The 126,131-nt window shown below is 43.3% G+C and overlaps 1 protein-coding gene, 3 non-coding genes and 1 pseudogene across 4 annotated transcripts; 2 read left to right on the top strand and 3 right to left on the bottom strand.

The window, feature by feature from the left end:
• Nucleotides 1–7,465: 7,465 nt before the first annotated feature.
• On the bottom strand, nt 7,466–7,580 carry LOC139166071 (U5 spliceosomal RNA). The gene has a single exon (XR_011558879.1). It is a non-coding gene; the product is annotated as a U5 spliceosomal RNA (small nuclear RNA).
• A 10,223-nt stretch (nt 7,581–17,803) lies between these two features.
• On the top strand, nt 17,804–17,918 carry LOC139166069 (U5 spliceosomal RNA). Its single transcript, XR_011558877.1, has one exon. It is a non-coding gene; the product is annotated as a U5 spliceosomal RNA (small nuclear RNA).
• A 7,357-nt stretch (nt 17,919–25,275) lies between these two features.
• Nucleotides 25,276–25,390, bottom strand: LOC139166068 (U5 spliceosomal RNA). Its single transcript, XR_011558876.1, has one exon. It is a non-coding gene; the product is annotated as a U5 spliceosomal RNA (small nuclear RNA).
• A 7,844-nt stretch (nt 25,391–33,234) lies between these two features.
• SRMS (src-related kinase lacking C-terminal regulatory tyrosine and N-terminal myristylation sites) lies at nt 33,235–101,885 on the bottom strand. The gene is made up of 8 exons (XM_070748776.1): nt 101,453–101,885; nt 60,710–60,831; nt 50,536–50,702; nt 48,421–48,562; nt 43,591–43,746; nt 38,329–38,510; nt 35,827–35,983; nt 33,235–34,800 (listed from the first exon to the last, which is right to left on the bottom strand). Exons 1-8 carry the CDS (start codon nt 101,806–101,808, stop codon nt 34,607–34,609), a joined length of 1,476 nt encoding a protein of 491 aa, XP_070604877.1. The 5' UTR covers nt 101,809–101,885; the 3' UTR covers nt 33,235–34,606.
• A 16,028-nt stretch (nt 101,886–117,913) lies between these two features.
• The window catches only part of LOC139163485 (zinc finger protein 850-like), a 36,343-nt pseudogene continuing 28,125 nt past the window's right edge, over nt 117,914–126,131 (top strand).

The raw sequence follows: 126,131 nt of genomic DNA, 5'->3' as shown, positions 1-126,131 counted from the left end.
CTCAGAGCGGCTTACAACATGTTAGCAATAGCACTTTTTAAAAGAGCCAGCCTATTGACCCCATAATCCGGGTCCTTATTTTACCCACCCCATCTGTATCATCCTTGGATTCTGAACAAGAATTAATGACATATCCACGCATGCGTAGAGTGTTGCATAGGAGACAACAACTGAAGGATTATTACAAGAGAAAATGAGGCCACCTGTGGTTGGGTGGGGCTGCTGTAATTAGTGCTACAAATAAAAAGAACAGCGTGCTGGTTTAGCCTTGTGGCAGTTTATCTGATTCATTGTTTCGTCAAGATCATGGTTTTTGTGCCGTTCAAGATTGTGTGTGGACTCTCTGGAATTTAGAATTGGACTCAATTTTCCCAGTTATTGGGTGAGCAATTGGATCTATATACCACCCCTCTACGAGCATTTAGGGTGGATTACAATATATAAAGGAACAATATACTGTAGCATCCTAAATCCAATTAGTTTAAATTAATTTTTTATTATTATAATTATTAATAATAATTTTAAAAAATCTAAAACCCTAAGATCATTTAAAAAACCCTCTCATACCCATTCAATCAACTAACTTACTATACATTATTTTTTAATTTTTTTAAATTAGAAATAAATTTTATTTAAATACATATATACAGTAGGACCTCTACTTAAGAACAGCTCTACTTCAGAACTTTTCTAGATAAGAGATGGGTGTTTAAGATTTTTTTGCCTCTTCCTAAGAACCATTATCTACTTAAGAACCCGAGCCTGGAAAAAATTCCCAGGAACTTTGAAGGCAGCACAAAGGCCCGGCTAGTTTTCTGCCATTCCTCCTCTAATCTCGGCCATGTTGGGCTTTTCTGGGCTGCCAGAAGAGCCATTTGGTGGTGCTTAAGGAGGCTTTGGCAGTCCAGAGCGAACAAAGCCTTTTGTTGCCTCCCAGAGTGTCTGGGCGTGGAAAGGCAAAAGGGGGTGTTTCGCCCCTGCTGAATCAACTTGGCTTCAGCCAAACTGAGGAGTCACCACAGTGAAGGAAAGGTGCCGGCTACAAAGCGAGTGAGCGAGAGAAGAGGGGAGCCCTTCATCATGGGAAGGAAGAGGAAGCAGGTAGCAGCAGCAGCAGCCACTGCTTTTCGGTCAAAGGAGCAGGAGGTTCCCTCCTCTCGCCCGGCTGGGTTTCTCTCTCTGGTGCAGTGTATGGGAGGCAGCCTCACGCCGGGTGTATGGGAGGCGCATGCTCTTCCTCGCCACTTCAGAGTCCCTCTTTTTTTTTAAGCCTTAAAGTTTTGGATTTTTTTTTATTCCCCTCTCCTCACCTTTATTTTATTTTATTTTATTTTATTTTATTTTATTTTATTTTATTTTATTTTATTTTATTTTATTTTATTTTATTTTATTTTATTTTATTTTATTTTATTTTATTTTATTTTATTTTATTTTATTTTATTTTATTTTATTTTATTTTATTTTATTTTATTTTATTTTATTTTATTTTATTTTATTTTATTTTATTTTATTTTATTTTATTTTATTTTATTTTATTTTATTTTATTTTATTTTATTTTATTTGTATGCCGCCCCTCTCCGTAGACTCGGGGCAGCTTACAACAATAACAAGAGCAATGTAACCACAAATCTAATAATTTTTTTTTAAAAAAAACTAAAAACCCCATTATTAAAAGCAAACACACATACAAACATTCCATGTATAAACTTTATAGGCCCAGGGGAAATGTGTCAGTTCCCCCATGCCTGACGGCAGAGATGGGTCTTAAGAACTTTACGAAAGGCAAGGAGGGTGGGGGCAGTCCTGATTTCCAGGGGGAGCTGGTTCCAGAGGGTCGGGGCCACCACAGAGAAGGCTTCTTCTTCTTCTTCCTTCAGCAGTGACTGTCCTCCTTCTCTTCTTCCTCCTCCTCTTCCCACCCAAAATTCAGAACTTTTATTTCTTTCCTAATGGGTTTGCACGCAATATTTGCTTTTAAATTGATCCCCCTGAGAAAAAAAGACCATTGGAAATATGTTTTTTCCGATGGTCTTAGGCAACTCCTGTGAAAGCGTTGTTTGACTCTCAAAGGGATCGTGACCCACAGGTTGAAAATTGCTGCTCTATATAATTTCAGATAAATGCTTGTGCAAAACTTTTTCTGTTATTGGAGCACCCGCCACAACTTCTGCAGGGAAACCCCTTCCCCTGATTAATTGTTCTGTCAGGAAATGTCTCCTTAATTATAAAATAATATAATTATAATTATATTTTTAGGGAAATTGTTTGACCTCTTCCATAAATCATGTCACGATTTTATCGTTGGTTAATGCTTTGGGTTGCTGTATTTATTTTTCAGATAACTTGTTATGCAGTTCTTTTAAAACTTAGTTTGTCACCCAGAATCACGCACTGTATATGAGATGGACAGCTATATAAATTGATAAATAATTAAATTAGTACTGTAATTACTAATAAATCAGTACTTTGTCAATACTAAAGAAAACAATAACTTCCAAAACTAAAGGCCATCAAATCCAAATAATAATAATAATAATTTTTTTTTAAATTAAAAATCCAAAATTGATATTTTGCGTATTAGAAATTAAAACGGAGAAATTTTAAAATATGCATTTGATTTTGCAGATGCCTACAGAGTCCAGATTACCCTTGGAAAAGCACTGGTCTAGATGATGTTTATTACATTTATATATTTATACTTACCGTATATTTATATATTTATTTGCCCAAGATCCTCTTTCTCCTTCCAGAGAGACTGAAGAAATAAAACAGTTTCCAATTTGCTTCAGTGGAATTTGCAAATAAGATCATTAAACCCTGGAGAGCTCCTCCTCATTGGCTCTCGTGAAAAAGATCCAACTAAGCGAAGGTTCAGTCTGGAATTAACCCCTCCCATCCGAGAAAGTGATCTCATTCTCCCCAGCCACTCCCTAATGAAAAGAACACCTGTAGGTCCCCGGTGAGAGGTGGCAGAAGCAAAGGTGGATTCCAACCCGTTCGGACTGGTTATCACAGAACTGGTAGCAATCTGCTGGTGACATCACAATGATGTCATGAAGCCCGATTGGTCGGTGCTGGTCTATGGAGACTGCCACCTTTTTTTAAAAAAAATTTTTTTAAAAAAAATTGATTTTTTGTTTTAATTTGGGGGAATTTTTTTGTTTTTTGTTTTCTCCTGCACTGCCATCTTGTTTTGGGCTTTTGTGGGGCGCCTTTCCCCCCTGATGTTTTGCTACTGCACATGCTTGTGGGTACAGCGCACACATGCCCATGAGGTGCGCCCACGCAGTGCAGGGGGAAGCGAACCGGCTGCGAGGTAAGTTACAACTTCTTAAAACCCACCTCTGCCATCATCACCTCGAGGTTCGACTACTGTAACGCTCTCTACATGGGGCTACCTTTGAAAAGTGTTCGGAAACTCCAGATCGTGCAGAATGCAGCTGCGAGAGCAGTCATGGGCTTCCCTAGGTATGCCCATGTTTCACCAACACTCCGCAGTCTGCATTGGCTGCCGATCAATTTCCGGTCACAATTCAAAGTGTTGGTTATGACCTTTAAAGCCCTTCATGGCACTGGACCAGAATATCTCCGGGACTGCCTCCTGCCGCAAGAATCCCAGCAACCGATTAGGTCCCACAGAGTGGGCCTTCTCTGGGTCCCGTCAACTAAACAATGTCGGTTGGCGGGCCCCAGGGGAAGAGCCTTCTCTGTGGCGGCACCGGCCCTCTGGAACCAACTCCCCCCAGAGATTAGAACTGCCCCTACTCTTCCTGCCTTCCGTAAACTCCTTAAAACCCACCTTTGCCGTCAGGCATGGGGGAATTGAAACACCTCCCCCAGGCTTGTTCAGTTTTATACATGGTATGCTTGTGTGTGTGTCTGTTTGTATATGGGGTTCTTTTAAATCTTTAAATATTTTAAAGCTATCTGAATTATTTATGATTTGTCATATCTTGTTGTGAGCCGCCCCGAGTCTTCGGAGAGGGGTGGCATACAAATCTAAATAATAAATAAATAATAAATAATAATGGGGGAACTGTTTGCGTGTATGTTTTTATATAAGGGGTTTCTTAGGTTTTTAATGTAAAATTGTTATTTTAGACTTAATATTAGATTTGTCATTGTATACTGTTTTATCACTGCTGTGAGTTGCCCCGAGTCTGCTGAGAGGGGCGGCATACAAATCTAATAAATAATAATAATAATTAATAATTAATAATAATAATAATAATAATAATAATAATAATAATAATAATAATAATAATAAGGCAGCTAAGTTAAACCCTGACCTTGGGAGCAGTTAGTGTGATTTCTTTTAGGAAAACTTTCTGGCATTCATATACTGCCATAATGTACATTTCTCCAATTCTTTGCTATCTCTATGGGTCAGGCACACATGCACAGAAATACACAGCAAACAGGGCTATATCATCATTGCTGTTTGCTGGGAGGCAAATTGCTGGGAGGCAAAGGCAGATTTTTTTTCTTTGTTTCTTCCCCTAAAACTAAGGTGCGTCTTATGTCCCCCAAAAATAGGGTAGTTCTGTTCCTCTTTCAATTAAGCTTTTAAGTGCTGGAATCTGCTGTGGGCTATTAAAGAATGACAGGGCTTCTCCTTTAGGGAAATATAATATTCTGCCTTTTTAATATTTAATTCTAACAGAATAGAATAGAATAAATAGAATAGAATAGAATAGAATAGAATACAGAATAGAATATAACAGAACAGAACAGGAGAATAGAATAAAATAGAATAGAATAATAGAATAGAACAGAACAGAGAATAGAATAGAGAATAGAACAGAATAGAACAGAATAGAACGAAATAAAATAGAATTCTTCTTATTGGCCAAGTGTAGTTGGACACACACAAGCCACTCTGAATCCACTTTGGAATGAGCGGCATATAAATACAAGAAATAAATAAATTTGTCTTGGTGTATAAGTTCTTGGTGAACATAAAAAACATACATTCAATTTCATATATAAAATATATAATATTTATATAAGTGCAGTATACACACAAACACACACAGTGCTCAAAAAAAATAAAGGAAACACTCAAAGTTCTTAAGCAGAGATACCACTGTATATTATAAAACATACATTTAATATTTAATTCTTCTAGAGGTAAGGACTTTCCATTTTCACAATTAGCATACAAAAGGCCTGAGGAACACAGGCCACAGGATACAATTACAGTACTACAGTACTAACTATACCGCCCCCCAAAACAAATCCAATAAACAAATAATTTCGAAAAGCTATGACAATAGCTCGCCTATAGGAGGAGGCAACCGCAACATTATAATGCCCTTTGATCGCGGATTAATAACCCGAGAAAATGGGACTTATTTCCAACATCTTAATCTATTTTCAGAACCATGTAAAGTAGCCCCACCAATTGGGGGGGGCCTCCAAAAATTGATCGAAACGAACTAAGGGTCCTCAGGATGGAAGGCTTGAGTCAAAAAACTAAGGATTTGTAGGTTTCGAAAAAAAATGGATACCAGTTTGCGCTTTGCGAGATCGATCCCTGCAACGATGCCTACCTATCATAATAGGGTGACCCCACTATCTTTAGACAAATACGTTACGTTGTATGTGTATTGTTAAGTATAGGAACAAACTGAACCCAGAACGGAAAAGATAATTTTCTGAACTGCAGTAACGACGGTGAAATTGCGGTCTTCTCGCCACGCAATGCATCATGGGTGCAGCCGAAGGGAAATTAGGCTTCTCGGGTCCATTGGAGGCTCCGCTCCGACTGCAGACCGTCGCTCGTGAGCCTGAGCACGACTGACGGCGGCGGGGGGGGGGGGGTCTGTTTTGCTCACGCTTTTACGCCGGAAACATTTGGAGAATTTCAACCCCATCCGGAGAATATAATTAAGTGCGGCAACAAAGGATCTTTCGTGGTCATTGTATTTATTTATTTTTAAGATTCAGGCACTCTGATAATGAATCATTTCATATCTCCCCCCCAAAAAACTTTTCGCCCTTGGTATCTTCCACATGTACCGGAACTGCATCTCCCAGGAATCCGAACAGTTTCCTTTTGGGTAAAGGAATTTTGGGAAATGTAGTCCAGATACATTTGCAAAGCGCTGGGTTTGGAAAGTTGGCTTGAGGAAGATGTGATCGCATATGCACCTTATTGCTTATTTGACCCCTATGACAATCCTTAAGTGCTGTACCTCATGATTCATGTATCTTTTTCTTTTATGGACACCGAGAGCATGTGCACCAAAGACAAATTCCTTGTGTGTCCAATCACATTTGGCCAATAAAGAATTCAATACATTTTTTCGGATTGATAGTCTGTTCTTCTTTCAATAAGCTCTTAGTAAGTGGTTCCCAATCTGGGGGTCGGGAGTCAGGACCCCTTTGGGGGGTCAAGCGACCATTTCACAGTGGTCGCCTAAGATCATGGGAAAGGGCAAATTTCCCCGGTGTTAGGATCTAAAGCAGAGGTCCCCAAACATGGCAACTTTAAGACTTGTGGACTTCAACTCCCAGAATTCTCCAGCCTGCATAGTTGGCTGGAGAATTCTGGGAGTTGAAGTCCACAAGTCGTAAAGTTGCCAAGCTTGGAGACCTCTGATCTAAAGCTTCTATTCTGGCGCCTTGGAACCCCTTTTTACAATCTGACCAATCAGGCATTTACAGTGGGAGCGTCCCTCTGACCTTCCTGCCAATCAGCTTAAAGCTCTATTGGGAGAATTGGGGCTAGACTTATGGTTGGGAGTCACCAAAACATGAGGAACTGTACTAAGGGGTCGCGGCATAAGAAAGGTTGAGAACCACGGTTTAAGCGATGGCATCAGGTGTGGGCTATTAAAGGACTTGGGGCTTTTCCTTTAGGGGAAATATAGTATTCTGCCTTTTTAATATTTCCCACAATTAGAAAGCAAAACATCACACCAACCCAGAGGAAGGCAAAGTTGACTTTTGTATAACACCATTTTCCACTTACAAAGCCGAGCCTCCAAAACTGTAACCGGAAAAGGCAGGGAGAAGCCTCTGTGAGGCCTCTCTAGGAATCTTTAGGTAGAGTGCTGTGCTGCAGACAACTGAAGCTGACTGTAGATCTGTAGGTCAGCGGTTCAAATCTCATCACAGGCTCAAGGTTGACTCAGCCTTCCAATCTTCCGAGGTGGGTAAAATGAGGACTTGGATTGTGGGGGCAAGAGGCTGGCTCTATTAAAAAAGTGCTATTGCTAACATGTTGTAAGCCGCCCTGAGTCTAAGGAGAAGGGCGGCATAAAAATCGAATAAATAAATAAATCATGGAAATCAAGGAGGGATTGGCCACGTGCCATTTAAGAAATGTATGACAATAGCTGTCCTAAAGAGGGCGATAGTTCTGTCTCTATACATGACGTAATAAAACCCTCCTGTCATGCACTTATAACACACCAAATAAACCAACACCAAAATCTATTTTTAGAACCAAGTAAGGGTAGCCCCACCGAAGCGAGGCCTCAAAAAATTAATCGTAACTCATAAATGTTCCTCTCCACGGAAATCTTTAGTAAAAGGCGAAAGATTTATACGATCTGAAGAGAAACCAGAGTATGCTTTACTTCCCTTCAAGAGACCCATCCCTGCAGCGATGCCTATCTAGTATAATAGGGCGAGCCTCCCGGTAGACAAAGACGTTACGTTGGAGAGTATGTCTGTTTTTAATGAAATGAACCAGGTGAAGCCTTGAATGGGAAAGATACTTTTACAAATCGCAGAAGCGGCGGCGAAATTGCGTCTTCTTGCTGCGCAATGCATCATGGGCGCAGCCGAAGGGAAATTAGGCTTCTCGGGTTCCGCCCCGACTGCAGGCGGTCGCTCGTAACCTTAGCACCACTGGGGGCGGCGGGGGAGGGTCAGTTTTGCTCACGCTTTTACGCCGGGAACATCTGGCAAATTTCAATCAATCCGGAGAATAGGACTCAGTGCGGAAAGAAAGGATTATTTGTGGTCGTCCTATTTATTTATTTTAAAGATTCAGGCAATCTCTGATAATGTATAATTTGATATCTCCCCCCCCCAACTTTTCGCCCTTGGTATCTTCCAGATGTCCCGAAAGATACTGCAATTCCCAGGAATCCGAGCAGTTTACTGTACTTTTGCCTAAGGGAATTGTGGGAAATACAGTCCCGATGCATTTGCAAAGGGCTGGATTTGGAAAGTTGTTTGGAGAAACGTGGAAGAGGAAACATTATCGATTGTTCTTTTTCCTCCAGACAGAGCAAAAGCTTTATGGAAGAAAGCTTTATGAACGCAAATTCAGGACAGGTTAATATTCTATGGGAGAAGATTAGCTTGAATTTCCTTCTCTGGGTTGTTTGGGCTAATGATCTGAAGCTGGTCATTTATGACTTATGTTCTGCAGAAGGCGGTCCTGCAGGTAATCTGGTCCGAAGCCACGAAGGGCTTTGCAGGTCATAACCAACACTTTGAATTGTGTCCGGAAACCAATTGGCAGCCAATTGGTTATTTATTTATTATATTTGTATGCCGCCCACTGCAATAGGACTCAGGACGGCTAACAATAATCGCAAGTACTAAAACAATAAAAATATAACAGTACTAAAACAGCAATGATATAAAAGACATAAAACCTAAAAAGCACTTATACACACAATCATTTCTAATTCCAGGCCTGCTGAAAAAAACAGGTCTTGACGGCTTTCTGGAAGAACGGTAGGATGGAGATAGCGCGGATCTCCGGTGGCAGTTGATTCCAAAGGGTCGGAGCCACTGCAAAGAAGGCCCTTCCCTGCCGCCCCACCAGCTGGCATTATTTGGCAGACAGGACCCGGAGAAGGCTGACGCTGTCGGCCCTTACTGGTTGCAGCGAGGTATGAGGCAGGAGGCGGTCTCATAAGTAGTCTGGCCCAGAGCCATTTAGGGCTTTAAAGGTGATAACCAACACCTTGAATTGTGCCTGGAGACTGACCGGTCACCAATGCAGCTTGCGTAGAGTTGGAGTGATACCGGCATATCTTGGTACACCCGTAATTGCACAAGCCCCTGCATTTTGCACCAGTTGAAGTCTCCGAACGCTCTTCAAGGGTGGCCCTATGTAGAGCACATTGCAATAGTCAAGACGAGAGGTGATGAGGGCATGGATGACTGTGTGTAGCGCCTCCTGGTCTAACAGGGCCGCAACTGGTAGACAAACAGACTTGCGCAAAAGCCACCCTAGCCCCTGCTGAGAGATGTTGCTCTAATCTTAGCTGTGGATCTAGGACAGTGATGGCGAACCTTTTTTCCCTCGGGTGCCGAAAGATAGTGCACACGCACTATTGCGCGTGCGTGCGTGAGTGCCCACACCCATAATTCAATGCTTGGGGAAGGCAAAAACAGCTTCCCCTGTCCTCTGGAGGCCCTCTGGAGGCCGAAAATGGCCTGTTTCCCAACTTCTGGTGGGCCCAATAGGTTCGTGTTTTGCCCTCCCCAGGCTCCAAAGACTACCCTGGAGTTGAGGGATGGTAAAAACGCCCTCCCTCATCCACCCGGAGGCTCTCTGGAAGCCAAAAACGCCCACCCAGAGCCTCTGTATGAGCCAAAAATCAATTGGTTGGCATACACATGCACACTGGAACGGAGCTAGGGCAACGGCTCATGTGCCAGCAGATATGGCTACGCGTGCCACCTGTGGCACCCGTGCCATAGGTTCACCATCACTGATCTAGGAGGACACTCAAGTTGTGAACGCTGTCTGAGGGGGAAATCTCTCCCCCCCCCCCCCCAGTATCAAAGACGGACAGAAGGAATAGTCGTTAGGAGGAAGGACCAACAGCCACTCAGTCTTGTCGGGGTTGGGCTTCAGCCTGTTGACTCCCATCCAGACCCTCATGGCAGATCACAGAAACTGAACGGACATGGGGTGAAAATTTACAGCTGTGTCATCAGTGTACTGTTGGTAACTCACCCCATGTTGTCAGATGATCTTACCCAGCGGTTTTAGGTAGATATTGAATAGGAGAGGAGAGAGGACCGACCCCTGAGGCACCCCACAAAGGAAGGGTCTAGGGGTTGACCTCTGTCTTCCCACTAATACCGACTGCGAGCGGCCAGAAAGGTAGGAGGAGAACCACCGTAAAACGGTGCCTCCCACTCTCAGCCCCTCGAGCTGTCGCAGAAGGTTATCACGGTCAATGGAAAAACCTTTTGTATTTAAAAAATACAAAAGATTTTCCAGTATGTGGGGTAAAGATAAGTAACTTTAAGCATACAAATCCAATAAATAAATAAATAATTTTTTCTTCTCTTTTATGTACATTGAGAGCATATGCACCAAAGACAAATTCCCTGTGTGAATCACACTTGGCCAATAAAGTATTCTATGCTATTCCACTCCATTCCATTCTATTAGAATATCCATTACTAACCCGACCCCCAGGGTGAGAACCACTTACTAAGAGCTTATTGAAAGAAGAACAGAACTATCAATCCGAAAAAAATGTATAGAATTCTTTATTGGCCAAATGTGATTGGCACACAAGGAATTTGTCTTTGGTGCACATGCTCTCGGTGTCCATAAAAGAAAAATATACATTTGTCAATAATCATTATTATTATTTATTAGATTTGTATGCCGCCCCTCTCCGTAAACTCGGGGCTGCTCACAGCAATAATAAAAACAATGTACAACAAATCTAATATACACACAAACATACCATGCATAAACTATACAGGCCTGGGGGAGATGTCTCAATTCCCCCATGCCTGACGGCAGAGGTGGGTTTTAAGGAGTTTATGAAAGGCAAGGAGGGTGGGGACAATCCTAGTCTCTGGGGGGAGCTGGTTCCAGAGGGACGGGGTATCATGAGGTACAACACTTAATGATTGTCATAGTGGTCAAATAAGCAATAAGGTGAATATGCGACCACATCTTCCTCAAGCCAACTTTCCAAACCCAGAGCTTTGCAAATGTACCGGGACTACATTTCCCAGAATTCCTTTAGCCAAAAGGAAACTGCTCGTATTCCTGAGAGATGCAGTTCCTGTATGTCTGGATGATACCAAGGGCGAAAAGATGGGGGAGCAGATATCAAATGATACATTATCAGAGTACCTGAATCTTAAAAACAAATAAATACGATCGCCACAAAAGATCCTTTGTTGCCGCACTGAATTATATTCTCCCTCTTGGTTAAAATTCTCCAAATGTTACTGGCGTAAATACGTGAGCAAATCTGACGCGTCCCCCGCCTGCTTCCATCAGTCGTGCTCAGAATTACGAGCGACCGCCTGCAGTCGAGGCCGAGCCTCCAACGGTTCCCATACCCTAATTTCCCTGCACCCATAATGCATTGCGTGGCGAGACGAACGAAATTTCACCGCCGTTTCTGCAGTTCGTAAAATAATATTTTCCATTCTGGATTCAACGTGTTCATTTTCTTTAAAAGGCCCATACAATGTAACCTATTTGTCTAACGGGGAGTGGTCACCCTATCATGATAGGTAGGCATCGTTGCAGGGATCCATCTCACAAAGCACGATCTCCTATCTTCGAAACCAACAATTCGCCTCAAGAGAAGTCTACCATTTCTAGCATTTTTTGGAGGCCCCCCCGATTAGGTTGGGGGGCTACTTTATATGGTTTCAAAGTTAGATTGTTATGTTGTGAGTAAGTTTCATTTTTCCGTTGTTATTAATCAGTGATCAAAAGTCATTACAATGTTCTATGTAGACAAAGCGAGCGCCCTCTTTAGGCTTGGATTGGTAAAGCTCTCTCCGAGTTAGTACTGTAATTACTGATAAATCATGTGGCTTGTGTTAACTCAGATCTTTGGTTTGTTAATTGTGAAAATGGGAAGGCCCCACCTCTAGAAGAATTAAATATTAAATGTATATTTTATATTAAACATGATATACAGTGGTGCCTCTACTTAAGAATTTAATCCATTCTTAAATAGAAAAGAATTGTAAGTAGAAGCATTTTTTCCCATAGGAATCAATGTAAAAACAAATAATGCATGTAAACCCATTAGGAAGGAAATAAAAGCTCGGAATTTGGGTAGGAGGAGGAGGAGGAAGAAGAGGAGGAGGACAGTCGCTGCCGAAGGTGAGGTGAGAGGAATCAAAAAAATCCAAAACTTTAAGGCAGGGGTCCCCAAACGTTTTACACAGGGGGCCAGTTCACTGTCCCTCGGACTGTTGGAGGGTGGGACTATTAAAAAAAACCATATGAACAAATCCCTATGCACAAGGCACATTAAAATAAAGTAGTATGTGCCTTGTGCATAGGGACTTGTTCATGTTTTTTTTTATAGTCCGGCCCTCCAACAGTCCGAGGGACAGTGAACTGGCCCCCTGTGTAAAAAGTAATAAAGTAATAAACAAAATGGGAACGTACTATTTAGAGGGGGGAAGAAGTCTGAAATTCATATATGTTTATGTTTTGTTTTTAATTTTCTTTTGTTAAGATCTGATTGGCTACACAAGGTTTTCTTGGTTTATAGAAAAATGTATAAAGAAAGAAGGAAGCACTTTGGCATAATGGTTAATAAGTTAGAAATATAACTGATGTGCTTTTTGAAGGAACATCAAGGAGGGAATTTAATTAAAAGAAGAGTATGTACCTGGATGACAAAATTAGGGGGGGGAAATTTGCAACTTTTTTAATGAGTGATATTACTTACTTAAAAAATACTGCAATTTATTCATGTAAAATTAGATGGTACACTGTATTTTTTTAATGTATGTTGAGAGAAAAATTTAAAATAATTTAAACAACCCCCCCAAAAAAGTCCTTCCTTCCTCCGTCCCTCCATTCATTTCATTCATTTTTCCTTCCTTCCTTGTTACCTTCATTTCTTCTTCCTTTTTTTCTTCCTTTTTTCCTTTTCCCTCCATTTCTCCCTCTTCCTTCCTTTCCTCCATCCTTCCTTCCTCTCCACTTCTCTTTCCCTCCCTCTTTTTCCCTTCTCTTTCCCTTCTCTTTCTTTCTCTCCACTTCTCTCTCTCTCTTTTCCCTCTTTCACCCTCCCTTTTCTCTCCCCATGGAGTACTTGCCCAACAAGCTTCCACCCTCTGACCCCGGACTCCCATTCAATCCCCATTCAGAAAACAGGAGCCGGCAACTCAGAGGAGGAGGAGGCAGGGGTGTGCGTGTATGTGTGTGTGTGTGTGTTGTGCTTGGCAGGCCTTCCTTTACCTCAGGTGAGATGATATCGAGGAGGACGTTCTCGTCGCTATCCCTCCGGGTTCAGATGCAGATGTGCCTCAGCGAGCGGGCACAGAGACGCACTGCCTCCTCCGGGCACAATCCCCGCCTTGGTGGGAGGCGCCAGCGATAGACACAGGCAGTGGGGAAGGAGAGGGAGCTGCTGCTGCCCCCGGCACCGCCCGCCGTGGATGGGCCAATGCTGAGCTTCTTTGAAATTCACAGCAGAGTGCTCAGCCTCCCCACCCCCACAGGCGCATGGCGGGCTGGCAGTGGAATGGGGAGCTTGTGCACGCAGGCGCGCACGAACCTTTGCTTTTGCAATACTTCCCCGCACTTTCCTTGCCGCTCCCCGCTGTGTATTTTTGTTCATGACCCATAGAGATAGCAAAGAATTGGAGAAATGTACATTATGGCAGTATATTAATGCCAGAAAGTTTTCCTAAATGAAATCACACTAAATCACACTAACTGCTCCCAAGGTCAGGGTTTAACTCAGCTGCCTTATCTTATACTAATATTTAATACTAATACTTCATACTAAAACAGGACGTTTCAGATTACAGTGGTACCTCTACCTAATAACGCCTCTACTAACGAACTTGTCTAGATAAGAACCGGGTGTTCAAGATTTTTTTTAACCTCTTCTCAAGAATCATTTTCTACTTAAAAACCTGAGCCTCCAAAACTGTAACCGGAAAAGACGGGGAGAAGCCTCCATGGGGCCTCTCTAGCAATCTCCTGGGAGGAAACAGGGCCTCCACCCTCCCTGTGGTTTCCCCAATCACACGGATTATTGTCTTTTACATTGATTCCTTTGGGAAAAATTGCTTCAAAGTCACAGAAACCTATAAAGATTCATCCGCTCATTCAACCATTTCTTTAGCTGACCCAGAACTGTCTCTTCAATAAACCATGGTTCCAATCAGCCTCTTATGTTACTTCCAGCATTTTTCTCCCAGCTTGGAATTGAACCAGATGGATTTTCCTTCTAACGTGTAGGAATGTAGTAAGAACAGTATAGGTAGCATCGTCTGCTGGTGAACAAGGGGTTGAACTAGAAGGTCTAAATACAGCAACACAAAGCATCAAACAATAAAATTGTGACATGAATTATGGAAGAGCTCAAACAATTTCCCCAAAAATATAATTATAATTATATTATTTTATAATTAAGGAGACATTTCCTGACAGAACAATTAATCAGGGGAAGGGGTTTCCCTTCAGAAGCTGTGGGTGCTCCAATAGCAGAAAAAGTTTTGCACAAGCATTTATCTGAAATTATATAGAGCAGCAATTTTCAACCTGTGGGTCACGATCCCTTTGGGAGTCAAACAACCCTTTCACAAGGGTCACCTAAGACCATCGGAAAACACATCTTTCCGATGGTCTTAGGAATTGAGGCATTGCTACTCTATCTGTCTCCAGGTGGATCCACCCCTATGCAAATAGACTACAGTGATCCCTCGATTTGCGCGTTCTCGATTAGCGCGAAACGCTGCAACGCGGTTTTTCAAAAAATATTAATTAAAAAATAAGTCCGCGTTTTTTTTCCTACACCACAGTTTTTCCCGCCCGATGACGTCATACTGAGGGAGAGAAGGGAAGGAGGGAAGGAAGGAGGGAGGGAGAGAAGGGAAGGAGAGAGGGTTGCCATTGCCATTGCCGCCAGCGCTGCCCCAAGAAAGCCGGTGAGAGGAAGGAAGGAGGGAAGGAGGGAGGGAGAGAGGGGAAGGAGGGAAGGAGGGAGGGTTGCCATTGCCATTGCCGCCAGCGCTGCCCTGTGGGTAGCGGCGAGGAGCCCGGAAAAATCACCATTGCATTGCCAGCCTCCGAACTTGCGTCGCTCCACCTTCTGCGCATGTGCGGCCATGGAACAAAGGGCGCGCATGCGCAGATGGTGTTTTTACTTCCGCATCCAGTATAACGCGGAAATCGGTTAGCGCGGGAGGTCTTGGAACGTAACCCCCGTGCTAACCGAGGGATCACTGTATTGCAAAATAAAAAATAAAAAATCTGCGCCATGAGCACTTCTGAGCATGCGAAGAAGCCCGAATTTCCAGCAGTGGGCATGCATTGCCATCTTGTTGTCAGGTCTTTTTTAAAATATTTTTTTGAAAATTGTCACTGCACATGCATGCGTAGTGCAGGAGGAAGCGAACCGGCAGTGAGGTAACTTAGAACCCACCCCTGAGTTTCCTAATAATTTTATTATTTTATGGTTGGGGGTCACCACAACTTGAGGAACTGTATTAAAGGGTTGCAGCATTATGACGATTGGGATGAATGAATGAATGAATAAATAAACAAACAAACTTATATATATTGAGTCCACGGAGAGGGGCAGCATACAAATATAATAAATAATAATAATAATAATTGAGAGCATATGCACCAAAGACAAATTCCCTGTGTGTCCAATCACACTTGACCAATAAAGAATTCAATTCCATTCCATTCTATTAGAACATCATCTATTCTATTCTATTCTATTCTATTCTACTGAAGATGGGCTGCTACTGAAATGGTCAGGTGCTATGCTCCAGTTGCGATTTTCGGGATGGGCACAGACCTGTGTGCACATCCCGAAAATCTGTTTTACTACTGTTATATTTTTATTGTTTTACTACTTGCGATTATTGTTAGCCGTCCTATTGCAGTGGGCGGCATATAAATATAATAAATAAATAACCAATTGGCTGCCAATTGGTTTCAGGACACAATTCAAAGTGTTGGTTATGACCTACAAAGCCCTTCATGGCATCGGACCAGATTACCTGCGGGACCCCCTTCTGCCTCATGAGTCCCAGTGACTGCTTAGGTCTCACAGAGTCGGCCTTCTCCAGGTTCCGTCAATGAGACAATGTCGCTTGGCGGGACCTAGGGGAAGAGCCTTCTCTGTGGGGGCCTCGGCCCTCTGGAATCAGCTCCCTCAGAGATTCGCACTGCCCCCACCCGCCTCGCCTTCTGCAAGAGTTTGAAGACCCATCTATGCCACCAGGCTTGGGGCCATCAGACTAATTGAGACGGGGTGGCAAAGCAGGTAGAGTGCTGTACTGCAGGCCTCTGAAGCCGACTGTAGATCTGTAGGTCAGCGGTTCAAATCTTATGACTGGCTCAAGGTAGACTCAGCCTTCCATCTTTCCAAGGTGGGTAAAATGAGGACCCGGAGTGTGGGGGCAATAGGCTGGCTCTGTTAAAAAGTGCTATTGCTAACATGTTGTAAGCCGCTCTGAGTCTAAGGAGAAGGGCGGCATAAAAATTGAATAAATGAATCAATGAATGAATCAATCAATCAATTCCCCTGGCCGATGAATGTATTGTAAGTTAGTTGTTTTCTTTTATATGCTGTTTTGTTTTATTTGTTGTGTGTTTATATGTATTTAAATAAAATTTATTTTTAATAAAATAAAATATATATATATTGTAAGTTAGTTGATTGGGAATGAGAGGGTTTTTTTAAATGATCTTAAGTTTTTAGATTAATTAATTTAAACTAATTGGATTTTGGATGCTATATTGTTCCTTGACATGTTGTAAGCCGCTCGGAGTGCTCGGAGAGGGGCGGCATATAAATCCAATTAATAATAATAAACAAAACAAAAACAAAAAACAAACAACTTTAAAGCCCATTGTACAAATGGCTGGGCTGACATGCATCATGAAAGTTCATTTAGGAGGCAGAAAGGGACTTCTTACCATTCCTCCCTCCCTGCTATTCCAGTGTGTACACCTTGTGCCGGTAGCCGCCCTGAGTCTTCGGAGAGGGGCGGCATACAAATCTAAATAATAATAATAATAATAACAACAACAGCAACAATAACCTCTTGGACTAAAGCAGAACATAAATAATAAATGACCAGCTTCAGATCATTAGCCGAGAGAAGGAAATTCAAGCTAATCTTCTCCCATAGAATATTAACCTGTCCTGAATTTGCGTTCATAAAGCTTTCTACCATAAAGCTTTTGCTCTTTCTGGAGGAAAAAGAACAATCGATAATGTTTCCTCTTCCATCACATCCTTCTCCAACCAGCTTTCCAAACCCATGCATCGGGACTGCACTTCCCACAACTCCGTTAGCCAAAAGTAAACTGCTCGGATTCCTGGGAGTTGCAGTATCTTCCGGTACATCTGGAAGATACCAAGGGCGAAATGTTGGGGGGGGGGGTGAGATATCAAATCATACATTAGCAGAGGGTGCCTGAACCTTTAAAATAAGTAAATACGACGACCAAAAAAGATACTTTATTTCTACACTAAATCCTATTCTCCGGATTGGTTGAAAGTTGCCAAATATTTCCGGCGTAAAAGAGTGAGCAAAACAGACCCTCCCCTGCCGCCCTCAATGGTGCTAAGGTTACGAGCGACCGCCTGCAGTCGGGGCGGAACCCGAGAAGCCTAATTTCCCTTCGGCTGCGCCCATGATGCATTGCGCAGCAAGAAGACGCAATTTCGCCGCCGCTTCTGCGATTTGTAAAAGTATCTTTCTCATTCAAGGCTTCACCTGGTTTATTTCGTTAAAAACACACATACTCCTCAACGTAACGTCTTTGTCTACCTGGAGGCTCGCCCTATTATACTAGATGGGCATCGTTGCAGGGATGGGTCTCTTGAAAGACAGTAGAGCATACTCTGGTTTCTCTTCAGATCGTATAAATCTTTCGCCTTTTACTAAAGATTTCCGTGGAGAGGAACATTTATGAGTTACGATTAATTTTTTGAGGCCTCGCTTCGGTGGGGCTACCCTTACCTGGTTCTAAAATTAGATTTTGGTGTTTTTTTGTTGTAGTGTGTTACAAGTGCATAACAGCCGAGGTTTGTATTACGTCATATACAGACGGAACAGGCGCCCCCTGTAGGAGAGCTACTGTCATACCTTTCTTAAATGGCACGTGGCCCTCCTTCCCTGATTTATGGGGATGGGCAAAGTTGGCTCTTCTTTGACATGTGCAGTTCAACTCCCAGAATTCCTGGGCCAATGATGCTAGCTGGGGAATTCTGGGAGTTGAAGTCCACATGTCATAGAATAGCCAACTTTGTTATTCAGGCAGAATAATAAAGGAGAAGCCCCAAGCCCTCCTCTAATGGCCCACAGCAGATGCTAACATTTAAACAGTGGTTCTCAACCTTTCTAACGCCGCGATCCCTTAGTACAGTTCCTTATGTTGTGGTGACACCCAACCATAAGTCTAGCAACAATTCTCCCAACAGAGCTTTAAGCTGATTGGCAGGAAGGTCAGAGAGACACCCCCCCACTATAAACTCCTGATTGGTCGGATTGTAAAAATATGTTCCAAAGCGCCAGAATAGAAGCTTTAGTTCCCAACACCATGGGGAATATATATTTTCCTATGGTCTTAGGCCACCCCTGTGTGGAATGGTCGTTTGATCCCCAAAGGGGTCCCGACCCCCAGGTTGAGAACCACTTACTAAGAGCTTATTGAAAAAAGAACAGAACTATCAATCAGAAAAATATGTATAAATTCTTTATTGGCCAAGTGTGATTGGACACACAAGGAATTTGTCTTTGGTGCACATGCACATGTAAAGATCTGGAGACTCTCTGGATTTGCATGCAAAATAAAGACGGTTCTGTCATTAGAATTGGGGTGATCTATAGGCCTCCAGGGCAATCTGAGGAACATGACAACATGATGGTGGATGAAATTACCCAAATGGCAGTAAAGGGAGATGTTGTGGTTATGGGTGATTTCAACATGCCTGATGTTGACTGGAATATCCCCAGTGCCCTTACATGCAAAAGTAAGAATATAGTAGAGGCCATTACAGGAGCAGCTCTGGCACAGCTAGTTAAGACACCAACTAGAGGGGAGAATATTCTAGATTTAGTTTTTACAAATGGGAATTGGGTTTCAGAGGTCAAGGTGGAAGAAAATTTAGGTTGCAGTGACTATCTATGTTTGTGGTTTGATGTAAAAACTGATTGTGAGCAATCCTACACTGCAACCAAAGTATTAGATTTCAGAAAAACAAATTTTAATGCAATGGGGGAATATTTAAATAATGAATTAAAGGGGAGGGATAAAATGGCAGGAGCGAGCACCCAGTGGACTGTATTAAAAAAGGCCATCTTAAAAGCCACAAGACTTTATGTAAAGCAAATAACTAAAGGTAAAAGGAAGAAGAAACCGCTATGGTTTAGCAATGATGTAAGGGCTATAGTCAATGAAAAAAAGGCTGCCTATAGGAGGTATAAAGAGTCTGGAAGTATAGCTGAAAGAGAGGTGTATAAAATGAGACAGAAGGAGGCGAAACAGATAATATATGCTGCTAAAGCCTCAAAAGAGGAAGAAATTGCAAAATCTGTAAAGAAGGGGGATAAAACCTTCTTCAGATATATTAGTGATAGGAAGAAGAAAAACTGCAGCATCACGAAGCTTAGTACCGGGAATAATACATGCATTGATGGGAATAAGGAGATCGCTGACCATTTCAATAGCTACTTCTGTTCAGTTTTCTCAAAAGACACCTTACAAAATAATACTATAGGGGGATATAGCATTGCTTCCAGCTGTACTGATTCAGCTCCAGTGATCTTAGAAGCCGATGTCTTAGAAGAACTTGAACGATTAAAGATAAATAAGGCAATGGGTCCAGATGGCATCCACCCCAGAGTTCTTAAAGAACTCAGATCTGTCATTGCTACCCCCCTGACTGATTTGTTTAACCAATCCCTGTTAACAGGAGATGTTCCTGAGGATTGGAGAATGGCCAGTGTTGTGCCTATCCACAAGAAGGGCAGTAGAGAAGAAGCTGGTAACTACAGGCCAGTTAGCTTGACATCAGTTGTAGTTAAAATGATGGAGACTCTACTCAAAAAGAGGATAAATCAGCACCTAAAAAACAATAACTTATTGGACCCAAATCAGCATGGCTTTACTGAAGGCAAATCATGTCAGACTAATCTCATTGATTTCTTTGACTATGTCACAAAGGTGTTGGATCAAGGTGGTGCCGTGGATATTGCCTATCTGGACTTCAGCAAAGCCTTTGATACAGTTCCACATAAAGAGCTGATGGATAAATTAGTGAAGATTGGACTTAATCCCTGGATAGTTCAGTGGAAATCAAGCTGGCTGAAGCATAGACATCAGAGAGTTATTGTTAATGGCGAGTATTCTGAGCAGAGACAGGTTACAAGCGGTGTGCCACAAGGGTCTGTTCTGGGTCCTATTCTTTTTAATATGTTTGTGAGTGACATAGGGGAAGGTTTGGTAGGGAAGGTTTGCCTATTTGCCAATGACTCTAAAGTGTGCAATAGGGTTGATATTCCTGGAGGGGTCTGTAATATGGTAAATGATTTAGCTTTACTAGATAAATGGTCAAAGCAATGGAAACTGCAGTTTAATGTTTCCAAATGTAAAATAATGCACTTGGGGAAAAGGAATCCTCAATCTGAGTATTGCATTGGCAATTCTGTGTTAGCAAAAACTTCAGAAGAGAAGGATTTAGGGGTAGTGATTTCTGACAATCTCAAAATGGGTGAGCAGTGTGGTCGGGCAGTAGGAAAAGCAAGTAGGATGCTTTGCTGCATAGCTAGAGGTATAACAAGTAGGAAGAGGGAGATTATGATCCCGCTATATAGAGTGCTGGTGAGACCACATTTGGAGTACTGTGTTCAGTTCTGGAGACCTCACCTACAAAAAGATATTGACAAAATTGAACGGGTCCAAAGACGGGCTACAAGAATGGTGGAAGGTCTTAAGTATAAAACGTATCAGGCAAGACTAAATGAACTCAATCTGTATAGTCTGGAAGACAGAAGGAAAAGGGGGGACATGATCGAAACATTTAAATATGTCAAAGGGTTAAATAGGGTTCAGGAGGGAAGTGTTTTTAATAGGAAAGTGAACACAAGAACAAGGGGACACAATCTGAGGTTAGTTGGGGGAAAGATCAAGGGCAACATGAGAAAATATTATTTTACTGAAAGAGTAGTAGATCCTTGGAACAAACTTCCAGCAGACGTGGTCGGTAAATCCACAGTAACCGAATTTAAACATGCCTGGGATAAACATATATCCATTGTAAGATAAAATACAGGAAATAGTATAAGGGCAGACTAGATGGACCATGAGGTCTTTTTCTGCCGTCAGTCTTCTATGTTTCTATGTTTCTATGCTCTCGGTGTTCATAAAAGAAAAAGATACATTTGTCAAGAATCATGAGGTACAACACTTAAGGATTGTCACTGGGGTCAAATAAGCAATAAGGTGCATTTGCGACCACATCGTCCTCAAGCCAAGTTGCCAAACCCAGCGCTTTGCAAATGTATCGGGACTACATTTCCCAGGATGCCTTTAGCCAAAAGGAAACTGCTCGTATTCCTGAGAGATGCAGTTCCGGTACATCTGGAAGATACCAAGAGCGAAAAGTTGGGGGGACGACACATCAAATGATACATTATCAGAGTACCTGAATCTTAAAAACAAATAAATACGATGACCCCAAAAGATCCTTTGTTGCTGCACTGAATTATATTCTCCGGATTGGTTGAAATTCTCCAAATGTTACTGGCGTAAAAGCGTGAGCAAAACTGAGCCCCTCCCGCCGCCGTCAGTTGTGCTCAAGCTTACGAGCGACCGCCTGAAGTCGAGGCGGAGCCTCCAACGGATCCGAGAAGCCTAATTTCCCTTCGGTTGCACCCATGATGCATTGTGAGGCGAGATGCCGCTATTTCACCGTCTGTTCTGCAGTTCATAAAATTATTTTTTCCATTCTAGATGCACCGTGTTCATTTTCTTTAAAATGCACATACATCATAACCTATTTATCTAACAGGGAGGGGTCACCCTATTATAATAAGAAGGCATCATTGCAGGTATCGATCTCGCAAAGCATAGGCTGGTAGTTTTCCTTCGAACCCAACAATTTTTTTGCAGGCCCTCCCGATTAGGTGGTGGGCTGCTTTGTGTAGTTCCAAAATTAGATTGTAATGTGAGCAAGTCCCATTTTGTCGTTGTATTATTAATCAACGATCAAAGAGCTTTATAATGTATGTAGGCAAAGCGGGCTCCCCCTGTAGGCGACCTATTGTTAAAGCTATCTTAAATTATTTGTTTCTTTATTAGACTTGTACCCCCCCTCGAGTTAGTACTGTAATTACTGATAAATCTTGTGGCCTGTGTTGCTGTTTGCTAATTGTGAAAAGACCCCACCTCTAGAACAATTAAATATTAAATGTATATTTTATATTAAACCTAATATGCAGTGGTAACTCTACTTAAGAACTTAATTCGTTCGGTGACCAGGTTCTTAAGTAGAAGCAATCTTAAGTAGAAAAGTTCTTAAGTGGAAGCAATTTTTCCCATAGGAATCAATGTAAAAGAAATAATGCATTCAAACCCATTAGGAAACAAATAAAAGCTTGGAATTTGGGTGGGAGGAGGAGGAGGAGGAAGACGAAGAGGACAGTCGCTGACAAAGGAAGAAGGTGAGGTGAGGGGAATTTAAAAAAATCCAAAACTTGAAGGCTTAAAAGAAAAAAAAAGAGGGACTTGGAGGCAGTGAGTAGGAGCATGCAACTCCCTCCATTGGCTCTGGGCTGCCAAAGCCTCCTCAAGCGCCACCAAAAGGCTCCTCTGGCAGCCCAGAAAAGCCCGAGATGGCTGGGATTAAAGGGGGAATGGCAGGAAACTGGCCGGGCCTTCCTGCCACTCTCAAATTTCCTGGGAAATTTTTCCGGGCTCGGGTTCTTAAGTAGAAAATGATTCTTAAGTAGAGGCAAAAAAAAAATCTTGAACATCCGGTTCTTATCTAGAAAATTTTTTAAGTAGAGGTACCACTGTATAGGTGTACACTACTCAAAACATTATATATATATGTACACTGCTCAAGAAAATAAAGGTAGCACTTAAACAACACAATATAACTCCAAGTCAATCAAACTTCTGTGAAATCAAACCGTCCACTTAGGAAGCAACACTGATTGACAATTTCACATGCCGTTGTGCACATTCCACTTTGTACAGAACAAAGTATTTGATTTATTTATTTATTTATAGAATGGAATGGAGTAGAGAATAGAATAGAATTCTTGGGAATTTCCCCTAGATTCGCACATACCACTTTGGAAAAAGCGGCATATAAATAAATAAATTTGTTTTGGTGAATAAGCTCTCGGTGTGCATAAAAGAAAACATATATTCAATTTAATATATAAAATATATATTTAATATTTATATAATTATACACACATGTATAGTGCTCAAAAATATAAAGGGAACACTCAAGTAACACATCCAAGATCTGAATGAAAAATCCTCCTTGAATTCTTTGTTCTGTATAAAGTTGAACGTGCCTACAGGGGGCGCCCGTTTGGTGTACATACAACATTATAATACCCCTTGATCATTGATTAATAACAAAACGGCAAAATGAGGCTTACAACATCCCAATGTAACTTTGGAATCACGTAAAGTAGCCCCCAACCTAATCGGGAGGGCCTCCAAATTTTTTTAGAAATGGTAGACTTCGCTTGAGGCAAATTGTTGGTTTCGAAGAAAAAGGTTACCAGCCTGCCCTTTGCAAGATGCATTCCTGCAACGATGCCTACCTATTATAGTAGAGTGACCCCTCCCCGTTAGACAAATAGGTTACGTTGTGTTGTGGTTGGCTCTGGCCCAGCTCCTGCCCCAGGGAATGGGGAGGTGGATGCAGGGGAAAATTCAACATGTCACAGGCCGGTGTTATTGCTGACAGAGTCAGTTCAGAGTTTAGTTTCCTCGGACAAAGAAGAAGGTGGGAGTGACTCAGCAGAGGAGGGCTTGGCACACAGCCCAGGCAGTCAATCTCCCTTATCTTCTATTGCTTCAGATGATGACATTTTAGACCCACACAAGCGCAGAATTATGCATAGAAGAGACCAAGTAAGAACATATTACAGGAGATAAGGGAGGCCACCTGTGTTTGTGTGGGGCTCCAGTAATTAGGGCTGCTGCTATAAATAGCAGCATGTGACTTTGGCCGTTGTGGAAGAGTATCTGATCGCAGTTCTTCAGGAATCTTGTGTGCTGGACTTTGTTGCTTTTTCACGCCCTGGAAAACAAAACGGAGCAACGTTTGTGTGTGTCTCACTTCATTGGAAGAAGGGGTGTGAAGTTTCTTCCCAGCTGCTAGCTAAGTACTTAATGACTGCTTAAGGGTACAGACTACCCGGTTGTTTTGGGAAGAGTGCTCTTTGCAATACAAAGAGTGCTTTGTTTATTTTGAATTTTGTGATAAAGAACACTGTTTTGAATTTTCAAACGTGTGTGTGTCTGAAATTTGTATCGTTGAATTTTCGGGAGGCTCCTACCAGAGAGCCTGGCAGAACACGTTGTGTGTGTATTTTTAAGAAAATGAACAGGGTGAATTCAGAATGGAAAAGATAATTTTATGAACTGCAGAAACATCATTGAAATTACGGTCTCCTCGCCACGCAATGCATTATGGGTGCAGCCGAAGGGAAATTTATTTATTTATTCAATTTTTATGCCGCCCTTCTCCTTAGACTCAGGGCGGCTTACAACATGCTAGCAACATGTTTTTAATAGAGCCAGCATATTGCCCCCACCATTCGGGTCCTCATTTTACCCACCTCGGAAGGATGGAAGGCTGAGTCAACCTTGAGCTGGTGATGAGATTTGAACCGCTGACCTACAGATCTACAGTCAGCTTCAGTGGCCTGCAGTACAGCACTCTACCTGCTGCACCACCCTGGCTTCTCGGATCCATTGGAGGGTCCGCCTCGACTGCAGGCAGTCGCTCATAAGACTGAGCACGACTAACGGCAGCGGGGGGGGGGGGGGGCAGGTTTTTTTTACGCTTTTAGGCCAGTAACAATGATGCTAGCTCAGGAATTCTGGGAGTTGAAGTCCACAAGTCATAGAAGAGCCAACTTTGCCTATCCCTGCACCAACCTATTAATCAAGTAAGGATGGCCACGTGCCAGTTAAAAAAGGTATGACAATTGCTCTCCACAGGGGGCGCCCAGTCTATATACAGTACATGATATAATACAAGCCCTCCTGTCACGCACCTATAACACACACAATAACAAAGGAATTTCACAATCTATTTTTTAAACCAGGTAAGGGTAGCCCCACCGAAGCGAGGCCTCAAAAAATTAATCGTAACTCATAAATGTTCCTCTCCACGGAAATCTTTAGTAAAAGGCGAAAGATTTATACGATCTGAAGAGAAACCAGAGTATGCTTTATTGTCTTTCAAGAGACCCATCCCTGCAACGATGCCCATCTAGTATAATAGGGCGAGCCACCCGGTAGACAAAGACGTTACGTTAGGGAGTATGTGTATTTTTAACGAAATGAACCAGGTGAAGCCTTAAATGAGAAAGATAATTGCATCAGAACCAAAACCTACAACCCTCCCTTCATCGTCAATCCCGCTACCCCTCCACAACTTTCCAACACTTCTCCACCCACCATCCCACATCAACAATCGGACCTCCCCAGCACCTCCAGCAATGAATAGGAAAATGCGCCCCTTACTACCTTGCCTCAATCCTGCCACAACTCAACGCAATCCAATCCCCTTCCTGAACTCAAACACAACCTCAAATGCAAACTAATCAATGCAAGAAGTTTAATCAACAAGTTATCAGAATTCCTCCTTCTGCTCAACACCAACTTATTTGACATAATCTTTGTTTGCGAAACATGGCTCAACTGCTCCTTTCCTGACTCCATCATTACACAAAATAACTACCTGGTTTTCCGGTCCGACCGCGAATCCCGCAGAGGAGGTGGTGTAGCCATATTCTACAAAAGCTCACTCAATCTAAAAAACATTCAAGTCGCACAAGATTTATTCCTTCCTGAAACCCTAATCTGCGATCTTTCCCTTAACACCACTCTCCGCTTTTTACTGTGCTACAGAGCTCCAAACTATGACACTTCCCACGCATCAAAATTAACTTCCCTACTAACATGGGCATCCTCCTGCCCCTACCCCATCATCTTCCTAGGTGACCTCAACCTACCACACATCAACTGGACACTAAACGAATGCTCTACCGAACCTATACATACCGCCATCTACAACACCGTCACCAGCCTGGGACTGGAACAATTAGTATTAAACAACACCAGACTCAACAGCTGCCTCGACCTCATCTTCTGCAATAGTAAAAGTGCTATTTATGGACTGCATATCATAGAACCCTTCTCCAACAGCGACCATAGTATGATCAACTTCAACCTCAACCTACGCCATCATAACATTCAACAGAACAACGTGTCACCTAAGTACAATTTCAGGAAAGCTAACTACGAACTCATAGACGTCAGTCTCTCATTTATTAATTGGCAATCCCTCTTCTCCAACTGCATCTCCATCGATGACCTCTACAACACGTTCTTACTCCAAATCAATAGACTTATAGATCTGTATGTTCCAATTACTCCTCCTAGAAGAAAACAGAAAAACAACATTCCCATCTCATTAAAGAAACTACAAACCAAAAAAAGATCCCTCTGGCGTAGAAACAAAAAAGGTCCTGTAAACAACTTTAAAAACCGCTACAGAAGAATATGCCAACAAATAAAAGCAGAATGTCTGAACTACCGCAGTAAACAAGAGGAAAACCTCCTACGCTCCAAATCTAACCGTGCCTTCTACAACTTCGTCAACAACAAACTTAACGACTCCAGACCTATTCCACCTCTCATTGGACCACACAACAAAGAGTACCACGACGACCCATCCAAAGCAAATCTTTTCAACTCCTTCTTTGGCTCCGTTTTTGTTAACAGTAATAACTCATCCCCCCTCTTCGCAAATCGCACTCCTAACTCATTAAATCACCTAAGCCAAATCATCTTCACCACAGACTACGTTGGAAAAGCAATCCGTGATCTCAAACCTTCCCTATCTGTCGGTCCAGATGGTCTTTGTGCATACTTCCTAAGAAAACTCTCATCTGCCATAGCTGAACCTCTAAGCATCATCTTCCAAAATTCCTTCATGACCAGCACTCTCCCCAAACTGTGGTCAAAAGCAGTAGTCATCCCCATCTTCAAAAAAGGAGACCCATCACTAGTTGACAACTACAGACCCATATCACTATGCTGTGTACCTTGTAAAATCATGGAATCAATTATAAATCGTTCAATCACTCTCTACTTAGAATCTAACAACCTACTATCAAAAAAACAATTTGGATTCCGTAAGAAACTATCCTGCAACCTACAACTACTCCACTGCAAAAACATCTGGACTACCCACCTTGATCAAGGAAAATTCATCGATGCAATTTATATCGACTTCTGCAAAGCCTTTGACTCAGTGGTTCACGACAAACTTCTCCTAAAACTCAAATCCTATGGCATCTCAGGACTCCTCCACAACTGGATTACCGCATTCTTGTCAAACAGACAACAAGTTGTCAAAATCGGAAGCGCCATTTCCTCCCCTGTCCCTGTCAAAAGCGGCGTTCCCCAAGGCAGCGTACTAGGTCCTACTCTTTTCATCCTATACATCAACGACCTCTGCGATAATATCGTAAGCAACTGTGTACTTTTTGCCGACGATGTGAAACTCTTCAACACCACCGACAACACACTCACTCTTCAAAAAGACCTTGACTTCATTTCAGATTGGTCCAACACCTGGCAACTTCAAATATCAACCAACAAATGCTCTACCCTCCACATCGGCAAAAAGAATCCAAACCACATATATGAACTGAATAAACAAATCCTCACTACCAACCAACACTCAGTAAAAGACCTCGGAATACTCATTTCAAATGACCTAAGTGCTAAAGCCCACTGCAACAATATCGCCAAAAAAGCCTCCAGAGTTGTTAACCTGATCCTACGCAGCTTTTGCTCCGGCAATCTCACACTACTCACAAGAGCCTACAAAACCTATGCCAGACCCATTCTCGAATACAGCTCATCTGCCTGGAACCCACACCGCATCTCAGACATCAACACTCTCGAAAACGTCCAAAGATACTTCACCAGAAGAGCCCTCCACTCCTCCACTCGAAACAGAATACCCTACGAAAATAGACTAACCATCCTGGGCCTTGAAAGCCTAGAACTAAGGCGTCTAAAACACGATCTGAGTATTGCCCACAAGATCATACGCTGCAACGTCCTTCCGGCCAACGACTACTTCAGCTTCAACAGCAACAACACAAGAGCACACAATAGATTCAAACTTAATATCAATCGCTCCAAACTTGACTGCAAAAAATACGACTTTAACAATCGAGTTGTCGAAGCGTGGAACTCATTACCGGACTCAATAGTGTCAACCCCCAATCCCCTACACTTCTCCATTAAACTCTCCACGATTGACCTCTCCCGATTCCTCAGAGGCCAGTAAGGGGCGTATATAAGTGCACTGTTGTGCCTATCGTCCCCTGTCCAATTCTCTTTTCTTACCTCTTTTATCTTATATATTCTCTCCTCTATATATATTCTCTTCCTATCCACTTCCCTTCTTTTTACTTCCTATCTTTATATATATATTCCTAATGTATATTCTCTCTCATATGTATTGTATATTGGACAAAGAATAAATAAAAAAAAAAAAAAAAAAAAAAAATAAATCGTAGATGCGGCGGCGAAATTGCGTCTTCTTGCTGCGCAATGCATCATGGGCGCAGCCGAAGGGAAATTAGGCTTCTAATTAGGCTCCGCCCCGACTGCAGGCGGTCGCTCGTAACCTTAGCACCACTGGGGGCGGCGGCTGTGTGTGTCAGTTTTGCTTACGTTTTTATGCTGGCAACATTTGGCGAATTTCAACCAATCCGTAGAATATAATTCAGTGCGGCAACAAAGGATCTTTTATGATCATCGTATTTATTTGTTTTTAAGATTCACGTACTGTGATAATGTATCATTTGATATCTGCTCCCCCAACTTTTCGCCCTTGGTATCTTCCAGATATACCGGAACTGCATCTCCAGGAATACGAGCTGTTTACTTTTGGCTAAGGGAGTTGTGGGAAATGTAGTCCCGATACGTTTGCAAAACACTGGGTTTGGAAAATTGGCTTGAGAAAGATGCGATCGAAGAGGGACCATTTTATATTGTTTTTTTTCCTCCAGGAAGAGGAAAAGCTTTATGGTAGAAAGCTTTATGGATGCAAATTCAGCACAGGTTGATATTGCAATGCCCGGCCTGTCAAAGACTACTTCAGCTTCAACCACAACAACACAAGAGCACACAACAGATTCAAGCTTAATATTAACCGCTACAAACTTGACTGTAAAAAATATGACTATAGTAATCGGGTTGTTGAAGCGTGGAACTCATTACCGGACTCTGTAGTATCATCCCCTAACCCCCAACAATTTACCCTTAGACTGTCCACGGTTGACCTCTCCAGATTCCTAAGAGGTCAGTAAGGGGCGTCCATAAGCGCACTATAATGCCTTCTGTCCCCTGTCCTATAGTCTCTCCTATATCTCGTATTTCTTCTCTACTATATCCTCTATAACCTTCATTGTGTATTACAGTATTGTGTACTGGACAAAATAAATAAAGAAAAAAAATAAATTTTATGGAGGGATAACCTTGAATTTCCTTCACTCGGTTGTTCGGGCTAATGATATGAAGCTTGTCATTTAAGATCTATGTTCTACTTTAGTCCAAGATATTATATGTGCAGATGTTTGGGTGGCTCAGGGTGGGGAATTTGTGGTGGGAAGGGCATTTTATTTTATTTCTAATTGTTATGTGTGGTGAGACTGGTCTCTGAGTGTCACCTGACTTTCATTGTCATTGACAATCCGTTGTATTGACAATGACAATAATGTATTTATATTTATATAATAGCAAAAAAAATTATCTTGATCTCCCTGTCGTTATCCCATTCAATATTATCAATATTGACAATATTTCCGATAAATTTGAAGCAAGATAAGAGCTGTTAAGCATGGAATGATCTTGAGCAAGTATCATTAGGAGGTTATTAACATTTGAAAAAATTTGGCTGAATATTTCTTGGATGAAAAACCACTTCAAAGCTCCAGATCTGTAGGCTCTGAAGGAAAGAAAAGTGCAGTGAGAAATCCCTTCCCTCCTATTACAAAAAGGGGGTGTAGAGACATGTCTGGGAAGTTTAGAGAAACAGTGTTTGACTCCACTGAGACTTGAGTGAGGAAAGTAATGGGTAAGGCAAGTTGCTTTGCTTCCTGAGCTACTGGAGTCTACTTTGTAGGTAGCATACAAATTCGGGAATGATGGAGGGAGACAGGCAGGCAGGCAGGCAGACAGGAAGGAAGGAAGGAAGGAAGGAAGGAGGAAGGGAGGGAATGGAGGGAGAAGAAGGAAGGGAGGGAAGGAAGGAAGGAGAAAGTTGGAAGGGAGGGAAAGGAGGGAGAAGGAAGAAAGGGAGGGAAGGAAGGAAGGAAGGAAGGAGAAAGTTGGAAGGGAGGGAAAGGAGGGAGAAGGAAGGAGGGAAGGAAGAAAGGAGGAAGGGATGGAGGGAGAGGGAGAAGGAAGGGAGGGAAGGAAGGAAGGAAGGGAAAGGTGGAGGGAGGGAGGGAAGAGAAGGAGAGGGGAAGAAATTATAAAGGGAGAAGGAAAGGAGGATGTGAGAGGAGAGAGGGGAAGGAAGGGAGGGAGAAGGAATGGAAATGTGGAGGGAGGGAGGGAAGAAAAGGAGAGTGGGAAGGAATGTAAATGGAAAATGAGAGGAGGAGGTGAGAGGAGAGGGGGAGGAAGGAAGAAAGGGAGGAAGGAAGGAAGGAAGGAGAAAGTTGGAAGGGAGGGAAAGGAGGGAGAAGGAAGGAGGGAAGGAAGAAAGGAGGAAGGGATGGAGGGAGAGGGAGAAGGAAGGGAGGGAAGGAAGGAAGGAAGGGAAAGGTGGAGGGAGGGAGGGAAGAGAAGGAGAGGGGAAGAAATTATAAAGGGAGAAGGAAAGGAGGATGTGAGAGGAGAGAGGGGAAGGAAGGGAGGGAGAAGGAATGGAAATGTGGAGGGAGGGAGGGAAGAAAAGGAGAGTGGGAAGGAATGTAAATGGAAAATGAGAGGAGGAGGTGAGAGGAGAGGGGGAGGAAGGAAGAAAGGGAGGAAGGAAGGAAGGAAGGAGAAAGGAGGAAGGGAGGGAAAGGAGGGAGAAGGAAGGAAGAAAGGGAGGAAGAAAGGGAGGAAGAAAGGGAGGAAGGAAGGAAGGTAGAAGGAAGGAAGGAGAAAGGAGGGAGGGAAAGGAGGGAGAAGGAAGGAAGAAAGGGAGGGAAGGAAGGAAGGAAGGGAAAGGTGGAGGGAGGGAGAGAGGGAAGAGAAGGAGAGGGGGAAGGAATGTAAATGGAAAAGGAGAGGAGGAGGTGAGAGGAGAGGGGGAGGAAGGAAGAAAGGGAGGAAGGAAGGAAGGAAGGAGAAAGGAGGAAGGGAGGGAAAGGAGGGAGAAGGAAGGAAGAAAGGGAGGAAGAAAGGGAGGAAGAAAGGGAGGGAGGAAGGAAGGTAGAAGGAAGGAAGGAGAAAGGAGGAAGGGAGGGAAAGGAGGGAGAAGGAAGGAAGAAAGGGAGGGAAGGAAGGAAGGGAAAGGTGGAGGGAGGGAGAGAGGGAAGAGAAGGAGAGGGGGAAGGAATGTAAATGGAAAAGGAGAGGAGGAGGTGAGAGGAGAGGGGGGAGGAAGGAACGAAGAAAATGGAGGAAAGGAGGGAGGCAGGGAAGAGAAGAGAAGGGGAAGGAATGTAAAGGGAGAAGGAGAGAAGGAGGAGAGAGGGGAAGAAAGGGAAGGGAGGGAGAACACAACAAACTCTTTCCAGAAGATTCAAGGTCATCCTTTTTTCAGCACCAGCCAGAAGTACATGGGAGGGTCGTGGACGTTGAGGGAACCAGAGTGGTCCACATGATGAACTTGTGGGGTGTGAGGATGAGGGATGAATCTTAACCTAGGTGGAGAACTATAGGGCAAGTTAGTACCGGGATGACAACAGTTCGTAACCAACATGGCTGTTAATAAATTGGAACTTGGGTTAAGGCCAAAGTTTGGACTTATTTCTCGGGTGTTATTTGGAATGCTGACACAACCCATTTTTGACAGGACAAATTGCCCCCCATCGATGCACCAGGAACGCCCAGAATGTAAGAAATCAGATCGCTACATTTGTACACGTTTATTGACTAAAGGAAGCCATCGGGTTGCCTACAGCAGTGTTTCCCAACCTTGGCAACTTGAAGATATTTGGACTTCAACTCCCAGAATTCCCCAGCCAGCGGATGCTAGCTGGGGAATTCTGGGAGTTGAAGTCCAGATATCTTCAAGTTGCCAAGGTTGGGAAACACTGGCCTACAGCAAAAAGTGTCCGTAACTTTTACAGGAAAGGAAATACTGCATTTCTGTTCGTCTCCATGGGGAACTCTTGGCTGTACGGTATCTCTTCTCGTGAGCTATTTGTGGGTGTTGTGATTCCGTCTGAGGCTCCTCAGGGAACGGCTGAACCTCTGCCGGCTCCATGCTCAGAGGGGGAGGAGGAGGAACAGGAGGAGGAGGAGGAGGCCCAGGCAGACGGGGAGGAGGAATATCAGGCCAAGGGAGAGGGAGAACAGCCGGAGTCCCCCGGGGTGAAGCTCTCCCCAGCAAGCAGCCTGGAGTCCTTAGATGAAAATGCACAAGCCATCATCGATCTCAGGCAGAGAAGAGCAACACAACAAAGGGGACAATTAGCCAAGTATTTCCAGCCCTAAATAGGCAACAGCTGGGTTTGGGTGTGATTCTCCCCAGAAAGGCTGAAAAGGCAGACCCACCCTTCCTGTATTGTGGAGTATTATCTTTGGGAGTCCTGGGACCTGGATGTGATCTTTGGCGTCTCTGATTCTGGCTTGTGGCCTTGAAGGCTGAAACCTTGGGGGGAAAGGCGTGGGTCTTATTCTCTACAGTGGTGTGTGTGCCAGAAAGAAGTCTGCTGTATTGTCTGGCCGTCATGACTCTGCTGTGAAGCCTCATAGCCTGCCTGTTGGGAAGAACAGGTTTTCCTCTGTGTTTATTTTTCAAACTATAAAGTGCTTTTGCTTTTACCAGCGTGTCTGGCTGCTTTTTCCAGTTGGTGTTGAAGTCTGGGGGCACCCAGACAGAACAGTGGGCAGGTAGCGCCAGGGGTGAAATGCTACCGGTTCGAGTGTACTGGTAGCGGTGGTCGAAGGTAGTTTGGAGGACTGGTAGCGGTGGCAGTGCGAGGCTCCACCCACCCGCCTGGAAGAAGCGCGCGCTTCTCAACCAGTACGGAAGGGAAGTAGATTTCACCGCTGGGTAGAACCGAGAGGTGGGTTCCTACCAATGCAGTCCAGTGTGCGTGATCCGGTATTGGCACGCCCATGACACAATTTTGGCGCGACGGCCCCAGCGCTGCCTTATTTATTTGTTTACTTGACTTCTATGCCACCCAATCCCGAAGGACTCCTTTGCTGGTCCATACCATCTTTTTTGGGTAATTTTTTTGCCATTTTTAGGCTCTCTGTGTCCGGAAGTAAAATCATCCCTCTGAGTATGCGGGGAAGTAAAACCGTCCAATGTTGTGATTCAGCCTAAGGCTGCTCAGGGACCAGCTGTGTCTCTGCTGGCTCCATGCCCGGAGGAGGATGACAGCGCAGAGGAGGGGGCTGAACAGTCGGACGGGGGAGAGGAAAATCAGGAATGGGATGAAGGAGAACAGCATGAGAGCCCCAGGGGGGGGGCTCTCCCCAGCCAGTAGCTTGGAGTCATTAGGTGATGACGCACAAGCCGTCACTGACATGCGACAGAGACGGTCAGATCAAAGAAAGGAGCAATTAAAGAAGTATTATCAGCACTGAATTAGGAGCATCTGGGTTTGGGTGTGGTCCTCCTTAGTAGGGTTTAAAAGGCAGGCAAGCCCTTGAAGCCATGTGGAGTGTTATCAGTTTGGAGTTGCGTTATCCTGTCTTGTTTCTCGGCGTCTCTGTTCCTGGCTTGTGGCCCAGCAGCTTTGGAAGACCCGTGGGAGGTGTAGGTCTGCTATCTACAGCCTCGGCTTGGCAGCAAGAATTCTGTATTGCTGCATGGACTTTTGCCTTCGTGGATATATCTGAAGATACAGCATTTTCCTGTTTGTAAGGACATTTTCTGTTACCTGTGTTTTTCTTGAATTTTATAAAACTGTCTTTGCCTTTTACCAGTGTGTCTGGCTTCTCTTTTTGGGTTGGTATTGGCTTCTGGAGTGACCCAGACAGAACACCCAAGGGGATGCGAAACGTCGCGATGCACACCGGTAGGAAAGGAAAGAGGACCCCACCCTTGGTACTAGAGCCCTCTGCTCCAGCTGCTGAGGTTGAAGAGCTCAGGTAGCCCACCTTCCAAGGCACAAAATGTTCCTGCAGAACTCAAGAGAATCGGAGTTGGAAGGTCTGTGGAACATTTACTAGCCCGTTGAGCATGAAGGGCCAATGGTCATTGCAGAAGGCATGGGAAGTGCAGCCCCCCCTCTCCTTCAGGAGAAGGGGTGACGCGCCCATTTGTAAATCGAAAAGAGTGCGTCCCTCAGGTTGAGAAAAGTTGGCCGATCTTCGGGATGGGTCTTCCAGCATTCCAGCATGATGCTATAAATCTCTGGGGAGCAACTGTTGGGGCGAGGGAGACGGTAGCCCCGAGTAACCTGCTGGATGGTATCCTGGTTGGACAGCCCTAGGAGAAGACAGATGAGAGAAACGGTCAGCTTCACCAGGTACAGTGGCACCTCTACTTAAGAACTTAATTCGTTCCGTGACCAGATTCTTAAGTAGAAAAGTTTGTAAGTAGAGGCAATTTTTCCCATAGGAATCCATGTAAAAGCAAATAATGCGTGCAAACCAATTTGGAAAGAAATAAAAGCTCGGAATTTGGGTGGGAGGAGGAGGAGGAAGAAGAGGAGGAGGACAGTCACTGCCGAAGGAAGAAGGTGAGGGGAGAGAAACAAAAAATATCCAAAACTTTAAGGCTTAAAAAAGAGACGGCGAGGAGAAGCATGCGCCTCCCATATCTCCGGGACCGCCTTCTGCCACACGAATCCCAGTGACCAGTTAGGTCCCACAGAGTTGGCCTTCTCTGGGTTCCGTCGACTAAACAATGTCGTCTGGCGGGACCCAGGGGAAGAGCCTTCTCTGTGGCGGCCCCGACTCTCTGGAACCAACTCCCCCCAGATATCAGAGTTGCCCCCACCCTCCTTGCCTTTCGCAAGCTCCTTAAAACCCACCTCTGTCATCAGGCATGGGGGAATTAAACCCCCAATAATAACCGTTCAATTGCTGGGGAACATTAATAAATTCTCCAAACCACACTTTTCTGTGTGTGTTTGTGAGTGAGTGGAGCAGCACTCTGTGTTTGTGTGAGAGAGAGGATGTGTGTGAAAGTGAGCGGTGTGTGTGTGTGTGTGAGAGAGGGGGGATTGTGTATGTGTCTGTGAGAGAAAGAAGTTGTGTCTGAGAGGGAGACAAACAAACAGACACACACAACCGGGTTTTTTTAAATATCTGAAATTATATTTGGATTTGTTATAAATTGTTTTATTCTGTTGTGAGCCGCCCCGAGTCTGCGGAGAGGGGCGGCATACAAATCTAAATAATAATAATAATAATAATAATAATAATAATAATAATAATAATAATAATAAACCCCCAAGAGCTTTTCGTCGTCATGATCCTCTGCCCAGCATCCACTGAAATGAAATCGTACCATCGTAGGGGCATTGTCCGTAGCTAAAAACCTCGTACAGCAGGATCCCGTAGGACCAAACATCCGATTTGGGGGAGTACGTCTGGTAGACGGCAGCTTCCGGGGCCGTCCACTTCACCGGGATCATGGCATTACCGGTGGTGGAGTAGATGTCATCCTAAAGGAAAGCCAAGAAGAGGAACTTGGTCAAAGGTTAAAGGAGAAGCTTTCACCTGGAGACTCAAGGAAGATATGCTAAAAGTGGCTTGTTCAGACTGGAACGCAGAATAATAAAGGGACCTTGGAGATCTTCTAGTCCAGTGGTTCTCAACCTGGGGTTCAGGACCCCTTTGGGGAGTCGAACAACCATTTCACAGGGGTCGCCTAAGATCAGGGAAAAAGACAAATTTCTCATGGTGTTAGGAACTAAAGCTTCTATTCTGGCACCTTGGAACACAGTTTTACAATCCGACCAATCAGGCGTTTACAGTGGGGGTGTCCCTCTGACCTTCCTGCCAATCAGCTTCAAGCTCTGTTGGGAAAATTGGCACTAGACTTCTGACTGGGGGGTCATCCCAACTTGAGGAACTGTATTAAGGGGTCGCGGCATTAGAAAGGTTGAGAAACACTGCTCTAGTCCAACCCCTTGCTCAAGCAGAAAAGCCTATATCAGTGATGGTAAACCTATGGCACGGGTGCCACAGGTGGTACGCAGAACCATATCTGCTGGCACACGAGCTGTTGCCCTAGCTCAGCTCCAACGGGCATGTGTATGCTGGCCAGCTGATTTTTGGCTCGCATGGAGGCTCTGGGAGGGCGTTTTTGGCTTCCAGAGAACCTCCAGTGGGATGGGGAGGGCATTTTTACCCTCCCCCGGCTCCAGGGAAGCCTTTGGACCTGGGGAGGGCAAAACACAAGCCTACTGGACCCACCAGAAGTTGGGAAATAGGCCATTTCCAACCTCCAGAGGGCCTCCAAGGGACCTTCGGAAGGCAAGCTGTTTTCACCCTCCCCAGGCATTGAATTATGGGTGTGGGCACTCTCACATGTGCAATAGCACACGCCCACGCTCTTTCGGCACCTGAGGGAAATAAGGTTTGCCATCACTGCCTTGTATCATTCTGGATACATGGCTGTCATCTCTTCTTCAAAACATTGCAATGTGCTTTACGCGGGGCTACCCTTGAAATAATAATAATAATAATAATAATAATAATAATAATAATAATAATAAGTATTATTATTATTATTATTATTATTATTATTATTATTATTATTATTATTTAGATTTGTATGCCGCCCCTCTCTGCAGACTTGGAGACTACAGTTGAAAAGCGTTCAGAGACTACAGTTCAGTTCAATTCAATTTATTAGATTTGTATGCCGCCCCTCTCTGAAGACTCGGGGCGGCTCACTACAGTAATAAAAAACAGTTGATTCAGAACGCAGCCCCGCGAGCTGTCATAGGTGTGCCTAGCTACGCCCACATCACACCAACACTCAGCGAACTGCACTGGCTCCCAATCGGTCTATGGACGCAATTCAAGGTGTTGGCTAACATGCGTCCATGTGCCCACACCCCTTCCCTCCCCCTCACACAATGCCCCCCCCCCCCGGCACATGCCCATAGGTCTTTCTGAAGCCCCGGAGGCAGTGGTGGATTTCTACCAGTGTGGTCCAGAGAGTCGGAGTGGTAGGAGCCCATGGATGATGTAATTTTTGGCAATTTTTCCCTCCCAGCATTTCCTGAGGAAGGAGCTTCTCAGCTGTGGTTCAGATGAAGATTAAAGTCAGCATTACGACGGGGCAGGCGGGAGGGATTCTTCCGACACGGAGATGCTGGGAAAAAATTGCAGAAAATTGCATCATCAGTGGGGTCCCACCAGTGAGGCACTTTGGACCGCATCGGTAGCAACCCACCACTGCCTGAAGGTAGAAAAAAAATCACTCAAGGAACAAACCGGAAATGTGTTTTTCTGAACTTCCTGTTTGTCCCTTGGGTGATTTTTTTTATTTTTTTGCCTCTGGGGCTTTAGGGAAGCTTCCACGAAGTCTCCGGAGGGCGAAACGGCATTCCCAAGGCCAAAAATTAGCTGGCCAGAGTGCGCATGCGCGCTGCAGCTTACACCTTGCGTGCCCTCCGATATGGCTCCACATGCCAAAGATTAGAAGTAGTGTGAGAAAATATGATTTGACTGAAAGTGTAGTAGATGCTTGGAACAAACTTCCAGAAGACGTGGTCGGTAAATCCACAGTCACTGAATTTAAACATGCCTGGGATAAACATAGATCCACCCTAAGATAAAATATAAGAAATAATATAAGGGCAGACTAGATGGACCGTGAGGTCTTTTTCTGCCATCAGTCTTCTATGTTTCTATGTTTCTATGCCACCACGGGTATAGGGTCTCCTGCTTGAACAGGGGGTTGGACTAGAAGACCTCCAGAGTCCCTTCCAGCTCTGGTGTGATTGGGAGCAGAGAAATGAGGTCAAGGGGTGGGGTCAAAACTCCCTGGTTGCACCTTGAGGAGCCTGGCAAGGCCGAAGTCAGCGATTTTGCAAGCAAGGTCATCTCCCACCAGGATGTTCCTCGCTGCGAGGTCCCGATGGATGATATGTTGTTCCTCCAGGTAGGTCATCCCGTCAGCCACCTGGCAAGAGATGCTGAGCAGGTGGTGGGTGGTCAATTCCTTTCCAGCGGCACCTGAAAAATCAATAAGGCGCCGCAGTTAGAATGCTAACGTTTACTGCTCCAGACCGGGAGTTTGATCGTGATGGGCTCAAGGTTCACTCAGCCTTCCATCCTTCTGAGGTCAGTAAAATGAGGACCAAGATTGTTTGGGCAATAGGCTGATTTTGTAAACTGCTTAGAAAGGGCTGTAAAATCACTGTGAAGCAGAGCAGAGCAGAATAGCATAGAATAGAAAATATGGAATAGAACAGAATAGAAAATATGGAATAGAATAGAAATAGAATTCTTTATTGGCCAAGTGTGATGGGACACACAAGGAATTTGTCTTTGGTGCATTTGCTCTCAGTGTACATAAAAAGAAAATATATGTTTGTCAAGAATCATAAGGTACAACACAACAATATTAATAGGATACACATAAACAATCCAAGTGCTTATCCTACCCTATCCTACGCTACCCTATCCTGCCGCACGAATCCCAGCGACCAGTTAGGTCCCACAGAGTTGGCCTTCTCCGGGTCCCGTCGACTAAAAAATGTCATTTGGCAGGACCCAGGAGAAGAGCCTTCTCTGTGGCGGCCCCGACCCTCTGGATCCAGCTCCCCCCAGATATCAGAGTTGCCCCCACCCTCCTTGCCTTTCGCAAGCTCCTTAAAACCCACCTCTGTCGTCAGGCATGGGGGAATTGAAATATTTTCCCTTCCCCCTAGGCTTATAGAATTTATACATGGTATGCTTGTTTGTATGATTCGTCTCTTAAATTGGGGTTTTTTTAGATTACTTTTTAATATTACATTTGTTACATTGTTTTCTTTATTGTTGTTAGCCGCCCCGAGTCTTCGGAGAGGGGCGGCATACAAATCAATCAATCAATCAATCAATCAATCAATCAATCAATCAATCAATCAATCAATCAATCAATCAAATAAATAAACAAACAAACAAACAAACAAACAAACAAACAAATATATCCTATCCTATCCTATCCTATCCTATCCTATTGAAATTTTCAGCTCAATTGCAGTCATAAGTCAATAACTATACTTCTTTGGCAAGAGAGGGCAGTGTTGTATCAGAAATTGTTAGACGAAGGACATAAAAAATAAGAGCATTTCCTGACCCGCTCGGGTGCCAAAAGATTGTTTGTGTGTGCATGTGTGCCCACATCCATAATGCAATGCCCTCCTCCCTGACATGCGCACAACACCCCCTGTATTGCCCCCCCCATGTTATACAGTAGTAGGTTGCACCCGGTACAAATTGGATCAGCAGTCCATTAGCAGAAATGGAGATGCGCTTGCATCTCCGTGCTCTCAATGCGTGCACTCGTGCAAGATTTGGCTTCTGTGCATGCGCCAGAAGCAAAATCTTGCACAAGGAGGCTCTTGCGCATGGTATTTCACCCATTTTCGGCTGCTTTTTGCTTTCATGAATGTGCAGAAGCAAAAATATAAGCAAACTTTTTAAAAATCTCACTCTATCGCGCATCCTCATGCGAGATTTGCCTTGTGGCACATGCACAGAAGCCGAATCTTGCACGAAGACATGCACATCCATCCACCAGATGTGCCCATGCCAGTCTCAGGAGTGTTCTGGTAGCGGCAACAGGTAGGAACCCCCACCTGATGTCATCCCCTCTGGTGTGCATGTGCACAGGCCTCTGATAGGCCTGTTGGGTTGTTTTTCGCCGCTGCCAGGCTTCTGGAGGCTTCCCTAAACCCTGGGAGAGTGAAAATGGCTGAAAAAAAGCCCCAAAATCAGATGTCCAGCATGGAGCTGACATAGGGCAACGCCTAGCGCGCCCTCAGATATGGCTCCATGTGCCACCTGTGGCACGCGTGCCATAGGTTTGCCATCACTGCCCTAGGACTTTGTCTGAGCTAATCTTGTCAGCCTTTAGTTTGTTGCTTATCTGGAGTTTCTGTCTTGACCCAATCTTTCTGAATTAATTACCAAATCTGCATTTCTAAAAAAACCGGCCTCTTCAGATTCTGCTTAGAGCAGGGAAACTCGGGCTGGTTTCTACCTCCCTTAACCCCGCCCCCCTCTCATTTCTCCTTTAGGGGAAATATAATATTCTGCTTTTAAAAAAAATATTTCCCAAAATATTTTATTCTTCGGAGAAGTTTCCTACACCGCGAGTCTGGCTTCTGGATTAGCAGCTTAATTTTGAAGCAAAACCTTAACCTTCTAAGCTTCTTTCCACCCATTTTAGCAGTAGGGTGGAATTTTTCTTTCCTTATTCTCGGAGGATTAACATCTGGGTTTGACTGACACATCCCAGAAGGGCAGTGATGGGCTACCAAAATTTTTACTACCATGCTGTGGGCGTGGCTTATGCTTTCGGGTCTTCGAAGAGGGGCGGCATACAAATCTAATAAAATATTATTGTTATTGTTGTTATTGTTGTTATTGTTGTTATTGTTGTTATTGTTGTTGTTGTTGTTGTTATTGTTGTTATTGTTGTTATTGTTGTTATTGTTGTTATTGTTGTTGTTATTATTATTATTGTTGTTGTTGTTATTGTTATTGTTGTTGTTGTTATTATTATTATTATTATTATTATTATTATTTAGATTTGTATGCCGCCCCTCTCCGGAGACTCGGAGCAGCTCACAAGAACAAAACATCCCAAACATACCATGCATAAAACAGAATGGCCCAGGGGAATCTGATGCGTATCGCAATGTTTCTACACTTGCTCATGTGTGTTCCCTGCACGATTTTACTTCCGCGCATGCCCAGGGGGGTGATTTTACTTCCGTGCATGCTCATAGAGCCAAACAAATGACAGAAGTTACAAAATATTTGGTGGCGGTCACTGGCCAGCAAAGACAGCACCAAAATTGTTTCACTGGTGGGCCACTACTGGAGCAGGTGTGCCAGACCGCACCAGTAAGAAACCACCCCCTGGCCTGGATTCTCTCGAAGAAGGAATTGAGACTTTATCCATCTCTCTCTCTCTCTCTCTCTCTCTCTCTCTCTCTTTATCTATCTATTTATTCATTTCGTCCAATACATAATACACATTGAAGAGAATAGATATGTAATAATATAAATAAGGAAAAGAATAGAAGAAAAGATATAAAAGTACAGGTGGACACATTTAAAAGGAAGAAAAGGTAAATGAGATAAGGAGAGACAATTGGACAGGGGACGGAAGGTACACTGGTGCACCTATGCACTCCCCTTCCAAACCTCAGGAGAAAACCAGTTTGATGGTTCCATCTCTGTCCACGGAAAAGTCTTAGAAGGGAGATGAGATCAGACTACACTTTGTAAACACAATGCACCGCACAAAGCTATTTGACTCCGGGGTGACGCAAGAAAGAAACTCGTTAGCAGGCAAAAGCATTTAGGCCCTTGGAAACCGAGAAGGTTGGCTCCAGACTCGTTCTCCTAGGGAGTCACCCCAGTCTTAGGTAACAAACCAGATCTGGAAAGGAGGTCAGGTTAACTCAACACAGGAAACTTCTCATGGGAAGGAGCCCAACTGGCTTCCCTCGGCCAAAGAGGTTTCTCGGCCAAAGAGGAGAATCTCCACAGAGAAGGGCGGCACGTTGGGGAGATTGAAACGGCATCAGGAATTCGTCACCTGTGGCTGAAATTGGAGCTGCCTTCAGATGGCACCTGAACCAAAAGGAAGCTGCCCAACTGCCCGGTGGGGATGAAATTTGGGGAAGTAATAGAGAGCAATTTTCCCAGGGGAATTTATAAAATTACATTTGAGGAGGAGCTGGTTCTTGGGTGATTTCTCGGCTGATAGAGCCTTCTGCAAGCCATAGAAGTCAGTCTGCCTATCCTGTATGTCTACTTTCCTGCCTCTCTCTCTCTCTCCTCTCCCCTCTTCTTTCTCTCTCTCCTCTCTCTCTACTGTTTTTCTCATTCCTCTTTCTCCTTGTTTTCTCTTTCTCTCTCCTTTCTCTCCTCTATCGCTTCTTTCTCCTCTCTCTCTCTCCTCTCTTCCTTCTCTCTCTTTATCTCCCCCTCTCCTCTCTTTCTTTTCCTCTCTTCTTTCTCTCCCCCTCTCTTCTCTCTCCCTCTTCTCTCTCTTTTTCTCTTTCTTCTTTCTCTCCCCACTCTCCTCTCTCTTCTTTCGCTCCCCTCTCTCTCTTCTTTCTCCCATCTCTCTTTTTCTCTCTCTTATTTCTCTCCTCTATCTCTTCTTTCTCTCTTTTCTCCTCTCTCTCCTCTCCTCTCTCTCTTCTTTCTCTCCCCTCTCTCTTCTCTTTCTCTTCTCTCTCTCTTCTTTATCCCTCTTCTCTCTCTTTCCCTCTCTTCTTTCGCTCTTCTCTCTTCTTTCTCTCTTCCTCTCTCCTCTTTCTCATCTCTTCTTTCTCTTCTCTCTCTCTTCTCTCTCTCTTATTTATTCTCTCTCTCCTCTCAATCTTCTTTCTCTCCTCTCTCTCTCTTTCTCTCTTTGTATGTGTATGTGTAAGACGAAGACTAGTACAGGTAGACCTCGACTCACAACCATTCATTTAGTGACCACACTGAATCATCTCAGCACGCAACACTAATCTCTTATCTGGCATGCAAGGCAACATCAAAATCATTAAAACGTTCCACAAGTCATTCTAAGATTTATGGCTAGTCAGAGTTAGTCTAGAGTCATAAAAATTGCAATTAAAAGCACGCAAGGCATAGCTTACATTTGGAGCTGCTTGGAAAAACCTCCATATTTCTCAACGGCAGATTGACGACTCAACCCTTCTCTTCTGCTGACCCAGACGTGACAAATTAATTACTTAATTAATTAACCCGTTGCTCTCCTTAATATTTCTTTCCTGACACTTGCTCTCTTCGCCTCTGCAAGCGTCTGAAATAAGGATTTACCCATCTAGCCTCTGTTTCTCCTTCACTTGAATCTGAACCCATAGAAATGTCCTGTGGTTGGTCTCCTACTTCTTCTGCTTTTAAATCAGGCCCTACCACTAATTCATAACCACTGTCTGAAACAGAATCAGAAAAATCCCCAAACTGAACAGGAGTATATACAACAGTTCTTACTGTATGTTGGAGAAAAATAATAAAGCACGTTTTGTAACACACACACACACACGCCAAAAAGAGAGAGAGAGATCATACTCACTGTTGAGGTAACTGTGGAGGTTGCCCTTCCGCATCAACTCTGTGACGATGTAAACTGGCTCCCCCACGGAGCAGACTGCGAGAAGTTTGATGAGCCTCGTGTGTTTCAGACTTTTCAAGTTCCGGATCTCCTTGACAAAGTCGTCCCTCATGTCAGCTGTGAAGGAGATGGAAGATACTTGCAAGACTAGGACTGCTTTGTGTGGACAATGTCTGGGCTCGTTCTCTCATTCTGGCACATCTGGAAGCCCAAGGTCAGAGATGGCGTACCTTTTTTGGTTCGGTGGCTAAAAGGGGATGTGTGGGTGTGCTAGCATGCGTGCACGTGTCCACACCCATTCCCTCCCCCTAGGCACGTGCACAACCCACTTCTCACAAACCTCACTGAAGCCTGGGATGTGAAAAAAAACCCTGGCCAAATGGGCAAAAAAGAAGTTCAGAAAAGTGGACTTCCGGTTTGCCTGTTGTGCTGTTTTTTGAACTCCGGGCTTTAAGAAGCTTCCTGGAACCCTCCGGAGTGCAAAAAACAACGGGCAAACCGGGAGTCCACTTTTCTGAACTTCTCATTTGCCCATTTGGCCGGGTGAGATCATCCAAGGGCATGGGGTGAGGTATCATCAATACGCCGATGATACCCAGTTATACATCTCCACCCCATGTCCAGTCAACGAAGCAGTGGAAGTGCTGTGCCGGTGCATGGAGGCTGTTGGGGCCTGGATGGGTGTCAACAAACTCAAACTCAACCCAGACAAGACGGAGTGGCTATGGGTCTTGCCTCCCAAGAAGGACAATTCCATCTGTCCGTCCATTACCCTGGGGGGAGAACTATTGACCCCCTTAGAGAGGGTCCGCAACTTGGGCGTCCTCCTCGATCCACAGCTGACATTGGAACATCATCTTTCAGCTGTGGCGAGGAGGGCGTTTGCCCAGGTTCCCTGGTACACCAGTTGCAGCCCTATTTGGACAGGGAGTCATTGCTCACAGTCACTCATGCCCTCATCACCTCGAGGTTCGATTACTGCAACGCTCTCTACATGGGGCTACCTTTGAAAAGTGTTAGGAAACTTCAGATCGTGCAGAATGCGGCCGTGAGAGCCATCATGGGGCTTCCTAGATTCGCCCACGTTTCTGCAACATTCCACGGCCTGCACTGGCTGCCGATCAGTTTCCGGTCACAATTCAAAGTGCTGGTAATGACCTTTAAAGCCCTACATGGCATTGGGCCAGAATACCTCCGGAACCGCTTTCTACCGCACGAATCCCAGCGACCGATAAGGTCCCACAGAGTTGGCCTTCTCTGGGTCCCGTTGACAAAACAATGTCGTTTGGCAGAGCCTTCTCTGTGACAGCCCCGGCCCTCTGAAATCAATTCCCCCCAGAGATTAGAACGGCCCCCACCCTCCTTGTCTTTTGAAAATTACTCAAGACCCACCTTTGTCGCCAGGCATGGGGGAGTTAGGATATTCCTTCCTCTAGGCCATTACAAGTTATGTGTGGTATGTTTGTGTGTATGTTTGGTTTTTATAATAAGGGTTTTTAGTTGTTTTATTAAATTGGATTGTTACATGTTGGTTTTTATCATTGTTGTTAGCCGTCCCGAGTCTGCGGAGAGGGGCGGCATACAAGTCCAATAAATAAATAAATAAATAAATAAAAATATTTTCTGAACTTCCATTTTCCCCATTGGGCGGGTTGTTTGCACTCCAGGGCTTCAGGGAAGGTTCGCGGAGGGTGAAACGGCCTTTCCCAATGCTGAAAATCAGCTGGCCAGCAGATGCATCCACGCTGGAACTGACATAGGCCAACGCCTTGTGTTCATAGGATCACCATCACAATCCTGGGTCACAGTTTCTCCACCTTGGTAATTTAATGGGAGGGTGAACTTCAACTCCCAGAATTCCACAGCCAGCTTGATTATTGATGAGAGTTCTGGGAGTTGAAGTCCACCCACCTGGAAACCCTCAAGGCTGGGAAACATAATAACAAATATGGAAGGGCCCTTGGAGGTCTTATAGTTTAACCCCATGCTCAAGCAGGAAACCCTATAATGTTTAAGAAAAACGATGTCCAATCTCCAGTGTTGGAGCACTCACAACCTCTGGAGTCAAGTCGTTCCACTGATTAATTGCTCCCCTTGTCAATAAATGTCTCCTTAGTTCCAGGTTGCTTCTGTCTCTGATTAGTTTTCATGTCCTGTCTTCAGGTGCTTTGGAGAATAGGTTGACCCCCCCTCTCTTCTTTGTGGCGGCCCCTCAAATATTGGAAGGGTGCTATCATGTCACTGAAGCTGAACTTTGCTCCCTTCCACATGTCTTTTTATTTATGAAAGATGGAATGACCCAAGAGGTCAATTGACCTGGTTTATTAACAACCACCTGGATTAACTGCTGTGGAAACCATTGTTATCATTATTTCTGATAACAACAGTGTCCTTAGGGAGGTTTCCAGGCAATTATTGGTGCAAAAATCTGGGCCACAATTTTGTGGTGCCAATCCTGTGACTATAGTGCCTGTTCTATTGTTCTATTGCCTGTTCTATTGTTCTAGGACAGTGATGGCGAATCTATGGCACGGGTGCCAAAGGTGGGACGTAGAGCCATATTTATGGAGGAATTGACATATCCTTAGCTGCCTTTGAGTTTATGGATGGTGTGTTTGGGTTGTATGACTGATTTTAATAGGGGGGTTTTAAAGACTGTTTTAACATTGGATTTGTATATGATGTTTTATGGCATCAGACCAGAATAACTCCGGGACCGCCTTCTGCTGCATGAATCCCAGTGACCGGTTAGGTCCCACAGTGGGCTTTCTCCGGGATCCGTTGACGAAAAAATGTCATCTGGCGGGACCCAGGGGGAGAGCCTTCTCTGTGGTTGCCCAAGCCCTCTGGAACCAACTCCCCCCAGAGTTTAGGACTGGCCCCACCCTCCTCGCCTTTTGTAAGTTATTAAAAACTCATCTTTGCCACCAGGCATGGGGAAATTAACGCACACCCCAATTGTCAAGGCTGGTGTATGGTTTGATTGGTTGTGTGATTATTTTATTTTATTATAAGGGTTTTAAATTGCATTTTAAAATTGGATTTGTACACTGTTTATGTTGGAGAGGGGCGGCATACAAATCTAATAAATTATTATTATTATTATTATTATTATTATTATTATTAATAATAATAATAATAATTTAATTGGATTTGTATGCCACCCCTCCCCTATCTGTTGGCACACGAGCTGTTGCTCTAGCTCAGCTCCAGCTCGCATGTAAACTCTGTCCAGGTGATTTTTGGCTCAAACTGAGGCTCTGGGAGGGCATTTTTGGATTCTGGGGGGCTTCCGGGGGGATGAGAGAGGGTGTTTTTGCCCTCCCCAGGTTCCAAGGGAGGGCAAAATGTCTGGGTCTGGGGAGAGAAAAAACAGGCCTACTGGGCCCACCAGAGGTTGGAAAACAGGCTGTTTCTGGCCTCCAGACGACCTCCAGTGGGGTCAGGGGAGGGATGTGTGGGCACTCATGCAGGTACGATAGTATGTATCTATCTTTTACCCACCTCTGCCGTCAGGCATGGGGGAATTGAGACATCTCTCCTGGGCCTATACAGTTTATGCATGGTATGTTTGTGTGTATGTTTGCTTTTAATAAGGGTTTTTTTGTGTTTTTTAAATTATTAGATTTGTTGTTCATTGTTTTATTGTTGCTGTGAGCTGCCACGAGTCTACGGAGAGGGGCGGCATACAAATCAATCAATCAAACCAACAAACAAACAAATAAGTAAGTAAACAAACAAACAAACAAGCAAGCAAGCAAGCAAGCAAACAAACAAACAAATATGCTCACGCACTTTCGGCACCCGAGGGAAAAAAGATTCGCCATCACTGTTCTAGGAGAACAATAGAATGATCATGGCTGATCATTTTCTCCATCTCATTTCCAGCTGGCCGAAGTCTTTCTCATTTCCTTTGGTTCCGTTGGCGGATAAGGGATGGTATTCAGCTGATTTGGACTGGTTCAGGAGAACTAGTAGTAGCAACCTGTGGGTAGACCTGCCCATCCGCCTATCCGCTCCAGTGCTATGACGTCCTATTTGGGCACGTTTTGAAGCAGCGTGAATGAGCTTCGCACTTTTGCGCGCTTTGCACTTGGCAGGAAATGGAATGCGGGTGCTCATCTCTAACCTTCACCACAACACCAGTTGATTGTCTACTCACAACTGACACTGCTCGTTCTCTCCTGCTAGCTTAGAAACATAGAAACATAGAAGACTGACGGTAGAAAAAGACCTCATGGTCCATCTAGTCTGCCCTTATACTATTTCCTGTATTTTATCTTACAATGGATATATGTTTATCCCAGGCATGTTTAAATTCAGTTACTGTGGATTTACCAAACACGTCTGCTGGAAGTTTGTTCCAAGGATCTACTACTCTTTCAGTGAAATAATATTTCCTCACGTTGCTTTTGATCTTTCCCCCAACTAACTTCAGATTGTGTCCCCTTGTTCTTGTGTTCACTTTCCTATTAAAAACACTTCCCTCCTGAACCTTATTTAACCCTTTAACATATTTAAATGTTTTGATCATGTCCCCCCTTTTCCTTCTGTCCTCCAGACTATACAGATTGAGTTCATTCCCACTACATGATAGTCATACCAACTTCCCCCGCGAACATTCCCCGTGAGAGCTTCGTGCCTTGTAACCTTACTTTCTGGATAACCCTCATAAATACCATCTGTGTCTCGGACCCCATCATTCATGGAAGATTGACTAGTCCACCTCTTAAGAAAACAGGCAGATGAGACGCAGCGCGCAAAAGAGGATACGTTCTGTGCTCCACAAACCTTGTTTCATAATTTTGATGGCCACAGGCACTGTGTTCTTCCACATTCCTTCCCAAACTTCTCCAAAACATCCTTCGCCCATCTTCCTCCAGAGCTGGAATTCAGACCGGGGGCGTTCCCACTGATCCATCTCTGACGTTCTCTGTAGAAGGGGTAAAATGAGAGACAAATGATTCAGATCACAGAATAACAGAGTCGGAAGGGGGACGTAGAGGTCTTCTAGCCCAGTCTGCTCAAGGAGGAAACTCTATCATTTCAGACCAATGGTTGTCCAATTTCCAGTGCTGGAGCATCCACAACATAGAACTGGTGGCAGAAAAAGATCTCATGGTTAGTGATGAGTGAACCGAACCCGCACAATTCGGGTCCATACCGAATTTTGCGGTGTTCGGTATGCTGAACACGAACCCAACATTTTTTGAAACTTCGGGAAAAGTTCGGGGTTGCGTTCGGCGTTCGGAGCCTTGACGTCACCGGCAGGTTGCTAAGGACGCCAAGGTGATCACTTCCTGGATTCCATGGAAGCCAGGAAGTGATCACCTTGGTGTCCTTAGCAACCTGCCGGTATACGTGACATCAAAGCTCCGCCCCCGGAATCTCTTGGTGGGATTCCCCGTTCGGGTTTGGGTTCAGTTCGGGTTTGGCCGAATTTTGCATAAAGTTCGTCCAAACTTGCTGAACCCCAACACCGTTGGGTTCGCCCATCACTACTCATGGTCCATCTAGTCTGTCCTTATACTGTATCCTGTATTTTATCTTAGGGTGGATATATGTTTATCCCAGGCATGTTTAAATTCAGTTACTGTGGATTACCAACCACATCTGCTGGAAGTTTGTTCCAAGCATCTACTACTCTTTCAGTAAAACTTTGTTGTGAGGCAAGTCGTTCCACTGACTAATTGTTCCAGGAAATTTCTGCTTACTTCTAGGTATTTCTTTCCTTGATTGGTTTCCAACTGTTGTCCTCCTGCCTTCTGGTGCTTTGGAGAATAAGTTGACCCTCTCTTCTTTGTGACAGCCCCTCAAACACTGGTCACCCCCCCCCCCCCCCCTAATTCTTCTTCTCTCTAGACTAGCCTGCAACTAGGTCAAATCTTCAAAGTCAAATCTTGCAACCGTTCTTCATGTGTTTCAGCCTTTGGGCCTTTAATCATCTTCCTGGCACTTCCCCAAAATCTCAACTTCTTTTTTATAATGTGGTGGCTAAAATAACTGGATGCAGCATTCTAGGTGTGGTCTTACCCAGTTTCTGTAAAGTGGTACTTAATACGTCATGTGATTTTTGAGTCTATGGCCTCTGTTTATACAACCAAGGTTTGTATCAGCTTTTTCAGCTGCTGGACCACAGCTGGGTTACAAATAATGTACACAAATGCAAGTAAATATATGTGTCCCAGCACAGTCTTTCAGGATCCAATCTATGAAATCTTCTGGAGAGAGAGAAGTTCTCTGAAGATGAGTCCGAACTCTTGGAAGAATAAAACTTTGGTTCCGGTCAGAGGTGCTATTAAGCTGGTTGTGTCCAGTTTGGGCGAACTGGACGCAACCACACTACCCTGTTTCCCTGAAAAATAAGTCACCCCAAAAAGTAAGACATAGGAGAGGTTTCATAGAATTGCCTAATATAAGACATCCCCCCAAAGTAAGACGTAGGAGTCATTTATCTCCGGGACCGCCTTCTGCCGCACGAATCCCAGCGACCAGTTAGGCCCCACAGAGTTGGCCTTCCCTGGGTCCCGTCGACTAAACAATGTCATCTGGCAGGTCCCAGGGGAAGAGCCTTCTCTGTGGCGGCCCCAACCCTCTGGAACCAGCTCCTTGCTTCTTTTTACAAACTTTTCTACTTAAGAACCTGGTCACAGAATGAATTAAGTTTGTGCTACTTCATTAAGTAGACGTACCACTGTAGTTTACTTTGGAAGGGGTTGATTGAAATGAACTGCTTGATTTTTGATAGGAAAATAACATTTCAAAAAAACCTGAAGCTGATCGAAAGGCAAAGCAAAAACAAATGGCCACCCTTTCCCCAATAAAAGCCTCACATCCAACCCAGGGAATTTTCTCAGGGATGGAGAAAAAAAAAATCGCATGGTGGTGCCATGTCCTTCCACTCACCTTCTGGACGCAGGGCTGAGACAAAGGGCATTCAATGATTTTCCAGTTGGCTCTGTAATAAGCAAGGAGCTCTTCCAGACTTGGGAAGACGTGAGCTTTTTCCAAGTAAAAACCTCCGGCAGGATTCGGGAAGATTCTGAAATGTCGCACTTTGCCATGGTTGCGAACTGAAGATTGAAGAGAACGTGACAGGATTTGGGTCAACTTTGCAATTTCCTTTCCTGTAATTTAGTAACCGCTAGCATTGCTTGTCACTCAGCTCTATGGTTTTGTTTTATTGTTTTGTTTTATTACAGTGATGGCAAATCTATGTCATGGGTGCCACAGGTGGCACACGGAGCCATATCTGCCGGCATGCAAGCTGTTGCCCTAGCTCAGCTCCAACATTTCATTCATTTCATTTTAATTTTATTGGATTTGTATAGAAACATAGAAACATAGAAACATAGAAACATAGAAACATAGAAACATAGAAACATAGAAACATAGAAACATAGAAACATAGAAACATAGAAACATAGAAACATAGAAACATAGAAACATAGAAACATAGAAACATAGAAACATAGAAACATAGAAACATAGAAACATAGAAACATAGAAACATAGAAACATAGAAGTCTGACGGCAGAAAAAGACCTCATGGTCCATCTAGTCTGCCCTTATACTATTTTCTGTATTTTATCTTAGGATGGATATGTGTTTATCCCAGGCATGTTTAAATTCAGTTACTGTGGATTTATCTACCACGTCTGCTGGAAGTTTGTTCCAAGGATCTACTACTCTTTCAGTGAAATAATATTTTCTCATGTTGCTTTTGATCTTTCCCCCAACTAACTTCAGATTGTGTCCCCTTGTTCTTGTGTTCACTTTCCTATTAAAAACACTTCTCTCCTGAACCTTATTTAACCCTTTGACATATTTCAATGTTTCGGTCATGTCCCCCCTTTTCCTTCTGTCCTCCAGACTATACAGATTGAGTTCATTAAGTCTTTCTTGATATGTTTTATGCTTAAGACCTTCCACCATTCTTGTAGCCCGTCTTTGGACCTGTTCAATTTTGTCAATATCTTTTTGTAGGTGAGTTCTCCAGAACTGAACACAGTATTCCAAATGTGGTCTCACCAGCGCTCTATATAAGGGGATCACAATCTCCCTCTTCCTGCTTGTTATACCTCTAGCTATGCAGCCAAGCATCCTACTTGCTTTCCCTACCGCCTGACTGCACTGTTCACCCATTTTAAGACACCCCTCTCTGCAGACGTGCGGCGGCTAACAACAGTGGTAAAAACAACATGCGACAATCCAATACTAAAGTAGTTAAAAACCCTTATTTTAAAACCAATCATACATACAAACATACCATGCATAAATTGTAGAAGCCTAGGGGGAAAGAATATCTTAATTCCCCCATGCCTGACGACAGAGGTGGGTTTTAAGAAGCTTACGAAAGGCAAGAAGGGTGGGGGCTATTCTAATCTCTGGGGGGAATTGGTTCCAGAGGGTCGGGGCTGCCACAGAGAAGGCTCTTCCCCTGGGGCCCGTCAAATGACATTGTTTAGTTGACGGGACCCGGAGAAGACCAACTCTGTGGGACCTAATTGGTCGCTGGGATTCGTGCGGCAGAAGGCAGTCCCAGAGATAACCTGGCCCGGTGCCATGTAGGGCTGTATAGGTCAAGACCAACACTTTGAATTGTGACCGGAAACTGATCGGCAACCAATGCAGACTGCGGAGTGTTGGTGTAACATGGGCATATTTGGGAAAGCCCATGATTGCTCTCACAGCTGCATTCTGCACGATCTGAAGTTTCCGAACACTTTTCAAAGGTAGCCCCATGTAGAGAGCGTTACAGTAGTCGAGCCTCGAGGTGATGAGGGCATGAGTGACTGTGAGCAGTGAGTCCCGATCCAAATAGTGATGTGTGTGCAGGACAGCTGATTTTTAGCTTATACAGAGGCTCTGGGAGGGCATTTTTGGCTTCCAGAGAGTCCCTGGGGGGGTGGGGAGGGCGTTTATACCCTTGCCCGACTCCAGGGAAGCCTGGGGAGGACAAAACATGGAGCCTGGGGAGGACAAAACATGGAGCCTGGGGAGGACAAAACATGGAGCCTGGGGAGGACAAAACATGAGCCTATTGGGCCCATCAGAAGTTGGGAAACAAGCCATTTTTGGCCTCCAGAGGACCTCTAGGGGGCAGGAGAAGTTGTTTTTGCCCTCCCCAGGCATTAAATTATGGGTTTGGGCACTCACACACACGAGGAAAAAAAGGTTCGCCATCATTGTTTTATTATTTTATTTTATTATTTATTTTATATTTTATTCTATTTTATGTTTTATTTTATTTTCCCACCTTCAGTATTTTTACCAGTAACTTAAGGGGGCGAACATATCTAAATAGTCCTTCCCCCTCCTATTTTCCCCGCAACAACACCCCTGTGATATCAAAAGTAATTTGCATTACGAGTTGCATTACTAGGCATGAGACCATGGTTCAAACAGCCTAGCTGGCTGGAGAATTCTGGGAGTTGAAGTCCACAAGTATTAAAGTTGGCAAATTTGAAGACCCCTGACTTATTCCTTCATGCATGACACTTTTTAAAAAAAATTTCAATTTTTTTATATTTCAACCATTTGGCTCTTATTTATTTATTTATTTATTGAATTTTTAATAAATTTTATTAACAAATGCACAATACAAAACAGAAATCAAAACCAGGTATGAACACATTTGAAAAGAAAAAGAAAAAAAGAAAATACAAAAAGTGAAAAATAAGAAGTTTAAAATGACAAAAGTAAAATAAAATAACAATTGGAGAGATATTTTCCTCTCTCCTTCTTTCCTTATTATATTTTGTAAATTTGCAATATAGAAACATAGAAGTCTGACAGCAGAAAAAGACCCCATGGTCCATCTAGTCTGCCCTTATACTATTTTCTGTATTTTATCTTAGGGTGGATCTATGTTTATCCCAAGCATGTTTAAATTCAGTTACTGTGGATTTATCTACCACGTCTGCTGGAAGTTTGTTCCAAGGATCTACTACTCTTTCAGTAAAATAATATTTTCTCATGTTGCTTTTGATCTTTCCCCCAACTAACTTCTGATTATGTCCCCTGCCAATACAATACTCAGATTGAGGATTCCTTTTCCCCAAATGCATTATTTTACATTTGGAAACATTACACTGCAGTTTCCATTGCTTTGACCATTTATCTAGTAAAGCTAAACCATTTACCATATTACAGACGCCTCCAGGAATATCAACCCTATTGCACACTTTAGAGTCATCGGCAAATAGGCAAACCTTCCCTACCAAACCTTCCCCTATGTCACTTACAAACATATTAAAAAGAATAGGACCCAGAACAGACCCTTGTGGCACATCGCTTGTAACCTGTCTCTGCTCAGAATACTCGCCATTAACAATAACTCTCTTATGTCTACGCTTCAGCCAGCTGCAAATCCACTGAACTATCCAGGAATTAAGTCCAATCTTCACTAATTTATCTATCAGCTCTTTATGTGGAACCGTATCAAAGGCTTTGCTGAAGTCCAGATAGGCAATATCCACGGCACCACCTTGATCCAACACCTTTGTGACATAGTCAAAGAAATCAATGAGATTAGTCTGACATGATTTGCCTTCAGTAAAGCCATGCTGATTTGGGTTCAATAAGTTATTGTTTTTTAGGTGCTGATTTATCCTCTTTTTGAGTAGAGTCTCCATCATTTTAACTACAACTGATGTCAAGCTAACTGGCCTGTAGTTACCAGCTTCTTCTCTACTGCCCTTCTTGTGGATAGGCACAACACTGGCCATTCTCCAATCCTCAGGAACATCTCCTGTTAACAGGGATTGGTTAAACAAATATAATATTTATAATATTGTAATATTTATAATATTTTATAATATAATATTTAGCTTGCAAGAAATGACACTTTTTTTTTGCAAGGAATTCCACGCAGAACTGTCACTCAGAAGTCTCCCTTGTGTTTAGTTCAGCCATGCCAGGCCGATGCCCTCCAGCTCTGTTGCATTGGCACCTCTTGGAATTTGTGGCTTGTGATTCTGGGGAATTTGCAGTCACCACAATTCAAGGGTGTTCAGCTGTGAAAGGATGAGAATTCTAGATGGCCTGTTGCCATTGTTAGTCACACCTAATTGTGCAAAGGCTTGGTGTGGCTTGAGGCTAATTCATCCCTTGCCCCATCCAACGTGTGTAGGCAGAATACCCTTTGTTTATTGCATCACTTAGTGTAATTACACACAAGAGAGGGAATTGCAGTGCGATTAGTAATTAACATTTTTTTTTTCAGATCCAAATTTTCTGGAATGAATTTATCACGCAGATTAGGGTGGAGGAGACATTCGTGTCTTTTGTGTTGCAAATTGGAAATATTTGTTTTCGAGGTGCCTAGGGATGCCTTGCATAGCATACAATTCATCCTGCTTTACTGCTCAATATTATCCAGTCGCCTGTTAGCTGTAACATGTGAGCAATTGAATCAAGACTGTTTCTTTTTAATCCAGACAGATATGAATTGAATCCCTTCTTCAGATATTAATTGAATCCTTTCTACTGGCCAATTGTAGAAGTAGACATCTTAGGTCATAGCAAATAATGAGAACATTTTGGCTGGAAAGATAGAAAGGAAGGAAGAGCGGGAAGGAGGGAGACAGAGAAGGAGAGTGAGAGAGAGGAAGAAAGAAAGATCTTCATGAGGAAGGAAGAAAGAAAAAGAAATAAAATAAAAAGAAATAGAAATAGAAAGAAAGATAGATAGATAGATAGATAGATAGATAGATAGATAGATAGATAGAAAAATAGAAAAATAGATAGATGGATATATATATATATATATGTAGATTGTTCTGAGTTCGGGTTTTGCCCCGTGTAATATTTTGAGTGTCTATGCGACGTTTCGGTGAAATCACATTCACCATCATCAGGCTGAAGTTGTAAGCTTCGTGCTGCTGTAAATATAGTTGTAAATATAAATATTATAAATTTATAAATATTTATAAATATATAAACTATATTTACAGCAGCACGAAGCTTACAACTTCAGCCTGATGATGGTGAATGTGATTTCACTGAAACGTCGCATAGACACTCAAAATATTACACGGGGCAAAACCCGAACTCAGAACAATCTACATACATATATCCGTGAAAATCTACAAAAACAAATATAGATAGATAGATAGATAGATAGATAGATAGATAGATAGATAGATAGATAGATAGATAGAAACATAGAAACATAGAAACATAGAAACATAGAAACATAGAAACATAGAAACATAGAAACATAGAAACATAGAAACATAGAAGAGTGACGGCAGAAAAAGACCTCATGATCCATCCCAGGCATGTTTAAATTCAGTTACTGTGGATTTATCTACCACATCTGCTGGAAGTTTGTTCCAAGGATCTACTACTTTTTCACTAAAATAATATTTTCTCATGTTGCTTTTGATCTTTCCCCAACTAACTTCAGATTATGTCCCCTTGTTCTTGTGTTCACTTTCCTATTAAAAACACTTCCCTCCTGAACCTTATTTAACCATTTGACATATTTAAATGTTTCGGTCATGTCCCCCCTTTTCCTTCTGTCCTCCAGACTATACAGATTGAGTCCATAAAATCTTTCCTGATACGTTTTATGCTTAAGACCTTCCACCATTCTTGTAGCCCGTCTTTGGACCCGTTCAATTTTGTCAATATCTTTTTGTAGGTGAGGTCTCCAGAACTGAACACAGTATTCCAAATGTGGTCTCACCAGCGCTCTATATAGCGGGGTCACAATCTCCCTCTTCCTGCTTGTTATACCTCTAGCTATGCAGCCAAGCATCCTACTTGCTTTTCCTACCGTCCGACCACACTGCTCACCCATTTTGAGACTGTCAGAAATCACTACCCCAAAATCCTTCTCTTCTGTAGTTTTTGCTAACACAGAACTGCCAATACAATACTCAGATTGAGGATTCCTTTTCCCCAAGTGCATTATTTTACATTTGGAAACATTAAACTGCAGTTTCCATTGCTTTGACCATTTATCTAGTAAAGCTAAATCATTTACCATATTACAGACGCCCCCAGGAAGATGAATAGATAGATCTTGATAAGGAAGGAAGGGAGGAAAGAAGGAAAGAAGAAAGGAAGGAATATAAACACACTCTAGGTTGCCTTTTGTTGTGCAAAACACAAATGTTTGCATTCCAAGAACAACTTCATTTGTACACTCCCCAGTCCCTCAAAAGTTGCCAGGCTGCAATTCACAATCCACTTAGCTCTTGCTAACCAGAAACGCTGAGCAGTGAAAATAGCTGCCCCGCCTGTAACTGATCCAGACCAAATCCTTTAGCAAAGCAATAACCAGCACCACCTAACAAAAGGCAAAACTGAGACCTGAGTCTGCCTCCTCCACCTCCACTCTTACATCCTCATTTCACCTGGTGTTTATTTGCCTGGCTACACAATATCCCAGTGGTTCCTATGGGAGGGAGGAGAGAAAGAGAGCCGCCAGGCTGCCAAGCCACCCTTCTTCTTGGAAGACCTGCTTCTGCTGATAGGAAATACGAGTGGGAAGCCAGGCAAAGCAGGAACTGCCAAAAAAAAAACGAGTAGCCGAACTGCCCTACAAGATCTACCAGAATCTGATTGTCCCTGAAAACAAACTGATTTTACAGTGTTTGATACAGTGGACAATTAAGGAGAATGGGGTTCGCTTCACAAGGGCCATCTAATCTAACTGCCCCTGCTCAGTGCAAAATACATTTGGAAACTTTTAAAGAGGAGTTGGACCCCCAAATCCCAGCCAGCCCTAAAGATAGCCCCTCCTCTGCCCCTATTTCAAGCACAATAAGGCAAATCCATTTCTGCACAAGGCGGAAATCTCCAGACAATTTATTATTATTATTATTATTATTATTATTATTATTATTATTATTATTATTATTATTATTATTATTGTTGTTGTTGTTGTTGTTGTTGTTGCTGTTGTTATTATATTTATTTATTTATTTATTTGATTGATTTGATTTGATTTGATTTGTATGCTGCCCCTCTCCGTAGACTCGGGGCGGCTCACAACCACAATAAAACAATTCATGACAAATCTAATAATTTAAAAACATTAAAACCCCATTATTAAAGCAAACCTACACACAAACATACCATACATTTAAATTGTATAGGGCCGGGGGAGATGTCTCAATTCCCCCATGCCTGATGGCAGAAGTGGGTTTTAAGGAGTTTACGAAAGGCGAGGAGGGTGGGGGCAATTCTAATCTCCGGGTGGAGTTGGTTCCAGAGGGTCGGGGCCACCACAGAGAAGGCTCTTCCCCTGGGCCCCGTCAAACGGCATTGTTTTGTTGACGGGACCCAGAGAAGGCCAACTCTGTGGGACCTAATCGGTCGCTGGGATTCGTGCGGCAGAAGGCGTTCCCGGACATATTCTGGTCCAATGCCATGAAGGGCTTTATAGGTCATGACCAACACTTTGAATTGTGACCGGAAACTGATCAGCAACCAATGCAGACTGCGGAGTGTTGGTGTAACATGGGCATATTTGGGAAAGCCCATGACTGCTCTCGCAGCTGCATTCTGCACGATCTGAAGTTTCCGAACACTTTTCAAAGGTAGCCCCATGTAGAGAGCATTACAGTAGTCGAGCCTTGAGGTGCTGAGGGCATGAGTGACTGTGAGCAGTGAGTCCCGGATGTGGGGCCCTTGCTTCTCTCTGAGCTTGGTTGGGGTTTTTTTGCAGATGTTCTCATTGTCCAACTAGAGACCAAATTTTACTCCTTTCTGGCACTGATGGTGTTACCCAGTTGGGTAATGAAACATCTGCAAGAAAACAATCAAGAAGCAAAGGTCCACAGTTTTCTTCCCTCCTCCTCCTCCTCCTCCTCTCCCTTCTAGCACTGATGATGTTACCTAGTTTGGCAATGAAACATCTGCAAAACCCCCACCACCACCACATATACTGCGCTGTACGTCCGATGTATAAGACAAAGGGCAAGAAGACTCAGAATTAGTGTTGGGCGAACCGAACTCGCACAATTCGGGTTCGTACCAAATTTCGTGACGTTCGTGACACCGAACCCGAACTCGAAATTTTTTGAAACTTCGGGCAAAATTCGGGTTCGGGTTCGCTCAAACACTGCAAAACGCCGCCGCCCGGGAGGAGAGTGGGGAATCCCATCATGGCATTCCCAACCTCCTTTTGCTTGTGGCGCTGCAAGCAAAAGGAGCAGGGAAACCCCACAATGGAATTCCGGGGGTGGAGCTTTGACGCCACATATACTTCTTCCTGACCTCCCTTTAACTGCTTGGAAGAGAGGGCAGAAGCATCGCTGGTTCTATAGTATAATGGTTAGCACTCTGGACTTTGAATCTTGTAGCGCCGCTGCGGCGTCCTTTTTTGTAAAAATAACAATGTTTATTTTTACGTGAAAAAACCTCCCCTTGAAGGAGCTGGGATCCATGGAATCCAGGAAGTGATCACCTTGGCGTCCTTAGCAACCTGCCGGTATACGTTACGTCAAAGCTCCGCCCCCGGAATCTCTTTGTTGGAGGGATTCCCCAGCTCCTTTTGTGCCTCCCTCCCATCCTCCCAACCGGCCAACTGCTCCCCGGTGTTCGCCTTCCTCCGCCGCCACCGGCGCCCAGCTCTTCCTTCTATTCTCAGCAGATGACAGCCGGGCAGTGGCTCTTGCGGTGTTTGGCACAAACGCCGAACCGGAGCAGGAATTTTTAAAAAAATTCGGGTTCAGGTCCGGCATGCCGAACACCACAAAATTCGGTATGGACCCAAATTGTGCGGGTTCGGTTCACCCAACACTAATCTCTACCTGTTTTTATATGTGTTAAAGGTCTTTGATTGTATTATCAGACCCACCACCTTGATTTTTGGGGGACCATGGATTGGCTTGATGATGCTATCACAATCACCATCTTCACTCGGTTGACCATGTGAACATCACTAGAAGAGCCCTTCACTCCTCCACTCGAAATAGAATACCCTACGAGACTAGACTTTCAATCCCGGGCCTAGAAAGTTTAGAACTAAGACGCCTTAAACAAGATCTAAGTATTGCCCACAAGATCATATGCTGCAACGTCCTGCCTGTCAGCGACTACTTCAGCTTCAAACACAACAATACAAGATTACACAACAGATTTAAACTTAATATTAACCGCTCCAAACGTGACTGTAAAAAATATGACTTTAGTAACCTAGTTGTCGAAGCGTGGAACTCATTACCGGACTCCATAGTGTCATCCCCAAACCCCCAACACTTTACCCTTAGATTATCTACGGTTGACCTATCCAGATTCCTAAGAGGTCAGTAAGGGGCGAGTACAAATGCACTAGAGTGCCTTCCATCCCCTGTCCTATTGCTCTCCTATATCTCCTATACCTTTCTTCTATTCCTATATCTCTTCTTCTATTCTTTCATTGATATCTTCTATTACTATATCTTCTTTTCTATTATTTCTTGAATATATTTTACCATGAATATCTCCTCTATAACTTTCATCATATATTTTACTATGTGTATATAGATATATAGATTAATATTAACCACTCCAAACTTGACTGTAAAAAATATGACTTTAACAATCGAGTTATCGAAGCGTGGAACTCATTGCCGGACTCAGTGGTGTCAGCCCCCAGCCCCCAACATTTCTCCCTTAGACTCTCCACGATTGACCTCTGCAGGTTCCTAAGAGGCCAGTAAGGGGCGTACATAAGTGCACTGATGTGCCTATTGTGCCCTGTCCAATTGTCTTTCCTTATCTCATATATCATATATTTTCTCTCCTTCCCTTCTACTTCTCTTCTTTCTTACTTTCTATCTTTATATATATATTACTTAATGTCTATTCTCTTTCATATGTATTGTATATTGGACAAAGAATAAATAAATAAATAAATAAAAATATACCCACTAAAACCGTCATTGTGTATTGGACAAAATAAATAAAACAAACAAACAAATAAATAAATAAATAAATCTAGGCTGTCAAGAGCTAAGCAGGAAGAATCCAGTTCAACTTGGAAGACTTAAATACCAATTCGTCCTAAAAATGGTTCACACTTGGAGGTCGACTGTGACAAGAGGTCTACCTGCGTCATGAAGAATGAGGTGCAGTTTACCTGAGAGAGAGTATTCTCCCTTGTTACTCTCGCTGTCCCGAATGAGGAAGGAGCCGTGGTGATTTGGGGGAGAGAGAAGTAGCTGGTTGGCTTTATTCCTTGTGATTCCATTTATGTACCAACTGAGAAGAAAAGAGAGAAGAGCCAGTTAAACCACGAGCCAACTTTTCAGTTGTCTTCAGTACAAGTCATAAGGAAAGAAAAACAGTTCAGAGTCATCTTCAGGGCACCCAGGAAGTGTTTTCGGTTGTTCCAGATTTTTTTTGTTTCCTTTTAATCGTTCCGTTTGAATTTTGTTTCAAAATATTTATACAGCGCTGGTACACTGGAACATGCCCGTGAGGTTTGAGACACGATGTTTCCAGCATGCTTATCCTTTTACATAAACAACGAAATTCCATAATCTCTTGCAAAAACAGTGATTCACTACTTTGGCACGTCATGCGCTGAAATTTATCCGGAACATTTTCAAGTTCAGGAAAAGACCAGTTCTGCTCATACCATCTCCCTGAGACTTTGTAAAGACATTTCCATACTTTAACTGTGATTAATTGGATGACTATCATTTAAAAAGTATGGTAGTTTCATATACAGTGATACCTTGTCTTACAAACTTAATTGGTTCCAGGACGAAGTTCTTAAGGTGAAAAGTTTGTAAGATGAAACAATTTTTCCCATAGGAATCAAGGGAAAAGCGATTAATGTGTGCAAGCCCAAAATTCACCCCTTTTGCCAGCCAAAGCGCCCATTTTTGCGCTGCTGGGAATTCCCCTGAGGTTCTCCTCCATGGGAAACCCCACCTTCGGACTTCCGTTGCCAGCAAAGCACCCGTTTTTGCACTGCTGGGATTCCCCTGCTGGGATTCCTCTGCAGCATCACAAAAACACGGAAGTCCGGAGGTGGGGTTTCCCATGGAGGGGAGCATCAGGGGAATCCCAGCAGCGCAAAAACGGGTGCTTCATTGGCAACGGAAGTCCGGAGGCGGGGCATCCCAGCAGTGGCGGTGGGTTTGTAAGGTGAAAATAGTTTGTAAGAAGAGGCAAAAAAATCTTAAACCCCAGGTTTGTATCTCGAAAAGTTTGTATGATGAGGCGTTTGTAAGACGAGGTATCACTGTATATAAATAAGAAATTTAATATATAATAAATGTATTTATTTGCAGTGGTACCTCTACTTAAAAACACCTCTACTTAAGAACTTTTCTAGATAAGAACCACGTGTTCAAGATTTTTTTGCCTCTTCTTAAGAACCATTTTCTACTTAAGAACCCAAGCTCAGAAAAATTTCCCAGGAAATTTGAAAGCGGCACGAAGGCCTGGCCAGTTTCCTGCCATTCTCCCTGGGTTTCTCTCTCTGGCACAGTGTATGGGAGGCAGCCTCGCGCCAGGTGTATGGGAGGTGCGTGCTCCTCCTTGCCGCCTCAGAGTCCTTCTTTTTTTTTTAAGCCTTAAAGTTTTGGATTTTTTTATTCCCCTCACCTTTCCTTCTTTCTTCGGCAGCGACTGTCCTCCTCCTCCTCTTCCTCCTTCTCCTCTTCCTCCTCCTTCTCTTCCTCCTCCTCCTCCTCCCACCCAAATTCCGAGCTTTTATCTCTTTCCTAATGCGTTTGCACACATTATTTGCTTTTACATTGATTCCTATGGCAAAAATTGCTTCTACTCACAAAGCTTTCTACTTAAGAACCTGGTCACGGAACGAATTAAGTTCTTAAGTAGAGGAACCACTGTATTTATAAATAAGGAGGAACTTTCTGATGGTGAGAGTGGTCAACCGGTGGAAGAGTTTGCTTGCGGAGGTTGTGACAGTTTCAACCCTTGAGACTTTCAAAGGGAGATTGGACTACCAAAATGGTCAGAAATGGTATAGGGCAGTGATGGTGAAAATTTTTAAACTTGCGTGCCAAAAGACTTTGTGTGCTAATGTGTACACCCTTCCCCCACATGGATGTACACCCCCTGCCCCGCCCTTGCACATACGCACAATCCTCCCCGTCCCTGCACAGGCCTGACTTAAAGCCTGGGATGGTGAAAAAAACCCCACCCAATGAGCAAACTGGAAGTTCGGAAAAAGGACTTCCGGTTTGCCCGTGGTGCTGTTTTTCGCACTCTGGAGCCTTCAGGGAAGCCACCTAAAGCCCCAGAATACGAAAAACAGCACAACGGGCAAACTGGAAATCCATTTTTCTGAACTTCCGGTTTGCCTGTTGGACAGTTTTTTGCACTCCTGGGCAAAACAGGGAAAGATTTCTTCACCCAGAGGGTCGTTGGTTTATGGAATTCCCTTCCAGAAGAGATTGTGACAGCTGTCAGCCTTGATAGCTTCAAGGCAGGATTAGACAGATTCATGGATGACAAGTGTATCAGTGGTTATTGAAATGGATGTCCAAGTGCTGCCGCCTCTGTGTTGGTTGAGGCAGGCAGGGTTCCTTTGAGTACCATTTGTTGGGGGTCAAGGGAAAGGGAGCGTCTTGCCTTCTCTTTCTGCTCAAGATCCCCAAGGACAATTGGTGGGCCACTGTGTGACACAGAATGCTGGACTCAATGGGCTTTGGCCTGATTCAGCAGGGCTCTTCTTAGGTTCTTAGGTTCTTAACACCCTTCCCCAAAGCCAAAAATTAGCTGGCTGGAGCTGGGCAATAGGGTTGATATTCCTGGAGGCGTCTGTAATATGGTAAATGATTTAGCTTTACTAGATAAATGGTCAAAGCAATGGAAACTGCAGTTTAATGTTTCCAAATGTAAAATAATGCACTTGGGGAAAAGGAATCCTCAATCTGAGTATTGAATTGGCAGTTCTGTGTTAGCAAAAACTTCAGAAGAAAAGGATTTAGGGGTAGTGATTTCTGACAATCTCAAAATGGGTGAGCAGTGTGGTCGGGCAGTAGGAAAAGCAAGTAGGATGCTTGGCTGCATAGCTAGAGGTATAACAAGTAGGAAGAGGGAGATTATGATCCCGCTATATAGAGTTCTGGTGAGACCACATTTGGAATACAGTACTGTGTTCAGTTCTGGAGACCTCACCTACAAAAATATATTAACAAAATTGAACGGGTCCAAAGATGGGCTACAAGAATGGTGGAAGGTCTTAAGCATAAAACGTATCAGGAAAGACTTCGTGAACTCAATCTGTATAGTCTGGAGGACAGAAGGAAAAGGGGGGACATGATCGAAACATTTAAATATGTCAAAGGGTTAAATAAGGTTCAGGAGGGAAGTGTTTTTAATAGGAAAGTGAACACAAGAACAAGGGGGCACAATCTGAGGTTAGTTAGGGGAAAGATCAAAAGCAACGTGAGGAAATATTATTTCACTGAAAGAGTAGTAGATCCTTGGAACAAACTTCCAGCAGATGTGGTTGGTAAATCCACAGTAACTGAATTTACACATGCCTGGGATAAACATATATCCATTATAAGATAAAATATAGGAAATAGTATAAGGGCAGACTAGATGGACCATGAGGTCTTTTTCTGCCGTCAGTCTTCTATGTTTCTATGTTTAAAATGACAAGACACTATGAACACTATCTTCCCCTATAACGAATAGGGGGAGAAAAAATCAACACGGCAGAGTCCAATGTGCAATTACAGGCATGGAAAGATTTAAGCAAGTCTCCATCAAAAGAAAAAAAAGAGCTCCAACATAGATGTTTATTTTCAAACCTCAGTGAAATAATGTAATTAGCCTTTCTTTTGTTTTAGTTTCCTGCAGGATCAGTCCTGTTTAAAGCTTTCGGTTAAGTAAAGGTGTCTTGACATGTGCTGGAAAGAAAGAATCTTTTCAGTGGGGTCAGAATTTTCATTCTTCCGACTTTCTGCTGCTGCTGCTGTTATTTCCCATTCCTGTTTCCAGCAACATTGCCCCACAATTGGTTTTCTTATCCCTTCCAGACACCAAGGCCATTATACAACCAGTAGTGGGTTGCTCCCGGTTCGGCCTGGTTCTTAGAACCGGTAGCAAGGTGGCGGGAGGCTCTGCCCACCTTCCTAGAACACTCCACCCACCGCCTGAGATACTTCTGCACATGCAAACCGGTAGTAAAAGGTTTTAGAACCCACCACTGTATACAACCCATGCTCTGTCCATAGAGAGGGTCCCAAAGGTCAAGATGGCAGGCGTGACTATAGAATAGAATAGATAATAGAATAGAATAGAATAGAATACATAATAGATAATAGAATAGAATTAGAATAGATAATAGAATAGAATAGATATTAGAATAGAATAGAATAGAATAGAATAGATATTAGAATAGAATAGGTCAAGATGGCAGGCATGACTATAGAATAGGTCAAGATGGCAGGCATGACTATAGAATAGAATAGATAATAGAATAGAATAGAATAGAGAATAGAATAGAATAGAGAATAGAATAGAATAGAATAGATATTAGAATAGAATAGGTCAAGATGGCAGGCATGACTATAGAATAGAATAGAATAGATATTAGAATAGAATAGATATTAGAATAGAATAGATATTAGAATAGAATAGAATAGAATGGAATGGAATAGATAATAGAATAGAATAGAATAGATAATAGAATAGAATAGAGAAGAGAATAGAATAGATATTAGAATAGAATAGAATGGAATAGAATGGAATAGAATAGATAATAGAATAGAATAGAATGGAATAGAATAGATAATAGAATAGAATAGAATAGATAATAGAATAGAATAGAGAATAGAATAGAATAGAATAGAGAATAGAATAGAATAGAATAGATATTAGAATAGAATAGGTCAAGATGGCAGGCGTGACTATAGAATAGAATAGATATTAGAATACAATAGAATAGAATAGAATAGATATTAGAATAGAATAGGTCAAGATGGCAGGCATGACTATAGAATAGAATAAATAATAGAATAGAATAGAGAATAGAATAGAATAGAGAATAGAATAGAGAATAGAATAGATATTAGAATAGAATAGGTCAAGATGGCAGGCATGACTATAGAATAGAATAGAATAGATATTAGAATAGAATAGATATTAGAATAGAATAGAATAGAATGGAATGGAATAGAATAGATATTAGAATAGAATAGAATATGGAATGGAATAGAATAGATATTAGAATAGAATAGAATGGAATGGAATGGAATGGAATGGAGAAAAGAATAGAATTATTTATTGGCCAAGTGCAATTGGACACGAGTGCGCACCCATAACTCAATGCACGCGCACCCGACCTGTGACCCCTGCGCATAGACGTGGGACCTCCCTGCATGCGCCCCATCCCTGCACATGTGTGCATGGGCCCCCTGTGACCTCCTGCCCCACACATGCATGAACAACTCCCCACATGCCCCCTGGGTCTTGTACATACGCACACTATCCCCATGCTCTCCCACCCCCCTGCCTGCACGCTTCATGCCCACATGCACCCCAGCCCATGTAGGCATGCGCATCTCACGTATGCACATCATGCATGCAGGGCAGAGACCAGTGACATGACAGGAGTCTTCCAATATTGCCCCCCAAACGTGGGAGGAGTTCTCCAAAGCACTGGAAGGCAGAACAAGAAGCAACGGATGGAAACTAATCAAGGAGAGAAGCAACCTAGAACGAAGGAAAATTTTCCCAACAGCCAGAAAAAATCCATCAATGGAACAGTTAGCCTGAAGAAGTCGCGGGAGGTTTTCAAGAAGAGAGTGGACAGTCATTTGTCTGAAATGTTACAGGTTTGCTTGAGCAGGGGGTTGGACTAGATGACCTCCAAAGTACCTTACCACTCTGCTATTCTGTAATTCGGTATGTAACCTTTATGCAATCTCCTGCTTTGTGTCTATGGAGATTCTCAATCATCCATGTCAGGAGTAGGCAAACTTGCCACTTCTGGGACTTGCGGACTTCAACTCCCAGAATTCCTGAGCCAATCATGCTAGCTCAGGAATTCTGGAAGTTGAAGTCCACATGTAATAGAAGAGCCAACTTTGCCTATCCCTGAACCAGGTCATGGTTGTCCCAAAGGTGCTTTCTTCAAGAGGCAACTGGACTTTCTTGGTTTTTCTTTGAAGACATTTTGCTTTTCATCCAAGGAGCTTCTTAAATACTGGAAATTTATTTATTATTTTATTTTATTTATTTATTAGATTTGCATGCCGCCCCTTTCCGCAGACTCGGGGCGGCTCACAACAATAAAACAGTATACAATAAACAAATCTAATATTTTAAAAATATCTAGTAGTATGAGGGCAGACTAGATGGATCATGAGGTCTTTTTCTGCAGTCAATCTTCTATGCTTCTATGTTTCTGCCCTTGACTGGATGGTGGGGAAATGAACAGACTTATACGGAGACACCAAAAAGCACGTTTGGGACAATCTGCTAAACATGGATAATCGACTAAACATGAGCCAACAATGTGCAGCAGCAGCCAAAAAAGCCAACACAATCCTAAGCTGCATCAACAGGGGAATATACTCCAAGACCAGGGAAGTCTTAATATCACTCTACTACGCCCTGGTCCGACCACACCTGGAGTACTGTGTTCAGTTCTGGTCACCACACTTCAAAAAAGACATTGAAACTCTGGAGAAGGTGCAGAAAAGAGCAACCAAAATGATCAGGGGTCTAGAAACCAAGACTTACGAAGAGAGACTGCGGGAACTGGGCATGGATAGCCTAGAGAAAAGGAGGGCCAGAGCGGACATGATAGCAGTCTACAAGTATACGAGGGGTTGCCACAGAGAGGAGGGGATCACTTTATTCTCCAGGGCACCGGAGGGCCGGATGAGGAACAACGGTGGGAAGCTGACCAAGGAGAGATTCAACCTGGAAATAAAGAAGAACTTCCTGACGGTCAGAACGATCAACCAGTGGAACAACCTACCAGCGGACATTGTGAACTCCAATACTCTGGACATTTTTTAAGAGGAAATTGGCCTGCCATTTGGCTGGGATGCTATAGGGTTCCTGCTTAGGCAGGGGGTTGGACTTGATGACCCGCATGGTCCCTTCCAACTCTAACAATAAAATAAAATAAATAAAAAAATCTTTGGCTTTGATATTTATTTATTTATTTATTTATTTATTTATTTATTTATTTATTTTATTATTTAGATTTGTATGCCGCCCCTCTCTGCGAACTCGGGGCGGCTCACAACAAAAAATATAAACAATCGTACAAATCCAAATAAATTCAATAAATTTAAGTATTTAAAATAGTTTTAAAAAGAACCCCACTATATTAACAAGCACACACACAAACATACCATACATAAATTGTACGTGGCCGGGGGAGGTGTTTCAGTTCCCCCATGCCTGACAACAAAGGTGGGTTTTAAGAGCTTTACGGAAGGCAGGGAGAGTAGGGGCAGTTCTAATCTCCGGGGGGAGTTGGTTCCAGAGGGCCGGGGCCGCCACAGAGAAGGCTCTTCCCCTGGGGCCCGCCAACCGACATTGTTTAGTTGACGGGACCCGGAGAAGGCCCACTCTGTGGGACCTAATCGGTCACTGGGATTCGTGCGGCAGGAGGCGGTCTCGGAGATATTCTGGTCCGATGCCATGAATAAATTGCCACCTCCTATTTGGTCTGCCTCTTGTTCTTCTTGGCTTCCGACCCATAAAAATCCAATCGTTGAAATGTTCTAAAATCTTTTTTGCATGTTGGAGGGACTAAAGCTCGTGGGAACGGACTCCTCCCTGGAGTAAAGGTTGCACCATGGATTCCCTGAAATAATGAAGGTATGTCCGGACCAAGTGATTCACACACCTCTTTGATCTTCTTCCATCGGATCCATCAACAGAAAATGGCAAAAGCTTTTTCCCAGAAGTGAAGGTAGCATTTAGCATTTAGACTTTACAGCCCTCTCTAAGCGGTTTACAGAGAGTAAGCCTATTGCCCCCAACAATCTGGGTCCTCATTTGTCACCGGAGACTTAATCGGTCGCCAGTGCAGCACGAGGAGCATTGGTGTTGTATGGGTGTACTGAGATACACCCATGACAGTTCGTGCAGCTGCATTCTGGACTTTCGGCAATCTCCAAACACTCTTCAAGGGTAGCTCCATGTAGAGCACATTGCAACAATCAAGATGGGAGGTGATGAGGGCCGGAGTGACTGTGTGCAGAGCCTCCTGGTCCAAATAGGGGCGCAAAAAAAGGCTTCTAGAGTTGTTAACCTGATCCTACGTAGCTTCTGCTAAGGCAATCTCACACTAATCACAAGAGCCTACAAAACCTTTGCCAGACTCATCCTTGATTACAGCTCATCTGTCTGGAACCCATACCACATCTCAGACATTAACACCCTTGAAAACGTCCAAAGATATTTTACCAGAAAGGCCCTTCACTCCTCCACTAGAAACAGAATATCCTATGAAAACAGACGAACAATCCTGGGTCTAGAAAGCCTAGAACTACGGCGCCTAAAACACGATTTAAGTATTGCCCACAAGATCATATGCTGCAACGTCCTACCGGTCAATGACTACTTCAGCTTCAAACGCAACAACACAAGAGCACGCAACAGATTCAAACTTAATACTAACTGCTCCAAACTTGACTGTAAAATAATATGACTTTAACAATCGAGTTGTCGAAGCGTGGAACTCATTACCGGACTCAATAGTGTCAACCCCTAACCCCCAACATTTCTCCCTTAGACTATCCACGATTGACCTCTCCAGGTTCCTAAGAGGCCAGTAAGGGGCGTACATAAGTGCACCAGTGTGCCTTTCGTCCCCTGTCTAATTGTCTTTCCTTTATCTCATATATCATATATATTTTCTTCCTTTCATATATCTTCTCCTCTATTTTTACATTTATTTTTATATATTTTACTTCATGTCTATTCTCTTCCTATGTATTTGTGTATTGGACAAATGAATAAATAAAAATAAAATAAATAAATAAATTGGTATACCAGGTCACCCCGGGCAAAGGTCCCCCTGGCCACAGCTGAGACAGGGTGGTCAAGGCCCAGCTGTGGATCCAGGAGGACTCCCAAGTTGCGGACTTTGTCTGAAGGGGTCAAAGTCCCTCCCCCCAGATGGGACAGATGGACTGGTCCTTGGGAGGAAATGCCCAGAGTCACTCGGTCTTGTCTGGGTTGAGCATGAGCCTGTTGGCTCCCATTCAGACCCTTACAGCTTCCAGGCACTGGCATATCACATCCACTGCTTCACTGAATTGACAGGGGGTGGAGATGTATAACTGGGTATTGTTGTGGTTAGCTCTGGCCCAGCTCCTGCCCCAAGGACTGTGGATGTGGGAGAGACATCCACATGCCGCAGGCCTGCTTTGCTTCTGGTGGAATCTTCTGATGAAGGCTCCTCTGACCAAGAAGACATGAGTGACAGGGAGGAGGAGAGTGTGGCAGACAGCTCAGAAGGAGATCAATTCTCTAGCTCCTCCTTGGATTCAGAACCAGAGTTAATGATACAGCCACGCATGCGGGGTGCGATGCATAGGCAGCAACAACTGAGAGATTATTATCAAAGAAAATGAGGCCACCTGTGGTTGGGTGGGACTGGGGTAATTAGTGAGGCTGCTATAAAGAGCAGTGTGTGGGTTTGGCCATTGTGGAGGATTATCTGATCATTGTGTTTCGTGACTGCCTTGCTGACTTCGACCTTTGTGTGCTGATTTTCCCCCGCTTTGAAACTAAACCAGAGCAAAGTGTGTTTCACTTAGTGAAAGAAGAAGGACTGTGAATTGCCTCACAGCTGCAAGCTAAGTATCTCAGAAGTGATAAGGGACTTGTACCAATTACCAGTTTGTTTGGAGACGAGTACTCTTTGCTATACAAAAAGAGGACTTAGTTTATTTGGATTTTCGGTATGAAGAACATTGTTTTGAATTTTCAAACGTGTGTGTGTCTGAAATTTGTATCTGTGAATTTTTGGGAGGATTCTACCAGAGACCTCGACAGAACAGGTATCATCAGCATACTGATGATACCTCACCCCATGCCGTCAGGCGATCTCACCCAGCAGCTTTGTGTAAATGATAAATAGTAGGGGAGAGAGGACAGACCCCTGTGGCACCTCTGAATTGGGCATGGGGTGGAGATGTAGATTCCCAGTTGCATAGAGGCTGTCTTCAATGTCGCCTAGCTACTGACATCAATCAGCTGGCCGTCAGGCATGCCAGACAGACTATCATGTTAATGTGGTCTTGGCTGGATGATGTCAGAGGCAGCTGGCGGTGTGGGGTGGGGTAAGGGGAACATTTAAAAGGGTGGAGGGAATGCTCGGGAAACGCTGCAGACAGCAATTCTTTTGAAGAATTGAATTTGAAGATGGTTAGTTCCTGCTAGAAGACACTGGAATAAAGATTTCATGTACGAATGGAAGTGTACAAAGCATCATTCATACATTCATTCATTCATTCATTCATTCATTCATTCATTCATTCATTCATTCATTCATTCATTCATTCATTCATTCATTCATTCATTCATTGACTCCTATGCTGCCCAGTCAGGAAGGACTCAGGGCAGCTTACAACAGTGTAAATTACAAAAACGATACAAAGAAGTCAAATATAAAATCCAAATTACAAAACCTTAATTAAAAGTCACAGATTTTACAATCTGACCAATCAGGCGTTTACAATGGGGGTGTCCCTCTGACCTTCCTGCCAATCAGAATAAAGCTCTGTTGGGAGAATTGGTGCTAGACTTATGGTTGGAGGTCACCACAACATGAGGAACTTTATTAAGGGGCCGTGGCATTAGAAAGATTGAGAACCACTGCACTAGAGTATCCATGCCCGGTTCCAGCAAACTCTCTTCATATGTCTTGGTTTCTAGTCCCCTTATCATTTTGGTTGCTCTTTTCTGTACCTTTTCCAGAGCTTCTATATCTCTTTTGAAGTGTGGTGACCAGAACTGAATGCAATACTCCAGGTGTGGTCTGACCAGGGCTTTATAGAGTGGTATCTCTGGTCTTGAAGTGAATCCCCCTGTTGATGCAGCTTAAGATTGTGTTGGCTTTTTAAGCCGCTGCTGCACTTCGCTGGCTCATATTGAGTTGGTTATCCACCAAGACTCCAAGATCTCTTTCACAGTCACGACTGCTGAGGTTCCTCCCAGTCTGTATGCGTGTCTAAATTATTATTTTTTACGTAGGTGAAGGACTTTAATTCTTCTCAGTGGTCATGCTGGCTGAAAAATTCTGGGGACAGACGTCTTCCACATTTCCCTGTGGAAATTATCCAGGTGGGAAACCCGTGCTTAGATACATGCAATTAAGAAATCTGGAAATGATTTAATAGCTAGTGAGGGAATCCTGGGCAAAATGCCTGGACCGAAACGGCATTTTTGTGTGTTGGAATATTTAACATGTCTGGCACAATTTCACCATCTGGATGTTAATTAAGCCTAAGGCCACTTATGTTTCTCTCTACGCCAGTTGGTTAGCAGATCTGGTGCGAAGGAACTCTGCGCAAGTCAAGGAGGTAATAAGCGTCTCATTTTATTTATTTATTTATTTATTATTATTATTATTATTATTATTATTATTATTATTATTATTATTATTATTTAGATTTGTATGCCGCCCCTCTCCGTAGACTCGGGGTGGCTCACAACACAATAAAACAGTTCATAACAAATCTAATAATTTACAATTTAAAATATTTTAAAAACCCCATTATTAAGCAGACATACATACAAACATACCATACATAAATTGTATAGGCCCAGGGGAGATATCTCAGTTCCCCCATGCCTGACGACAAAAGTGGGTTTTGAGGAGTTTATGAAAGGCAAGGAGGGTAGGGGCAGTTCCAATCTCTGGGGGAGCTGGTTCCAGAGAGTCGGGGCCGCCACAGAGAAGGCTCTTCCCCTGGGGCCCACCAACCGACATTGTTTAGTTGACGGGACCCGGAGGAGACCAACTCTGTGGGACCTAATCAGTCACTGGGATTTGTGCAGCAGAACGCGGTCTCGGAGATATTCTGGTCCGATGCCATGAAGGGCTTTATAGGTCATAACCAACACTTTAAATTGTGACCGGAAATTGATTGGCAACCAATGCAGACTGCGGAGTGTTGGTGTAATATGGGCATACCTTGGGCAGCCCATGACTGCTCTCGCAGCTGCATTCTGCACGATCTGAAGTTTCCGAACACTTTTCAAAGGTAGCCCCATGTACAGAGCATTACAGTAGTCGAGCCTCGAGGTGATGAGGGCATGAGTGACTGTGAGCAGTGAGTCCCGGTCCAAATAGGGCCGCAACTGGTGCACCAGGCGAACCTGGGCAAACGCCCCCCTCGCCACAGCTGAAAGATGGTTCTCTAATGTGAGCTGTGGATCGAGGAGGACGCCCAAGTTGCGGACCCTCTCTGAGGGGGTCAATAATTCCCCCCACAGGGTGATGGACGGACAGATGGAGTTGTCTTTGGGAGGCAAAACCCACAGCCATTCCGTCTTATCAGGGTTGAGTTTGAGCCTGTTGACACCCATCCAGGCCCCAACAGCCTCCAGACACCGGCACATTTAAAGAGACAAACAAGTCAGAAGTGATAACTTTGTCAGCAAGCCAGGATCATAAGCCAGCTTTAACTCAAGGTTTTGTCAACCCTGAAGTTGACCTTAATTGAGGCCATTTTGAGGCTTCAGGGCTTCTACATCTGGCTTCTCTGAGACTGATTAGAGCGACGTTCAATTATGGTTTATCTCTTAGCTACCACATAGACTTTTCTCCATAATGATCTGTTCTTAAACCTGCCCTTTGGGTCTTCTTAAAGCTCCCAAAGCATCAGAAGGCAAGAAGAAGAAGCAATGGGTGGAAACTAATCAAGGAGAGAGCCAACCTACAGGGAAGGAGGAATTTCCTGTCCATGAGAACAATTGGAACAACTTGTCTCCAGAAGTTGTAAACGCTCCAACACTCAAAGTTTTAAAGAAGAAATTGAATAGCCATGTAGGGCAGTAATGGCAAACCTATGGCATGATTGGACACATAAGGGATTTGTCATTGGTGCATATGCTCTCCGTGTATATAAAAGAAAATATAGATTTGTCAAGAATCAAGAGGTACAACACTTAATAATTGTCATAGGGGTCAAGTAAGCAATGAAGAAACAATCAATATTAATAAAAATAACCACCGATACACTTGGCATCCATGAATCTTCTAGTCCTGCCTTGAAGCTATCAAGGCTGACAGCTGTCACGACCTCTTCTGGAAGGCAATTCCATAAACCAACGACCCTCTGGGTGAAGAAATATTTCCCTTGATTTGTCCTCATTTTCTTACCTATGAGCTTTAGGGAGTGACCCCTCGTCCTAGTATTGTGTGATAGAGAAAATAATGTTCCCTATCCACCTTTTCTATCCCATGCATGATTTTATACACTTCAATCAAGTCACCCCTTAAACGCCGTCTTTCAAGGCTGAAGAGACCAAGGCTTTGCAACCTGGTTTCGTATGGGAGGGGCTCCATTTCCTTGATCATTCTTGTTGCCCTTTTTTGCACCTTTTCCAGTTCCATTACATCCTTCTTGAGGTGCGGTGGCCAGAACTGCACACAGTACTCCAAGTGTGGTCTCATCATTGATTTGTACAGAGGCAATACAACACTTACCGACTTATTTTCGATTCCCTTCCTAATCATGCCAAGCATGGAATTTGCTTTTTTTTTTTTTTTTTACTGCTGCTGTGCACTGGGCTGACATCTTCATTGATCTGTCCACCAAAACCCCAAGATCCTTTTCTTGGGTTGTCTCAGAAAGTTTGGTCCCCACCAGTTGGTAATGCATTTATTTTATTTTTTTATTTTATTTTATTCATTTGTCCAATACACAAATACATAGGAAGAAAAATAGACATGTGATAATATAAATGAGGGTGAAAGTGAACTTAGAGGAGAGGATATAAGAAAGGAAGAGAATATATATGATAGGTGAGAGAAAGGAAAGACGATTGGACAGGGGACGAAAGGCACACCAGTGCACTTATGTACGCCCCTTACTGGCCTCTTAGGAACCTGGAGAGGTCAATCGTGGATAGTCTAAGGGAGAAATGTTGGGGGTTGGGGGTTGACACTATTGAGTCCGGTAATGAGTTCCACGCTTTGACAACTTGATTGTTAAAGTCATATTTTTTACAGTCAAGTTTGGAGCGGTTAGTATTAAGTTTGAAGCTGTCGTGTGCTCTTGTGTTGTTGCGGTTGAAGCTGAAGTAGTCATTGACCGGCAGGACGTTGCAGCATATGATCTTGTGGGCAATACTTAAATCGTGTTTTAGGCGCCGTAGTTCTAGGCTTTCTAGGCCCAGGATTGTTAGTCTATTTTCGTAGGATATTCTGTTTCGAGTGGAGGAGTGAAGGGCTCTTCTGGTGAAATATCTTTGGACATTTTCAAGGGTGTTGATGTCTGAGATGTGGTATGGGTTCCAGGTATGGGTTTGCCACTTTGTTGCCCACTCACTCAATTTCAAGAGATCCTTCTGGAGCTCCCGACAATCAGATGAACACTGAGCAACATATATTCTCATCTGCTGGTATTTTCTGGTTTCTCTCAACCTCACATTGAAAACACCTTCAGATCTGCTCCTCCACAAAGCAGTTACTCATCCAGCAAGTTGGAAAAATCTCATATATTCTTCATAATTGCATAACATTAGCCTGCAGCTTTAACCTCAAGCTGTTGACTTCATGTCTCAAAGCACTTTTGGCCTGATGGTGGAAATGTGACTATTTAGCATATATTTCTTGTTTGTTGAACCTGCAGTGCATTTATTTCCTTCTTCCTTGTTATTGCAAGCTATAATTAACTGGAGAACTGGAAGGTAGGTTGTTCTCATTTTGAAGCAAACTTTTCAGAACTGAAAACAAGAATTTTGGGAGCCTTTCTCACCTCCTAAATTCACCCCATAAGCTTGGAGAAATTTAGCCATCCACATTCCGACGTGCTGATGCACTGCTTAAATTTCTACATTACTTGTTCTGACTTTTGAAAAAAATGCCTTTGGTATCAAATTGTAAATGCAAAGCAATTTACAGACGTGTCCATTTGGATGAGTAAGATGTTCCATTTCAGATTGCTGTATTTTTAATTTTTATTATGATGGTTAAGCCATGCAAAGTCAGACTGGAATGAACTAAGAAAACATAGGGAAGAAATGATTAAATGATATTCTTGATTCTTTTTTTTTTAAAGGATGTTGAGACTCTAGAAAGAGTGCAGAGGAGAGCAGCAAAGATGATTAGGGGACTGGAGGCTAAAACATATGACCTAAGTGCTAAAGCCCACTGCAACAATATCGCCAAAGAGGCTTCTAGGGTTGTTAACCTGATCCTACGCAGCTTCTGCTCCGGCAATCTCACACTACTCACCAGAGCCTACAAAACTTTTGCCAGACCCATCCTTGAATACAGTTCATCTGTCTGGAACCCATACCACATCTTGGACATCAACACCGTAGAAAATGTTCAAAGATACTTCACCAGAAGAGCCCTTCACTCCTCCACTCGAAACAGAATGCCCTACGAAAGCAGACTATCAATCCTAGGTCTAGAAAGCTTAGAACTACGACACCTAAAACACGATCTAAGTATTGCCCACAAAATCATATGCTGCAACGTCGTGCCTGTCAATGACTACTTCAGCTTCAACCGCAACAACACAAGAGCACGCAACAAATTCAAACTTAATATTAATCGCTCCAAGCTTGACTGTAAAAAATATGACTTGAGCAATCGAGTTGTCGAAGCATGGAACTCATTACCGGACTCAGTAGTGTCAACCGCTAACCCCCAACATTTCTCCCTTAGACTATCCACGATTGACCACTCCAGGTTCCTAAGAGGTCAGTAAGGGGCGTACATAAGTGCACTATCCTGCCTTTCGTCCCCTGTCCAATTGTCTCTCCTTATCTCATATATCATATATCTTTTCTTCCTTCATATATCTTCTCCTCTATTTTTATATCTTCTCTTTATATATAATACTTCATGTCTATTCTCTTCAATATGTATTGTGTATTGGACAAAATAAATAAAATAAAATAAAATAAAATAAAATAATAAAATAAAATAAAATAAAATAAAATAATAAAATAAAATAATAAAATAAAATAAAATAAAATAATAATAAAATAATAATAATAAAATAAAATAAAATAAATATGAGAACAGTTGCAGGAACTGGGCATGGCTAATTTAATGAAAAGAAGGACTACGGATGACATAATAGTGTTCCATTATCTCAGGGGTTGCCACAAGGAAGAGGGAATCAAGCTATTCCCCAAAGCACCTGAGGGTAGAACAAGAAGCAATGGATGGAAACTGGAAACTAAACCAGGAGAGAAGCAACTTAGAACTAAGGAGAAATTTCCTGACAGTTAGAATAATTGATCAGTGGAACAGTTTGCCTCCAGACGTTGTGAATGCTCCAACACTGGAAGCTTTTAAGAAGATGCTGGATAACCATCTGTCTGAAGTAGTATTGGGTTTCCTGCCTAGGCAGGGAGTTGGACTAGAAGGTCCCTTCCAACTCTTGTTGTTATTACTTATTAACAACAAGAGGCTCGACTACTGTAACGCTCTCTACATGGGGCTACCTTTGAAAAGTGTTCGGAAACTTCAGATCGTACAGAATACAACTGCGAGAGCAATCATGGGCTTCCCCAAATATGCCCATGATACACCAACGCAGTCTGCATTGGTTGCCAATCAGTTTCTGGTCACAATTCAAAGTGTTGGTTATGACCTATAAAGCCCTTCATGGCACCGGACCAGATTATCTCAGGGACCGCCTTCTGCTGCACGAATCCCAATGACCAGTTAGGTCCCACAGAGTGGGCCTTCTCCGGGTCCCGTCAACTAAACAATGCTGCTTGGCGGGACCCAGGGGAAGAGCCTTCTCTGTGGCGGCCCTGACTATCTGGAACCAGCTCCCCCCAGAGATTAGAACTGCCCCTACCCTCCTTGCCTTTCGTAAACTCCTCAAAACCCACCTTTGTCATCAGGCATGGGGGAACTGAGATATCTCCCCCGGGCCTATACAATTTATGTATGTTATGTTTGTATGTATGTCTGCTTAATAATGGGGTTTTTAAAATATTTTAAATTGTAAATTATTAGATTTGTCATGAACTGTTTTATTGTGTTGTGAGCCGCCCCGAGTCTACGAAGAGGGGCGGCATACAAATCTAATAAATAATAATAAAAATAATAATAATAATAATGCTGAGACTCTAGAAAGAGTGCAGAGGTGAGCAACAAAGATGATTAGGGAACTGGAGGCTAAAACACATGAGAACAGTTGCAGGAACTGGGCATGGCTAATTTAATAAAAAGAAGGACTACGGATGACATAATAGTGTTCTATTATCTCAGGGGTTGCCACAAGGAACAGAGAATCAGGCTATTCTCCAAAGCCCCTGAGGGTAGAACAAGAAGCAATGGATGGAAACTGGAAACTAAACCAGACGAGAAGCAACTTAGAACTAAGGAGAAATTTCCTGACAGTTAGAACAATTGATCAGTGGAACAGTTTGCCTCCAGAAGTTGTGAATGCTCCAACGCTGGAAGCTTTTAAGAAGATGTTGAATAACCATCATCTGAAGTAGTATAGGGTTTCCTGCCTAGGCAGGGGATTGGACTAGAAGACTTCCAAGGTCCCTTCCAACTCTTGTTGTTATTACTTATTATTATTATTAAGCACAAAAACAACATTATTCTCAGATTTTAAAAAGTCAGCAGATTTGGTGTTCGCTCTAATGAAACTATTTATGTTTCATACGTTTTTGCTTATTAACGGGTAGAAATAAATTTTAGAAGGTCCCGAACTGGCATGGATTCATCGCTGGAGTGGAAATATGTTAAGTGCCAGGGAATCTCTGGGATCCAGTGGGATCCATGCACAACCCCAGGATGCCACTTTAGGGAACTTTTTCAAAGTTAGAAAACAAAAATAATCACAAAAACAATGCCAAAGGCAGCGGTCCCCAAACTACGGCCCGCTGAGGTCTTTTAACCGGCCCATGGCAGCACACGAGATTTTACCGATCGATATAATAAGAGAGAGAAAGAGGGAGAAATAGAGAGGGAGAGAGAAATGAAGCGGAGATAGAAAGGGAGAGAGAGAAAGGAAGAAATAGAGGGGGAGAGAGAGAAAGTGTGAGAGATACAAGGAGGGAGAGTTAGAAAGAGAGTAAGTGAGAGAAAGAGAGAAGAGAGAAAGAAAGAAAGAAAGAGAAAGAGAGGGACAGAAAAAAAGAAAGAGGAAGAGATAGAGATAGAGAGGGAGAGAGAAAGGAAGAGGGAGAGATGGAAAGAGAAAGAAAAATGAGAAAATGACGGAGGGAAAGAACGAGGGAGAGGAAAATGAAACAAATGAGAGAAAAGGAAGAGGGAAGAGAGAAGTGGAGAGGAAGGAGGGAGGGAAGGAAGGAAGGAGAAATGGAGTTTGTTGATTTAAGTTTAAATTTACTTGTTAATAAAGAAGTATAAATTACTTTATTACTTAATTATTAATTATTAAATACTTATTACTTCTTCTTTATTTTAAATATTGTATTTGTTCCCATTTTGTTTTTTTACTTTAAATAAGGTATGTGCAGTGTGCATAGGGATTTGTTCATAGGGGTTTTTTATAGTCCGGCCCTCCAACAGTCTGAGGGACAGTGAACTGGCCCCATGTGTAAAATGTTTGGGGACCCCTGGCGTAGGGTATGAAAATGTTTTTTCAAGGCTTCCTTGGTGCTCTCTGAGATTGATTGTTAGGTAGCATCATTTTGCAAACCGCACTCCTTCTACAAGTGATGATGTCACCTAGTTAGGTAATGAAATGTCTTCAAGGAGACAACCAAGTTCAGAGAGCACCAAGGATCCCATAGTCATCGCCCTCCTCCTCCTCCTCTTCCTCCTCTCCTCCAACTCAACTTCCTTCTGATATTGATGATGTTACCTAGGTGGTTCCCAAAATGTCTACAAGAAAACCACAAAGTTCAGAGGAGGACTCCATAGTTCAAGCCTGAGCAACAAATATCTTTTTCCAGAGTTTTCCTGGGCCTGGTATGTCCTGTCCATGATAAGAGCGATGCCTGGTTTTGGACAGGAGAATCCGCCTACGCACCACAGTATTAAAAACCGATTGAAAAACAACAGGAAACACAGTAACTCGTAGAACCAGTGGAAAAACATTTTAATAGAGGAAATCTCCTCCAACGTGGATGACGTGGTAACATTTTGCAGATAGTAAGTGACCAAACAGATCAGAACTGGGATGACATCCCATGGGCAATGAAAACTGAAACTTTGAAGCAGCAGGAGAAGAAGGATACGGATCAGGGGTCTCCAAACTTGGCATCTTTAAGACTTGTGGACTTCAACTCCCAGAGTTCCTCAGCCAAGTCAATTATGGCTGTGATGGGGGCAGCATTGTAAGTGTTAAAGGACCCAGTTAGGGACAGGCATGTTTAGAAACATAGAAACATAGAAGATTGACGGCAGAAAAAGACTTTCTTTCTTTCTTTCTTTCTTTCTTTCTTTCTTTCTTTCTTTCTTTCCTTCCTTCCTTCCTTCCTTCCTTCCTTCCTTACTTACTTACTTACTTACTTACTTACTTACTTACTTACTTACTTACTTATTTATTGGATTTGTATGCCACCCCTCTCTGCAGACTCGGGGCGGCTAACAACAGTGACAAAAAACAGAATATAAAAATCCAATATTATAACAGTTAAAAACCCTTGTTATAAAACCAATCATACATACAAACATACCATGCATAAATTGTAGAAGCCTAGGGGGAAAGATTTTCTTAATTCCCCCATACCTGACGGCAGAGGTGGGTCCATCTAGTCTGCCCTTATACTATTTTTTATAGTTTACCTTAGAATGGATATATGTTTATCCCAGGCATGTTTAAATTCAGTTACGGTGGATTTACCAACCACGTCTGCTGGAAGTTTGTTCCAAGGATCTACTACTCTTTCAGTAAAATAATATTTTCTCATGTTGCTTTTGATCTTTCCCCCAACTAACTTCAGATTGTGTCCCCTTGTTCTTGTGTTCACTTTCCTATTAAAAACACTTCCCTCCTGGACCTTATTTAACCCTTTAACATATTTAAATGTTTCATTCATGTCCCCCCTTTTCGTTCTGTCCTCCAGACTATACAGATTGAGTTCATGAAGTCTTTCCTGATACGTTTTATGCTTAAGACCTTCCACCATTCTTGTAGCCCGTCTTTGGACCCCTTCAATTTTGTCAATATCTTTTTGTAGGTGAGGTCATCATAGAGACAATCTACCATATTTTTCAGACTATAAAATGCACTTAAGTATAAGATGCAGCAAGGTTTTGAAGAGGCAAACCAAAAGAAAAAAAGCTTTTGCCGTCCCCAGCCCCCTGGATTATTCTACAGGCCTCCCAAGCCCATTGCACCCTATTTTTTGTGAAACATGGGCTCGTTTTTCAAAAAAAATGGGCCCAATTTTCCCTCCCCACCCCCCAAGAGCATTTTGCAGGCCTCCCAAACTCTCTGCGTGCCCCGTTTTTGCAAAAAATGGGACGTGCGGGGCAGGGTTTTTGGAGGTCAGAAATGGTTGCATTAGGTGTATAAAATGCACCAACATTTCCACGCTCTTTTATGGGGGGAGGGGAGTGCACCTTACACTCTGAAAAACATGGTATGCGATCGTTAAGGATCAAAAAAAGGTCCCATCTGCGGTGGTCATTGGGATCAGAGGTTTAGTTTTTCGAGCTTTCAAACTGGTGCTAAAGCCCAATTTCAGAGTGTGTGTTGCTCTGTGTGTGGTATTTATATGGTGCCTGTTGCATGTGGCTTTTTAGCTGCTGATTTGGGTACATTGATGGCTGCCAGAGAGAAGTTCCTTGAAGATGGGTTTCAGCACGAATCCGAAAGCTCAGAAGACAAACCTCTGGTCTCATTGATTGACCGAGATTGGATCCTGCAACATTATCCTGGGGTACGTGTATTCATTCATCAAAAACATCTTTCAGCTGTGGCGAGGGGGGCGTTTGCCCAGGTTTGCCTGGTACACCAGTTGCGGCCCTATCTGGACCGGGACTCACTGCTCACAGTCACTCATGCCCTCATCACCTCGAGGTTCGACTACTGTAACGCTCTCTACATGGGGCTACCTTTGAAAAGTGTTCGGAAACTTCAGATCATGCAGAATGCAGCTGCGAGAGCAATCATGGGCTTTCCCAAATATGCCCATGTTACACCAACACTCCGCAGTCTGCATTGGTTGCCAATCAATTTCCGGTCACAATTCAAAGTGTTGGTTATGACCTATAAAGCCCTTCATGGCATCGGACCAGAATGTCTCTGGGACCGATCGCCTTCTGCCGCACGAATCCCAGCGACCGGTTAGGTAACACAGAGTTGGCCTTCTCCGGGTCCCGTCGACTAAGCAATGTCGTTTGGCGGGACCCAGGAGAAGAGACTTCTCTGTGGCGGCCCCGACCCTCTGGAACCAGCTACCCCCAGATATCAGAGTTGCCCCCACCCTCCTTGCCTTTTGCAAGCTCCTTAAAACCCACCTCTGTCGTCAGGCATGGGGGAATTGAAATTTCCCTTCCCCCTAGGCTTATAGAATTTATACATGCTATGCTTGTATGTATGAGTGGTTCTTTAAATTGGGGTTTTTAAGATTGTTTTTAATATTAGATTTGTTTACATTGTCTTTTTATATTGTTGTTAGCCGCCCTGAGTCTTCAGAGAGGGGCGGCATACAAATCTAATAAATACAAATACAAATACAAAAAAAGACTTGAAGGAACATAATCAATCAACCAACCAACCACTCAATCAATCAATCCAAGGATCCAAATACAGCTATGTGACAAGAGAATAGATACGGGTTCTGACCCAGGCTTTTCCCAAACGAAGAAACAAACTCCTTGCCCCGATAAAACCTCTTTTATTTAATATATAGTGACGTCTTTCCTCTCCCAAGATAGTCTTTCAAGATAGTTCACAATTACCGACCTTTATCAGGCTTGGAGTGTAGCCAGGCCGATATATCTTTCAGGCTCTGCAATACTTGGCAAGAATGCAGGAATGAACTAATTAAGCGAACTAATTGTCTTCTGCAAACTCCCCTCCCTTTTCGCTCCTCTTTTATTCTTTATGGGAGGGGCCATTCATGGTCCACCTGGGGCCTTACTCCAAAGTCAACCCTTGTTCCTCAGCGGTTCCCTTTGTTTGGCAACTCTGTGCATGCGCAAACTGGGAACAGGCTCCAATTATTTGCCTGCCTCACTTATCTCCCACTCCAAAGGCAACTGATAATTATCAGACTGCCCTGGCTCCCTCTCTGCCTTAGATGCAGAGCACTTGTCAGAGCTTTCTTTAGACTCCAGGACTGGCCCATGTTCCTCCCCAACCTCCTCGCTGTTCAAATCTGCTTCCAGCTCTGCTAGCCACAACAATATGGCTTTAACTTTGCAGAGGTCAAAGCTCTGGAATTTTCCTTACCGAAACAGGGAAATATTCCAGCAGTTCTGGAATGCCTGAAGGTTTATTTCCAGCCATTAATAAGAGAAAACAGGTGAGGCACAAATGCATTTGGATCATCAAAGTATACCCCCAATACCTAGTTGAATCATGAAACGCCTGCAAGAAAGCAATCAAACTCAGAAAGAACCAAGGACTCCACAATTCAACTCTGAGATATCGATACAGGTAGCCCTCGACTTATTAATTAATTAATTAATTAATTAATTCATTCATTCATTCATTTATTAGATTTGTATGCCGCCCCTCTCCGTAGACTCGGGGCGGCTCACAGCAATAATAAACAATATATAACAAATCTAATAATAGAAACATAGACACATAGAAGACTGACGGCAGAAAAAGACCTCATGGTCCATCTAGTCTGCCCTTATACTATTTCCTGTATTTTATCTTAGGGTGGATATATGCTTATCCCAGGCATGTTTACATTCAGTTACTGTGGATTTACCAACCACGTCTGCTGGAAGTTTGTTCCAAGGATCTACTACTCTTTCAGTGAAATAATATTTTCTCACGTTGCCTTTGATCTTTCCCCCAACTAAGTTCAGATTGTGTCCCCTTGTTCTTGTGTTCACTTTCCTATTTTCCTTCTGTCCTCCAGACTATACAGATTGAGCTCATTAAGTCTTTCCTGATACGTTTTATGCTTAAGACCTTCCACCATTCTTGTAGCCCATCTTTGGACCCGTTCAATTTTGTCAATATCTTTTTGTAGGTGAGGTCTCCAGAACTGAACACAGTACTCCAAATGTGGTCTCACCAGCGCTCTATATAAGGGGATCACAATCTCCCTCTTCCTGCTTGTTATACCTCTAGCTATGCAGCCAAGCATCCTACTTGCTTTTCCTAACGCCCGACCACACTGCTCACCCATTTTGAGAATGTCAGAAATCACCACTCCTAAATCCTTCTCTTCTGAAGTTTTTGCTAACTTTAAAAGAAACACTAAAAGCCCCATTATTAAAAGCAAACATACACACAAGCATACCATACATAAACTGTACAGGCCCGGGGGAGATGTTTCAATTCCCCCATGCCTGACAGCAGAGGTGGGTTTTAAGGAGTTTACGAAAGGCGAGGAGGGTGGGTGCAGTTCTAATCTCTGGGGGGAGCTGGTTCCAGAGGGTCGGGGCCGCCACAGAGAAGGCTCTTCCCCTGGGTCCTGCCAAACGGCATTGTTTAGTTGACGGGACCCGGAGAAGGCCAACTCTGTGGGACCTAATCGGTCGCTGGGATTCGTGCGGCAGAAGGTGATCGGTCCCGGAGATATTCTGGCCCGATGCCATGAAGGGCTTTATAGGTCATAACTAACACTTTGAATTGTGACTGGAAACTGATCGGCAACCAATGCAGACTGCGGAGTGTTGGTCTAACATGGACATACCTAGGGAAGAACATAATTGCTCTCGCAGCTGCATTCTGCACAATCTGAAGTTTCCGAACACTTTTCAGAGGTGGCCCCATGTAGAGAGCGTTACAGTAGTCGAGCCTCGAGGTGATGAGGGTATCCATCCATCCTAAGACAAAATGCAGGAAATAGTATAAGGGCAGACTAGATGGACCAGGAGGTCTTTTTCTGCCACCAATCTTCTATGTTTCTATAGTGTTCATAGTGTCTTTTCATTTTAACCCACCAAAGATGACGGGAGATTCATAGCTGATCTTGGTTAAATGGAACAGAAAGGAAAAATATAATTGGAAGGGGTCTTGGAGGTCTTCTAGTCCAACCCCCTGCTCAAGCAGGAGACACTATATCAGTGAGTCCCGGTCCAGATAGGGCCGCAACTGGTGCACCAGGCAAACCTAGGCAAACTTACAACAGTTTGTTTAGTGACCATTCAAAGTTACAACAGCACTGAAAAAAAGTGATCATTTTTCACACTTAATAACCACCATTGCAGCATCCCCACAGTCACACGATCAAAATTCAGATGCTTGGCAACTGGTTGACATTTACGACCGTGTCTCAAGGTCGCATTGTGACCTTCTGATGAGCAAAGTCAGTGGGGAAGCCCGATTCACTTAACAACCAAATAACTAACTTATCCGCACCAAGAATTCGCTTTAAAAAACCTGCGGCATGAAAAGTTGTAAAATGGGGTGACCCTCCCTTAACAAATGTCTCCCTTCCCAACAGGAATCTTTGGATGCAATTGCGGTTATAAGTCGAGGACTGCTTGTGATTTTTATTTAAATAATAATAATTATCCCTTGGAAGCAGTGTTCCCTCTAATTCTTTTGGGGGGTGGGCGGAAAGATATAGTGTCTGAGGGGCAGTCCCTTCGGGACTGGGCGGCACAGAAATAATAAACAAACAAACAAATAAACAAACAAACAACAAACAAAAAACCCACCCTGTTTTGCCTCAGAGAATTTCAAAATAAAATACTGTACTGTGTGTCTATAACAGTGAGCTCATAATAGGGCAACTCTATCAATATCAAAATGCCACTTAAATAGTTGAGCTAGTTTCAAACTAGATTTTGATTTTCTTTCTCTCTTCCTTACTCCCATTCTTTTTCTTTCTCTTTTCCTTCCTCTCTTTTTTCTATCTGTTTCTCTCTCTTCCTCTCTTCCTCTCTCTCTCATTCCCTCTCACTCTTTCCCTCTCGGCTTCTGGGCAGGTTTGGAAAACTCTGAGTTGATGATGAGTTTTAAGTGAGCGATTGCTCACTGCTCAGCTTAGAGGGAACTATGCTTGGAAGATGATGGCTTGCATGCGAAGCCAAGCAGTGAGTGTTGTGAAATTGCATGAATTAGTCTCGCTTTTCCAGCCTTAAAACTAATTGGGCAGGCTACACAACCTTGACCATTAGGTCGCTGTTTCAACCCATTAACTCTACTTCTGTTTAGCCACAGAGTTTTATTTTGAGCCACTTAAAATAACTATAATTTTCAGGGAGGAGGCCTGGGGATAAGGCTAATAAATGTTAGACCAGCTTGACAGCCGGTTGAAAAATAATTTCCTTCGCTTGGATAGGACGAGAAAAGTTGTTTCAACAAACCCCCCTCAAAAAAAAACATCTTAAAAAAACACAATAGGAAGAGCAGCAAATACTTGCGGGGTGTTTCATATAGAACATCCTGTTGAAACAAGATTTGGATACTGAGCATTTTCCCCCCCACATCCGGAGCATATTATTTACTCAGACAAACGTATTTCTCCCCCCGCCCCCAGGAGTGGAGTCAAAAAAGTCAAAACTATCTGGTTTGGTTCTGCAACCCAACAAGACCGACACAGACTTCAGAGGAGAATCAGAACTGCAGAAAAAACAATAGCTGCCAACTTGCCTTCCATTGAGGACCTGTATACTGCATGAGTCAAAAAGAGGGTGGTGAAAATATTTACTGACCCCTTGCATCCTGGACACAAACTGTTTCAACTCCTACCCTCACAACGTCGCTACAGAGCACTGCACACCAAGAAAACTAGACACAACAGTTTCCCCCCGAACGCCATCACTCTGCTAAAAAAATAATTCCGTTAATACTGTCAAATTTTTTACTAAGTCTTCACTTCTATTCTATTAGTTTTTTTGTCATCATTCCTATCACCAATTTCCTCCCCCTTAGGACTGTATGACTGTAACTTGTTGCTTGTATCCTTAAGATTTTTATTAATATTGATTGTTTCTTCATTGCTTATTTGACCCCTATGACAATCATTAAGTGTTGTACCAAATAATTCTTGACAAATGTATCTTTTTCTTTTATGTACGCTGAGAGCATCTACACCAAGACAAATTCCTTGTGTGTCCAATCACACTTGGCCAATAAAGAATTCTATTCTATTCTAAAAAAAAAAATGACCAGCACAATGGTGTGATGAAAACTAAGTCTTTTGTTTCTATATTGCTGTCTGTACCTCAATGTATTTACTGTATATATCCTTGTAAATAAAACTTTATTAAAAAAAAACCCTAAGCCTTTTCTTTTATAGATTTATCACCATAGTGGAGACTGGAATTTCTGTTGTTAAGGAAGGAGATTATGTGAGACACGACTCACGTTACATAGAAACATAGAAACATAGAAGACTGACAGCAGAAAAAGTCCTCATGGTCCATCTAGTCTGCCCTTATACTATTTCCTGTATTTTATCTTAGGATGGATATATGTTTATCCCAGGCATGTTTAAATTCAGTTACTGTGGATTTACCAACCACGTCTGCTGGAAGTTTGTTCCAAGGATCTACGACCTTTTTTTGCCGTGCTGTTAAGCAAATCAGTGCAGTTGTTGAGTGAACCGTGCAGTTGTTAAGTGAATCCAGTTCTCCCCTCCGGCTTTGATTGTTGAGAGTCAGCTGGGGAGGTAGAAAATAATGATCACGTGACCCTAGGACATTGCAACCACTGTAAATATAGGCCAATTGTCAAAAATCTATGGAGATTCTTTCTCATCCAGGCCATGGTTGTTCCAAAGGTGCTTTTTAAAGAGGCATCTGGACATATTGGGGCGGGGCAAGTCAGAGGTAATATTTACCGGCTTTCTGAACTACTCAGAATTTCCGCTACTGCTTCTCCAGACCTGGTCAGACCTGCTAAAGTTCCCCTCTGACTGCTGGTCATTTGCATCCTTTTAGAGAGCCCTTGAGGCCAGTTGGAGGTTTCTCTGTATCCTCAGAGTCACCCAAGCTGTGCAAATGGCTGTGGAGCCTTCTTGGAACTGCTGAAAGGATTCTGCTGTGGAGCTGTGCTTTCTGCAGGCTGCTTTTCTGCCCTGTGTCCCTTCACCGTTGAAGACATGTGCAGGCTGTTGGGAATGAGCCTGGATTATCAGCATAGTAAGGGGCGTGCAATCCACCTTTGCTGATAGGCCAACTGATGAGTTCCTTGAAAAAGCTTAGAGCCCAAGTTCAAATTATGCGGGGTCTCACAGCTTAATCTATGAGATGGATGCAGTAAGCAGGTATCTTTTTTCAAATTAGGAAAAAGCCCTTCACTCCTCCGCTCGAAACAGAATACCCTATGAAAATAGACTAACAATCCTAGGTCTTGTTAATCTACGAAATACCCTACGAAAATACACTAACAATCCTAGGTCTAGAAAGCTTAGAACTACGTCGCCTAAGTATTGCCCACAAGATCATATGCTGCAACGTTCTACCTGTCAATGACTACTTCAGCTTCAATCGCAATAACACAAGAGCACGCAATAGATTCAAACTTAATATTAACCGCTCCAAACTTGACTGTAAAAAATATGACTTTAACAATCGAGTTGTCGAAGCGTGGAACTCATTACCGGACTCAATAGTGTTAACCCCTAACTCCCAACACTTCTCCCTTAGACTCTCCACGATTGACCTCTCCAGGTTCCTAAGAGGTCAGTAGGGGGAGTGCATAGGTGCACCAGTGTGCCTTCCGTCCCCTGTCCAATTGTCTCTCCTTATCTCATTTATCTTTTCTTCCTTTCAAATATGTCCACGTATACTTTTATATCTTATCTTCTATTCTTTTCTTTACTTATATTATTACATATCTTTCTCTTCAATGTGTATTATGTATTGGACTAACTAACGAACGAACGAACGAACGAACTAACTAACTAACTAACTAACTAACTAACTAACTAACTAAATAAATAAATAAATAAATAAATAAATAAATAAATAAATAAATAAATAAAAATCTGAGATTGAAGTGCAAATGGTCCCTGTAATCTGCAGTATTTCTGGAAATCTGTTCACACTCCTGCGCCATTTGAAGGGGTCCCAAAGGTGCTTGCTGGTTGCCAAGGGGTCAAGTTTTGATCACATGACCCTGGGGACGCTGTGATGTTTGTAAGTGTGAGGAAGATGTGTAAGTCACATTTTTCAAGGTAGTCCTTGACTTACAGCCATTTGTTTAATGACACTTCATAGTTACAGTCTGCATTGGTTGCCGATCAGTTTCCGGTCACAATTCAAAGTATTGGTTATGACCTATAAAGCCCTTCATGGCACTGGACCAGATTATCTCCGGGACCGCCTTCTGCCGCACGAATCCCAGCGACCAGTTAGGTCCCACAGAGTTGCTCTTCTCCGAGTCCCGTCAACTAAACAATGTTGTCTGGCGGGACCCAGGAGAAGAGCCTTCTCTGTGGCGGCCCTGGCCCTCTGGAACCAACTCTCCCCAGAGATTAGAATTGCCCCCACCCTCCTCGCCTTTTGTAAGCTCCTTAAAACCCACCTCTGCCGTCAGGCATGGGGGAACTGAGATATTCTTTCCCCCTAGGCCTCTACGATTTATGCATGGTATGTTTGTATGTATGTTTGGTTTTATACATAAGGGTTTTTTAGTTGTTTTAGTATTGGATTGTCACATGCTGTTTTTATCACTGTTGTTAGCCGCCCCGAGTCCACAGAGAGGGGTGGCATACAAATCCAATAAATAAATAAAATAAATAAATAAATACAACAGCCCTGAAAAAAGTCACTTATATCACTTTTCAGATTTACGATCATTGCAACATCCCCAAAATCACATGATCAAAATTCAGATACTTGGGAACTGACTCACATTTATGACGGTTGCATATGATCCCCTTTTTCAACCATCTGACAAGCAAAGTCAATGGGGAAGCCAGGTTCACTTAATAACCGTTTTACTAATTTAACAACAACCTTTTTCAACCATCTGACAAGCAAAGTCAATGGGGAAGCCAGGTTCACTTAATAACCGTTTTACTAATTTAACAACTACAGTGATTAATTTAAGAACAGCGGCAAGAAAGTTGTAAAATGAGGCAACACAGTGATGCCTCATCCTACGAACCCCTCTTCATACGAACTTTTCGTGATACGAACCTGGTGTTTAAGACTTTTTTGCCTCTTCTTCCGAACTATTTTCACCTTACGAACCCGAGCCGCCGCTGCTGGGATGCCCCGCCTCCGGACTTCTGTTGCCAGCCGAAGCGTTGGGATTTCCCTGAGCCTCCCCTCGCTGGGAAACCCCACCTCCGGACTTCCGTTGCCAGCCAAAACGCCCGTTCTTGCATTGCTGGGATTTCCCTGAGCCTCCCCTCGCTGGGATTTCCTTCATTTTTGCCTGCGCTGCTTTGAATCCCAGCGAGGGGAGTCTGGTGGCGGGGTTTCTCAGCGAGGGGAGGCTCAGGGGAATCCCAGCGCTTTGCCTGGCAACGGAAGTCCGGAGGCAGGGATTCCCAGCGGCACAAGGCAAAAGGGATGACTTTTGGGATGGGGTTACACGCATTATTTACTTTTACATTGATTCCTATGGGGAAAATTGCTTTGTCTTACGACCCTTTCTACTTACAAACCTGGTCACGGAATGAATTAAGTTTGTAAGATGAGGTATCACTTTATTCCCTTAAAAATTGTCTTGCTCAGCAGCTTAAATTTTGTGCTCTACTATGGTCGTATGTCGAGGACCACATGCAAGTTCGAATGCCCACGAAACGAATGGTTATAAAATTGAGAATTTACGTCTATGTGCATTTCTCACATTTGTGGGTACCATGTTGGCTTTTTATGACCCCACTTTGCGAACAGCCCTAGTTCCAAAATATGATCTCTGAAAGCACAAATTTCTTTTTGAAACAGAAGAGGAGGAGGAAAAGGAAAAAGAAGAAGGAGGAGAAGAAGAAGAAGAAGAAGAAGAAGAATCAGGAGAAGGAGAAGGAGGAGGAGGAGAAGGAGAAGAAGAAGAAGAAGAAGAAGAAGAAGAAGAAGAAGAAGAAGAAGAATCAGGAGAAGGAGAAGAAGGAGGAGGAGAAGAAGGAGGAGGAGGAGGGAGTGGAGGGGAAGGGAAGGTAGAAGGAAGAAGGAAGGAAGGAACATTTTTTCAAAAATCGTGGTGACTGGTGGTGGCCCCAGATGACCCAGCAAGTCCATTTGAAAGAGTTCACCTTAGCTGGTCTTGTGTGTCTGCCTGAGGTGTAATGTGTTGTGCAATGTCGTTTGGCGGGACCCAGGAGAAGAGCCTTCTCTGTGGCGGCCCCGACCCTCTGGAACCAGCTCCCCCCAGATATCAGAGTTGCCCCCACCCTCCTTGCCTTTCGCAAGCTCCTTAAAACCCACCTCTGTCATCAGGCATGGGGGAATTGAAATTTTCCCTTCCCCCTAGGCTTATAGAATTTATACATGGTATGCTTGTATGTATGAGTGGTTCTTTAAATTGGGGTTTTTAAGATTATTTTTAAGATTAGATTTGTTTACATTGTCTTTTTTATTGTTGTTAGCCGCCCCGAGTCTTCGGAGAGGGGCGGCATACAAATCTAATAAATAGATAGATAGATAGATAGATAGATAGATAGATAGATAGATAGATAGATATAAATAAATAAATAAATAAATATTAATTGGATTGTTTTTCTACTGTTATATTATGTGCTGTGAGCCGCTCCGAGTCCTCGGAGAAGGGTGGCATACAAATGCAATTAAATAATAAAATAATAATAATTTTTTCCCCCAAAAATTAAAAAGTACTTATAACCCAGATTCGACATTCTAATAGTTGCCCTTAGTAGTTGAGGGATCACATCTGGGATTGCTGCCAACAGATAACTCATATTTACTTGAGTCCCACATTCAACTAAGTATGACTTAAAACTTTGAAACAGCTTTGGACAGAACTCCTGAGAAATATATTAAAATCACTCAGGGCAAAACGCCAAACATTTCCTTTGATATGGTGGACAATTTAGTAGGTATACCCAAGAATGTCTACCTACTTTTCCGACAGGCACAGATTCTTTTCAAGAGCAGACTTGATTCAGAGTTCAAAGACGTTGGCTATTAAAGAAGAAAAATTAAAGAAATTCCCAGAGAAGATAAGCATTGCTCAATAAATTAAAACTTTTAGAAAGCAATTACCTGCATTAACAGTAAGAGCAAAGGAGATAAAAATGAATTATGTAAAGCCAAAAAAGAAACAAACACTTGAGTTTGTGAATAAATCAAGGAAACAGCCACCACGTGAAACATGAAAAGAAATGAAATGGTACTTAAATTACAAGGAGATACTGACTTAACCGTCAACGCAGACTTACAAAAAGCATTTTCATCAATATTATTCTAATAAGTATAAAGGAAGCGACATTGCTTTGGAGAAAAAGATCTGAAAAAAAATAAAATCTACAGAAGTTTATAGAGAAAAAGAGAGAGATTTATGAAGGGACCTATAACAATAAGGGAACTTTCCGAAGTTACAAAAATATTAAATTAGGAAAAATCCCAAAGGTGCTTTTTCAAAAGGCAACTGGACTTTTTTCGTTTTTCCTTGAAGTCTCTAAGAACTGAAGAAGCTTCTTGGATGAGAAGTGAAACATCTTCAAAGAAAAACAAAGAAAGTCCAGCTGCTTCTTGAAAAAAATAACTTTGGGACGACCATAAACTTGGATAACTGAGAATCTCCATAGACACATCAGAATAGAATAGAATAGAATAGAATAGAATTTTTATTGGCCAAGTGTGATTGGACACACAAGGAATTTGTCTTGGTGCATATGCTCTCAACGTACATAAAATAAAATATACATTTGTCAAGAATCATGTGGTACAACACTTAATGATTGTCATAGGGGTCAAATAAGCAATGAAGAAGCAATATTAATAAAACTCTTAGGATATACGCAACAAGTTACAGTCATACAGTCAACATGGGAGGAAATGGGTGATAGGAATGATGAGAAAAACTAGTAGAATAGAAGTGCAGATTTAGTAGAAAGTCTGACAGTGTTGAGGGAATTATTTGTTTAGTAGAGTGATGGCATTCGGGAAAAAACTGTTCTTGTGTCTAGTTGTCTTGGTGTGCAGTGCTCTGTAACAACGTTTTGAGGGTAGGAGTTGAAACAATTTGTGTCCAGGATGTGAGGGGTCAGTGAATATTTTACCCGCCCTCTTTTTGACTTGTGCAGTATACAGGTCCTCAATGGAAGGCAGATTGGCAGCAATTGTTTTTTCTGCAGTTCTGATTCTCCTCTGAAGTCTGTGTCGGTCCTGTTGGGTTGCAGCACCAAACCAGACAGTTATGGAGGTGCAGATGACAGACTCCATGATTCCTCTGTAGAACTGAATCAGCAGCTCCTTGGGCAGTTTGAGCTTCCTGAGCTGGCGCAGAAAGAACATTCTTTGTTGTGCTTTTTTGATGATGTTTTTGGTGTTAGGTGACCATTTTAGGTCAATTTCTTTTATTATTATGAATTCTTACAATCTTTATAAAACACAACAAACCCTATCCTATAGGGCGGAAGGATGCTAGAGAGTTGGAAAGAAATCAATATAGCATTAATACCTACAAAAGGGATAAACATTGACTTGAAAAACCTACCTTACAGCTGATATCCCTGTGGCTATAAAATGTTCAAATAGATTGAAAACAATTTTGCAAGAATTTATTCACGAGGCTCAATGTGGGGTTTTAATTAAGCCACGGTAAAAGGACAAGTTTAGAAATGTGTTCAACATTTTGGAAGGTTTTAAATAACATAATGGTAAACTAGCTGTGTTGATTGTAAGATGCAGAAAACTCCTTTGACGATTTGACCTGGACTTTCTAGTTAAAGAAAGTGAGTTTTGGGGAGAAGTTTATAAAATAGGTACGATCGATTTACACTTTAGAGAAAGCAGAAATAATTGTTAAAGGAGACCTCATAAAAGTAAGGGGCGTACATGTGCACTTATGGGCCTAATGTCCCTGTCCTACTGTCTTATTATCCTTTCTATTACTACATTCTATTTATGTTATGTTATATTATGTTAATATGTACTATAATACTATACTTGTTTGACAAATAAATAAATAAAAATAAAATAAAAATAAAAGCCTGTGAGACAGTGGTGAAATCTACTTCCCTTCCCTACTGGGTTGGAAGTGTGCGCTTTGCACACTCGCTTTGCCTTTCACAAAGATGCTTTGCACGCACCACAGTGGCACACAAGCAGTAATGGGCAGCCCAAATTTTTAATGCCACACTGTGGGTGTGGCTTATTTTGTGGATGTGGCTTGATGGTCATGTGACTGGGTGGGAGTGGCCTGCCAGCCATGTGACCAGGTGGGAATGGCTTGAATGATCATCATCGTTCAAGTGAACCGTTAAGTCCTCGACTTACAACCTCACCAGTGTCTCTCTCTTGGGCGACAATTTGCTTCGTGTTTCCCGCGCTCACCTTCCTGGGTCGTCCCCTGTCTCAGGCTGCATAGCTAGGCGAATGGGGGAGGAAACGGGCTCCCTGCAAATCCTGCCAGTGCTGGTCTCCCTGCCGCTTTCCGAGGAGGAGGAAGAGGAAGAGAATGGGAGGGGGGATAGTCAGCTGGAGCTGGGCACACAGCTTCATTTCATAAAGCCCTTCATGGCATCAGACCAGAATATCTCCGGGACTGCCTTCTGTTGCATGAATCCCAGCGACCGGTTAGGTCCCACAGAGTTGGCCTTCTCCGGGTCCTGTCGACTAAACCAGTGATTTTCAACCTTTTTTGAGCCACGGCACATTTTTTACATTTACAAAACCATGGGGCACATTGAGGGGGGGGGGGCGGGCTAAAAAAATATTGGACAAAAAAATTCTCTCTCTTCCTCCCTTTCGCTCTATTTCTCTCTCCCTCTCTCTCTCCCTTCTTCTTTTTTTCTCTCTCCATCCCTCTTTCTTTCTCCCTTCTTTCCTCTTTTTGCTCTCTTTCTCTCTCCCTCCCTACCTCCCTCTATGTCTTTCTCTCTCCCACCTTCCCTCCCTCTCTTTCTCTCTCTCTCTTGCTTTCTCTCTCTCTCTCTTGTTTTCTTTTTCTCTTGCTTGCTTTCTCTTTCTCTCTCTTTCTTTCTCTCTCTCTTGTTTTCTTTCTCTGAACTTCGCGGAACACCTGACCATGTCTCGCGGCACACTAGTGTGCCACGGCACACTGGTTGAAAAACACTGGACTAAACAATGTCGTCTGATGGGACCCAGAGGAAGAACCTTCTCTGTGGTGGCCCCAACCCTCTGGAATCAACTCCCCCCGGAGATTAGGACTGCCCCCACCCTCCTTGCCTTTCGCAAACTCCTCAAAACTCATCTTTGTCGTCAGGCATGGGGAAATTGATTCCCCTGGGCTGCTTCCACTTTACGCATGGTCTGTATGAGATGTATGATTGTTTTTATATTAAGGGTTTTAAATCGTTTTAGTATTAGGTTTGTATTGTTTTTGTCGCGAGTCGCTCCGAGTCCACGGAGAGGGGTGGCATACAAATCTAATTAATAAATAAAATAAATAAAATAAATTTCCACCGGTGGAACTGTGTTCCACCCTGTCCTACTTGCTGCTCACCCCCGCATACAAGTCTAATAAATTGAATTGAATTGAATTGAATTTAGGATGGCTTTATGTAATCCACAGAGGTCTCCAAGTGGATCCAACAGGCTGCACCACCTGGGATTCTAACTCATCTTGCAGGGTTTTTATTTTCACCTTTCAGGATGGCTTTGTTTATTTCTTGGGTTTTGTTTGTCTGTTTATTCATTTGTGCGTTTGTTTATTTTAACAACTCAAGGTGGTGAACATACCCAACACACCTTCCTCCTCCTATTTTCCACACAATATCAACTGAGTGAGGTGGGTTGGGCTGAGTCAGAGTGACTGGCCCCAAGTCACCCAGCTGGTTTTCATCTCTAAGGTGGGACTAGAACTCAACATCTCTTGGTGATTGCTCCGTAGTCACCCAGCTGGCTTTCGTGCATAAGGCAGGACTTGAACTCACGGTCTGCTGCTCGCTAGGCTCGTGCCTTAACCACTAGACAAACTGGCTCTCTAGGATGGGAACGAGTGTCACAACAGGATCCATCGCTGGTGTTGTGGTTCAGCCTGGGACCCCTCCGGGAATGGCTGATTTGCTGTCGGTGTCCAGCTCAGAGGCTGAGGACCAGGAGGGGCAGACTGACGAAGAAGCTGAATCCCAGGCTGAAGATGAAGGACAGCCAGAGTTCCACCAGGGGGAGCTCTCCCCAGCAAGCAGCCTGGATTCCCTGGGGGAGGATGCTAGTGACTTCATAGATATGCGACAGAGGAGAGCTAACGAGAGAAGAACGCAGTTGGCTAGGTATTACCAGCATTAGTGGTTGCAGCTGGGTTTGGGTGTGGTGCTCTTGGGAAAGGATAAAAGGTGGCCCCACCCTTCCTGGCTTGTGGAGTTTTATCTTGGAGATTCGTGAGACCTGTCTGTGAACTTTGGTGGCTACAATCCTGGTTTGTGCCTTGGACTCTTGAAACCTTGGGGGGGGGGTGCCAGCAAGAAGCTTTTGGAATTGACTGGACATCAGGACCCTGTTGTAAAGTATTGTAACCTGTCTGCTGTGAAGACAGGTCTTCCTTTATGCTTATTTTTTCCTGCTATAAATTACTTTTGGATTTTACCAGAGTGTCTGGCTGTTTTTTCAGTGGGTGTGGAGGTCTGGGAAAACCCAGACAGAACAGCTAAGTAGCTTTGATTTATAGGCAGTGATTTATACCCTATTTCCTAATTTGGAAAAAGATACCTGCTTACTGCATCCTTCTCATAGATTAAGCTGTGAGACCCCGCATAATTTGAACTTGGGCTCTCAGCTTTTCATGGAACTCATCAGTTGGCCTATCAACCTATCAGCAAAGGTGGATTCCTTTTGATTTGATTGATTTGATTTGATTGGATTTGTATGCCGCCCCTCTCCGTAGACTCGGGGCGGCTAACAACAGTAGTAAATAGCATATGACAATCCAATATTAAAACAGTTAAAAACCCTTATTATAAAACCAAACATACATACAGACATACCATGCATAAAATTGTAAAGGCCTAGGGGGAAAGCGTATCTCAATTCCCCCATGCCTGGTGGCAGAGGTGGGTTTTAAGAAGCTTACGGAAGGCAAGGAGGGTGGGAGCAATTCTAATCTCTGGGGGGAGTTGGTTCCAGAGGGCCGGGGCCGCCACAGAGAAGGCTCTTCTCCTGGGTCCCGCCAAGTGACATTGTTTAGTTGACGGGACCTGGAGAAGACCCACTTTGTGGGACCTAACTGGTCGCTGGGATTCGTGCAGCAGAAGGCGGTCCCTGAGATAGTCTGGTCCGGTGCCATGAAGGGTTTTATAGGTCATAACCAACACTTTGAATTGTGACCGGAAACTGATTGGCAACCAATGCAGACTGCGGAGTGTTGGTGTAACATGGGCATATTTGGGAAAGCCCATGATTGCTCTCACAGCTGCATTCTGCACGACCTGAAGTTTCCGAACACTCTTCAAAGGTAGCCCCATGTAGAGAGCATTCCAGTAGCCGAGCCTTGAGGTGATGAGGGCATGAGTGACTGTGAGCAGTGACTCCCGGTCAAAATAGGGCCGCAACTGGTGCACCAGGCGAACCTGGGCAAACGCCCCCCTCGCCACAGCCAAAAGATGTTTCTCTAATGTCAGCTGTGGATCGAGGAGGACGCCCAAGTTGCGGACCCTCTTTGAGGGGGTCAATGATTCCCCCCCCCAGGGTGATGGACGGACGGATGGAATTGTCCTTGGGAGGCAAAACCCACAGCCACTCCGTCTTATCAGGGTTGAGTTTGAGTCTGTTGACACCCATCCAGGCCCCAACAGCCTCCAGACACTGGCACATCACTTCCACTGCTTCGGATCGGTTCTATAGAACCGGTAGTAACTTGACAGCCTGGGTCACTAGAATTGGCAGCAACCCAGACTTGCCATGCACCCAAACTGACTCTCTCGGTGGTGCCATAGGGGCCACCACTTTGTTTTTTGCTTCTGCACATGTACAGAAGCTGTGTTTTAAGCAATGTGCACGGTGACACTGGCATGGAAGAAAACAGGAACCCACCCATGCCTATGAGTGACACCAGCTATTTTCCAAGATGGCGCCCTCCAGTTATCCCAGTGACTACAAGTCCCAGACTTCTCTGCTTGTTCTTGGTCCCTACTGGGTGGATATTCTGAGCGTTGGAACGTGCCAATTGTAGGGAGACTGTTTTACACAAATATAATTCCCCAGGACTGGTCACATTTGCTTTCAGCCTGCCTTAGGAAAAAAATGATTAACTTCCTCGAAGATTTATCCTTCTTGGAAAACAATCAGTTTAATGTATGCCGATTAGTATATACTCAAAGTGACAATGAAGTTATTCCAAATTCCAAGCCTAATCCTAACTTCCTCAGGACAGGTGAGGACACCAAGACATGGTATGTTTATTTATTTGTTTGTTTGTTTGTTTATTGATTGATTGATTTATTTAGTCCAATACACAATACATATTGAAAAGAAAAGACATGAATTATTATATATAAAGAAAAGATATAAAAATAGAGAAGATATATGAAAGGAAAAAAAGATATATGATGTATGAGATAAGGAGAGACAATTGGACAGGGGACGAAAGGCAGACTAGTGCACTTATGTACGCCCCTTACTGACCTCTTAGGAACCTGGAGAGGTCAATCGTGGAAAGTCTAAGGGAGAAATGTTGGGGGTTAGGGGTTGACACTACTGAGTCCGATAATGAGTTCCACGCTTCGACAACTCGATTGCTAAAGTCATATTTTTTACAGTCAAGCTTGGCGCGATTAATATTAAGTTTGAATTTGTTGCGTGCTCTTGTGTTGTTGCGGTTGAAGCTGAAGTAGTCATTGACATTGTTGTATGTATGTTTTTTAAATTATGGGTTTTAGGGTTTTTAAAAAAATATTAGATTTGTATTTTACATTGTTCTCTGCCATTGCTGTGAGCCGCCCTGAGTCTGCGGAGTGGGGCGGCATACAAATTTAATAAATAAATAAATAAATAAAATAATATTTCCATAAATATCCACCAAAAGGCCTGCAGTTAGGAAATGCAGGTAGTCCTCGACTTACGAACCACAATTGAGCCCAAAATTTCTGTTCTTAAGTGAGATAGTGAGTTTTGTGATATTTCTTGCCAAAATTGTTAAATGAATCACTGATGTTGTTACATTAACACCATAGTTGTTGAGTAAATCATTTGCTTGACAGAAAGTCGCAAAAGGGGATCACTTGACTCTGGAACAAAGCAGCCGCCTAGAGTCTTCGGAGAGGGGCGCAAATCAAATCAAATCAAATCAAACCAAACCAAACCAAACCAAATAAAATAAAAAAAATATCAGTTGCCAAGCAGCTGAATTTTGGCCATAGAGATTTTACAATAGTCATAAATGTGAAAAACGGTTGTAAGTCACTTTTTCAGTGGCCTTGCAACTTTGACTGGTCACTAAACGAACCGTTGTAAGTCGAGGACTACCTATAATGTTTCTCTAGCAAGTTCTGAAGAAGAAAAGAATCAAGGACATATAAATAGAAACAGTGAAAATTCACACAGCTTTTTTTTTCTGATATGGCCATGGCTTAGCAAGCATTGTCTTCCTCTAATAGCAATGGGGCGAGTACAAGTGCACTAGAGTGCCTTCTGTCCCCTGTCCTATTGCTCTCCTATATCTCCTATACCTTTCTTTCTATTCCTATATCTCTCCTTCTATTCTTTCATTGATATGTTCCATTACTATATCTTCTTTTCTATTCTTTCATAGATATATTTTACTATGAGTATCTCCTCTATAACCTTCATCATGTATTTTACTATGTGTATATAGATATATACCCACTAAAACCCTCATTGTGTATTGGACAAAATAAATAAATAACAAACAAATAAATAAATAAATAAATATATAAATCAGCTGAGCTGACTCTGTGATTCATCACATGCAAAGAAAATCAAGCAAAATAAAAAAAAATGTTTTCTCTTTTCCAATGGCAGTTATTTAGCACATCCATGTGAAACTCTGCTAATTGCCTATAAAATGTTATTGTCTATTGGTGATGTTTTTTCTGATGTTGCTGCTCATCAGATTGATTTATTGTTTATTTGTTTATCTGTTAATTAATTAATTGGACTTCTATGCCGCCTTTCTCCGTAGATTCAGGGCAGTTCACAACAAGATAAATACAACATACAAAGATAAAGCATATCAGAAATCCAAAACCTAAAATGAATCTAAAACGTTAATACTTCAAAAACAATCATCCACATCCGTCCCATCATAATATATATTCACATCATCGGCTGGAGTAAGATGTTAACGTTCAACGGCCCCAAGCCTGCTGACAAAGATGAGTTTTTAAAACCTTGCAAAAAGCCAAGAGGGTGCGGATGGTATGAATCTCTGGAGGGAGTTGATTCCAAAGGGCTGGAGCCACCACAGAGAAGGCTCTTCCCCTAGGCCTCGCCAGACGGCATTGCTTAGCTGACGGGACCTGGAGAAGGCCAGCTTTGTGGGAGCTGACTGGCCGCTGGGATATATGAGGCAGAAGACAGTCCTGTCTTCCCAATAAATAAATTTTATTGATTGGTTAACTTTATTTGCCGCCCATCTTACCATTAAGCTACTCTAGGTGGCTTACAACAGTAAACCGGCAAAACAAAATGATATTTTTAAAAAATGCAAATGTAACGCTGGCAAAGCAGTGAAATAAAAATAAACAGTACAATAATAATAATAATAATAATAATAATAATAATAATAATAATAATAACAACCAAATTCTGGAGCATAACACACCAGACATTGTGATCGTGGAGAAAAAGAAAGTATGGATCATTGACATCGCAATCCCAGGAGACAGCAGAATTGAGAAGCAGCTAGAGAAATTAGTGAAATACGAAGATCTAAAAATCGAACTGCAACGACTCTGGCATAAGCCCGTGAAAGTGGTCCCAGTGGTACTTGGCACGCTGGGCGCAGTACCAAAGGATCTCAGCGGACATTTGAAAACCATCGGAATTGACAGAATCTCCATCTGTCAATTGCAAAAGGCCGCTTTACTGGGATCGGCAAACATAATTCGCCGCTACATCACGCAGTCCTAGGTGCTTGGGAAGCGCCCGACTGGAGATGAAATATGAAATCCAGCATAGTGATCTTGTTTGCTGAGTTGTACTGAAATAATAATAATAATAATAATAATAATAATAATAATAATAATAATAGTAGTAGTAGTAGTAGTAGTAATAATAGTTGGTTGCTGTTGTTGTTGTTGTTGTTATTATTATTATTATTATTATTATTATTATTATTATTATTATTATTATTAATTAGGCTTGTATGCCACCCCTCTCCAAAGACTTGAATTAAGACGGGAAACGCCCTCTAGTGGCCGTTTGGATGTTCCCACCTTCAAGATTGCTGTGTAATAAGTAGCTTTGCCTATTTGAAAAGTTTCCAGGGCTCCCCAAACCTGTCTTCCTAAATGTTGCATCCCACATCTCTTTTCAGAAGTGTTTTGAGATATAGGGACGACAAGTGAACAGTCCCAAGTTTTAGGTACTTACGATTGATGGCTGGCTGGTTCCTCATTGCCCTTGCTGATGTAGCTGGCTGGAACATAGCCCACGACTCTGTCTCCAGAAAAGCGCCTTGCTAGGACATAACCCCCTTCTTCTTTGAGGACGTAAAGTTTGTCCCCGCGAGTGACGCTCAGCTCCTCGGCATTCTTGGCAGTGTAGTTGTACAGCACCCCACGGAGGGAAGCTTTGTCTTCAGCGGGGTCGGGATCCAGCGTGGGATGTAAGGATCCTGGGATCGGTTCCCAGGTCTCTAAGGAACGGTTACTGGAGGCTCCGTTGGGCACGCACTTGTTCCAAAACGTTTGAAAGAAATGCATGTGTTTTCGGATGAAATTGTCCATCCCTTTTTCGGGGAAGTTTCACTTAGCTTTGCTCTTCCAACACGTTGCTCGGAGTGAAGGAGGAAAGCCTGCCCACCGTCATTGTGTCTTCTTTCATTGCTTGATGATCAGTGGATCAAAGTTGTCCTCCCGTCTTCTCTCTCTCTCTCCCAGAGCCAGCAGAAGCGAAGTGAGATGCTTCCCGGGTCCTTGGATACCTGAATGTGTTTGTAGGCCACGGGAACTCCTTGCTTCCCAAAGGGAGACTTGACGTTCAGGTGTAACTTGTTTGCTGCGGGGCTGAGCTCATACGTTTAGGCTTGCCACCACATCCGTCTCACCTGGATGTTTGTTTATTACCCAATCAACTCACTCGCCTCTCGGGCTATGCTCTAAATTAGCACTCATTTCCACATCGTCTCTTACAGAGTTTTCCATTCACTTTTAGTGGCCATTAAAAAAGTCTATTCCCGAGATTCTCAATCGTCCATAGAAACATAGAAACATAGACCTCCTGGTCCATCTAGTCTGCCCTTATACTACTTCCTGTATTTTATCTTACAATGGATATATGTTTATCCCAGGCATGTTTAAATTCAGTTACTGTGGATTTATCTACCACGTCTGCTGGAAGTTTGTTCCAAGGATCTACTACTCTTTCAGTAAAATAATATTTTCTCACGTTGCTTTTGATCTTTCCCCCAACTAATTTCAGATTGTGTCCCCTTGTTCTTGTGTTCACTTTCCTATTAAAAACACTTCCCTCCTGGACCTTATTTAACCCTTTAACATATTTAAATGTTTCGATCATGTCCCCCCTTTTCCTTCTGTCCTCCAGACTATACAGATTGAGTTCATTCAGTCTTTCCTGATAAGCTTTATGCTTAAGACCTTCCACCATTCTTGTGGCCCGTCTTTGGACCCGTTCAATTCTGTCAATATCTTTTTGTAGGTGAGGTCTCCAGAACTGAACACAGTACTCCAAATGTGGTCTCACCAGCGCTCTATATAGCGGGATCATAATCTCCCTCTTCCTGCTTGTTATACCTCTAGTTATGCAGCCAAGCATCCTATTTGCTTTCCCTACCGCCTGACTGCACTGTTCACCCATTTTGATACTGTCAGAAATCACTACCCCTAAATCCTTTTCCAGATCATGACTGTCCCAAAGGTGCTTTTTACAAAAGGCAATTGGACTTTCTTGGATTATTTATTTAGAAACATAGAAGATTGACGGCAGAAAAAGACCTCGTGGTCCATCTAGTCTGCCCTTATACTATTTCCTGTATTTTATCTTAGGATGGATATATGTTTGTTCTGCCGGCCAGAGCTAACCACAACATATGTTTATGCCAGACATGTTTAAATTCAGTTACTGTGGATTGACCAACCATGTCTGCTGGAAGTTTGTTCCAAGCATCTACTACTCTTTCAGTAAAATAATATTTTCTCACGTTACTTCTAATCTTTCCCTCAACTAAACTCAGATTGTGCCCTCTTGTTTATTGTTTATTTATCAAATTTCTGCTTTCTCCAGGTGACTCAAGGCGGCTTACGGAATAAAATCGATACAAAAATTACAGATAAAATTATAAACCCTCACCCTAAACCCCAAGATTTAAAATTCCCAACATTAAACCCATTCATCCAAGCTCGTCCAATCCCAAATCATACTATTGGCTGGAGCAGGATGTCAATGCTCAACGGTCTCAGATCTGCCGGCAAAGGTGTGTTTTCAAAACCTTACGAAAGGCCAGAAGGATGGGGGCAGTGCAAATCTCCGGGGGGGGGGTTGATTCCAAAGGACCAGAGCTGCCATGGAGAAGGCCCTTCCCCAAGACCCCGCCAGGCAACATTGCTTGGCTCATGGGATCTGGAGAAGGCTAACTCTGTGGGATCTGACTGGCCGCTGGGATACGTGAGGCAGGAGATGGTTCCGTAAGTAATCTGGTCCTAAGCCAGGTAGGGCTCAAGGTTTCTTCTTTGAAAATGTTTTGCTTTTCACCCAAGAAGCTTTCTGAAAACTGAAGAAGCTTTCTTGAATGAAAAGCAGAAAACATTCATAGAAGAAGCTAAGGAAGTCCACCTTTGGGATATTCTTGAAAACGCAGCATTTGCATTTAAAAGCACTCTTGAAAAATAACGCTGAGGAATCTCTTAATATCCTACAATTTATTTATTTATTAGATTTGTATGCCGCCCCTCTCCATAGACTCGGGGCGGCTAACAACAGTAATAAACAGCATGTAACAAATCTAATGTTTAAAATAATTTAAAAACCCTTATTAAAACCAAACATACACACAAACATACCATGCATAAATTGTATAGGCCTAGGGCAGTGATGGGCAACCTTTTGAGCTTGGTGTGTAAAAATTCGCCAAAAAACCGAGCATAACTCGGGTGGTGTGTCACCTTGAGAAAAAAACCGGAGGGTCAGGAGCGGTCCCAGCTACGTCTTTTTTTTTCACTCCCCTCCTCCTTCCACATGTTTTGCAGTCATGGCGTTGTGGAAAGAAAGGAAGGAAGGAAGGGGGGAGAGAGAAGAAGCGTGCAGCACAGTTACTACTTGGGAGGGAAAGAGGGGGGAGAGGAAAAAAAGCCTAAGGAACACCCCCGAGTCAGCCTTTCTACGCTTTGATTTGAATTAGGGTTAGTTAGGATGCAAAGCTTCGGGGTCTCACTTTCAGGTGCCTCCAGCCCAGCTTGTGGTGCATTGTGGGGGAGAAAAGGTCCCCTTTATTTTGTCTCTCTTTTTTTTTTGCTGCAGTCAAAATATCAATTCTGCGCCCTGGGCAGCACGGAACTGAGGTTTACTTTCGAGTAACGTGCATAGGATGACACCGCGATCTATTCAACCTACTCGATCTACTTGATCTTCTCAATCTACCTGATCTCCTCAAACCTTTCCCCCCTCCTCGTCCCCACCCCTCCCGGCATGTGCTTTTATTTAGAGGGGGGTTGTAAAAATCTAGTCACGAGCCGCCAAAGGAGGAAGCAAACGGCGCGACGTCCACACAGTTCTTTTTTTCGGACTCTCTTTTTTGCGAGCCTGGCATGTTTTTTTTAATTACAAATTAATAACCCCTCATCCTTTACGTTTAAACCGGTAAGGGTTTACCTTAGCACCGTCTCCTGTAACAGTTATAAGAGGAAACGGCGCCTTGAGCAAGACTCCGCTGAGGGGTTCCAACTATTATTATGACTACAGCAGCGACTGCTGCTGCTGCTACCTTACTTCCGGGTTTGCAAACTCAGGACAAGACCCATCTCGGCGGAGGGATTTCAATTTTTCTCTTCCGCCCTCCCCGATGCGATCGACCCAAGGGGAGGGGACACCGCGCGCTGCTCGTGGAGGGAAAGAAGCGAAGCAGGGGAGGGGAGGTTGGAGTACATTTCCTGGCGGAGCAATATTTGTTTACGGGATGAGCAGTTTAATGTAAGCAAAGTAGGACCCCCGGGTAAATAGCCCTGGGAGTGAAATTAAAATTGCAACTGGCGCAAAAAAATTTTAATAGCTGCAAAACAAAATTAAGGGGAGTGGGAAAATAATAATAATAATTGCGCTTGCTGTACCTGCTGGCAGTCGGTGGGAAATTGGAAAGTGGGGAGATTTGCATCTTGGCCACTCCCTAAAGCTCCCTGTTTCTCCGGCGGCCGCGTGTCACCGAAAATGGCTACGCATGTCAGTGCTGACATGCGTGTGATAGGTTCGCCATCACTGGCCTAGGGGGAAAAGAGTAGTTCAGTTCCCCCAAGCCTGACGACAGAGGTGGGTTTTGAGGAGCTTACGAAAGGCAAGGAGGGTGGGGGCAATTCTGATCTCCGGGGGGAGCTGGTTCCAGAGGGTCAGGGCCCCCACAGAGAAGGCTTTTCCCCTGGGTCCCGCCAGACGACATTGTTTAGTTGACGGGACCCGAAGAAGACCGACTCTGTGGGACCTAACCGGTCGCTGGGATGTCCTACCTGTCAATGACTACTTCAGCTTCAACCACAACAATACACGAGCACACAATGAATACAAACTTAATGTAAACCACTGCAAACTCGACTGCAGAAAAATACAACTTCAGCAACAGAGAGAGTGGAATGCATTACTATGTGACTCTGTGGTTTCTTCCCCAAACGCCAAAAACTTTAATCTTAGACTGTCTACTGTCAACCTCACCCCGTTTCTAAGAGGTCTGTAAGGGGCGTGCATAAGCGCACCATCATGTCTATCATCCCTGTCTTACTATCATATTGTCCTAATTTATCTGTACTTACTTTGCTTATATTTATGCTTATACCTACACCTGCTATCTTGTACATGTTTGACAAACAAATATAAATTTAAAAGATTAATTAATTAATTAATTACTTAAATAAATAAATAAATAACAATTAAAAAATAAAATATGATCCTTCCACCCGTGTTTGAGAAATAGCAATCCGGAATTACTTTCTTGCCTTTTTAATCAATTCTCCCGGCTGTGATTTTTAATCTTAAATTTAAACAGATAGTGGCTCTTCAAAGCATACCGCTCGCCTAGATAATATGCTAGATCAGTGTTTCTCAGTCTCAGCCGCTTTAAGATGCATGGACTTCAACTCCCAGAATTCCCCAGCCAGCATGGAATCTTGGGAGTTGAAGTCCACACTTCTTTAAGGTGGCTGAGATTGAGAGATTGTGCTAGATTGTAAAATTGGCGATAAGCCATTTGAATTCCAAGCAAAGCATACAAATTATGCGTATCCTGTTTCTGATTGCTCTCATGATTGCAATCTCTGCTTTATGGGTGATTGCAAAACTCACCTACCATCCCTTTTCTCCACCTTTGTTATGTTAACTTCCGCAGTGATGAAAACCTTTGATTCGTTTATTTATTTTTTATATTTTTCTCCCGACTTTATTATTTTTACAAGTAACTCAAGGCGGGGACTGTATCCAACACACTTCCACCTCCTATTTTCCCCACAATAACAACTTAAACTGTTTACCATGGACCTCACCCCATTCCTAAGAGGTCTGCAAGGGGGTGTACATAAGCACGCCAACTTGCCTATTGTCCCTGTCCTACTGTCCCCTTTTATTCGTACTCATTTCTTATATATTTATTTTATAATTCGTACTCATTTCATATACAGTCATACCTCGTCTTACGAACCTAATTGGTTCCAGGGGGAGGTTCGTAAGATGAAAGGTTCGTAAGACGAAACATTGTTTCCCATAGGAAACAATGTAAAATCAATTAATCCGTGCAACAACAACAAAAACCCTGCAAAAAAACGCTGCCGACCGGCTGTCACCTTTTAAAACAGCCGGGGGGCTTCCCAGCAGCCTCCTGAACCCGAACGCCAAACCCAAACTTCCGGGTTTGGTGTTGGGAGGCTGCTGGGAAGCCCCCCGGCTGTTTTAAAAGGTGACAGCCGGGCGGCGCGGCTTCCCAGCAGCCTCCCGAACCCGAACTTTTGCCGAACCTCCGGATTCGGCGTTCGTGAGGCCGCTGGGAAGCCCTGCCGCCCGGCTGTCACCTTTTAAAACAGCCGGGGGGCTTCCCAGCAGCCTCCCGAATGCCGAACCTGGAAGTTCGGGTTTGGCGTTCGTAAGACGAAAAAAGTTCGTAAGAAGAGGCAAAAATTTTCTGAACCCCGGGTTCGTATCTTGGGTTGTTCGTAAGACAAGGGGTTCGTATCTTGAGGTACCGCTGTATATATATGTATATAATATATATAAATATGTATATATATCACGTTTTTGCTGAATTTTTAAAATTAAGGGAGACTAGGATAGCACTATTTCAGCCTTGTTCTGGCCTCATCAGCTAGCCATACCCTTACTGGGATTTGATCCTGGGACTTCTGCCTTGTAAAGCAGAGAATTAAGCTCTAGGCCACCAGATCTGATCCCTTCAGCTTTGTACCAGGGAGGGGCTATATGTTTTTTCTGTTGGATTACCCTGGTATGTTGAAGGAATGTCACAGCTCCTTTTTGCCTCTATGGATTTGAAAATTAAGGGAGACTAGGATATATCTATTTTGGCCTTATTTTGGCCTCATCAGCTAGCCATACCCACTGGGACTTCATATATATATATATGAAATGAGTACAAATTATAAAATAAATTATATATAAGAAATGAGTACGAATAAAAGGGGACAGTATATATATATGAAACGAGTACGGATTATAAAATAAATGAGTACAAATTTATAAAATAAATATCCTATATTTGTTTATACTTATATGTTTATATGTTATGCTCATACTTATACCTGCTTTTTCATACATGCTTGACAAATTAAATAAACTAAACTAAACCCAGTTAGGTGAGTTGGGCTAACAGAGTGTTGGCCCAAAGACACCCAGCTCGCTTTCATACCTAAGGCTAGAACTCATCTTCTGGTGATTGGCTCAAGGTCACCCAACCAGCTTTCATGCCTAAAGTGGGACTAGAACTTATCATCTCCTGGTGATTGGCTCAAGGTCATCCAACCAGCTTTCATGCCAAAGGTAGGACTAGAACTCAGTCTTCTTCTGATTGGCCCAGTCACTTAATTGACTTTCATACCTGGGGTGGGAGTGCAATTTATAGTCTTACTTTCTAACCTGGTGCCTTAACTGCTAGACAAAAAAACTGGCCTTAACCACTGCCCCCAATCTCTCCTTTTGTGCAGCAATATAGACTTTGGGGGACAATACCCTCTAATACTACTATTACTATACTAGAGTATTAATAATAGTGCTATTATGCTACATCTATTAATATTACTATTATGACATTTGTTTATACTACTACTACTATTTTTTCAACTTCCTTTTTTACACTGGAATTGCTAGACCAGCCGTGGGTTTTTTTTTAAATATTTATTTATTTATTTATTTATTTATTTATTTATTTATTTATTTATTTGATTTGATTTGATTTGATTTGATTTGATTTGATTTGATTTGATTTGTATGCCGCCCCTCTCCATAGACACGGGGCGGCTCACAACACAATAAAACAGTTCATGACAAATCTAATAATTTACAATTTAAAGTATTTTAAAAACCCCATTATTAAGCAAACATACATACAAACATACCATACATAAATTGTATAGGCCCGGGGGAGATATCTCAGTTCCCCCATGCCTGATGACAAAGGTGGGTTTTGAGGAGTTTATGAAAGGCAAGGAGGGTAGGGGCAGTTCTAATCTTTGGCGAGAGCTGGTTCCAGAGATTCGGGACTGCCACTGAGAAGGCTCTTCCCCTGGGACCCGCTAACCGACATTGTTTAGTTGACGGGACCCGGAGAAGACCCACTCTGTGGGACCTAATCGGTCGCTGGGATTCGTGCGGCAGAAGGCGGTCTCGGAGATATTCTGGTCCGATGCCATGAAGGGCTTTAAAGGTGATAACCAACACTTTGAATTGTGACCAGAAATTGATCGCCAACCAATGCAGACTGCGGAGTGATGGTGTAACATGGGCATACCTGGGGAAGCCCATGACTGCTCTCGCAGCTGCATTCTGCACGATCTGAAGTTTCCGAACACTTTTCACTGGGTTGCTCCCAGTTCGGCCTGGTTCTTAGAACCAGTAGCAGCGGTGGTGGAACACTCTGCCCTCCAGCCGTGGAACACGCACACAAACTGGTAGCAAACTATTTAGAACCCATTCCTGTAGGGGACCCAATTTTTACATCAATACAATACTGGATGTAGGTAATCAAATAAATAGGGACTGCCTTCTTGAAGGATTTATGTAAGGTCCAGGGAAGGCCTGCCATCTTCGGGGCTACCGGTGTGCCCTCCAATGCCGTTACAGGCATGCGCCCCCTCCTGGTGGGAGCACGCGCCCCCATCTACACAAGATTTAACTTCTGTGCATGTACAGAAGCAAAAAAATTGGTGAAAATCGCCAAAATCTCGCTCGCACGAGCTTCTTCACACAAAATTTTGCTTGCTGTGAATGCACAGAAGCAAAATCTCACGTGGGGGCATGTAGGGGCGCATTGGGAGCACACAGCTGCGCACGCATTCTCAAACTTGCTACTGGAACGGAGCACCATACCGTTTCAGTAGCAGTCCTTCACTGGTATGGTCTCCGAGTCCTCAGCGAGGGGCGGCATACAAATCTAATAAATTATTATTATTATTATTATTATTATTATTATTATTATTATTATTATTATTATTTTATCTCTCTCTAACCCTAAGGGGTGTGTGCATACGTACACCAGAGTGCCATCCGTCCCCTGTCCTAATGTTTCTCTTTTACTAGTATCATGTATATAAATATTATTGCATCTTTGTATACCACTAATAGCTACTTGACAAAACAAATAAATAAATAAATAATATAAATTAAATTACATGTGACATCAGCCTGACCAAATCTTGCCTGCTACTTAAGAAAAAGGCTCCTGAGCCAGGAGTCAAATGCTCCTGGTTCACTCACACCTCTCAGTTGTCCGAATCGCCGGTAGCGAAGGAAGACCACCTTCTGCCTCATGTATTCCAATGGCTGGTCAGCTCCCACAGAGTTGGCCTTCTCCAGGTCCCGTCAGCCAGGCAATGCCGCCTGGCGGGGCCTAGGGGAAGAGCCTTCCTTGTGGTGGCTCTGGACTTTTGGAATCAACTCTCTCCAGGGGTTTTAAACTACATTTTAAGTTTAGATTTCTTATTATGTTTTATTTTTTTGTATTTATCTCTGTTGTGAGCTACTCTGAGTCTACGGAGAAGGGCGGCATGGAAATCTAAATAATAAATAAATAAGTAAGACCGAGGCTCCGCCCACCCACCTGGATGCCGCCATATGGATTCTTTTAACCTCTGCACATGCACAGAATGCTTTGCGCATGCACAGAGACAAAGAAATCCAAATAGTGGTGTCTGGGCAGATTGGTGGAGTCTTGCGCTCTCTTTGCGACAGGCTCTCCGATGACTGACAGACGTGAGCAAACCGGGAGCAATTCACCCCCACCCTGACCACTGTAATATTATACACATTCACTCAAAAATTTATATACTGTCAGTAGGACTTAGAAACATAGAAACATAGAAGTCTGACGGCAGAAAAAGACCTCATGGTCCATCTAGTCTGCCCTTATACTATTTTCTGTATTTTATCTTAGGATGGATATATGTTTATCCCAGGCATGTTTAAATTCAGTTACTGTGGATTTATCTACCACGTCTGCTGGAAGTTTGTTCCAAGGATCTACTACTCTTTCAGTAAAATAATATTTTCTCACGTTGCTTTTGATCTTTCCCCCAACTAACTTCAGATTGTGTTCCCTTGTCCTTGTGTTCACTTTCCTATTAAAAACACTTCCCTCCTGGACCTTATTTAACCCTTTAACATATTTAAATGTTTCGATCATGTCCCCCCTTTTCCTTCTGTCCTCCAGACTATACAGATTGAGTTCATGAAGTCTTTCCTTTTTTTTAGGCATGCCCTTTAGATAATTTTTTCCTACAACAAAGGGTAAATCAGAGGAATCTGGGGGCAGACTCTTTGTAGGTAAGTAGTGACAATCAAGAACTAAATGATGAATAAAGAGCATTACGGTTATAACGGGAAAGGGAGGACACTTTGTATGCTTCCCCGAGTCTGCGGAGAGGGGCGGCATACAAATCCAATAAATAATAATAACTTTTGACAGTTCGACACTTAAAATCCTGAATTTGAAGCTGTGGTGGCCACCTTCTTCAGCCATAGAGCAAGTATGATATGGGTAGTCCTTGAGTTACAACAATTCATTTAGTGAACATTTGAAGTTAGAAGAGCACTGGAAAAAGGGTGTCCGTTTTTCAAAGTTATAACCATTGCAGTATCCCCGTGGCCATGTGATCAAAATTCAGACGCTTGGCAACTGATTCATATATTTGACGGTTGCAATGTCCTGGGAACATATGATCATTTGTTGTTGTGTGCCACCCCGAGTCTACGGAGAGGGGCGGCATACAAATCTAATAAATAAATAAATAAATGCATAAAATCCCCTTTTGTAACCTGACAAGCAAAGTCAATGGGGAAGCCATATTTCTGAGTCCTTTGGGATTGGGTGGCATACAAGACAAGTCAAATTAATATTAATTCGCTTAACAACCGTGTTATTAACATAACAACTGCAGTGATTCACTTAACAATAATGGCAGGAAAATAATAATAATAATAATAATAATAATTGAAGTAGACCCAGGACAGGGTTTTTGAGCAATCGGTACTTTTATTCAGCTCAGAGAACAAGTGACAGCTCAGCAAGGTAAAGTGACAATTCAGCGAGTACCGACTGACTCTGCCTGGAGAAACCGCTTCTTTTATACTTTTGCGGTTCCCGCCAAAGCTAGAGCCGGCCGCGTCTGAGCCAATCAGGAGCGACTTCCTGCTTGGGCTCAGACAGCGCTGGAAAGAGGAACAAACTATTTACAGAGTTACAAGGTAGCCATTTCAGGATACAACACCCCTCCCCTCATAGTTGGACTCATCCATCAAGAAAGCCATGTGACGAAGTCGTCCAATCGGTGAGGCCTCCGAGGCTCTCGCGCTGACCTGCACAGTTCAATTTCTCCTTCGCCACTGACTGTGGAGGATGGCTCGCCGCTGTTCTCCCGGTGCGGCGGACTTGGCCTGGCAGGCCCAACGAAGGCTTCGGAGGACGAGGATGGCTCGGCGTCGCTGGATGGTTCCCCCTGGCCCGATAAGTCTCTTTGCGTGTTTCTTAGTTCGGGCAATGTACTAAAGTCTGTTGAAGGGGGAGAGTCCATGTCAGCGGTTTGTGGCAATTGATTTTCAGTTCGTTTCCGAATGTGGTCTATGTGTCGTTTCCACAAACGACCATCCTCTAGTTTAACAACATAAGTCTTGGGTGCGTTTTGCTTAACAATAATTCCCTTCATCCAGTTTACATTTCCATCAAAACATTTTACATATACATTTTGTCCCAAATACATTTCTCTTTCTGGTTTCATACACATTTGGTTATTATTAACACAGAACCTTGGATTTAACCTGTCTAATGGTGACCTCAACTTCCTTCCCATCAATAACTCTGCAGGGCTTACATGTGTGTGCGAGTTAGGGGTAATGTGCTGGGTTAGTAAGAATTGGTCCAAGTTTTGTTGCACATCCCCAGGGCCTGACCTGTGCAATGCCTCCTTTGCCACCCGTACGTAACGTTCTGCCAACCCGTTAGCCCAGGGCGAGTAAGGCGAGATGAGGGCATGCCTGACCCCTAGGCCATCTAGGAATAATTCGAATTGCCTGGCTGTTAGCTGTGGCCCATTGTCAGACACTAAGAGATCGGGGCAACCATGGGATGCAAACAGTCTGCTCAATACCTTGATAGTGGCACTTGTGGTTATGTTGTTCATTGCTATTATTTCCAACCATTTGGAGAAGGCATCAACCACTATTAAAAAATACTGAGACCCAACTGGGCCAGCAAAATCAATGTGGATCCTAGACCAAGGACCAGCAGGCTGTTCCCACTCAGCCGGAGTTGTTTTGGGGGGACTGGGCCTTGACTCTTGGCACGGGTCACACTTTGAAACCCAACTTTCAATATCAGCATCTAGCCCTGGCCACCATAAATGCCCCCTTGCTAGGCTCTTCATCCTGACAATCCCAGGATGGCCCACGTGTAACATTTTGAGTACCTTTTCCCTTAGGCGTTTGGGGATGATCACTCTATCCCCCCACAGCAAACAACCTTTTACATATGATAATTCAAGCCTTTTGTTTTTAAAATCACACAATTCAGGTTTAACAATATCATTTTGCCATCCCTTTAGAACACAGTTCACCACTTGTTTAAGGATTTGATCTTGCTGCGTGTGTGCAGCTACCTCTTTTGCTGTGGTTAGTGGGTTTTCCTCGAGTTCTATCATTAACACATCTGTGGAAGGAACAGGGTCTTCCACTAAGTCTGCTATGGGGCATCTGCTGAGGCCGTCTGCATGATTGATTTCCTTCCCCCCCTTGTGGGTGAGCTCATACTGATACCCTGAGAGGAAAAGAGCCCATCTGATTAGTCTTGGAGACATAAAAGGTGGAGTGGGCTTGTTGGGGGCTAGCAGGCCTAGTAGGGGTTTGTGGTCAGTGACTAGCTCAAAGCTTCTTCCAAAAATGTAATTGTGAAACTTCTTTACCCCTGCCACTAATGCTAGAGCCTCCTTGTCTAACTGGCTATAATTCCTCTCTGTGCTGGTCATGGTTCTTGAAAAAAATGCTATTGGGGCCTCTGTCTTATTAGGTAGAACGTGAGCTAAGACTCCTCCTATGCCGTACGGCGAAGCGTCGCAGGTGAGCCTAATGGGTAGTGAAGCACTATATTGGACTACTACACTTTTCGAAGTTAATAAATTTTTTATTTGAGAAAAAGCTTCACGTTCAGTTTTCCCCCATGTCCAGCGGGCTTCCTTCTGGAGTAAACGATGGAGAGGCTCTGCTACTGTTGCCTTCTGCTTTAAAAAAACGGAATAAAAATTAAGGAGGCCCAAAAATGCCTGCAACTCATTCTTATCTCGTGGCTCTGGGGCTTCTCTAATTGCTCTCAGCTTCTCTGTTGTGGGGTGGATACCTTCTTTATCTATTTTATACCCAAGGAATTCAATACTGTTAGTTCCCCAGACACATTTATCAGGCTTGATTCGTAACCCTTTGTCCTGTAGCCTCTTAAGTACTTCCCTTATTCTTTTGTTCACTTGTTCCTGGTTTTCCCCTGCAATTAAGATGTCATCAAAATATGGAATTGCCCCATTTACCCCTGACAATAGGCGTTCCATGATGCTCTGGAATATTCCTGGGGCTATGCTTACCCCAAACTGTAACCTCGTGCATTTGAAAGCCCCCCTGTGCGTTACAATCGTTTGAGCGTTTGCTGTTTGTTCATCGACCGGAAGTTGCTGGTAAGCCTGCGCCAGGTCGATCTTTGCGAACCTTTTTCCCTCCCCCAGGGAGTGTAAGAGTTGTTGCACAACCGGGATGGGGTAGGGGTGGTGTTGGAGTGCCTTATTCAGGGTTGATTTGTAATCAGCGCAAACTCTTAAAGAGCCATCTGGCTTCAGGGGTGTCACTATGGGAGTTTCCCATGGCCCCTGTTCCACAGGGACCAAAATACCTTGACTAATGAGTTTGTCCAGCTGTATGTCTAGCTTGGGGAGAAGCGGAAGGGGGACCCTGCGAGGTTTCAGTCTAACCGGTGGGACCTTGGGGTCCATAGAGAAAGATATAGGGGGTCCCTTATACAATCCCAAGGTGGGGCTGAACACTTCAGGGAACTCTTTCACAAAGTTAGGCATATTATCACAGTTTACATTACACACACCCGAAATTTCGATCCCCAACGGTTCCATCCACGCTAGACCCAGCAGGGAGTGTTTGGCCCCCGTCACAATAAGCATGGGAAGGGTACATTTAACATTCTTAAATGCAATAGGTACATTTGCTGTTCCCAGGACCGAGATTACCCCCCCTTGGAAGTCTCTGATCACCAAAGAGGTTTGAGTTAGGTCAGCCTTAGACACATTAGGCATATATAGCTTAAATTTTTCCCAGGGCATGATGGTATATCTCGAGCCCGTATCCAGCTCCATTGAGCAAGGCTGGTTATTTAGTAACAATGAGATAACAATTTTAGCCCCCTTTTTGGTTGCCGTGTTATTCACGGAAAATTGAGAGTTCCCTCTATTGTAGTCGCGGTTAGCGGTTGAGTAGTTCCTTTGACCCGAGTTGCGGAACGGTCTCCTTTCTCGCGATTGGGGGGGCTGGTTTTGAGGTCGCTGGTATTGTTGTGTGGCAAAAGTTTCTTCTGGTGCCGTTGCCCTGCATGCGATGGCGATGTGGCCTCTCCGGTTGCAACGGCGGCAAGTAGCGTCTCGGAAGGGGCATCGATGGCGCTGGTGATTTCCCCGGCAGCCCGCGCAGGGGGCTGGGTGAGTAGCTCTAGGGTGTCTCGGCTGGTCTTGCAGGAGGAGGCAGTTGTCCCCGTTGCTAGTTGGCTGGCTGAGGTCGTCTGTTCCCATGGCGCTGGGAGACTCGGCGTCGATTTTGGCAATGATTTCTCGCCTTCCGTGCTCTTTTAATTCTCTTGCCGCTGCGTCGGCTGCTTCCGCGGTCTGCGCTAATTTAATCACGGTTTGTAGAGTCGGCTCTTCTTCGGTGAGGAGTTTATTTCTCACTGTGTTGCTCTTCATGCCGAAAACCAAGGCGTCGGTGAGGCGAGCTTCCGGGTCTTTAAACTTGCATTGAGCAAGTACCGTTCGAAGCCGCGTTGTAAATTGGCTGATCGACTCGGTTTCTCTCTGAGCCATCATGTGGAATTGATGCCGGTAAACCATGGCTGGTCTGGTTGGTTTGAAATGGCTCGCTAGTTTCTGTTGAAGGACGTCCCACGCTGTGGTTCTTGCTTGTTCTGGTTCGGTGAGAGTTTGGGCAAGTCTACGGATCTCTGCGCCGCAGTAGTTAAGAAAAATAGCCCGTCTGCGATCGGCTCCGGCGTCCTGCATTCCCGCCGCCTCGAGGAAGATCTCGAAGGTGGCCATGTACTCGTCCCATGTCATTTTCTCGGGATCGAAGAGTTCCGGAGCCTGGCCGATCTGGATTTTGTCCATGTTGCACGCGAAGTTTCTTCCGTTCGTTCGTCGCCAGTGAAGTAGACCCAGGACAGGGTTTTTGAGCAATCGGTACTTTTATTCAGCTCAGAGAACAAGTGACAGCTCAGCAAGGTAAAGTGACAATTCAGCGAGTACCGACTGACTCTGCCTGGAGAAACCGCTTCTTTTATACTTTTGCGGTTCCCGCCAAAGCTAGAGCCGGCCGCGTCTGAGCCAATCAGGAGCGACTTCCTGCTTGGGCTCAGACAGCGCTGGAAAGAGGAACAAACTATTTACAGAGTTACAAGGTAGCCATTTCAGGATACAACAATAATAATAATATTTGTATGCCGCGGATGTCATAAAATGGGGCATAACTGCCTGTCTGCCTATCTATCTACCTGCCTAATTTATTCATTGACTTATGAGGGTAGACGAAGCAATGGGTGGAAACTAAATGAAGAGAGAACTAACTTAGAATGAGAAATTTCCTGACAGTAAGAACAGTTGATCAGTGGAACAGCTTGCCTCCAGAAGTTGTGAATGTCACAACACTGGACGTTGAATAACCATCTGTTGAATAACCAGATGTTGAATAACCATCTGTCTGAAGTAGTGTAGGGTTTCCTGCTTAAGCAGGGGATTGGACTAGAAGACCTCCAAGGTCCCTTCAAACTCTGTTGTTACTCAAAGTTGGAACCATTTCCAATGCAGTTGTTAAGTGAGTCGCCCCAATTTCTCAACTTTTCTTTATTAATCCAAAGGCGCTTTCTTTTTTCAAGAGGGAACTGGGCTTTTGTGTTTTTTTCTCCAAAGACGTTTCCCTTCTTCAGCTCTTGACTGGAGGGTGGGGAATTTATAAGTCCTTCCATTCCCCCCAACTCTTCTTCCCCATCCAGTCAGAGCTGAAGAAGCTTCTTGGAACCAGAAAGCCCAGTTGCCTCTTGGGGAAAGAAAACCCTTTGGGACAATCATGAACTGGAATATCAGGGGTCTCCAACCTCAGTAACTTTGAGACTTGCGGATTTCAACTAGGAGAGTTGCTTTGCTGACTGAGGAACTCTGGGAGTTGAAGTCCTCAAGTCTTAAAGTTGCTGAGGTTGGAGACCCCAGAGCTGGATGACTGAGGCTCTCCGTAGACATTATTTCTTTGTTAAGCAAAACCTTTAGTTTTTAAACGAATCCCTCCGCGGCAAATCCAGCTTTTCCTTAGTAATTGGACCGTTCGGCGGGACGAGGCTCTGAAGGGGAAATCACGTGGGACAACCAGAGGTCTCCAACCTCGGCAACTTTGAGACTTGCGGACTTCAACTCCCAGAGTTCCTCAGCGAGCTCTGCTGGAACTCTGGGAGTTGAAGTCCTGAAGTCTTAAAGTTGCTGAATTTGGAGACCCCTGACTTGGATGACTGAGAATTTCCGTAGACATTATTTCTTTGTTAAGCAAACCCCTGTGAAAGATTTTAAATGAATCCCTCCGCGGTGAAGCGAATCCAGCTTTTCCTTATTAAGAGGACTTCCGTCGGCTGAGCGGAGCTCTGAGGGGGGAATCACGTGACTGGTCAGCGCCCGGATTTAAATGGCGTGACCGGGGAGGCGTGTGGACGCGGACGAGACGGAGGGTCTGGCTGACGGACACTCGATGCAGGTAGGGACGCTTTAAGATTTTCAAGCAGTGGAGGCTGACGGGGATCTTGAGGCCCGGCCTGAAAGCCTGGCTGAAAAGGCGGCGTGAGGCGGGGTTTGGAATCCTCGCCGGGCGGGCTTGGGAGTTCTTTTGGAGGGCGAGACGAAGCGCTGACAACTTTCTCCTCCTTCGCCCCCTCAGGAGGAAAGACGAGCCTAGCGGAGAAAGAAAGTGCCGGCCGGAAGGAGTGGCCTCGCGTGGCAGCCCCGTCCACCTCAAGGCGTGGCTTCTCAGAGTGGCGGCGACGGAAAAAAAGTCAAGGCTGTAGAAGAGGCGCCCGTAAAAGGCATGAGGCGGAGTCAAAGGGGGATGCCCGGAGGGAGAAGCGGGGAGAAGGCGGGAACAAGCGGAGAGTCCGGAAATCTCGGGAATCCCCGAACGAGAGGACCCGACCCCCAGGAGGAAAAGAAACACGACTGCACACAATGTGAAAAATCCTTCAAAACAAACCCTCAGCTTCAAAACCACTCAGGAAAAAAATCTTACAGATGCCTGGAGTGTGGGAAGAGCTTCAGTTTGAGGGGAAATTTTGATAACCATCAAAGGATTCACACTGGAGAAAAACCCTACAAATGCATGGAGTGTGGAAAGAGCTTTACTCATAGTGGAACCCTCCTTCAACATCATAGGATTCATACTGGAGAAAAGCCCTACAAATGCATGGAGTGTGGAAAGAGCTTTACTCAGGCTGGACACCTCCGTGCGCATCAAAGAATTCACAGAGGAGAAAAAATATACACATGTCTGGACTGTGGAAAGAGCTTTACTCATAGTGGAATGCTCCTTCAACATCAAAGGATTCACACTGGAGAAAAGCCCTACAAATGCATGGAGTGTGGAAAGAGCTTTACTCAGGCTGGACACCTCCGTGCGCATCAAAGAATTCACAGAGGAGAAAAAATATACACATGTCTGGACTGTGGAAAGAGCTTTACTCATAGTGGAACGCTCCTTCAACATCAAAGGATTCACACTGGAGAAAAGCCCTACAAATGCATGGAGTGTGGAAAGAGCTTTACTCAGGCTGGACACCTCCATACGCATCAAAAAATTCACATAGGAGAAAAAACATCCCCATGTCTGGAATGTGGAAAGAGCTTTGCTCAGGTTGGGAACCTTCGTCAACATCAACGAATTCACACAGGAGAAAAACTGTATAAATGTCTGGAATGTGGAAAGAGCTTTACTCATAGTGGAACCCTCCTTCAACATCAAAGGATTCACACTGGAGTAAAGCCCTACAAATGCACGGAGTGTGGAAAGAGCTTTACTCAGGCTGGAAACCTCAGTAGACATAAAAGAATTCACACAGGAGAAAAATCCTACAAGTGCCTTGAGTGTGGAAAGAGGTTCAATATGAGGGGAAATTTTAATAATCATAAAAGAATTCACACTGGAGAAAAACCCTACAAATGTTTGGAGTGTGGAAAGAGCTTTGCTCAGGGTGCACAGCTCTGTCAACATCAAATAATTCACACTGGAGAAAAACCATATAAATGCCTGGAGTGTGGAAAGACCTTTACTCAGCTTGGACATCTCCGTCAGCATCAAAGAATTCACATTGGAGAAAAACCATATAAATGCCTGGAGTGTGGAAAGAGTTTCAGTGTGAGTGCAAATCTTTATCGTCATCAAAGAATTCACACTAGAGAAAAAACATAAATGTCTGGAGTGTGGAAAGAGCTTCATTAACAGGAAAAATCTTTATAAACATCAAAGAAACCATTCAAATAGTTAAGAAAGTAAAATACTTGGAAATTTATTTAACAGCAAGGTGCGCAATGGTAAAAGAAGACAATAATATAAAACTATTTAAGTAAATAAAATTAGATTTGTAAAAATGGAAAAATACTGTTAAATGAATATCCTACCAAAATTATTTTCCTGTTCTAAACAGCACGTATAAAAATTTAAAATATTTAATAGATTTAATGATTTGAATAAATTTATTTTGAAATGTATTTAGCAAGGAAAATCAGGAAGAAAAAAATTGGAAACGTTGCCACAATTTAAAGAAAATGGAGGGTTTGGACTATTAGATTGGTTCACAAAGCCTTTGTGATAACATGACTAAAAGAATGGATAACCCTCAGGTATTTTTGGAGTATAAGATGTACCCTTTTCCTTCCTAAAAGAGGTTGAAGATTCAGGTGGGTCTTATACCCTGGATGTAGCTTTTTCGAAGCTTTTTTTCCCGCAGCCCTAAGTAGATGCTAAGGATCTTCCCAGCTCTTACTTTGCAGGTTCTTTCATTGTTACTCTTTTTGAAGAATGTTTTCCAAGCCCTATGTCTTTGCAGGGTTTTTTCCATTGCTTTCATTTGCTCCAAATGTTTCTTTCTGGCCCTAAGCAGGTGCTAATGATTTTCCAAGCTCTTACTGGCTTGCAAGCTCTTTCATTGTTACTCTCTCTGAATAAGGTTTTTTTAAAGCCCTAGCCAGGGGATAAAATAAGGTACTGAAGCTGACCAGACTAAAGATGCTAGCCAGAGGAATATCTGGTAAGCAGACGCTTTTCCCTATTTTCTTCCCCCCAAAACTAAGGCGCATCTTATAGTCCACTGCAACTTATACTCCGAAAAATATGATATGTAAGGATCTTCATGTTAGAGGAACCTAATAAGTGGATGCAGCATGATTCATATGTTTCCTTTTTTTATCAATATGTGCATTATTTTTTATTATTTTATTACATTATTAATTTATTTTTATTGACAAAAATATTAAAAAAGGGGAAGAATTAATTTTTCATAAAAGACAGACAAGACATATACAATCCTGGCAGCTACCAGGATATGAGTTATTAAATAATAAATATCCTTTTTATATTTTTGACTTCCTGAAGGATAATTTCTTTTATCCCCCTTTTTATTTTATTCCAATAAAGCATGAGATCGTGACCCTCCAAATTTAATAATCATCTGTTTCGAAAGTCATCCAGTCCTTAATCCAAGATAAGGCTGCAGCCTGATAACATAACTTCCAATTAGGTAATGCAAGACCTCCTCTTTCTTTAATATCTTCTAAAGCAGTGTTTTTCAACCAGTGTGCCGGGGCACACTAGTGTGCCGTGAGACATGGTCAGGTGTGCTGCGAAGCTGAGAGAGAGAGAGAAAGAAAGCAAGAGAGACAGAGAAAGAGCGAGAGAGAGAAAGAGAACAAGAGAGAGAGAAAGCAAGAGAGAGAGAACAAGAGAGAGAGAGAAAGCAAGAGAGAAAGACAACAAGAGAAAGAAAGCAAGAAAGAAAGAGAGAGAACGCAAGCAAGAGAGAGAGAGAAAGAGCAAGAGAAAGAGAACAAGAGAGAGAGAATGCAAGAGAGAAAGAGAACAAGAGAGAGAGAAAGCAAGAGAGAGAGAAAGACAACAAGAGAAAGAAAGCAAGAAAGATAAAGAGAGAAAAAAGTGATAGAGAGAGAGAAAGAGAGGGAGGGAAGGAGAGAGAGAAAGACATAGAGGGAGGAAGGGAGGGAGGGAGAAAGAGCAAAAAAGAGGAAGGAAGGAAGAGAAAGAAAGGGATGGAGAGAGAAAGAAGGAAGGGAGAGAAAGAGGGGGGGAGAAATAGAGCAAAAGGGAGGAAGAGAGAGAGAGAGGATTTTTTTGTCCAAACTTTTTTTAATCCCCACCCTCCCCCCGCTCAATGTGCCCCAGGGTTTCGTAAATGTAAAAAATGTGCCGCGGCTCAAAAAAGGTTGAAAATCACTGTTCTAAAGCACTTAGTTTTATTCTCGCCTTTTTCCCTTGCCATAAAAATTTCTTAACCATCTTTGTTAGTTCTTTAAAGAAACTTCCTCCAAGGTTTATAGGTATAACCTGAAATAAAAACAGTACTTTAGGTAAAATATTCATCTTAATTGTTGAAATTCTCCCCATGAAGGATAATTGTAAATTATTCCATGTTTCTAAGTCTTTTTTAATTTCAGAAATGAGTTTCATATTGTTGTCGTTTTTTAGAGACATTGTTTTAGTTGTAATCCAGATACCTAAATACTTCACTTTTTTTTGCTATCTTCATATCCGCCAGGTTTTCTAATTGTTTTATTTGTATATCTGTCATGTTCCTAATTAATAATTGTGTCTTGTTTCTATTGATTGTTAGACCTGCGACACCTCCATATTCTTCTATCATTTCTATTAAATTTGGAATTGATGTTATAGGATTTTCTACTACAAAAACCATGTCATCAGCAAAAGCTTGAACTTTATAGGTTTTTTTCCCTATATCTAATCCTTTGATTTTATTATTTGCCCTTACCTTTATCAACAAAACTCCCAGAGTTAAAATAAACAATAGAGGTGAAAGAGGGCAACTCTGTCTTACACCTTTAAAAATATCAAAACTTTCTAATTGTTCATTATTAAATATAATTTTAGCTGTTTGGTTTGAATATACTCTTGTCGAAGAATGTTTTCCAAGCCCTATGTCTTTGCAGGGTTTTTTCCATTGCTTTAATTTGCTCCAAATGTTTCTTTCTGGCCCTAACAAGGTGCTAATGATTTCCCAAGCTCTTACTGGCTTGCAAGCTCTTTCATCTGTCCAATCAATCAATCAATCAATCAATCAATCAAAATATCTATTGCCTGCCTGCCTGTTCATTGACTTATGAGGGTAGAACAAGAAGCAATGAGTGGAAACTAAACAAGGAGAGAAGTAACTTAGAACTAAGGAGAAATTTCCTGACAGTCAGAAGGGTTGATCAGTGGGACAGCTTGCCTCCAGAAGTTGTGAATGTCCCAACACTGGACGTTTGAAAGCAGATGTTGGATAACCATCTGTCTGAAGTAGTGTAGGGTTTCATGCCTAAGCAAGGGGTTGGACTAGAAGACCTCCAAGGTCCCTTCCAACTCTGTTGTTATTTATTATTTATATTTATTTATTTATATATTTTGTCCAATACACAATGAGGGTTTTAGTGGGTATATATCTATATACACATAGTAAAATACATGACGAAGGTTATAGAGGAGATACTCATAGTAAAACATATATCTAAGAAATAATAGAAAAGAAGGTATATGTTGTTGTTGTTGTTGTTATGACAAAGTTGGAATAATTTCCATTGCTAAGCAATGCAGTTGTTAAGTGAGTCGCCCCAATTTCTCAAACTTGCTTTTCTTTTCCAAGAGGGAACTGGGCTTTTGTGTTTTTCCTTCGAAGACGTTTCCCTTCTCATCCAAGAAGTTTCTTCAACTCTGACTGGATGGGAAGAAGAGTGGGGGGAATGGAAGGACTTATAAATTTCACACCCTCCAGTCAAGAGCTGAAAAAGCTTCTTGGAAGCCCAGCTGCCTCTTGGAAAAAACAACCCCTTTGGGACAACCATGAACTGGAATATCAGGGGTCTCCAACCTCAGCAACTTTGAGACTTGCGGGCTTCAACTCCCAGAGTTCCTTTGCTGACTGAGGAACTCTGGGAGTTGAAGTCCCCAAGTCTTGAAAGTCGCTGAGGCTGGAGACCCTAGAGCTGGATGACTGAGGCTCTCCGTAGACATTATTTCTTTGTTAAGCAAACCCTTTAAGTTTTGAAAGGAATCCCTCCGCGGTTAAGCAAATCCAGCTTTTCCTCATTAATTGGACTTCGCTCGGCTGGCCGTAGCTCTTAAGGGAAATCACGTGTGACAACCAGAGGTCTCCAACCTCGGCAACTTTGAGACTTGCGGACTTCAACTCCCAGAGTTCCTCAGCGAGCTCTACTGGAACTCTGGGAGTTGAAGTCCCCAAGTCTTAAAGTTGCTGAATTTGGAGTCCCCTGACTTGGATGACTGAGACTTTCCATAGACATTACAGTATTTCTTTTTAAGCAAACCCCTGTGAAAGTTTTTAAACAAATCCCTTCGCGGTGAAGCGAATCCAGCTTCTCCCTATTAATAGGACTTCCGTCGGTTGAGCGGAGCTCTGAGGGGGGAATCACGTGACTGGTGGTGTCTGGACCGTTAGGGAATTCTGGTAGGGGCTGCTGGCCAATGGGACCCCGGGAATTGGTGCTACCTAGAAGGCGATGTGGGGAGCCGGAAACCGGGGGGGGGACATCCCGAGAGGGGCCTGGAGGAATGAGGGGCCTTCGGAAAATGCAGGGAGCCCCGGAGAAAGAAGGGAGGGAGGAAATACCGGCGCCCAGAATGTGAGAAGTCCTCCGGTAGATAATCCAATATCCACAGACATCTAAGGAGCCACTCGGGAGAGTCACTGAATAAATGCCTGGAGTGTGGAAAGCCATTCAGTCACAGGGGAAGCCTTTACACACACCACATAATCCACATGGGAGGAATTGCAATTACAATACAGTGCAGCGCAATTGTCCAGTCCAGTCAAGTTCAGTCCAGTCCACACTGCAGAACACTTATAAAAATGCCTGCAGCATAGGATAGAACAGAACAGAATGGGAGAGGAAAATTTAGTAAGGGTCGGTAGGTGGGTTGGTGGATGGATAGGATAGGATAGAATAGGAATGGCATGGCTTCGCATAGAAAGAATAGAATGGAATAACATAACATAGGATATTGGATAGGATATAATAAAACAGAACAGAATGGAATAAGAAAGAAAGGTAGGAAGATAGGTAGCTAGATAGATGGAATGGCATGGCTTAACATAGTATAGCAAATAATAGAATGAAATAGGAATAGCATAGTATAGCACAGCATAGGAGATAGGATAGAACGGAACGGAATAGGGAAGAAGGATAGGATTGGAATGGCATGGTTTAGCATAGTATAGCATGGCATAGAAAGAACAGAATGGAATAGAAATAGCATAGCATAGGATATAGGATAGGATAGAATAAAACAGAATGGAATGGAGTAGAAATTGTAAAGGTAGGTAGGTAGCTAGGTAGGTATGTGGATGGATGGATGGATGGATGGATGGATAGAGAGATATATCCACTAGGTGGATGGATGGATGGATCCAATGGATGGATGGATGGATAGAAAGATAGATTAATAGATGGATGGATAGAGAGGTATATACATAGATAGGCATGTTTTAGCATAGCATAGTATAGACAGCATAGAGTGAAATTGAATAGGGATAGGATAGGATAGTTATGGCTTAGCATAGCTTAGCAAAGCATGGCATAGCAAAAATGGGATTGAATAGGAATAGCATAGCATAGGATATTCCCTTTTTCTTTCCTTTCCCTTTCCTTTCTTATCCTCTTTATTCCCCCTTTTACTTTCCCCCTTTCCCTACTTTTTTCACTACCTTTATGTTCTATTTTTTGCCAGGATAATAACAATACAGTACAAAAAGGGCCCCTTTTGTTTTAGGAGCGCTTCTTGTTCCACGGTTGTTATATGCAAATTACCCTGGGGGAAAACATCTGTGGAATGAAACCTCTCTCTTTCTCTCTTTGTTTGTCTCTGTGTGTGCGTGTGTATGTGCGCGCGCCTGAGTGTTCGTCCACCCAGATGCTTCCAGCCCCAGAGGAAGAATCCGCGGTTCTGCGTTGGGGAGGGGGAGGCAGAGGCGTTAGAGGAGAAGCGTTTATCTCTGCCGCTGGAGATGGGAGGGGCCAGAACGAAGGGCAGCACCAATGGGAATTCTCCCTGCTTGAGCGTCACCGGTTTCTGGACAGAGTCCTCTGTGGCTTCACCCGAAGGAGGAGAGAGAGAAGCAGAGAGAGTGGGAGGGGGGAGGGATCTCGGCCTGAAGAACGAACGGGGGCTTCTTCTCTGGGCGGAAGTCTCCCCTCAAGTGGGTGAGGTGGTGGGACAGTCTGCCCGCAGACAGATGACGCTACAGAAAGGAAAACTCCCATTGGCCCTCCTCCTTTCTGGATGCTCCCAATTCCTACTTTCGAGGAAGCCCCATTGTGGGCTCAGCAGCCTTTCCACGATCCCTTCGCTTGGCGCAGAGGGGGAACCGGCGGGGAATCCCCCTGCCTGAGCCAAAGGGATCCACGGGATCTTGAGACAGGTCGTTTACTGGGGGGGCGGGGACCCTGAGGATGGGAGGGGTGAGGCAGGGCCGGGCCAGGCAAGGGAGGCCAGAAGGAGGGGCTAGATCAATACAACAACAGAGTTGGAAGGGACTTGCAGGTCATCTAGTCCAAACCTCTGTCCAAACAGAAGACCCTACATCTACCTCTAGCTAGGA

This window comes from Erythrolamprus reginae, chromosome 3 (genome assembly GCF_031021105.1).
Source record: "Erythrolamprus reginae isolate rEryReg1 chromosome 3, rEryReg1.hap1, whole genome shotgun sequence".
NCBI classification, from domain to species: domain Eukaryota; kingdom Metazoa; phylum Chordata; class Lepidosauria; order Squamata; family Dipsadidae; genus Erythrolamprus; species Erythrolamprus reginae.
This window is presented reverse-complemented; position numbering and strand designations above follow the sequence as displayed.

What these genes read in the sequence shown, in the direction of transcription:
- SRMS (XM_070748776.1), bottom strand. Translation starts at nt 101,808, where the DNA reads ATGGACAATTTCATCCGAAAACACATGCATTTCTTTCAAACGTTTTGG. An exon ending in GAACCAGCCAGCCATCAATC is followed by an intron (nt 60,832 to 101,452) that starts GTAAGTACCTAA and finishes TTTTCTTCTCAG; the next exon opens with TTGGTACATAAATGGAATCA. An exon ending in CATCAAAATTATGAAACAAG is followed by an intron (nt 43,747 to 48,420) that starts GTTTGTGGAGCA and finishes TCTCCTTCACAG; the next exon opens with CTGACATGAGGGACGACTTT.